The following is a 142016-nucleotide window of genomic DNA, read 5'->3' as shown; positions in this document are numbered from 1 at the left end:
TGGTTAGCTTCCTGCCATTTCCGCTGCCACACCATAAGCCTATTCCAGTTCTGACACACCTTGGCTCTACAGTTCTCCAAGGCTCTAGTTCTTAGAACCCCATGTTTTAAAAAATATTTTATGTATTTGAGGGAGAAAGGGGCAGAGAGAAAGAGAGAGAGAGGAAGAGAGGAAGGGAGGGAGAGGGAAAGAATAGGCACACCAGGGCCTCTAGCCACTGCAAATGAACTCCAGACGAATGCGCCACCTTGTGCCTCTGGCTTATGTGGGTCCTAAGGAATCTAGCCCGGGTCCTTAGGCTTCGCAGGCAAGCGCCTTAACTGCTAAGCCATCACTCCAGCCCGAATTCAATGTTTTGATGTCTTACTGCTCTGTGTTGCTGAGGAAGAGCATGTGGTCCTAAGAGGAGGTTAAAGAAATCAGGTAAACAAAGGTCATTCCCAGATCTGAGCAGACACCAGCCTGCATCTCCCACCTCTGAGCCCTCAACTCCTGGCGTGGGTCAGCGGCGTGGCATCTGCACTAAGAAGGGAGCAAGAAAACACCTAGAGCATAGGCTCTGATCCATCATTACTGTGAGGTAACCCCAAGCTTTTAAAAATAGTTTATTTTATTTTTATTTACTTATTAGAGAAAGAAAGGCAGATGAAGAGAATGAGTACACCAAGGCCTCTAGCCACCACAAACTAACTCCAGGCATATGTGCCACCTTGTGCATCTGGCTTACATGGATACTGGGGAATCGACCCTGGTTCCTTAGGCTTCATAGGCAAACGTCTTATCCACTAAACTATCTCTCCAGTCCCATCCCCAAGCTTTTTTTTTTTCTTAAATTATTTATTTATTTATTTGAGAGCGACAGACACAGAGAGAAAGACAGATAGAGGGAGAGAGAGAGAATGGGCGCGCCAGGGCTTCCAGCCTCTGCAAACGAACCCCAGACGCGTGCGCCCCCTTGTGCATCTGGCTAACGTGGGACCTGGAGAACCGAGCCTCGAACCGGGGTCCTCAGGCTTCACAGGCAAGCCATCTCTCCAGCCCCCCAAGCTTTTTTTTTCCCTTTTGTTTTTTTGAGGTAGGGTCTCACTCTAGCTCAGGTTGATCTGGAATTCACTATGTAGTCTCAGGGTAGCCTCGAACTCATGACAATCCTCCTACCTCCCAAGTGCTGGGATTAAAGGTGTGTGCCACCACGGCCAGAATTCACTTGTAGCTCTTTGCAATGCTGAGGCCTGGTCCATGCCAGGCAAGCACTCTTCCCACTGAGCCAACACCCACAGCCCCTCACACACAGCTCTTAACCAGCCAGTATTCTCATCCAGCCAACAGTTTTCAATCCCCGTTTTCTGTGTAACTCAGGACAGTGGCAAACCGGAAGAACTGAGCTGACTGTCTTCCATTTTCGGGAGTGTGAGCCCCGGTGCGGCTAAGAAAGAGGGGCCCTCCAACTTCATCCTCAGCCCTGAGACCTCCCTGAACTGCAAGGAAACCAAGATTCAAATGGAGTATTGCTCACCTTTACCTGCAAAAGGAAGGAAGGAGAAGGGAAGAAGAGAGGCGAGGGGACAGCATAGAGGATCCCAAGCCTGCACCCTCCCCTCCACATGCACTGCAGCCCCTGGCTCAGGGCTGTCTATACTACAGTCCTGCAGTTAACCTCTAGCTGCCCTTGAACTTCAGTTGTTCCGCCCCTTGACTCCTCCCAGGACAGCAGTATAGAGACACAGCAGCTGTAAGGGAAGGAAGACCAGAACAAAGCAAAGCATGACATTTCACCCCACACAGGGACCAGTGGCAAGTCACCAGCTGAATCATCTCCCCAGCACAGGTGAGGAGCTAGAAACCCAGGGAGGGGCAGCGACCTCCGCAGTCACACAGAAAGCCTGCAGGAGACTAGGACCCAAAGCTGGCCGCCTCCTTCCCCTTCGCTAGATTTCCGTTTCCCTTCGTACACGGGACCTGGGGCACCATTTGTAAACACTCATGCTCTCGGTACACCGCTGGAGAATCTGGACGGAGGAAGGAGCGGGGAGGTGGGGACAGGAGCGCTGACGACTTCCCGAGGACTCAGCCCACTCGTTTATACTGGCCTTTCCCCAGAGGCCATGCCAGAGTGGAGGATGGGGCATATTAAATATCAGTTATTTAAAAGCCAATTGCCTGCCCCTCCCAAGCAGAGCAGTGGCCTCTGCTGACTCAATGGAGAAAATGAATCTGAGGGCTATGGATTTTCCTGCGTCTCAAGGCAGTGGGGTGGTGGGGGAGACGGAGGCTGACAGTGAAGCTTCCCCTTCTGGCTGGGCCAGCTCAGAGGAGAGGAGCTGGGCCTCCCCGCACTGCCGAATGACAGAGCTTCTTCATGCCAGGCTTTGTTTCCAGAGGGAGAGGGGGAGGGAGGACAGTGTCATACCTGGAAGGAGTTCACACACCACCACAGTTATAGTTATTATAGCTCTATGGCTAAGCAAACTAAGGCCTTAACTGGGTTGAAGCCAAGTTGAAGGTCATGAAGGAGGTGGGCAGGTCATACAATCACACTCCTCTCTCGGACCTTCATCCCTAAAAAGCTATATAATTCAAGGATTCAAAGGCTCTCTGTCCATACGTACAACCCCCACCACTTTCCCAGTAGGGAAACTGAGGTCTATAGAGACACCAACTTGTCCAGGGATTTCACTGATCTTCAGACTTCTTGGACAACACAGAGGAGCTGGAGCCTGATAGAAATGGGGGGCTGCCTGCTGAGTGACCCCAGGGAAGTCACCAAACCTCCTTGTGCTTTCCACAAAGGGTCAGGGGAGCTTGTAGATGGTGGGTTCTTTTCAAGGAGAAAAGGGACCCCTGTGAGGGAGCGTGACACACAGGAGGGGACATCATCTTGCGAGGCTCCGTCTTGGGATCTAGTGGGATGAACTCCAGAACTGAGGTCCAGTGTGTTGGCCCAGGGGCGTTCTGATGCAGGTGCAGGGAAGCCAGTCACTCTGCATGGGTGGGATGGGTCACCTCTTGGTCCTAGGGAAAGTCAGAGAGCCTGAGCTCAAGGCCACAGACTCCCAGGCACACTTCAGAGGTAGGGAACCTGGGGCAGGGAGAACTGCTTTGGCAAAGGAGCTGTGGAAACCTGATCTCTTGGCGGGCTCTGGTCCTAACCTGGGGAAGGGGGAAACACAACCTCACATGTGAAGGTCTCCCCATAGAGTGTAGATGGGGGATCCCCACCAAGCGAGTCTCATGAGGATGGAAGCCAGAGAAGGTTTCCTGGTGCCTTCTCCTTGCTGAGCCAGTGAGCTGTGACAATAGAAACAGGAATGAGGTCAGTCTGGAGACCCTACTGCCAACAATTAAGGGACCCAGGAGAGTCCATCCTAGCCCTTGGATCACTGACGTTTCCAGAGGGAGGGACTGGAGAAGCATGTCGAAGAACACTGACCCAAGTCCAAAGGTACTTCCATTGGCTGCATCAGAGAATCAACAAGCTGACGTACACTTATTGAACACCTGCGACATATTGCACACTGATGACTCCAACAGAGGTGTGTAGCACCCCTCAGCGAAGGCTGCCTGCTGCCCTGTAGACCCCTTCTTGGGGGGGGGGGCGGGAGGAGGCAGCCAGTCACCACCACAAAGACCTGAGCCTCAGGAACCAGAGTTAGGGGGTCTCCATGCCGTGAGCCAGGAAAGCTGACCATGCTGGCCACTGACTACTTGTGTCGTGTGAAAAAAAAAAAAAGGCACCATCAGCTTGGGACCTTCACAGACCCAGGGCAGGCGTGGGCTCCTATCGGTGGTCGATCTGCATGCATGTCTGCAAGCTTCCCCTGCGAGAGGGCAGCTGCGTAACGTTGCATATTGTATTCAAGCGCGCATGTGCTTATGAATCTATGGATGCAAACCAAGGTGCGCTCAGAAGCCACGTCCTTATGTGTGCAGGTACAAGTTAGCCTGCGTGGACCTGTGTGGAGCTCACCTGAGCCTACCTAGAGCGTGCACGCTCCTGCCTGCGCATCCAAGGAAGCCCGTCTGTGAGGTCACGTGTGTGTCCACAAACTCATGTGGACATCTAATACAGACGCGTCTAACCCCCAATGTGAAAGTTACTGCTGGCATTTGCGGAGAGCTGGGACAGCCAGGAGGAAGACAGGGGAAGAGAGGACGGACAGACAGAAAATAAGGGAACCCGGGCATCACTAGTCCTTAATGTTGGCCCTTGCCTAAGACCCGGGCCACTGCGGGGTCTGCCTCTTCTCCTTAAGTGGTTTCGATCTGTTGGTCGATCTGTTAAATATAACCTCGGGGGAGGGGGGGGGAGAAAGAAGTCAACTGACAATCGTCCCCAATTCAGGAGAAAGGGACGGATTCTCGCCGGAGAGGAGGAGGGGGCCTTTATCCCCAACCAGCTCTGCAGGTGCTCAAATGGCCTGCGGATCAAATGTCAGCTTCTCCGACCTGAATAATTCATGCCAAGGCCAGGAAATCTCCCTTCTCGGGAGTCTGTCTCTTTAAATCAGGTCTGGAGCTTCCCGGTCCTGCAAAATAAATAAATAAATAAGTAGAAATCCAGAGCAAAACAAACCTATAAACAGTTCAGCCCCCACCCCAGACCCTGACCTCTGTGACACAACTACTCCTTGATGCGAAAGCTCTCCCCGCCTCTGAAGTCCGTCCCCCCCACGACCCTGCATCCCTTTACCACTGACAGGTGGGGACGCTTAGCGAGCGGGGAGGGGCAGACTAACCATGCCGGGGGGCGGGTACCCAAGTGCTGGGGCAGGGAGGGAAAGCAAAGCGCTGGATCACCCCTTCCCTCGCCGCCCCAGCTCTGAGAGGGCTTAGGAGGGGTCCAGTCGGACGGAAGGAACTCTAGGGAAAGGTCCTGGCAGAAAGAACCGCTGGAGCTGGGAGGGCTGGAAGTGAGGCTGGGGTGGGCAGACTTCCCAAGGGTCGAGAAAACAGGCTGTTACCCTAGGATCTGCGGAGATGGTGACAACCTCTCCTTAGGGACTGCGGGGGGCGGGGGCGGATCTTAGAGGAAGTTAGCATGGGCTGGGAATTTTCTAGGCTCTCCCCCTTAGCCCAGCCCCGTTCCCCCATCACCGAGAGCAGGAAGCGTCTGCAAAAGGAAAAAGAAAAAAAAAAAAAGCACGAGTAACTTTCCCATGCCACCCCTCAACCCTGCCTCCTCCCATAACTCTCAAGGTCCTCCCCCACATTCGCGGGGTGCGGAGACCCACCTGCCAGCGTGTCCCAGCCGGCCCCGCCCCACACGTGCCACCGAGGGAGGAGGAGTGTACCCGCTTAGCCGTGGGGGATGGGGCGAGGGGAGGGCCGCAAGTCAAGAGCTTTGGGAAGCCAAACTTCTCGGCAGCTCCGTGGAGCGAGCGAGCGAGCCAACGAGAGAGAGAGAGAGAGAAGGAGGGAGAGAGAGGCAGGGGCCGAATCCCCTGCTCCTCCTCGGGAGCCTCCCACCCCACCTCCCCACCCCGGCCAGCGAGGAGACGCGGAGACTCCGCCGGGGGTGGAGGAGAAGGGCGGGGAGCGGGTGGGAGGCAAACCCTGCCCACTCGGCTGCTGAGCCCCGGAACGGCCGCGGGAGTCGGAGGCCAGCGCGCAGGGCGAGGAGGGCATCTGGGGGAGGGTGGGGAGGGAGGGAGGGGGCGGCGGGTGTCCGCTGCCCACGCCTGACCCCGGTCGCCCCCTCCCACTCCCGCAAAGCCAGCCGAGCGAAGAAGTCTCCTGCGGGGTGGTGGTGGGGGGGGAGGGTGAGGAGGAAGACTTCCGAACCAGCCGCCTGCCGGACCGACGTGGACTGCCCGGGAGCTCGGTGCTGCTGCCGCTGCTGGTGGGAGGGCGGGGAGGGGAGTCAAGGACTTGCCCCACCCGTGTCCCCCCCCACCACCACCAGACGCTCCCAGCTCACTGCTGAGCGCGGCGGCGGCGGCTGTCCGGGGCGCTGGATGCGCGGGGGGACGATGGCGATGGCGCTGTCGCCGCGCGCCGAGCAGCCTGGACTGTGGGGCGCGCTGCTGCCGGGACTGCTGCTGGTGGCTGCGGCGCTGAGCCGGCCCGCCGCGCCCTGCCCCTTCCAGTGCTACTGCTTCGGCAGCCCGCGGCTGCTGTTGCGCTGCGCTTCGGGCGCCGAGCTCCGGCAGCCGCCGCGGGACGTGCCGGCCGACGCGCGCAACCTCACCATCGTGGGAGCCAACCTGACGGTGCTGCGCGCGGCCGCCTTCGCGGGCGGGGACGCGGAGGAGCAGGAGGCGGCGGCGGCGGCGGTGGGCGTGCGCCTGCCGCTGCTCACGGCGCTGCGCCTCACGCACAACAACATCGAGGTGGTGGAGGACGGCGCCTTCGACGGGCTGCCCAGCCTGGCGGCGCTCGACCTGAGTCACAACCCGCTGCGCGCGCTGGGCGCGGGCGCTTTCCGCGGCTTGCCGTCGCTGCGCTCGCTGCGCCTCCACCACGCGCTCGGCCGCGGCGGCGCCGCCCTGCTGCACTCGCTGGACGCCGCGCTCGCGCCCTTGACCGAGCTGCGTCTGCTGGACCTGGCCGGCAACGCCCTGAGCCGTCTGCCGCCCGCCGCCCTGCGCCTGCCGCGCCTCGAGCGCTTGGACGCGCACCTCAACGCCTTGGCCGGCCTGCACCCCGACGAGCTGCGCGCGCTCGAGCGCCATGGCGCCGGCGACCCGCCCGCGCCGCGCCTCCTGCTGGCCGAAAACCCGCTGCGCTGCGGCTGCGCCGCGCGCCCCCTGCTGGCCTGGCTGCGCAACGACACCGAGCGCGTCCCCGACGCGCGCCGGCTGCGCTGCGCCGCGCCGCGCGCGCTGCTCCACACGCCTCTGCTGGACGTGGACGAGACGCGGCTGCGGTGCGACGCGGGCGACGGGCGAGGGGACGAGGCGGACGTCGCGGGCCCGGAGCTGGAAGCCTCTTACGTCTTCTTCGGCCTGGTACTGGCGCTCATCGGCCTCATCTTCCTCATGGTGCTCTACCTAAACCGCCGCGGCATCCAGCGCTGGATGCGCAACTTGCGCGAGGCGTGCCGGGACCAGATGGAGGGCTACCACTACCGCTATGAGCAGGACGCCGACCCTCGCCGTGCGCCCGCCCCGGCCGCCCCAGCTGGTTCCCGTGCCACCTCGCCAGGCTCGGGCCTCTAAAGCTTCGCCTTCCAGCTGGATGACCTTACTGGGGTCCCCCCGTGCACACACACACCCCCGTCCCCGCCGGGCCTGAGCTGTGCAGATGAGACACCCATGAACTTGGGAGTTCGGACACCTTGGGATTGCAGCATCCCTCTCTCTCACTTAGGATGCTACCCTTTATTCCCACCCCTAGCCTGAGAACTCAAAGACCCAGAGACGCCCCCCCCCCCCATCTGATTCCAGAAACCACTCCTGCACACCTCCGCCTCTGGCCGGTCCTTACCAAGCCACTGATAGTCCCCCCACCCTCCCCAACACCCCACTGTCTGCGCTCACCCACAGACCGCCTCTACCACTCTGTGCTTTGAGCTTAATGCCCTGGCTAGACTGCACTGGCCCCAGCTTGGAGACTTCAGCAATGCTTAGTTAGGGGGCTGTCGCATCCTGTTCTGGCATCCTGAGGATTCTGTGGACTCTGAACCCTCCATCCTCCATGGACACCCACATCCTGGAGCTCTGTGGCTTGGGTGTCCTCCCCTAGTCAAAGTATGCCAGCTCTGGCTCATACGCCCTCCCTTCCTTGGCTCTGGCATGGGACTCAAGCCTCCCGATCCGTGTCTCCCATCCAAGGGACAAGCCTTAGTTTGAAGTCCGTCTTCAACCTTTCCCACCGGGCTCTGAAGCCCCCACACTCAGTGCTTTTCCCCAACCTCATACTCAGCTCTTTACCCCCCGGGGACCAGTTTCATGCCCCTGCCCAAGCCATAGGCTCTCAATTGGTGTGGCATCCATAACCGTCACTTACGGTCAGGGTCCTGGTGAGGAGCCCATCCCTGGGTAGTGCCACCCCCTCCCCTCCCAGGAGGAGCTATCCATTCCTGCAGGGCCAGGGCAGGGGCCAGGCAGCCCATTACATACAAGCAGATTGTCATGAAAAAGAAGGCATGTGCGCAAAGAGAATGGCAGGGAGCAGAAGAGGCACTGGCCTGCAGAGTAGGAGCTGCTACCCTCCATTTCCTCTGTCCTCTCTCCCCCCCCCCCCCCCCACTTTTTGCTCCTTCCCTAAGGACTCCTTGCCACCTCTATGCCTTCGGGAGGAGGATGAGGATTGGGTCTGGCCTCCTGCCTCGGGGGCGGCACAAGCCCTCCTGATCAGGGCCACAGCCGCAGCGCCCTGCCGTCTGCATGATCCCAAAGCACAATGGTGAGTGGGGAGGGGCTGCCCCTCCCTGCCTCCCACCCCCTAGGTCAGGCAGAATGGCTGGCCTGTGCTGCCCCAACACAGGTCGTCTCCCTCCTTCCCTGTATAGGCTTGAGGCCTGCCTTCCCGCCCTCATCCGAGAAAGCTGGACCTCCCCTTGGGCCATTTTCTATAAAGTCTGCAATGACCTCCGAAAGCCTGCTTGCTCTCTGCTAAGTGGTGCTGTGTCCTTCCTCTTGACTTTGATGGGGGAGGGCTGTGAGGTGACTGGGATTTGGGGTAACAACCCTTAGGCGTTCTCTGGGGATGCGGGAGTTGAAATGGGCTCTGAATGCGTATCTATCGCAGGGTGGAGGCTAGAAGGATGAAGGAATTTCCCATCGGGATAGCGTCGCCTGCTCTTCACAATGCGAGATGCAGTTATCGACGGTCAGGATGGGATCCTGCGCCTCCTGTTCCTATTGTTTGGAGTGGAAGGAAATTTAGACTGACAATCCTAGCTGCAGATGAGCCCCTGGGAGAGTCCAGCTATAGAGGAGAGGCAGAACACTTGCTCTGGGATAGTCACTCTAACCTTCCCTAATGTCCTCCTGGCTAGAGGTTTGGACCAGTTAAGGAGTGTCAGCATAAAAGTGGGGTGATAGGTGCAGTCAGGGTACAGGTGGGGACCCAGACCAGAGGTCCCCTGCAGATTGGGTCACTGCATTCAGAGTCTCGGCCCTAGAACTTTGGGGCAGAAGTCTAGACTTCTGGCATATGTTTTTGGAAACTTGGAGCCATGTGCCTAGAGAATACATGGCTTCGAAACACTGAAAAAGATGTCCAGTGCCGAGGGAAGCCTCCGTTGCCTTTAGAGTTGGGCGCAGTCCAGCCTCCTTGTCTTCTCCAGTGAATTTCCCATGAGAAAGAATCAGATCTTGTAGAAGCATCCCCATCTGTGAGTGACCTGCAGAGGGCACCCTAGCCATCTCCTGGATGGTCTCCAGTAGGTCACCTCCTCGGTACTAAATGCACGCCCTCTGGTAATGTGGTCTAAGATTGCAATAAATCCTGGCAAATAAAACATTGGTGTTTAGTTATGGGCTTGTTGGCAAAAGCTGTGGGGTTTTTACATGAGCCCCGTGCGCTGCTCAGAAACTGAACCTCCAGGATCAGCAGTTACCAGAGATCGCCCGAGTGCCCACCATGGACTAGTCTGTGTTCAACATTTGTGCCTTTCACCAGGTCCTTAGAAAAAGTCCTGTGTGCTGCCCTCACTGCAGCCTGGCAGCCCAAGGCCCTCAGCCTTGCCATCTTTACTGAATGCAACTCTGCCACCCCCCAGGAAGCCAGTGACCCAAAGACGTCATGTCGTTAAAGTCTAGGGAAAAGAAATCCCAGGAAACCGAGTAAAGAGCCAGAGTCTAGATCCCTGACCCAGCCTGAGGAGTCTTTTTAAACGAAGTCACCTTTGAGCTGGGGTGGGGAGCAGTGTTTTGTTTCAGCAGTGACGGGGATCGAAACCAGAACCTACATCCCCAGCCCCTCATTTATGAGATGGGGTTGTGTTAGGTAGCCCAAAATGGGTTTGAACTTGTTACCCTTCATCCCCAGCCTCCCTAGTGCTGGGATTATAGGCAGGAGTTACCCTGAGTTCTGGATACCATCCACTCTATCCAGAGCCTCTCTCAGAAGCTTCTAGAAATGAGAGGTGGGGCAGAGTCCCAGAGCATGGTGGATGGCAGGGGTCAAGTGCCAGAAGGAAGAAGATACCCCTGGGATGTGCCCCCTTACAGAGCAGGTAGGGCAGAGAGAGAACAGGAGAGGGAGAGAGGTGTGGGTGTAACTGTCAAAACGTGGTAGACATGAAACTGCTGTGCACTTGAAGAGACATGGCAGACTTCCCAGGCTTCTGTGACCCGTGAGCAGCGTGAAATTGCCTTTCACAATGTTTCCCAGAGAAGCCTCTTGTGTCAGTGAACCCGAGCCAACCCATGCCTTCAAATTTGGAGTAGGAGTCAGTGAGGACCTGGCTTGAGCCTCAACTGAGTGCCCTTCTTGCTAGGTCATTTGGCCCTTGGTCAGAAATCTGGGCAAGTCCCTACAGTGTGCTGGGGAACCCTGCTGAGCCAGGCCCTGCCTTTCCAGCGCAGGCTGACGCAGGACCCCTGGAGCACCTCCACTCTAGCTTCCTTCTCCAGGCTGAGCTGGACTCCTGGCCTCTGAGTGGACTGCCTGCCCACACTGCAGTCCATCTGAATCTTCATTAAGCCTGCCTGGCAGCCTCCTGGCCCTAGTTTATGGGTATGGCCTTTCCCGGTCTTGAGAGGAGCGATGGGGCGAGTTAACATTGTTGGGGTGATACACTTGACTGCCTTCGGCGCCCCTCCTCTTCCCCACCAGGCCTCACTGCTCCCTTCGCCTCTGCTTCCCTCAGCAGCATGTCAGGTTTCCCAGGAGTTGTGGAGCCCTCCCTTGCTTCAGTGGGAGGACAGAGACTCAGAGCGTCCAGGTCATACAGAGCCCACGGTGTGCCCCCCCCCCGGGGGTGTGGTTCCTGCCCTGCCCTGGGTCTGAGCATATAAACAAGGCTCCCTTCCCTCCAGCATCCTTCCCACCATGGTACTTCCTCCAGCAGTCACTGTGAGCCAGGAAAGCATGGGGGTGTGTGTGTGGGGGGGGAATGCAAGTCAGTAACAGAAGGGAGGGAGCACCTGCCCTGAGCAGCTCCCCGAAGTCCTGCTCTGGCCTCTTGGAAGCCTCAGCAGCTCTGCTGAGGTCGTGTCCATCCCGAGGGGAGCAAGGGACTGGTTCTGAGAGCTCAAACTCCAGGCCCTGGCCCTCAAGCCACTCCTTTCAAGTCCATTCTGCCGAGACTTGCTGAGCACAGGGCTCGTGTGGAGGAACCAGGTCCCGCTCTCATCCTGCATTGAGACTATCCACCCAGGGTCACTGTGAGTGTCATTGTACAGCATGCGGAGCCCAGGGAGTCCCCTGAATGAAGTGATAACTCAAACTGGTAAGCTTAGGTGTGAAAAGAGTCATTCTTAATAATTATACGGGGCTGAAGAGATGGCTTAGCAATTAAGGTGCTTGCCTGCAAAGCCAAAGGATCCAGGTTCAATTCCCCAGGACCCACGTAAGCCAGATGCACAAGATGGTGCATGCATCTGGAGTTGGTTTTCAGTGGCTGGAGGCCCTGGTGTGCCCATTCTCTATTTGCCTAAATAGATAAAAACAAGATGTTTTTTTTAATAGCCAGGTGTGGTGACACTCACCTTTAATCCCAGCACTCAGGAGGCAGAGGCAGGAGGAGGATCGCCATGAGTTCAAGACCACCCTGAGACTATGTAATGAATTCCAGGTCAGCCTGGGCTAAAGTGAGACCCTGCCTTGAATAAACAAAATACGTATTTTTTTTTAAAAAAGTAATTATTGTATGGGAAAGCCAGGCATGGTGGCTCATGTCTATAACCTCAGCACTGGAGAGACTGAGGCAGGAAGGCTACCACAAGTTTGAGGATAGCCTGAGCTATAGAGTGAGACCCTGTCTCTAAAACCCAAAAGGCCGGTGTTGGGGGGGGGGGTGCTGGTGTCTTTGGAGAAGACCCGGACAGGAAGGAAAGTGACCAGCTGCTAGACTGGAGTGGCTGGTCTCCCCGCACTGGACAACTGCTACCCTGCGCTCCTTGACTCCTCTGAAACCTTGCCAGCTCCTCCCATCTGTGTGATCCAGCCTGCTGTTTCCTGCCCTGTGCCTGGGTGGGGCACAGTGCCTTCCTCCCTGGGGAGCATCAGCGCAGCTGAGAGCCCCCTAGCCTTCCTCACCTTGCCCACTGCAGTGCCGTGTGCTCAGATCTTTATCTGCGCTGGCCTGTTTTCTCACCACTTCTCGGGACCAACACAGGGGTGGAGCTGATTCACTTTTAGGGCCCCTGTTCCCACGAACAGAGATTTGCTAAACGTTTCTGACCCCAGTTCTATCCCATGGATGTACAAAACCCTGGGGGAAAGGCATCAATCAACACAGGGCACTCCGACCTCCTCTCGGCTCTTTGGACTGCCACAAACCTCCCACATCATTAAACTGAGGTTGCAGTGATATAAGAAGCCTGGGTGGCCAGTTTCTCCTTGTGGATCTAAAAGTAAGCAAGCACGGCTCACGCACCTACGAGCCCACCACTGGGGAGGTAGAGGCAGGAAGATCAGGAGTTTGAGGCCAACCTCAGCCATTCCCAGTCCAGTCTGGGGTATAGGAAATCCTGTCTGTAAACAAAACGGATGAAAACGTTCCAGAATATGTAACAATGCAAAACATAATGTATGCTTAGTTTCTTCAGCTTGGTACAATTAGAGCTTTCAGACACTTCTTTTTTTTAGAAAAATTTTTTGTTCATTTTTATTGATTTATTTATTTGAGAGCGACAGACAGAGAGAAAGAGGCGGGGGGGGGGGGGGGGGGAGGAATGGGCGCCCAGGGCCTCCAGCCACTGCAAACGAAATCCAGATGCATGCGCCCCCTTGTGCATCTGGCTAACATGGGTCCTGGGAAATTGAGCCTTGAACCAGGGTCCTTAGGCTTCACAGGCAAGTGCTTAACCGCTAAGCCATCTCTCCAGCCCCTTCTTCTTTTTTTTTTTTTTTTACATTTTATTTTATTTATTTATTAGTTGTGTACACAGTGTGTATACAGTCATGTTGGTACACCATCGTTAGCCTCCTCCCTGTCCCACCCCCTCCTCAGGGACCCTCCTCCCGGGAATATGGGTCGTGCATTGTGGGCTTAGCCATCAGTCTCTGGGCATAATGTCCCAACTTTGACTACTTGTCCACGGTCCTGTGTAGGCCAACTCCGCTAAGCTGACGTCTATGAGTACAGCGACATCTGTTGGCGGATCCGAGCAGAGCCAGCTTCCTCTTTTCTTGACACACGCGCGCCATCTGCTGGTGGAAATGGGAAAGTTACTTTCTTCTTTCAGTCCACAATCCATTCATTCATTTACGCATATATGTCTTAGAACTACCTTGCTAGATTATGCTTAGATTCAATTTTGGGGAAAACTTACAACGTTTTCACTCTTATAAGACAATAATAGGATGGCTTTGGTGGTGCATGCCTTTAATCCAAGCACTCAGGAGGCAGAAGTATGTGGATCACTGTGAGTTTGAGGTCACATTGAGACCACAGGGTGAATTCCAGGTCAGCCTGGGCTAGAGTGAGACCCTACCTCAGAAAAACAAATAATAAAATAAAATAAGATAATAGTAGTAATAACTAACGCAATCGTTCTATGTGCCAGACATTCTTCTAGACACGTTACTTATATTAACCCATTTTGCCTTGATGACAATTCTATGAAGTAGTTCTCATTCTACTTTAGAGACAATGGGGTACCTAGAGATTATTAACTTGCTCAAGGTCACATGGGTAGTAAAAGTACAGCAATCAGTTTTCTTCCAAGCCATGTTCCATGATCATAAACAAGAAAGTAAGAAGCAAGTTAGAAAGTAAGTTAGAAGAGAAGGAATCAAGCTGGGTGAGAATGACAAGCAATGGGCTCCTTTGGATGGAGTAATAGTCATGGGAGTTCCCTCTGACATAGCACCCCAGTCCAGAGGGTGAGAAGGAACACACTGTAAAAAAAAAAAAAAATACTAGGCCTGGAGGGATAGCTGAGAGGTTAAGGCATTTGCCTGCAAAGCCAAAGGACCCTGGTTCGATTCCCCAGAACCCACATTAGCCAGATGCACAAGGTGGTGCATGCATCTGGAGACCCTGGCACACCTATTCTATCTTTCTCTCTCTCTCTCCCTCACTCCCTCTTTCTCTCTGTCAAATAAATAAATAAAGGCCAGGTGTGGTGGCACATGCCTTTAATCCCAGCACTCAGGAGGCAGAGGTAGGTGGATTGCTGTGAGTTCAAGGCCAGCCTGAGACTACATAGTGAATTCCAGGTCAGCCTAAGGCTAGAGGGAGACTCTACCTCAAAATAAATAAATAAATATAAAAAATATTTTTAAACATCTAAGAAACACTAGTTTAGGCAGAAGCAGCAGCCAGTGTCAAGGGGCTGGGGCCAAATTTTCTGATGTCAGTATGTAAGCTCTGACTCACCCCTCTCTAAGTATTCCTCCAACCTGTCTCCCCTCCCCATGGCCACCACATCTCTCCGGGAGAGCTTCCAGGGCTTCGGGGCTGACTGCGGGCTTGCAGCGCCTCTTCTGGTCCATGATCCACACTGCCAGCAGATTGCTTCTGAAAATGCAATAATTGGATCACTCGTCCCTGTTCTGAATCCATCTGCACAAAATGGTTTCAGTTTTCTGCGGGTTCAGCTTGCCTTCCCCCTAGGAACATCCTCCCCTTGGGCCTGGAATGTCCACAACCCCTCCTTGCCTAACTCCTTCCTTCTTGCCTCTTTAACACAAAGTTCAGGCTTCTACTCCTTCAGAAAACTTGTCACTACCCCTCCCAGTTACCCCCAAGTGACCATGAAGACACTCCTGGGTGCTCCCATGATGTGCCCCCTCAGAAGTCATCCCAAGCTTCTGTCCTCATGCCTTATCCACCTCCCCCACCCCCACACACATGCATCTGTGAACAGCTGCAGTGAAGGGATTGCCTGATTTGTCTTAGTTTCTTTGGGTCCCAGCACAAGCTCAGCAAGAGGTATGTGTTCAAGGAATATTGTTTGCACTTGGGAACTAATTGTTCTGCCTCCTCCTTCTGCTACTTTGTATTTATTTACCTATCTTCTTGTTGAGGCTAGGTCTTATAGCCTTGGCAGACCTGGAGCTCGCTCTGCAGTCCAGGCTGGCCTCAAACTCATGATAGCCTCCTACCTCGGCCTCCTGAGTGCTGCAGTTAGAGGTGTTGTTGGGCTGGAGAGATGGCTCAGCGGTTAAGGTGTTTTGCCTGCAAAGACTAACAACCGACTCTGTACAGGTGTAAAGCCAGATTACAGAGTGGCACATGCAACTAGAGTTCCTTTGCTGTGGCTAGAGGCACTGGTGTGCCCATCCATTCGATCTCTCTCCTTACAAGTAAATAGTTTGTTATTTCTTTCTTTAAGGTGTTGCAGTTACCTTTCTTGTTGCCAGGAAGAAACACTCTACCAGAAGCAGGTTATGGGAGGAAAAGGTTTATTTCAGCCCAAAGTCTTCATCATGGGCAGGAAAGCATGGCTGTCATTGTCATCTATCATCTCTCATCAGGGAGGGAGCCCCAGGAGTGAGCTGGATAAAACCCAGCATACTCAAGGTCCACCTCCAGAGACATGCTTCCTCCACCAAGGCTCCACCTCCAAAAGGCCCACAGTTTCCCAAATTAGAACCAGCCAGAGATGAAGTGTTCACAACACATGAGCCCATGGGGGACATCTCATTCAGATCACCACTGGCGTGCCATCATGGCTGGCTTTCTTTCTTTTCTGAGGCAGGATCTTCTCGTGGCACCAGGCTGGATGTGAACTCTTTATGTAGCTAAGGTTGGACTTCTACCCACAATCCTCCTGTCTCAGCCTTCTTCTGAGTTCTGGGGTGACAGGCATTTACTACTATTACACTTGCCTCCTTTTCTTCTTTCATATTGAAATTTAAGTCAAACCCACTCTTTTATTTTTCCAATAAAACAATTTAATAAAACAAGGCACAATGTTTAATAAGGCAAAATTCACAGGAGGTTATATGAGGCTAATATAAGATCACACTTTTTTATGTCCTGTGGGAGAGGGAAAGGAGTTCTAGAACTAAAATAGCTTAAACACTGCTTCTAGAACATTTGCCAGATTAATGTAATATGTAAGTTGGATGCAATGAAATAGATGTTTTCCAGAAAACAAATTTAGTTATTGAATATCTCAGAATTACATTTTAATTATGTATATGTCCGTACAGATATTCCTAATTCCAAGACTGAAAGTACAGAATTTTAAGAAATTGGACCATAAAAAGAATTGACGAAAGTAAAAGTAACATATATTTTCATCTCTTTTTAAAAAAGATTTTTATTATTATTATTATTTTATCAGAGAGAGAGAGAGAACTGGCACACCAGGGCCTCCAGCCACTGTTGAACTCCAGATGTGTGCACCGTCTCGTGTGCATGTGCGATCTTGCATGCGAGCCTCACATTGTGCACCTGGTTTACATGGATCCTGGAGAGTTGAACATGAGTCCTTAGGCTTCACAGGCAAGTGCCTTAGCCACTAAGCCATCTCTCCAGCCCTACACCCACTCTTTTTGGCATGAGGCTCTGTGAGTTTTGACAAACTATAGGACAGTTTCATCATCCTCCAAAACTCACCCTCCCTGCTACCTCTTAGTGACCAGCCTTCACACTGCCCAGGCACTGGCCACTACTGGTACTGCTTTCCAGCCCCACGGTTTTACCTTTGCCAGGATATATCAGCAGAACACAGAACAGACATGCGTCCTTTTAAGTCTTACTTCTTTCATCTAGCACAATCCACTGGGGACTCATATTGTCCTGTGTGCTCTGGGTCATTTGTTCACTTTTAGTGCTGAGTAATACTCCATCGCACGGCTGCCCAGTGGACAACTATTCAGCGCTCGGTATTTAGGATTGTGTATGGCTTATCAGTGCTTGAGCCTTTGGCTTCTTTCTAGCTTTGGTTTCTGGTGTTTTCAGATGGAGTCTTGCTATATAGCCCAAAATGGCCTAGGACACCCCTGCTTTAGTCTCCCAAGGGCTAGGATTTTGGAAATGTGCCACCAGATTTCCAGCGTTTGGCAATTTCAAATAGAGCCATTATAAACACCTGCACACAGCTTTTTGTGGGAATGTTATTTTATTAGGTCACTGGGAAGTGTGACTGCTGAGTTTACATTCATAAGAAGCTTCCAAAGGGCTGACTGATGGGTCTGATCGATTTCCAGTACATGCCAGTAGCCTATGAGAGTTCCAGTTCTTCCACATCTTCACCAGCACTGTGGAAGACAGCAGCTGGATTGCTTTACCCACTTGTCAAAAAGTGACTGATACATATGTAGGTCAATTTCTAGATTCCCAGTCCTTCTCCGTTGATGTAGGGGTCTGGTCTTTCACCCCTAGAACACCGTCTTGATGACTGTAACTTTGTACTAAGTCTTAAAATCAGGTGGTGGAGTCCCCCAACTTCGTTCTTTCTTTTAAATATTTTCTTAAAAATTTTTTTGTTACTTTTTTATTTATTTATTTGAGAGTGACAGACAGAGAAAAAGGCAGATAGAGAGAGAAAGAGAGGATGGGCGTGCCAGGGCCTCCAGCCACTGCAAAGGAACTCCAGATGCGTGGGTCCCCCCTAGCGCATCTGGCTAACGTGGGTCCTAGGAAATGGAGCCTCGAACCGGGGTCCTTAGGCTTCACAGGCAAGCGCTTAACCACTAAGCCATCTCTCCAGCCCTCTTTTAAATATTTTTATGAGAGACAGAGAGAAAGAATTGATGTGCCAGAACCTGTAGCCACTGCAGTCGAACTCAAGACATGTGTACCACCTTGTGTGCATGCGTCACCTTCTGTGTCTAGCTTACATGGGCTCTGGGGAGTCAAATCTTGGTCTTCAGCCTTTTCAGGCAAGTGCCTTAACCACTAAGCCATCTCTCCATCCCCTGACTTTGTTCTTTTTTGTTGTTGTTTATTTTTATTTATTTATTTAAGAGCAACAGACAGACAGAGAGAGAGAGAAAGAGAGAATGGGTGCACCAGTGCCTCCAGCCACCACAAACGAACTCCAGACTCATGTGCCCCCTTGTGCATCTGGCTAACGTGGGATCTGGGGAATTGAGCCTTGAACTGGGGTCCTTAGGCTTCACAGGCAAGCGCTTAACTGCTAAGCCATCGCTCCAGCCCTGACTTTGTTCTTTTTAAACATTGCTTGCCTATTCTAGTTCCTTTGCCTTGCCATGTAGACTTTAGAATTAGTATGTTTGTATACACACATACACACACACACACACACACACAAAAAAAAAAAAAAAAAACCTTCAGAAGAAATGGGGAAATGGCTCAGCAGTTAAGGCACTTGCCTGCAAAGCCAAAAGACCTAGGTTCAATTCCCCAGGACCCACATAAGCCAGATGTACAAGGCAGCACATGCATCTGGAGCTCGTGTACAGTGGCTGGAGACCTTGGCACGCCCATTCTCTCTCTCTCCTTCTCTTTCTGAAATAAATAAAAATAAAAATAAATTTTTTAAAACCTTCAAAAGTCTTGAGTTGTATTTCTTTGGATTGTCAGTTTGAGAAGGATGAATATATAATCTTTATTGTGTGTGTGTATGCATGTAGAGTGTGTGTTGCATGGTACATAATGTATGCACATGTGTGTGCAGATGTGTGTGACCCATGTACCCCACATACAAACATGTGGAGGCCAGAGAAGAATGTTGGGTGTCTTTCTCTTATTGCTCACCCATGTATTTCTTTGAGATGGGGCCTCCCCCTAAACCAAACCGGTTGTCAGCAAGCCCCAGTGATTCTGCAGTCTCTGACCCCATGAACTAGTATTACAAACATGCATGGCCATATCCAGCTTTTGGGGGAGTCAAGCTTGCTATTCTTGGACCCTTGAGGACCCTTGCTTAAGCAGCAAGTGCTCTTAACCACTGAGCCATCTCCCAAGTCCAGTGAGTTTTTTTTTTTTAATTTTTATTTATTTGACAGAGAGAGAGAGACAGACAGAGAGAATGGGTGTGCCAGGGCCTCCAGCCACTGCCAACGAACTCCAGACGCGTGCACCCCCTTATGCATCTGGGTAACGTAGGTTCTGGGGAATTGAACCTGGGTGCTTTGGCTTTGCAGGCAGATGCCTTAACTGCTAAGCCATCCCCCCATCCCTCCAGTGAGTTTTTTTGAGACAGGATCTTGCTGTGTTGCTCAAGCTGACCTCAGAACTCCTGAGTTCAATGATCCTGCCACCTCAGCCTCTGGAGTAGCTGGGCTTCAGGCAGGCACTAGATGTTATTGAATATTCTGATCTTTGAACATAGTGTAGTTCTCATTTTATGGAGACCTACTCTGATTTCTGTCATCAGTACTTTTAATTTTCAATACACACAGAGATCATGTATGTAATCGTACTAGGTTGATACTAAATATTTCAGGGTTTGGTGCTGTTATGGATAGTATTATCTCTTTGAATTTGTATTAATTGATTTGCCTGAGGGGCAGTGACAGAGTCTAACATTACCAACAAATGCTCATCTGGCTTTATGTGGGAGGCTGAGGGATCGAACAGCAAGCTTTGCAAGCATGTGCTTCTAGCCACTAAGCAATCACTACATCCCTGAATAGTGTTGTCTGTTCAATTTCACTTTCAGTTGTTCAGAAGTACAACTGACTTTTGTGTACTGACAATGTTCCTGCAACATATCTAAATTTACTTATTATGTCTGCTAGCATTTTTGTTAGGTTTCTCGAGAGTACTCCCTTAAATCAAGTACTCCCTTGCCTATTTCCAGTCTTAAAGAAAAGCATTCAATCTTTCAGCATTAGCTATGATGTTGGCTAGAGGGTTTTGTAGAGGTCCTTTATCAGATTAAGAAGGTTTTCTAGCTGGGAGTGGTGGCACATGCCTTTAATTCCAGCCCTTGGGAGTCAGAGGCCACCCTGAGACTGCATAGTAAATTCCAGGTCAGCCTGGGCTACAGTGAGACCTTACCTTGAAAAAACAGAAAAAAAAAAGTTTTTTCTAAGAGTGTTTTGGTTTTAAACCATTCCTAAATATCGATTTATTTGTTTATTTATTTATTTTTACTTTTTGAGGTAGGGTCTCACCCTAGCCCAAGCTGACCTGGAATTTATTATATAGTCTCAGGCTGGCCTCAGACTCACAGCAATCCTCCTACCTCAGCCTCCCAAGTGCTGGGATTAGAGGCATGTGCCATCACTCCCAGCAATTTTGAATTTTTCGAGTGCCTTTTCTGAACTTGCTGAGATAACCACCACTTTAGCTATATCTCATGAAATTAAATATCTATCTCTATTTTGATATGATTCAGAGTATTTGTTCTATTAGAACATTATCTTCTGTTCTTCCTTGTGAATTCCTTTTTTTAAAAGTATTTATTTACTTATTCATGTAGTATATGTGGTAAACTCGTGTGTTTTGAATGCTTGGATTCCAACTGATGGCAATGTGGGAGGTGGATCCTTGCTGGAGCAGGTGGAGTACTGGGAGTGACCTTGAGGTTTACTAGTCTCTACCTTGCCAGTGTCAGTCCATACACTCTCCTGCTGCTTTTGTCCACCTGATGTTGGCAAGGAGATGACATCCAGCTGCTGCTCTGCCATCTTTCCCCTGCCATTGTAAAGCATTCCCTCAAGACTGTAAAGCAACTAAAAAACTTTCCTCCCAGCAGCTTCTTTTGGTTGGGTATTTATCCCAAAAGTGAGATGGTAACTACAACATAAAATTGGTACCAGGAGTGGGGGTGCTGCTGCTAGAAACCTGGTTGTGTGGCATCTGATCTTTTGGCAGTGATTTGTGGGAAGAATTTGGAAGGATTTCAAACTTTGGTCCAAGAGATGCCTTGAAGTGTTCTTAGAAGAGTATGATAGACTATTCTGGTCAGAGTTGAAAGACCTAAAGGCAATAATAACTGTGGACTGTAAAGTTTTGGCTTATGAGGGGAAGAACAAGCTTTGTCCAGACTGGGCTGGAGGCAGTACGTGTGAGAGGCTTACTATGTTCTTATTATGTCCTGATAACTTGTGTAGGGTTGCATTACATAGAAATGCAATGGTGTGAACAGAAGGTATATGGCACAGAAGGAATTCAGGATGAAAATTAAATTAAAATTAGATGTTTTACCTGCAATTGCTTGTACCACTTGAGATTGGACCAGCTGTTCTGCATTGGGACCGCAGGAAGAATACTGACTCTTTTGAAAGTAAGGAGCCTGAACACTGAAGGAGTGTCCTGCTCTTCAAAGTTGGCTTTATTCCCCACTGGACCAACAAGTTTGGTAGCCTACCTGGTACTATAGGAATATAACAAATGCAAGAAAGAAAGGATTGTTAGATTTGAAACACAGTTATTTGAATATGACCCCTAAGTGATGTGGAACAGGATCATATTCCTGAACGGATCATATTCCTAAATAGAGACATGAGAGCCAGGCATGCATGAACTGTGGGTTTCAGTAGAAATTCTGGTAGTTTTTTAAAATATTAGTATTATGGGATGGATGCTAAAGAGAACTGCCAGCTTGGGATAGAGTTTTTCCTGGGCTGTGAGCAGCCCAGCTACAGGGGCAGAATTGGAACTCCAGAGATTTCATTACTGGTTACAGATGTTGGATTTGGAGCCACAGGATTTGATGTTTGCCTTGTTTATTTTAGATCTTACACTGGCTAAATCTTTTCTTGCAATGCCATATTTTGAAGTGTGAATATTTACTTTGAGCCATTTTGTGTTTTTTGTTTTTCAGCTCATAGTTAAAAGACCTTGAATTATGGTGATATTTGAACAGCATTAACTGAAAAATTACGGGGACTTTTAAAGTCAGACTAAATATATTGCATTTATGTCATGGATGATCATCATGGATGATCAGGTCAGGAGCAAAATGTAGTGATTTGAATTAGATGTCCCCCATAAGTTCATGTGTTTTGTATGCATGGATCCCAACTGATGGCAATTTGGGAGGTAGAGCCTTGCTGGAGGAGGTGTGTTGTAGGGACCTTGAAGGTTTATTAGCCTTAGATTGCCAGTGTTCGTTTGGCTAACTCTGATATTGAAAAGGAGGTGATGTCCGGCCTCTGCTCTACTGTCTTTTCCCTGCCATCATACAGGTTCAAGCCTGTAAGCCAAACAAAACATTTTCCTTCTGTTAGCTTCTTTTGGTCAGGTGCTTTATTCCATCACTGAGAAGGTTACTACAAGTGTGTGTGTGTGCATGTTCATGCATATGAGTGCAAGAGTAAGTGTGCCATGGTGCACATGTGTAGGTCAGAAGACAACTTCCAGGTTGGTCCTTGCCTTTCATTTATTTTGAGGCAGGGTCTCTCATTGTTCACTGCCCTATTGGTGAGCCTCTGGGAAGTTTTCCACCTCCCTTCTCACTGTAGATGCACTGGGATTCCAGAAGCATGCCACAGCGTCCAGCTTTTACGTGGGGTCTGGGGATTCAAACTCACGCACTCAGTGTTGGGCGGCAAGTGCTTTATCCAGTGAGCCATCTCCCTAGTCCTATGGATTCCTTTTGACCCGTTTAGAAGTATTCTTTGATTTCCAAATATTCACAAATATTCCCAAGAGCTTTTGATATGAATTTCTAGTTTATTTCTGTGCTGAACAGAGAAAATGTTTTTATGACTTAATTTTTTTAAGTTTATCAAAGTTTTATAGACATAGAAAATAATCCTCTAAAGTGGATGTTTCCTGAACACTTGAAAAAAATGCATCTTTACTGGGGAGATTTTTGTGTGTGTACATGTATATTCTTGTATGTGGGCAGGTATGTGTGCACATATGTGCTGAATCCCCAGAACAATCTCAGGTGTCATTTCCCAGGCATTGTATAGTCAGGGTTCTGTAGGAGAACACACTGATAGAATGGGCTGGACAGATGGCTTACAGTTAAGGTGCTTGACTGCAAAGCCAAAGGACCCATATTTGATTCCCCCAGAACCCACATAAGCTAGATGCACAAGGTGCACATGTATCTAGAGTTTGTTTGCAGAAACTAGAGGCCCTTGTGCACCTATTCTCTCTCTACTGCTTTCTTTCTTTCTTTTTCTCTCTCTCAAATAAATAAACATACAATTTAAAAGAAGAAAGGAGGAGAACAAACTGATAGAATGAATATATATTACAAAAGGGGATTTATTAGATTGACTTACATGATATGAGCAGGACAGCCCAACAATGGCTGTCTTCATTCTGAAGATGCAGGGTGAAGGGTTAATAGCCTTCCCTGAAAACTAGAGGGAACTAAAGAGTTAATAACTAACCGTAAGATGAGAAGGCCATAAAGAATGGAGAATTTCTGTTTGAAATGGCTCGATTTTATTCTCCAGCCACCATATTTATTGATGAGATCGATTCAATTTGTAGTCGCCGAGGAACTTCTGAAGAGCATGAGGCCAGCCAGAGGGTGAAAGCTGAGCTGCTGGTTCAGATGGATGGTGTTGGAGGTGCCTCAGAAAATGATGACCCTTCTAAAATGGTGATGGTTTTGGCAGCAACTAATTTTCCCTGGGATATAGATGAAGGTTTAAGATGGCGTCTTGAGAAGAGGATTTATATTCCTTTACCATCAGCAGAAGGCAGGGAGGAGTTACTACGAATAAGTCTTCGTGAATTGGAACTGGCTGATGATGTTAACCTTACAAGTATTGCAGAAAACATGGAAGGTTCCTCTGGTGCGGACATTACCAATGTGTGCAGGGATGCATCCTTGATGGCAATGAGAAGGCGTATTGAGGGTCTGACCCCAGAAGAAATCCGCAATCTTTCAAGAGAAGAGATGCACATGCCTACAACTATGGAGGATTTTGAAATGGCTTTAAAGAAGGTTTCTAAATCAGTGTCAGCTGCAGACATTGAGCTATATGAGAAATGGATACTGGAGTTTGGATCATGCTAACGTCTCACATGTAAACAGTGGGAAATCTGCCTTAAGTCTTTGAAAAATTATTAAATGTATTATTGCATTGCACTTAGTGCTATATTTTTTTAAACTTTCATAATGATAAGGATTTTTAAATCCTTTATGATTCTGAATAAAGGCAGTTTTTATTTAAGCTGCAAATTTGAAAAAAAAAAGAAAAAGAAAAAGAGAAAAAGAATGGAGACATCCGGTCCTCCCTAGTCAACTCTGCTAAAGAGCCTATTCCAAGCAAAAAAACTTGGACGCCTTATCTACTTCCCTTGGACTTGCGGCTAATTCGGTCTGGTTGCTTTAGGATCCTCCTTATAAGTTTTAGCCCCAGCCTGACTCAGTGCTTCAGCCATCATCCCATGGGAAGGTCACTGCCCCTCTCCCTACCTCTCAATGAATAGTCTATCTGTAGAGATCAAGTCCAATGTTCTTTCTTGCTTTTCTCCTACACTTTCCTTACAGAGAACCCAGTAGCTGCTCAGTCCATGAGGCTGGATGCCCCAGCAGTCCCAATTTGGCACAGAAGCCCTAAAGGATTCCCAGAGAGCTGCTGGTGTTGGGTCCATATTGAAAGCCTGAAGAACCAGGTTCTGGTGGGAGTTGGATGGCAGCTGCAACAATGGGCGGGCACGCTCACCAGCGAGAAGTGAGGGCAGGCAGCACTGCTTCGCCCTCACACTTCTGTCTCTGGGCTGCTGCCGGAAGGTGCCGCTCACTCTACAGGAGGCTCGGCCCCCTTCAGCTAATATTTTTATTCTATGCTTGTGTGTATGTGTGCTGATCTGTGCATGTCACTCTGTGTGTCTGTGTCTTCACTCAGAGGACAACCCCAAGAGCTGGTCCTCATCCTTCACATTGTTTGAGGCAGGGGTCTCTTGTTCACCACTGCCAATGCCAGCTTGTGAGCTTTCGACCCTTCCTGTCTTTGCCCCTGTAGCAGACAGCTTCAGGTTCACTTTGATGAACTTTCAGTGCAGGCACAGTTATGGAGGAAGGGATTTATTGAACCTTACAGATCCAGGGGAAGTTCCATAATGGCAAAAGAAGCTGGCCCTGCTTTCACAGGTCCAAGCAGAGAGAGAGAGAGAAAGAGAGGGAGAGAGAAGCCACAAGCCAAAAGCCACACAGCACACTTCAGGAATTCCAGGAGGAATTCAGGCACTTTGCCTATCTTTAGGTCGGAATCTCAAATCCACCACCAGGCCTTAGGGCTGGACCCTAAGATCCACCTCCTCCAGCCAGTTGGCTGCAGATATAAATGACAAACTGTAAGGAAACACTGAATATATTGGGAGGGGGGCATCTATTCAAACTACCACCACCCCCCATCTTGTTGCAGGAAGGCTGGGATTACAGGCTCAGTACTGTCTGCCTTTACGTGGATTCTGAGAATATGAACTCATGTCAGCACACTTGCAGAGCAAATAGTCCCTGTCCACGCTTTTCAGGTATATATATATTTACTTAGAGATAGGGTCTCAAATTGACCTGGAACTCACCAAATAGCTTAGATTGGCTGGCCAGTGTGTAGCAGGGATCCACCTGTCTCCGTCTCCCTGATGCTGCTTTCAATGCCTTTTTATCTTTGGATTGTAGAAATTTGGTTGAATGTGTCTATGAGTAGTTTTTCTTTTCAGTTTAACCTGTTTGGGATTTACTCAGGGTGATGGCTAATCTTGGTTGTCAACTTGCCATAGTCTGGAATCACCCAGGAGACACCTCTGGACATGTCTGTGAGGGCATTTCCAGAGAGAGAATTAAATGAGGGTGAGGGGGGGCTGCCCTCCAGGCTGACTTCAAATGAGCAGCACAGAAAAACAGAAGTCTGCGGGGAAAACAGCGTCGCCCGCCCGCCAGCCCGTCTTCTGCTTCCTGACCTAGTGTGTCTGTCACCGCTGCTGCCGCCGCCGCCACCATCACCACCAGCGTCAGGAGTCCAGCCTCTTCAGCTTTTCACTTTGTGCTTCTGTCTTGGGTCCCAGGGAATCAAACCTGGGCCATCAGGCTTTGCAAGTGCCTTTAAATGCTGATCCATCTCTCCATCTTCTTCAGCCTTTCAATGAGTGTTCAATACTAACAACTTCCCAGGAACCTTCCAGGCCTTTAACTCGGAGCTAGGATTGTTGGGGCCATCCAACGATGTGGGCTGAGCAGCTGTTGGTTCTCAGACTGTCCAGCACACAGATGGCCACTGTTACACTACCAAACCCCTACCATGTAAGCCAAGCTAAAAAATTCCCTTATATATACATTTTACTAGTTCTCTTCCTCTAAAGAACTCTGCCTATTATAGCTTCTTGAGTATGTAAGTTTGTATCTTTCACTAAATCTCGGGTTTTAGTGACCATTATTTCATCATTTTTTTTTTCTGTACAAATCTCTCCTCTCTTCTCAGAGTCAAGTGACATGACTATGGTAGTGTTCTACATACAGGTCCCTAAGGGTATGCTAATTTTTAAGTTAATTTTAAATGTATTCATGATTTATTTAAGAGACAGAAAGAAAGAGGCAGACAGAAAGAGTGAGTATGGGCATGCCAAGACTTCTTGTCACTGCAAACAAACTCCAGATGCATATGCCTCTTAGCGCATCTGGCTTTTACATGGATACTGGGGAATCAAACCAAGGCTGTCAGTAAGCAGCTTTGCAAGCAAGCTCCTTAACCACTGTGCCATCTCTCTAACCTCATTGCCTTTTTCTATCACTTCCCTTCTGCCACAAATCACCCAGTGACTTTTTATTTTAGATATTTTTCAGTTCTACAATTTCCACTTAGTTATTTTATTCTAGTTTCTGTAGCTCTGCTGTGAACTGACCATTCATTTTAAATTATAATAGCGACTTTTGATAATGATCCCAATACCTAAGTCATCTCAGAGTCGGCATGTCTCCTTTAAAAACTGATCACATTTCTTTTGTCTTGTCTTTCCTTCCCTTTTTTCAATGGGGGAGAGAGGCAGAATTGGCATACCAGGGCCTCTAGCCAGTGCACTCAAACTCCAGATGCATGCACCACATTGTGCGCATGTGCAACCTTGTGCGCGTGTCACCTTGTGCGTCTGGCTTTCGTGGGCTCTGAGGAGTTGAACATGAGTTCTTGGACTTTGCAGGCAGGCGCCTTAACTGCTAAACCATCTCTCCAGCCTTCCTTCCTTTTTTTCTTTATTTCTTTTTTGTGTATATAGGGTCACTAATTTCAGATTGCATCTTGGATACCGTGATAACCCTCTACAGAATGTTGATGCTGACATTACTGTGTTACTGTCCCAAGAAACAATCAACCAATTTAGGCTCAGACATAAGGTCAGCCTCACCTTCTGTATGTGGTGAGTCTCATCTTCATGTGGAGAAGTGAAGAGAGGGGTAGGGATGTAGCCCAGTGGTTAGAGTGCTTGTGCAGTATGCACTAAGCCCTGGGTTTGATTCACAGTACCCGTGTAAAGCTAGACATAGTGGTGTGTGCCTGTAATCCCAGCACTCAAGAGGCAGAGGCAGGAGGATCAGAAGTTCAAGGCCATCCTTGGCTGCTCATCTAAATCAATAGTAAGTTTCAAACCAGCTTGGACTACACGAGATCCTGTTTTCAAAAAATAAAGACCCAGGATGTGGTGATGCACACACCTTTAATCCCAGAATTTGGGAGGCGGAGATAGGAAGATTGCGAAGAGTTCGAGGCTACCCTGAGACTACATAGTGGATTCTAGGTTAGCGTGGGCTAGAATGAGACCTTACCTCAAAAAAAAAAAAAAAAAAACAGAAGTGAAGAGCAAAGAAAGTAAGTTCATCCAAGCCAATCACTTCTCTACATTTTTTACTCCCTTGAGCCTTTCTGCCTGATTTTATTGTTTCTAGAGACTTTAGGCAGTTGTGTTTTGTGTTTGCTCAGTTTTTTGCTTGTTTTTTTAAGTGTAGGGGATAGAGGCTATAGAGGATTTATTCCATCTTGGACAGAATTTTAGTCCCCTATTCATTTTCTCTTGATTTATTTTCTTTCCTCCTTTTGTGGGACAAGTCTGGAGCTCACTATGTAGAATGGGCTGGCCTCCTCAGACTTGTGGCAATTCTCCTGCCTCTGCCTACCGGATGCTGTGGCTACAGGCTTGAACCACCATGACCAGCTTTGATTTCCTGGCGGTTATAACATCTCTAGGTGAGATGGAAATGCCTGTGAGGTCCCCACTCCTGCCTGAGGAACCATTGGCAGGTTGCTGGAGGAGAAGGAAGAAATTCCTTTAGCAGTATATCGTATAGTCCAGAAAATCACTCCTCATTCACACACACATAAGCAACCCTCATTGAGCTCACTGGATCACGGGGATGGGGGAGTAAAGCAAAATAAAGTTCCAAAGCATGTCAAAGGCAGTGAGAATAAGAATGGGGAGAATGTTTACAAAAACAACCAGGGCCAGCCAGGCGTAGTGGCGCACACCTTTAATCCAACCACTTGGGAGGCAGAGGTAGGAGAATCGCTGTGAGTTTGAGGACAGCCTGGGACTACAGAGTGAGTTCCAGATCAGCCTGGGCTAGAGTGAGACCCCACCTCAAAAAAAAAAAAAAAAAAAAAAATCAGAGGCAACAGCACTTCTCTCCCAAGTCAGAATCTTGCTAAGATGTCAGAACCTCCTTCTCAATGGGGGTGACCAAGCTACAATGTTTTGGGTGGGAAGGTAAAGAATTGATCATTTGCCGCTTTGGTCTCAGTTCTAATGCACAGGCTTTCTGTTGCTCTGTATTGTCAGACCATTACTACATTTATTTCCCAAAAGTCCTTGGAAAATTAGCTTTAGCCAATAAGTGGTGCTGGCACGGAAGTGGGGGAAGAGAGAATGGAGAAACCAGAGTGTTTCCTGTCTGGTTTAAGCGGCAGCCCCAGCAATGGCTGTGTGAGTCGGATTTTTATTACTGTGACAAAATCTCTGAAATAAACAGTTTCAGGGAGGGAGGACTTGTTTTGGCTCAGTTTTAGAGGTATCACTCCTTGGTGGCCCTCAGCCACGGGGTAATGCCACCCCCCTTTGGGGCGGAGCGTCTCCCCTTGATTAACCCTCTCTTGAGATGCTTTCTTAGACACACCCCCAAAAGGACTGTTCAACCCAATCAGGTGAGCAGCCAAGATGAACCACCACAGGCTGTTTCTTCTTGTCTTCTGCCTTCCTCAGAGGCCTTTTCTCTCCAAAGTCCTGGCTGGGCTGTCCTGGTTCCTCAGCTGGAGTACCACCACCCTCTCTGCTTGTCACCCCTCCCTAGGGGTGGTGATAGCGTGCTAGAGCTGACCTTTGCGTTCCTCACATCCAATTTTCTTTTTTATCTCCAACATTTTCACGACCAATTTTCCCAATTAAACTCCTGGCATTGGGTTTGGGGTGCAGCTTAGTGGTGCTTGCCTACCTGTGCAAGGCCTTGGGTTTGATCCACAGCACTGAAACCCATAACAAACAAAAAATACACACCTGGAGGGCTGGAGAGATGGCTTAGTGGTTAAGGCCTTTGCCTGCAAAGCCAAAGGATCCCGGTTCGATTCTCCAGGACCCACGTAAGCCAGATGCACAAGGGGGCACATGCATCTGGAGTTCGTTCGCAATGGCTGGAGGCCCTGACGTGCTCTCTCTTTCTCTACCCCTTCAAGTAAATAACTAAATAAAATATATTTTAAAAATACACTTGGCATGGACTGTTTATCTAGGTGGGATTGGCACAGTGCAGGGGAGGAAGGAGAGAGATTTTTTTTTTTTAAGCTCTAGCCCACATCTCCTGGTTCAAGTGCCAGTGTCTTTTTGCTGCTCTGCTCTAGCTGGAAGGGCACAGCAGAGGGAACAAGCTGCCCCTGGCCAACCAGGAGGGCAAGGCTTTGACCTAAACTGCACACTTTTGTGGGAACGTGAAATATCTTTTCATTATGCAGCCAGTTTATCAGGAATCCAGTGGGTTCTGAGAGATCAGGGGCTTGGCAGCTTCCTTGGGGCCATCAATAGTAAGAGAGAAAAAGAGAAAAGTTCTCGTCCATCTCCATGGGTGGGCGCAAGGACCAGGATCGAGACCACAGTCGAGACACAAAAACACCAAGGCCAGTCTGCGGAAGCAGGAGGGCACATCTTAGTGGATGCCCTGCCTGGAGCTTATGAGACAAGAAATGAAACCACAGCCAGCGTCCTCTGACATGAAAGGCCATTCACGACCTCCTCTTTATAGTTCTTTTGTTCATTTGTCCCGTTAAGAGTTGAATAAACTATAATAACTTCACAGAATAAAGAATGCCACAGGTACAGCAGTGACCTGGAGGTGATCCAGGAATGAGAGTGCCACAAATCATCACTTCACACAGGGCCTCAGGCCTGGAGACTGTCCCAGCCACCTGTCCCCAACCACACCCAGGACACACGCCACATCCCTCCTCCACAGCAGCTGCAACTAGACTTGAATAATGAGTGGTGCTGCCCAGAGAACAACACATTGCACCCCCATTTCCCCAAGGGCTCTGCCCATCACCAGCCAGGAAGACAACCTCACCTGCCTCCCAAATGCTGCCACCTTGTATGACTGCCCCCGCCACCCACCTTCAACCCCGTCGCCTCTGTGAGCCTTGGCAGCTCCTGAGAAAAGGTGGGCAGAATCTGGCACCAACCTCATTTTACACATGGGGAAACTGAGGTCACTGGGGTCCCCAAGAACACACTCAGAGCGAACAGAACCCAGCGGCATTCCTTCCCCCGTGTCATGTGACTGGAAGGGTCCTGACCTAGAGGTGGCCCCAGGAAGGACTTTGTGCCGAAGGCCAGCCAGAGTCTTACCAACGTGCTGATCTGCTAGTGAGCCCCTATGAGGGCACAGGCAAGCAGGGACAGAATTTGAGGGGCTGCAGGTGGGAAACCATCCTGTCTTTGGGCACAAGAGCCTCATGATGTCCACAGATGTGGGAACAGAGTCCTAGTGGTAAAATTACTCATAGGAAGACTAGCTACTTCAAATCTCCAGGGAATCCTGCCTCGAAGGTGGGGGCCTGTGTCATAAAACTCCTCTCCTGTCTTTTCTGTGAACCTAGACTTCCAGCACCTGGCTGTGCGTAGAGGAACCCAGCTGTAGCTTCTCATCTCTCCGCTGGCCTGCTCCTCCTGTGAGCTGTAGGGCTCAGAAAGGAAGAGGTATAGACATGGGTACAGATATGAATCCTGGGTGGACACTGGGCCTGTCCCCTTGCTTCATGATCCCCCAGGCTGCGTGGGCCAGTATCAGGGTCAAGGCCCGCCCTCACTGAGCACGAAGCCCTGTGTGCACATCAAACTCAGGCCAGTGTTTCCGGGCGGATCAGCTGGAAAATTGTGCATGTGTGTACTTGTGAGCGCGTGTGTGTAAGAGCGTATGCACGCGCAAGCGCCAGTGCCTGGGCCCAGTGACCCAAGTTCCAACGCAAAGACACTTTGTACTGGAATGCTAGAGCCATTCCAACCCGCCAAAGCAAGGATAGAACCTGTGCTTGCTGGTCCAGGATCAGAATTGTGGTTCGAAGTTTTTCTTCAAAGCAGTTTAAAAGTGAAACCTCAAGGCGAGAGATAAAAGCAGAGCTCTTCGGGTGGAGGTGGGAGTGGAGGGGGCAAGCGCTGGACACTCAGCTTTTGCCCCCTCCCTGACAAAGCTCTGTGAATTGTCAGGAGGTTCACAGTACCTGGCTGTAAAACCACTGTGTCAAGAGTGTTTTACATATCGTGGGTCCCAAGGACCTGTGCTTTGACTTCTGAAGTGTCGAGTTGGGAGAGAATGTTCCAGGAGGTTTCCTTCCACAGTCCTCCCCCTGGAGCGACCCTACATGGGGGTGACAGAGGTGTGGATCTACCCCACAAGTAAGCCACGTCAGGCCAAGAGGGAGGGCAGAAGTGATGCAGCTGCCTGGGCCGGGCCCAGTGCAGACCGCGTAAGGAGCAAGGGAATTTCATTTGGTCCTCAAGTTTAAAAACAGGCATATGGGAAGAGCCACAGGCTTGTGTCCACAAGTCCCTGTAGGAGTCAGAGGCTGGGGATGGATGGGAGCTGCGCACTTCAGGCCCTAATCACTGGTGGGGAAGGGGTGCCCTTGCAGCCCCCAGAAACCGCTGGGGATCGATCAGCCAGGGCTGAGCTGTTCAGGGAGGAAGTCTGGCCTGCTCTGAGAGTCACCAGGAACTTGTGGTAACCCCGCTGATCCTACATGGGATCTAACGGGTCGTGAAAGGGATGGAGACGGCAAATCCCTTCACCCTGGGATTTCTTGTGTGGCCCAATTTTGGGTTCAGCTCTCTGACATGTAGTCAGAGGCAACAAAACTTCTTAAGTGGCCTCTGAGATAGGGGATGACGTGGGGAGGAAAACCCCAGGCCTTGGGAGGGCTCTAGATGTTTCTGACCTCAATTACTGGTTTCTCCCGTGTATTCAGTGTCCCGGTTGCAGGAAAACCTGTCCTTGGACAATATAGCACCTATACCACCCTCCCAGTGTGGTCACTAAGGGCCCCTTGCTCGTCACGTGGCTGATGTCTACCCTGGCGAGAAGCAGTGCAAGAGATGGAGGTGGGTGGGCCGAGGGCTTGGCCCACAGCAAGCTTCCTGGGTGACCTTGGGCCATTCCTGTGTAGCGAAACTTACAAGACACTGCCCCCCCCACCTTGCCTCCTCTTAGCCTCACAGCTATCCCTAGCGTGAGGCAGGGAAGGGGTTACTGCTCCACTTTCCTTGCAAGACTGAGGCACCACTGGGTCCCTTTCACTGCACCGGGTGGGAATCAGTTTGCCAGCAACTCTTCCGCGCTGCCAAACGCAGAGGAGTCGGCTGGGCTCTGAGGCCCGAGACCGTAGGGTCCAAACAACTCAAATCCTCGTCTTGCCCGGGTCTGCGCGCTTCTCTTTGCTGCGGCGCTAAGTCCAGCCCCCCCTCTCTCCCGCTGGATTTTCAGCAGCGCCTGGTGCCCTCGTGGCCTATCACGAAGTCCCCGTGTGGGCTGCTGGGCTGGCATGGGCTCCAAACACTCACACAGAAACAGCCGATATGGCAGTGCCCCAGGGCTTCGCGACATTTCTAGCTTTTCTCCCAGGTGTCGCTTGGCGAGGTTAACTCTGAAACAGACGGGGCAGAGGCTCTACAGGGAAGCACTGAGTCATGTCAGGGGCTAAGGAGGGCCATGGTGTCTGGAGAGACCAGAAGCCCTGGTCAGGTGATCTAGGCACCCCCCTGCTCTGGAAAAGGGCAGAGAAACGTGGCAGCCCGTGCGTCGCAGCACACAGCTTGCAGAGGAAGGGCTCCTGGCCAATTAGCAAGGGGTACTAAAATCCAGCCTGTGGGCCACACTCACGTTTGTGCACACTGGAAAGGGTGTGTCCCAATTCACACCAAGGCACTATATGGACTGGTAGAAGCCATGGAGCCCTCAATGCAATGGCTCTCGTTACCCGCCTCTGACTTTTCCCCCGGCTGGGAGCTTTCTAAGGACAGACCCATTCCGGCGTCTCCTGTACCCAGCAGAGGATGTTGGCAAAGGATGAATTAACTTGAGCAGGACTGGCTCAAAGAGCACAGACAGACAGGATTCGGGTTCTTCCCCGCAGTTGGGGAAACTTCGGTTAAAACTGGGATGGACACAAAGGGAGAATGGAGCCGCTGAGGTGCAGGATGCTCAGTCAAGCAGCCTGGGAAGTTCTTGGCACGTGTGAGGGGCAGGGGACAGAGGTTTGTAGAGGAGAAGGTACCCCAAATGCCAAAGGGTCTCATATCAGCCTCAAAGGTTTCAGAGGAAGACACTGGAGGGCACATGGATGCCTTGCGTGTGATTCAAGCTACCCATCAATTCTGTAGCTGCCCAGGTGAGGATCAAACCGCCCAGCAAACTCTGGCAGAGGCTGGATGCCAAGAGAGCCTGCAGCTAGGTACCCAGGACATGCTAAGGAGCGTAACTGTCCAGGGTGGACTGTTTTGACCTGGAAGGGATCCCTTCAGTTGACTTCTTGTGACAGAAGGTACAGGGCCAGGCTGGCACTGGGTCATTTCTCCATGAGAAATGGTTGGATGGATCATCCCTGGACATGCTGGGTTGAAATCCAATTTGTCTATTAAGATGTGAAGCCAGGTATGGTGGTACACATCTGTCATCCCAGCACTTCACAGAAGTGGAAGCAGGAATTCAAGATCATCCTCTGCTGAGACCCAGTTTCAACCCTCCCAACCACAAAAGTGTGTCCTCCTCAGGCAAGTATGAGACCAAGATAGAGGGAGCAGACACTGAAGTGAGAGCCCCTTGCCCTGCTAATCAATATATTTGAGTGACCCCAAGGCGGTCCACACACCTCCCGTTCAAGTCTCAGTAAATATAAGCCCTGACCTTCCTTATGATATCCAGACCCAGGACAGAGAAGTTCATGGAGGTATGGCTGCAGCTCAACATGAGGTGACTGGCCATGGGACCCCAAGGCAGCCTTTCCTAAACCCGGAGGACGGACTCTCTGCTCTGCCTGGCACTGGCCCCTCTTAGATCCCATGAAGCCCCTCTGAAATTGGCAGCCCTGGTTCTGCTTGACAAGCCTGAAGCTCTAGGGTCCACAAACTCTCGGATGCCAGAGCTGGAGCCCTTTGGGATCACTTGGTCAAACTCCTTGATTTTCCAGTGAGGAACTAAGGCCCAAAGTAGGGGAAGAACTTGCCTGTGGTCACACCAGGTAGCATCAAATACCAGACAGGGATACCTTTGAACACTTTCTGTTTTATCACCTATCTGCCCTGTTGTTCAGGCTCAATGACACTAACACCAGCCCCTGGGTACCGAGCACCCATGACCCTGGGAACTGTTAGGGTTATCAACGCCCTCTCCCTGCCCCCATGAAGAAACCAAGAAGCCTCTTTCCCTCTGTGGAAAGGCCCTTGATGATAGGAATGGTGACTTCAAGTACTCTCTCTCCCAGAGTGCAAACTGGTCCAGCCCAGCCCCAGAGAAGCACAAGGGAGGCTTAGGGAATCGTGCAGATCTAGTCACCTCTGTCCCTTAGTCCTTGGTTCCTGTAGAACCATCCACCACGGAAGGGAAGGAAGGTGGGTGCTCATCCTCCCACCCCGCCCCCATCCCTGAAAACCTCCTCAGAAGCTTGGGCTCACTCTGCTAGGGGCTGGTGTTTGCTGAAGACCCTTGATCCTCCCTCTCTCTCTCTCTCTCTCTGAGTAGGCACATAGATGGAGCCATACACAAAATGCAAGATAGTTAAAATGTCACATCCTGACGACACGTGAATTAATACATGTGGCTAGCTCACGCAGCTTGCCCCAACCTAGGTATCTGCTGGTAAGAAAGTCCATCGCTTTCCTCCACTCCTGGGGTCAACGTGCCTCCATCAATGTCACTACCAGACACAAGGATATGAGCCAAGGTGGAAGGTGAAGGAGGGTGGGCAGGGAGGTCTCTGGTGGGTCTCAATTGCACAAAGGCATTGAAAAAAAAAAATCTATTCACAGCTCTGCTCCTCCAGCCAGAAACGAAAAGAGTGGCCTTGAATACTGTCATCTTCTAGCTGCCAGAACCGTGTCACCTCCCGGGGACTGCAGACTTGAGCCATCACGCACGCCATCGCCATGGCCCCACTGCCTCACCCGCGCCTTTTGGGGCACCAGCTCAGGCCAAACCCCCAAGGCCAGGCCATGGAGGTCATTCTGAGAGTGAGCATGGAAAGGTGAGTGGACAGCTGACCGGAGAGGGGGGATGAAGTCATGTGCTGTGGTCTTGTTGGCATGGTGACGTGGGGCCAGTCCTGAGGCCAGAGGTTCATCACCAAGACTTGGAAGACCACGGGGGCCCTCTGGTAGAAACTGGAAGAACAAAGGGAAGGGGAAACCAGGATGGGGGTGGGGAGGAGACAAGGAAGTATCTGAGTGCAAGAGAGTAGACCTGGAGCCGCCAGGGGAGAGCAGGCTCCAGTCTATCTGTTGTTGAGGTGTGGCGAGCCCGTGCCATCCTCTTCTTCCTCCTTGTCGTCTTTCATGCCTTTCAGTCTCTGGCGGGCAAAGTCCTCAAATACAATGTCGTCATCACTAGTGGGAGAGACAAGGAAAATGTGATGTGTATGCAGGGGCAGAAATGGCAGGCATATCCAGAGGCCTGGCCAGATGTGATTCAGGGGGCCCCAGGGGAAAAAAAATCACACTCTCCAAGGTCTCCGAGAGATGGCCCGTTTGCATGCCCTCCAGTGGCTGTGAGGATAATCACACGTGGCCCTGGAGAAACTTGACTTTCGTGCCTAAGGGTTAGAAAAGTGATCCAGTTCTTGAGTAGATATGGCCATGTCAGATGGACGAAGCAGTGTGGCTGTGACCACCGGAAGAAACTGTTCCCACTGTGAGAGGCCAGGCCACCTGTGATTTCTTCACAACATATTCTGAATGCCCCCAAGAAACCCACCCTGCCCCTAAAAAAGAAAAAAAGAGAAGTGACTTTTCCTAGAAAGCATGGCTATTTGTGGACCAGAAGTGCTGGGCTCTAGGGCACAGGAAGCCCACGAAGACCCTTTCTCTGGAAGTACCAGCTCATATGCTAACTGCCCCAAGGAACCCTGGGTAGGAGAGAGCTGCCAGCCTGGGGAGAAGGGGGAGGTGTCCTTGGGTGGGGGTGCAGGATCAAGGACCTCTCTCCTCCTCCCATAAAACGTGTGCTTAGGCCCAGGCAGGGTCCACCAAGTCCCCAGCCCCATGGAGTTCAATCAGCTGCATGGGCTCCCTCATGGGGCACCCTGAGACTCCGTTTCCCAGGTCTCTCCCAGAGGACAAGGGAAGGGAGGGAGGTTCTGGGAGCTGGAGCAAGAGAGCAGCCAGCTCCCTGGGAGACGACTTGAGCCACTGGACCATGTCCTCCTGCTCCGGCCACTATCCGGTGCCCCGATGGCTTTCCACCGCAGGAGAATCCGCATCGGTTGGTCGTCAGGCATGGGAGACAACGTCACCCGGACCCTTCCCTACCCCACCCACAGTCTGCCTCTCTCTGACTGGCATGCACAGGGCAGGAGAGTCGAGATAAGGGCCCCGACCCAGCCCCATGCCAGCCAGCGGAGCAGCGCCACGCGTGGACGGGACGGATGGACGGACTGGCAGACGGACGTGCAAGGACGAGGGAGGAGGACAGACCCCACCAAGGCAGGAGGAAGAGGAACAGGCACGGAGGGTCCTTCAAGTCACATGCAGGCAAGCGGGTTGCTGAAGAGGCGAGCAGAGGTGGCTCTCAGCAGAAGAGTTAGACCAGCTTCTCCTCAGGAGGGGGGGTTAATAAGCATATATGCAAATGACCCCCACCCTGCCCCCACCTCCAGCCCTTGCCCCAGGCATCCACAGACAGGGTTGGGCTTACTTGGTGTCAAGTTCTATGAGGTTCGTGTCTACTGGTGCCTCGCTCTCTGGAACTGAACACAGGGTGGGTAGAGCGCCCAGAGGTCAGTGGGGTGCGAGAGGTAGATGGTGGGAAGGTGGCCCCTGGGACTCCCAAGCTAAGATGGGGAGGGCAAAGGAATAAGGGGTGTGGGGCACATCCCAGGTCTTGGAACACCCAAAGTCTTCTCAGAGGCAGGGAGAGCAGGAGCGGATCTCCTGCAGAAGACGAGCCTCCCATGTGGCACGGATGGTGTTCTTGCTGGCCTGGGTCTCATTATCTCTAAGGTGTGTGTGTGTGTGTGTGTGTGTGTGTGTGTGTATACTGAGACAAGTTCTCACTAGTGTGGCCTAGAACTCACTATGTTGCCCAGGCTGGCCTCAAACTTGTACTCCTGATGCTGCCAACTCCTTCCAGAATTACAGACACGTGCCACCATGCCTGGCCATTACTGCACGGGTTAACCTCTCCGAAGTTGGAGTGTTTCACAACCTGTGGCATTTCACAGCATAATTGTAGGGGCGATCTTTATTTTTGTAAGACATACTATAATGTTGGTCCTTTCAACCAAAACAGTCTTAAGATTCAGTGGAATATGAGTGTTACGTTACCACTTGCAAAAGGCATATGGAAATGTTTTATCTAGAGGCCACACCAATATGCCCCACCCTCCACGCCCAGCCCCCCTCTCCCGTGGAGAACAGGAGCCTGAATCGTCTATCTCCTGGTGGGGTCAGAAGCAAATCCGAGTTGTGGGTCCCATAAAAGACCACCTGGGGGAAGGGGGACACTGGACTGACAGTTAACCCAGTGGGAGGAGGGGGGACAGGGGGACATGATAGCTGGTGTGAAAGAGAAGAGCTTCCAGAAACGCCCACCCCATTCACCCACAGGTCCTGCTCACCTTCCCGATGTGGGGGTTCCTCTTTAGGCTTGGGGTGCATTAAGGTGAAGGGGAGTTCCACCGCCACGTCACTGAAACACATATCCAAGTGTCTGTCGTGAGTCTTAAGCCCAGCCTCGGGCTACAGGACCTTACCCCTGCTGGCTGAGGCCCCCGGGGAGGTTGTGTGGTGACAGAAGGCAGGTCCTCTCTAATTTGTCACTCTCTGGCCATCACGAGGAGACCTCTTCTGTTCTTACTCTTCTGAAGATCCCTGGGTTCCCATGGGCTGGGGGGAAAGATCACCCAGGACAGTGGATGCTGTGGTCAATGGTGACCCAAAATGTCCCGGGCAGCCCGCTCTCCCCAACACCTGGGTGGGGAACCCTTCCACCTTCGCTTTACCCTACGGCCCAACACTTCTGGCACTGCTGAGGTCAGAATCCTTGGGCTCAGGCTGGAGAGACCCCAGCCCGGGTTTGTCCACACTGTGTGTAATCCGATATCTAGTGTGTGGTGGGGAACGGGGAGGGGGTGGGGAGAGAACTGCCCACCAGCCAGCGCGGCTGACCACCCTTATCCCTGGCAGACAGGCTGATGATTAAGAGCAAACGCTTGCGTGGTGCCGACTCTGTGCCAAGGACTGTTTCAAGCTCTTTCTTACAGTCACTCCTGTTTGTCCTCACAACAACCCTATCATTATCCCCAGGGTGTAGATTGGGAAACTGAGGCACAAGCAGATGAAAGTCTCCTGCCTTAATGGTTCTAATGGCACGTGGAGGGAGTCCTGGCTCTGTCACCCTGTCAGCCACAGGTGACTGAACAGGAGCAGCAGCTCCAGTGGCTTCTCTCAGCTACAGGTGGCATCACCCTAGGACAACGCCCTCCCCAGGCACTGCCAGGGCCTCCAGCCAGCCCGCCCCATCACACTGAGCTTGTCACCCAGGCCCGGCTGAGAAAGGGGGAGGGGCGGGGTATGGAGTGGCCCAGAACACAAGGCAGCCCTGGCGATCACTGGTGGGAGTAAGTTATCTCCCCAAAACCCACTGAGCTCATCTGGAAGATGAGGGTGACACAACCCCCGCCTTCTAGAACCACCGGTACTCCCAGGAGACGTTGCAAGTGAAAGACGGGTAAACCTTGACGCTGTGCCCGTCAGAATCACTGCTTCTCCTCAGGAACATGGGGTCAGTAAGGCTGTCAAAACTATTTGGCTTTTTATTTATTTATTTATTTATTTTCTGTTTTGCTTTCTTACTTCCTACAAGGACAAGCTGCTTCTCCAGGTTCAGATGGAAGCTGACAGAAGTCTGAGTTTGCCAGCATCTTGCCACAGCCATGCAGGACGTGACTGGGGGCATCTGCTCCTCAGCTGGGGACATTCAGGGCAGGAGCACTTCCGGCTCCTCCCGGGGACTTCAGCACCCAGCACCACCGTGGCCACGGGTTTGGGCTCGGAAAGTCTTTGCTGAGCGATAACTGAACTGAATTGAAATGATATCACCTCTCCAACAGAATTCAGATTTCTTAAGTTGAGTAACATTGCCACCTTGTGACCAGAGGGAGTCCATCTGTGATTCTGGGGTCCATACGTGTTTGGAATTGTAAACGTGGCTAAAAGGACCTCTCAGCTACCACCAGCCGTGAATTCTCAGTGGTGTGGAAGTTTGAAAGCCATGAGAAGACCGGATTTCTCCTAAACACCCTCCAGTTCAAATAGTAATTCATTTGGCACTCTGAAGGCCAGCTCCCTAGACCCCTGTAATTTAGTTTTAGTTCTTCGCACCTGGATGGCAGGAAAGCCAGAACAAGGCATTTCACTAAGAGACTATGTCTCCCAAGTCCCTGTGGGCAGCTCTGGGCCCAGCACACCCCTGAGCCTGAGACCTGACACTGACCACTGGATTTTCCCATCCCAGGGCCCTGTGGTTCCAGCCAGGCCAGTGGTCCCCAGTCACTTCCAGAAAGACGGCTCAAGCAGGGCAAAGGAGGGGCTTTACCTGGACGCAAGATCTCCCAACAGGCTGAGTGGGTCAGAGGAGGCGGAGGAAGTGGTCGGGAGAGAGTGCAGAGCGGGAGGAAAGAGAAAGGACATTCATTCACCGCCTCTGTGATCCCACCCAGAGCAGACCCAAGGCCCACAACCCCTCCCTGGCTCAGCCCACTGCCTGCTCACACACGGGCGCCCTGGGCCCTGGAAGCCTTATTTGTAAGAACTCAACTCCCCTCCTGAGACAGCTAGTGGCAGAAGGAAGAGCTAGTGCGTCACCAGGAGTGTGAAAAACTGTGGGTCCTGAAGCCGGGGCGTGGCGGCACATGCCTTTAATCCCAGCAGTCGAGAAGCAGAGGTAGGAGGATCGCCGTGAGTTTGAGGCCACCCTGAGACTACAGAGTGAATTCCAGGTCAGCCTAGACTAGAGTGAAACCCTACCTCAAAAAAAAAAAAAAAAAAAAAAAACTGGGTCCTGCAAGATCACAGTCAGCATTATGCACTGTCACCTGTGGGGCCAGCGGTTTTGTTTCTTTTGAAAGAGGTTTTGTTTGAAACAGGTTCTCGCACAGCCCAGACCGACCTCAAACTCAGCAGCCTTGAACGCCTGCCCCCTACCTCCCAAGTGCTGAGACCGGTGTGGGCATCACATACCCAGCTCAGAGCTATGATCCTCTGGATGAATGCAATGTCTAATTAGTTGAGTTCTTCCATGTTTCCATGGGAGTGGATAAACTAAATCAGAAAAAGAAATCCCTCTGACAAATTAATAAACTTAATTCTCAGTGGACAATATGTGGAACCTATAGGTGGGGAAACAGGAGGGTTTTTAGTGCCTCCACCAAAAACCACCAAATTATGCACCAAAGCTAAGGATATGCCTGGTCCTTTATGATTCGAGGCTGGGGAAGGAGAGCTCAGAAAGAAACTGGACAACAGTTTAGGCCTCTGTTTCCCCAGTGGAGGTCAGCTGCACTAGCAACCCCTCAGTCCAGCTCTGGGTTCTGAGCCCCTTTAACTGACACCCCAGCAGATCGGGCTAGACAAGAGCGAATGTGGGCACCTCGCCCTGAGGAGCGTGGTGGCTCCTGGGACCCACAGCACAGGCTCCAAGGGGGCATCCCCTGGGATTAAAGGGAAGACAGGGGAGAGGAAGGAGGAGCTGAGGCCGATGGAGGGGAAGGAGGAACGGGAAGCAGGAAGATAGGACCAGGAAGCCCTCAAGCCCTAGTTCTCCTCCACGGGCACAACTGAAGGCGGGCCAGCGGCGGGAACGGGGCCGGAGCTTGGCACGGCTAGAGACTCACCCGCCTCGAGAAACCACCAGCTTCACTTTCACCTTGTAGGAGACAATGATTCCCAGAATCTCGCGGTTGGCACCTTCCCTCAACCTGCAGGGTGACACACGGAAGTCATCTTTGGAGCTCGCTGGTGGGTGCGATGCAGCAGAGCGTGGTGTGAGGTGTGTGTGTGTCGGGGGGAGGTCACTGTCCATTCCTTTCCTGGGCCACTTGGCCAGCAGATCCAACAGAGAAGGTGACACAGAGGAGGACCTATGTCCTCAGTGAGCTGGAGCACACAGCCCAGTTCCCCGTGGAGATCAGACCCAGGGCCTCATGCATGACAGCAAGTACTGAGCCACAGCCCCAGTCCCTGGGAGTCCACATGTGCCTGTGAAATGACCCATCTGTGCGGTGCTGGTCAGTCCCCTTCCCTTCCTGGCCAGTGCCCATAATGCAGTGAGGCTGGGCCTTAACCACTCTCCCATGAGTCACTGCTCTCATCTACTTTTGTGCTCAGCAACACCATGGGCAGAAAAGGGCCAGAGGGAATTCTGAGAGAGCCAGAGCAGCCAGGAAAGGAGACGATCAAGGGAAGACATCTCCAAGGAAGTGGTGTCTCATCTGGGTTTTAAGGGAAGGTAGGGTGCCATGCCAGAATAGAGAGGGGGGCAAAGAGTTTGTTTTGTGGAAAGTGGACTGCCCGTATGTGTGTGTGTATGACAGAGAGAGAGCTGATGATGAGAATGTCCTGAATCAAGAGTCTGAGCTGAGCTACAAATAGTGGGCTCATGTGCTTCTGAAGCCAGCCAACCCCTTCCCCCAGATTCCAACACAGAAGATGAGAAGGTTCCCATACACCCTAGGGCTCTGCTAGAGTGAGGTGACCCTGAGGGCTTGGCGATACTCATGGGACAAGAGTGACCAAATGACCTTAACAGTCCCTGATGTGGAGGGGCCCCCACATACGTCTACACCGATCAACCACCTGCTCTGTCCAGATGCCCCAAGTCCTCTCGCAGGACCCATGCCCTTCCCTCCATCCTTGCTGGCCTCGGAGACACACACCATCTGGCTCGGGACTCCAGGAAAGGGGCTGCCGTTCCTTGCGGCGCTCAGTGAGCAAGATCTACTCGTTCTTGTCCGTGCTCTGAGGCAGGCAGCTATAGGGGATGTGCCTGCCAGAGGGGCCAAGCTCCTAAGGACAAGCCCCGGGCACAGCTGGAGGAAGAGGACTGCCCGAGTCTCATCCTTTTACTGGTGGCACCAGGAGGTTGGGGTTTTACAGTGGGCTGGGACTTGGGAGGGTGGATCCTCACAGGGTGCTGGAGGCAAGGTTGGTGTCTTCATGCTTGAGTTTCCCATCCAGGGCAAGGCCTCGCTTCTCTCGGTTGTTGGCCAGAAAAGGGGTCAGGGTGTAGACTTTGCAAAACGTTGAGCTGGGCGCCACCGTGTCACTGGGAAGAAGGGAGGCAGGGTGGAGTTGACCCTCCTTATGGCCAGCCCCAACACAGCCAAGACACCCTGCCCCAAGCCTCCCCTTCTACCAACAACCTTTGTACCCCCAGATGCAAGTATCACTTGGATCAGGCCCAGCAGCAAGGCACCCACTGCCATCAGAAAGAGACACATGTACACCACCCACAAACACACAAACAGGGCTGCCCCTAGGCTAGGAAACCAGATGGCACTAAGCAACACATTCTATTTTGGGGTATGGAGGGTGGGGTTCAAGGTAGGGTCTCACTCTAGCCCAGGCTGACCTGGAACTCACTCTGTAGTCCCAGGCTGGCCTCAAACTCACAGTGATCTTTCTATTTCTGCCTTCTTGAGTGCTGCAGTTAAAGACATGAGCCACAACACATGGCATCAGATTCATTTTTAAAAGTACAACTGGGCTGACAGAAAGCTGGAAGAAGCCATTCTGCATGCAGTTCAATGGCAGAAAGAGAAATCACCAGTGAAGATACTCAACAGTGGACACTGCAAACCTTATATTTGAAGCCAGCCAGGCCAAATGAGCCAAAGGGTACAATAGTGGCACGTCTGTCATGGTGGAAACCAACTGCCCTCTAATTGGACTGGAGGCCCACTCCATGGAAGGGAATACATCCCTGATACTGAAAACCTACAACAGGGGGAGTCATGAACCCTAGGGGTGTAATGTCTGCTGTTGTCCAGCTAAATGTATATACTATGCTTATCAAACTGCCCAGTAAGCACTTCTGTTAATGTTCACACCCTTATATTAATGCTACTCTCACTTTTGGTAGAGAATCTTCTCTTTTCAGATGGCAGTGACCTTGGGATGACTCAGAAGGTATCATGGTGATGGAAAGAAATGACCACATTGCTCAATACTACAATATCTCTATCACACCTTCCAAGGCTCAGGGTCTAATGTGGTGGAAAGAATGTAAGAGCCAAAGGAAGGGTAGGACTCCTTACAACATGCTCCCTCCAGACACACAATGGCCTGGATATCTGTGGCCTCACAGTGCCTGACACTACCAGCATAAGACCATCATAAGAGGAGGAAAAGATCATGACATCAAAATAAAAGAGAGACTGATTGAGATGGGGAGGGGTATGATGGAGAATGGAGTTTCAAAGGAGTAAGTGGGGAGAGGGAGAGTATTACCATGGGGTATTTTTTATAATCATGGAAGTTGTTAATAAAAAAATTAATTAATTTTTAAAAATTACAACTGGGAGATGGAGAGATGGCATAGCAGTTAAGACACTTGCCTGTGAAGCCTAAGGACCCAGGTTCAATTCTCCAGATCCCATGTAAGCCAGATGCACATGGTGGCGCATGCATCTGGAGTTTGTTTGCAGTGGCTAGAGGCCTTAGAGTATGCATTCTCTCTCTCTCTCTCCCTCTCCCTCTCCCTCTCTTTCTCTCTGTCTGTAATTAATAAATAAATCAGAAAAAAAAATTATAAAAAAGGACAACTGGGATAGAGAGATGACTTAGTGGTTAAGGCATTTGCCTGCAAAGCCAAAAGACCCAGGTTCGACTCCCCAGGACCTACATAAGCCAGATGCACAAGGGGGCGCATGCATCTGGAGTTCGTTTGCAGTGGCTGGAGGCCCTGGAGCACCCATTCTCTCTCTCTCTCTCTCACCCCCCTTTCTCTGTCAAATAAATAAATAAATAAAAATAAAATATTCAAGGTACAACTAAACACAAACCATGAATGAAACCATTGAATGCCCTAGGGCCCCTAGGGTCTATAAGTAAAACCTTCCTCACTGTGTTGCACATATACCCATCATGTGTAGGTATTTCAGAGGATTGAACCTATGGCCTTGGGCATGTGAGGCGAGTGCTTTACCACTGAGCTATGACCCTGGTCCATGTATAAGTATTTTAATTTTTAGTTAGTTCCGCTCCATTTCCTTTCCACCTTTTCTTGTTTTATATTTTTACTTATTTGCAGAGAGAGAAAGAATGAGCATACCACAGCCTCTTGCCACTTCAAATGAACTCTAGATTCCTACACCACTTTGTGCATCTGACTTGATGTGGGCACTGGAGACTTGAACCCAGGATGGCAGGCTTTGCAAGCAAGTTCTTTTCACCATTGAGCCATCTCTCCAAGTCCCCTCTCTCCACTTTCTTTTTTTTTAAATTTTTATTTATTTATTTATTTATTTATTTATTTATTTGAGAGCGACAGACACAGAGAGAAAGACAGATAGAGGAAGAGAGAGAGAATGGGCGCGCCAGGGCTTCCAGCCTCTGCAAACGAACTCCAGACGCGTGCGCCCCCTTGTGCATCTGGCTAACGTGGGACCTGGGGAACCGAGCCTCGAACCGGGGTCCTTAGGCTTCACAGGCAAGTGCTAAACTGCTAAGCCATCTCTCCAGCCCCCTCTCTCCACTTTCAACAAGACAGGACGGGACATATACATATATGTATGTATTTGTGCATATATATGTATTATATATGTATGTATTATATATATATATATATATAATCAGTTATGTGTTTATTTGTATATATACACACGAATAAGTAAATAACTGACTTCTGACTTTCTGAGGCAGGGTCTCATAGATCCCAAGCAGGCCTGAAACTCGTTACATAGCTGAACATGGAAATTCTGATCCTCCTACCTCCACCTCCCAAGCGTTGGGATTACAGGCGACCCTGCACTACCACACCTAGCTTATGCTCTGCTGAAAACCCAACCCAGGCTCTCACACATGCCAGGCAAACACTCTACCCACTGAACTAGATCCTCTACCCTTAAATGTTCTTTAAGTCACAAAAAAACTTAGCAGATGTAAATAAAATATGTATATAAAGTTACATAAAATGTAGTTATTAAAAAAATTATTGCCCGGACTGGAGAGATGGCTTAGGGGTTAAGGCAAAGCCAAAGGACCCAGGTTCAATTCCCCCGGACCAACATAAGCCAGATGCTCAAGGTGGCACATGCATCTGCAGTTCGTTTACAGTGGCTCTTAAGGCCCTGGCATGCCTATTCTCTCTATCATCTTCTTTCTCTATCTCTCTCTCAAATAAATAAACAACTAAATAATTTTTTTAAATTTTGTTGTTGTTTTTCGAGGAAGGGTCTCACTTTGGCCCAGGCTGACCTGGAATTCACTCTGTAGTCTCAGGGTGGCCTTGAACTCACAGCAATCCTCCTACCTCTGCCTCCCGAGTGCTGGGATTAAAGGCGTGTGCCACCACACCCAGCAATTTTTAAAAATTTTTTGTTGTTTTATTTTTATTTATTTATCTGAAAGTGGCAGACAGAGAGAGTAAGAGGCAGAGAGAGAGATTGAGAATGGGCACGCCAGGGCCTCCAGCCACTGCAAACAAACTCCAGACACGTGCGCCCCCATGCATCTGGCTAATGTGGGTTCTGGGGAATTGAGCCTCGAACCAGGGTCCTGAGGCTTCACAGGCAAGCGCTTAGCCGCTAGGCAATCTCTCCAGCCCCCAGCAATTTTTTTTTTTAAGCTAAAAACAATTATTGCCATTCATGGTGGCAACACAGGAGCATTCACCTCCTCTGTTAAGTCTTTCCTTGGGATCTCTCCCTTAGTTGCTGGCAAGCGTGGGACAAATTCATACTTAGCCACTGTAGCTCACCTCCAACTTCAACCTTTGGCTTCTCGCCCCCATCTAATTGCTTATACCCGATGAGCTGAATCACTCCGTTCACAGTCAAGGAGAGCCGGGTGGGTACCTAGTGCCGCGCTCTCAAGAGAGCTCAGAGCCAAGGGCCTCACTGCCACCTACGGTTCCGGTACGGAGTACTTATCCTCTCTCCACAACCCCAGCGGCCCCTCCACTCACTAGCTTTTGCTTTGTAGTTCTGGTTTTAGCGGGGTCTTTTTCTTGCCTTTTTTGTTTCCTTTGAGGCAGACTCTCTCTTTTTTTTTTTTTTTTTTTTTTTTTTTTTCTAAATTTTTATTTATTTATTTATTTGAGAGTGACAGACACAGAGAGAAAGACAGATAGAGGGAGAGAGAGAGAATGGGCGCGTCAGGGCTTCCAGCCTCTGCAAACGAACTCCAGACGCGTGCGCCCCTATGTGCATCTGGCTAACGTGGGACCTGGGGAACCGAGCCTCGAACCGGGGTCCTTAGGCTTCACAGGCAAGCGCTTAACCGCTAAGCCATCTCTCCAGCCCCAGACTCTCTCTTTGTTCTCGGCTGTAATGTGCACTTTCCTGTAGCTAAATCTTGTTTGTTTGGGAGCCCTGGGGATCGAACCCAGGGCCTTGTGTATGCCAGAAAAGCATTCTGCCACCGAGCTACGCCCCCAGCCCAAAGTAAATTATTCCTAAAAGGTTCTTCTATGTCATCTACCATGAGTGACAAGGAAGGTGGGAGCCCGAGGAAGGTAGAGAAGGGTCACCTGGCCCTGGGGCAGGACCCGGAGCTCCTGTTGGTCCCCTTCAGCCCCACGCACTCAAGGCCCAGCTTGCGCACTTACTCGGCCTCCTCCATGGCCACAGGGCACTTGTACTGCGCTGTGTTGAAGAGGCAGATGTCCGCGTACTGGCGCACTGGGGAGGGAGATGGAAGCGGGTGCATGAGCCAGGAGCCGGCACCCAGGAAGCGTCTCAAGATTCCCTAAGGTGGGGATGCTCAGACGATGCCAGAGTCTACACAGGGGCACTTGTGAAAGACACGGCCCCAGCCTCCACCCAAAGGGGAGCCCCTGTACACCCACCCCCCTTCCACAACCAAGCCTTCCCTCGTCACATAATGGCCAGGACCCAGGAAACCTACAAGAAAGAGAACCCCACAGAGCAGGCTCAGCTTCAGAAAGCTACTACTGATGGGGCTGGAGAGGTGGCTCAGCGGTTAAGGCACTCGCCTGCAAAGCCAGAGGACCGAGGCTCGATTCCCCAGGGCCCACGTCAGCCAGATGCACATGTGTCTGGAGTTTGTTGGCAGCGGCTGGGGACCCTGGTGCACCCATTCTCTCTCTCTCTCTCTTTCTCTCTCTCTCCCTCCCTCCCTTCCTCTCCATCTCTTACTCTCTCTGCCTCTTTCTCTTTCTCAAATAAAAAAATAAAAATAATTTTAAAAAGCAGCAAGCTATTGATGGTGGGTGTGACAGGCTTTTAACAAAGGTCAGCCTGAACTACCTCAATACTTAGGGGGATTCCCTCCTTCCCTTCCCTCCTCAGTTACCCGATATCTTGATCTTTTTCACAGTCTTATTGGTGTTGTTGGTGACGTGGACGTTGACGCTGATGGGTTCGCCGTGGTAGTAGATCTGGAAGGTAGAAAACAGGAGACTGTGGGTGGGGACGGCACCTCCGTTCCAGGCAAAGGGGAGGTGGACAAGACCCTTCCAGGGTTCTGCAAGCCCTAGTTATCCCCCAAGCTCATCAGCCACTTTCCAGCGGCGTAAAAGTGGCACTAAGACCACCAAGCTTCCTCGTGGGAGTCTTGAAACACGCCTGGATGAGAAGATGACATTCCTGGCTCCAGTTTAGTCCTGGCCACTAGCAACAACACGAACAGCAGTGACAGTGGTGAACGGCCCTGTGACCTTGGACGGTTTAGTGAAGCCTCTCTCCCTTGCTCAGTGTGAGTGGCTGGATGAGGCAACCTCTCAAGTCTCTGGGGGAGGGGGCTCTGATGGGGTTGCAGACATGGGAGGCTGTGGTAGACTCAGGGAAGGGAGGAAGGGCTGATGATGAGCTCACTAAGAGAACTAGCTCTGAGTTCCTAGGTCTTGTCCAGGCCCCTGCCTTCAGCTGCCTCAGCAGGGGGAGGTGAACCCCCAGGAAGTGCCTGCCCGGGATCCCAGCAGGTCCCAGCCAGCTAGATTAGAGTCCCCTGGCTTCTACAGGACTTGTCTCCTTCTAGCTCAGAGGTAGGAAGGCCATGGCTGGGTCCTTCTGTCCCTTCTCTGCTGACCTGCCTTATCTTTTCTGCCTCCCAGATGAAGCAAGCAGTTAGCAAGGTGGGAGGGGACGTGGTCAGGACCCTTCCACAGGGCATAATCCTCCCATCTGAGGTTATCTGTACCCCTCTTAGAGGTTCACGTGTCTATCTCTCCCAGTCCTTTAAGCCCCAAGAGGTTTTCCCAAACCCCCAAGGGAGATCAGGAGACAGTGGAGTCGGAGGCCCAGACCTGGCAGAGCAGCCCAGCCTCTTACCTCCTTATCCAAAGACGCCTCTAGGTGCAGGGGCTTATCTGACATGAGGAACTGCCTGGTGGTCTCGGCTGTAGGCTGGGGGCCAGGCCTTTCTGGGGCGTACTGAACCTTCCGGATGACCAGACGCACAGAATTCCTAAAGGAAATGAGCAGGGTGAAATGAGCCTCCTCCATGCCCTTCTCTTCAACTTCCACGCCCCTGTACTGTACAAAGAGCTACCGTGGCTGTCTATTGCCTTGGAATCTAGCCAACTATAGTGGCTGGCCTAGGGGCCTGTCACCGTGGGACCCCCACTCCAGCCTCTCCCATTCTATCCCCAAACCAACCCGGGACAGCACTTCATTGGGGTCTGTGTCCTGGTACCCAGCAGTATGGTAAGAAAGGAAACCTTGGGCTGGAGAGACGGCTTAGCTGTTAAGGCGTTTGCCTGCAAAGCCAGAGGATCCTGGTTTGACTCTCCAGGACCCACGTAAGCCAGACGCACAAGGGGGCGCAAGCATCTGGAGTTCGTTTGCAGTGGCTGGAGGCCCTGGCACGCCCATTCTCTTTCTCTCAAATAAATAAAAAAATAAATAAAATATATTTAAAAATTTACAAAAAAAGGAAGGAAACCTTTCCACTTCCTGCCTCCCTGCGTCACCTGACAGCACAAACTCCTTAAGGATGGAAAGTCTTTCTCTAAATCATTCACTGCTGTGTTCTTAGGATCCTGCAACTGCCTGTTAAATACTAAGTGAAAATGTGCAGAGGGATGGGGGCTCCATGGGGGGTGCCCAGGTTCCATGACAGACTGTGAGCTCAGCCAGGGGGCGGGGCAGGACCGTGAAGGGGTGACTCAGCAAGGGGCCACACATGAGAAGGGCTCAGTGAAGGCCACAGGCTCAGGGCAGACAGAGATCGCGAGGGGGGACAGAGGCTCAGTGAGGCTGTTTCTGTGGCGTCCCCATTTCCTCAACAAGCTGCTTCCCCCAGAGCTGAAGAGTCGGGGTTGCTCTCCCAGCTATCCTTACTGACTTCAAGAGCCTGGGTAAATTAACCTCTCTGTGCCTCTGTTTCCTCATCTGTAAAGTGAGGACAGGAGCGCCGACTCCTTAAGGCTGCTGTGAGAAATAAACTGCTCCACTCGCATCCAGCGCAACTGGCACCCACTAAGCCCTTAGGAACTGACAGACACTATCTTGTTATTAATGGGAAATCTTGGGTGTAGACTTAAGATGTCTCATTGACGATGGGGTGAGGGTGGTGGCTGTCATTCTCTCTGCTCAAGGACCCTCTCACAACCCAAAGCACCCTTCAGTCGCCTGGACTCAGGCCTTAGGAGGAAAGAGACAAGGTACAGAGAGAAGTAAGGGGAAAGGGTCTTGTCTTCCCCATACACAAGAGGGGTCCAGACTGCTGGTGAAAATGCATGCAATACACCTGATCGCCAGCAGGTGGCAAACTCGGCCCACTTCCTAAAGAGGTTGCTTGTACCCTCAGCTACCTCCTTAGAAACTAAAACTTAGCAGCACTTGGGAGGCAGAGGTAGGGGGATTGCCATGAGTTCAAGGCCACCCTTGAATACACAAAGTCAGCCTAGTCTAGAACAAAACCATACCTCGAAAATCCAAAACAGAAAGAAAAAAAAACCTAGGGCTGGAGAGATGGCTTAGTGGTTAAGCGCTTGCCTGAGAAGCCTGAGGATCCTGGTGCAAGGCTCAATTCCCCAGGACCCACGTTAGCTAGATGCACAAGGGGGCGCACGCATCTGGAGATCGTTTACAATGGCTGGAGGCCCTGATGCACCCACTGTTTCTTTCTCTCTCCCCCATCCCTCTTTCTCTCTCTGTCAATCTCAAATAAATAAAAATAAATATTTTTTTTAAAAGAAGAAACTAAACTCAGGATGCAGGGGATCACAGCTGGGGGCAAAACCAGTATCCACGAGACCGACAAGGCCTGAACCCCAGGAAGGGCATCTATGAGAAGTCGAGGCCAGCTGCTTTGGGCAGCCAGCCTGGGCTCTGTCTCCAGAGCACTGCAGGAGAAGGTCCCCTCTGAAACATGGCTGCCTCCCTCCTTCTGCCCTGGATGGGTTCACCTTCTCCACTTCTCTTTGTGGCTCAGAGGTTCCATGACACACAGACCATATCACCCCCACCACCACCACTGATGGCCTCCAGTTAACAAACAGGGAAATGTGGATGTCCACTTCATTATCAAACACAATCTGAACTTAGGGTCTTTCCAAACTCAAAATGAGAGGTTCCAAGCCAGGCGTGGTGGCGCATGCCTTTAATCCCAGCACTTGGGGGGACAGAGGTAGAAGGATCACCGTCAGTTCTAGGCCATCCTGAGACTTCCTAGTTAATTCCAGGTCAGCCTGGACCAGAGTGAGACCCTACCTTGAAAAACAAACAAAATAAAAAAATTTTTAAAAATGAGCACTTCCTTCAGTCTGGAGGGGGTGAGACGGAGGCAGGGGCAAAAGGGAGGAAGCCACACAGTGACGCAAAGACTCCGGAGGCCTGCGCCACAGCCCTGAGGCCACCGCCCCTAGGAAGCCTGCCATGATCTGCCAGCCTTGCAAAGCCCTCTGAGAGCCCAGGCCCGTCCTCACAGCCGGTCCTCACGCTTGCCTCTCTTGTACCCCCTCCCCTCTGCTGCCGGCACCCCACCCAGCACGCACCTTTTGTGGATCTTCTCCTCCAGGTTTTCGGCACAGAAGGCCTTGACTTCATAGTCCACACCGCAGGCCTGCGGAAGACATGCTGACCCCCGGGTGCCCAGCATGTGGCCAGCCCACCCTCCACAACATCAGGCCCATGGACAGAAACGCACACGCTCTCCACCGCCAGAGAGCTCCTGGGTGTGTGGCTCAGAGCCCTGCAGCCTTCCCCTGCCTCTGACTCCCCCGCCAACACTTCCTTCTGACCTGCTCCTGGGGGCCCACGGGCTGGTCCCTCTCTCCTGGGTGGGCACATTAGGACTCCTGGCCCAGCCTTGGCGACAGACCTTATCAAGAGAGCCACCAGCAGCAGTGCCTGGGGACACCTTGTATGAAAACCCTTGCGTGGGTGGCCTGTTGCCTCCCAGCCTTTAAACAGCATGGCATGGATGCGCACATCCACCACTTGTGCTTTGCAAATAAAGAAGCAGGCTCTGGGGGCCCAGGACACTCCCCTGAGCCTCGGTTTCCCCGGCTGTGAAACGGCAGCAATCTCGTCTCCCTGCGAGGTTGCTAGGGGCTATGTGAGGCCAAGTGCAAATCCTAAGAACATCTTGGTCCTGGTGCAGCCAACACTGCAGCCAGCAAGAGTGACTCAGGGGAGCCCGTGACACATCACGGAGTGTGGGGGTGAGGCAGGCCGCATCTGTGGCCTCATCTGCACAGGCTGGTTGTCTGAGGGGCACCAGACAGGCCTAGGCCCAGGAAGCTGCGAGGGGAAGGGAGGTACCAGGTGTCTAGCATTTCCTGAGGAGAAAAAAAGCCACGGACCTAGAGCCCCTAGACCCAGAGAGATGTCCCTCCTGGGTACCTACCTTCCCTGTGTCCTCGGGCCCTGGTTGCAATGTCACAGAGCACGGGAGGTTTGGAGGGATCTGTTCAGGAGACATGAAGGAGTTGCCTGTCACCTCTGCCATTGTCCCCCCCATGTCTCACGGCCCTGCCACTCCCACATGCCCATTAGACCAAGTCTCCTGAGGAGAGGCCACCAGACTAGGAGCCCTTGGAATGGACCAGTTCTCCTCCTTCAGCCACATCACCCCACACAGGGTCAGAGGCAGCTGGGGGAGAACAAAGGTTGGAAAGTTCTTCACTTATCGGGTTTAGCCCCCTTCCCATCTTCATAGGGCTGAATGGCTCAAGAGATCTTCCAACAATGTCTACTGGAGTAGACAGAATAAGGATTCTCCAAAGACTTCACATCTAATCCCAAAATTTATGGCTGCCACCTTGCATCACAAAAGGGACTTGGCAGCTGTGTTGGCGTTGGGATGGGGAGAGCGGTCTCGATCATCCATCTCAGCCTGCCGTAATCACATAATCATGAGGGCCATTAAAGAGTCCCTACCAGAGCCGGGCATGGTGGCACATGCCTTTAATCCCAGCACTCAGGAGGCAGAGGTAGGAGGATCGCCATGAGTTTGAGGCCACCCTGAGACTACATAGTGAATTCCAGGTCAGCCTGAGCTAGACTGAAACCTTACCTTGCAAAACCAAAATAATAATAATAATAATAATAAATAATAAATAAAATAAAAAGAGTCCATGCCAGAGTGAAGGGATGTGAGAAAGACTCAACCCCCTATTGCTGGCTTGGGGTATGAGGACAAGGCAAAAGGACTGTGAAGATGGAAACTCGAGGGAAAGGGCTCTGCCCTAGGGCTTCTGGAAGGAACACAGCCCTGGGACCCATAAGACCTATTTTGGACTTCTGACTTCCGTATCGATTTCTGTCATTTTAGTTGGTGTGTTTAATTACCACCAATGTTTCCGGCAACCCGTGACAGCAGCCAGAGAAATGATCTCATGTGCACGCAGAGAGGACTCTGCACCCAGCTTGACCACAACTCCCCTGCCCTCAGGCTATCACCGAGACTACCCTGAATCTCAGAATCAGGGAGTCAAAGAAACATGGAGATGCGAAATAGGGCACTGTGGCATCTTGCAACTGGAAGAGGGCTTCGCAAAGGGTAGAACTGGGCATGGGGGTAGGCAGTCTGGGGAGAGACATATCGTGACCCAAGACCAGACAGGGCTCCTTCCTTCTCTGAAGCTACCCCCTGGTGCCCCACTTTCTTCAGCGACATGGATGGAGGAAGGCCCGAGGACTAGTCCAGAGGTTAGGGTGAGACACCCAGCCCAGGCCGGAGAAGAGACACCAGGCAGGATACGGGACGGTGGTTAGGTGCCATCACACACTAGGGAACTGGGTGACCTAGATTGGCTGTCCGTGTGCCCTAGTGCTTCCCAGAGGCAAAGCTGCTGGAATGGCCCCGGCGGGGGGCTGGGGGGGACAAGGGCCCCTGACCTCAAAGGTGAAGGGGTAGGCGTGCTCGCCCAGCTTCTTGATGAGGCGCTCCTGTAACCGCGTCAGGGGCTTCTTGCTCTCGGGGGCGGGTGGGAAGGACTGCACATTGGCCACAAACAGGTCCTTGCGAAAGGTCAGGCCCAAGACATCCAGGTCCTCCCGGCCGTAGCGGAAAGCGCAGGTCAGGGTCACGTAGACTGTGGGGAGCAGGGGCAGTGAGGGGGGCCCCGGGAAGGCCACACACCAGCCCTCCCAGGAGCACTAGAGACCACAGGTCGGTCCCCAGGCTCCTGCAGGATAGCAGCGCTGCCTCCCCGCGCTTGGTGCCCAGACACAAAATCATGAGGTGTGTGTGTGGGGGGGTTTCCTCCCATAGATCAGGTCTGACTTCCTCCCTAGACCAGGAGCACAGTGAGGGATTGCCCCACAACCCGGTGGCAGCAGTGGCTGGATGAAGCTGGTATGGAGGTTGGTGGGGAGCCATGCCAGGCAGACAGCCCAGAAGGGAAGCACATGACATGTCCAGAAGGCATAAAGTCTTGGCCTCGCCCAGCCATGACCTTGCAGTCCTTTTACTTTGCTCTTCTGAGAAATGAGACCCTCCCTCCTGTCCCTGGCACCCCAAGGCTGGCCATTGTTATCGACGATGATGTAGTGCTTGGGGCATTACAAGTTCTCCCAAAGTAAGCATGAGGCGGGGCTGCCCAGGGCTTGTTAAAGCCAGAGCCCCTGCTAGGTGTGAACTGTGGCGTTCAGGAACCATGGGCGGGCAAGGAGAGGCGGTGAGATTAGCCCAACCTTGCCTAGATATCACCTCGGCTGAGGTCAGTGGGGGAAGAGGGGCAGAGGAGGTCCCTGGCATGCTGGGAGAGGGGACCAAAGCCTACCTCGTCTCTCTTTGAGATACTCGGGATCCACCAGGACCACGCCATCTAGGGGGGAAACAGAGAGTGAGCAGACCCCTCCAACTTAACCTCTCAAATCCAAGCCCCAAACCCACTCGGACTCAAACCCAGCCATCTGCCCATCTAAAAGCATCACAAGAGAAATAGGAAGACCAGCACCCAAGATGACACCCACCTCCCAGCCTCACCTGCATGCCTCCCACCCTCTGCCCAAAAGACCTGACTGTGGCTTTGGGCAAATGAGTATTATTCAGGGTCTGAAACCCAGGCACCAGGTAGCCTTTGGAATGAAGAAACATTTTTTTAAGTATTTTATTTTATTTGCAAGCACAGAAGGACAGAGAGAAGAGAGACAGACAGAGAGGGAGAATGGGTGCTCCAGGGTCTCTAGCCACTGCAAACAAACCCCAGATGCATGCGCCAGTTTGTGCATCTGGCTTTACATGGATACTGGGGAATCAAACCCAGGTTGTTAGGCTTTGCAGGCAAGTGCCTTAACCACTGAGTAATCTCTCCATCCGCATAAGTAATTTTTATTTATAAAATAAAAAGCTTCATTTAAAATTGACACAATCCTTTCCCACCACTCTCCTTTGTTCCTTCCCAACCCCCTCCATGGAATCCCCACTTTCCCCCTCCTATTCCCTATTCTATATTGATCTTTTTCTCCACCCTCCATGATCCATGACATTCAGAAATGTTGAAAAGCAGAGGCCACAGGTACCAGGTGTGATGAGGTGACAGAGCATGAGGAGAGCAGAATCTGGCTTCAGTGTGACCCAGCCTCTGGCACAGCCCCGTGTAGGTAAAAGGCAGCCCCCATTTCACAAGTTACAAGAAGGGCTTGCTTTCAATCTGCCCAATTCACCATGGGGGGGGGGGGCAGCAGGACCAAGGGCTGGAATTCATACCTATGGGTAATGTGGTGGTTTGAATGCAAATTTATATCCCCATAGCCTCATGGGATCTTTGATTAGGACTGAGTTTACAACTTGAATCTCCAGTGGGCGGAGCCCTGTGGGGGAAGAGATGTGTCACTGGGGGCAGATCTTTAGCCCAGCCTAAGGTGGTAAAGAGCTGATTTGAGCTCTGGTTGTTCGTGTTTGCTGGCTGGTTGGTGGTGTCTCTCTGCTATGGATCTATGAAAGTGAACCAGCTTCTTCCGCCACTGATGGTATTCCCCTGAATTCGGCAAGCCTGGAATAAGCCCTTTCCTCCCATAAGCTGCTTCTGATTGGTTGTTTTCCCCAGCAACGCAAAAGTAACTGCAACAGAAAAACTGATAACAAGAGTGGCGTCATTGCTGTGATGGAGCTGACCATGTGGGTTTTGGTCTTTTGGAACTTGTTTGCTGAAGGTATGTGGAAGGCTCTGGTACTTCGGACTGGAGAAACCTTGCAGTGCTGTAAGCAGAGCATGATGGACTGTTCTGGTAAGAGTTTGAAAATGCTAAATGCAGAGAGAATTGTGGGTTGTGAAGGCTTGGCTTATGAACTTTCAAAGGAGAGAGAGAACATTGTTGGAACTGGACTGCTGGCATAAAGGCTGGATGCATTCTTCTGCCCATGGCCAGAGAGTTTGATCAAGGTTAATTTCAAAGTAATGGACTGGTGTGCTTGGCAGAAGATATAGAACAAAAAAGAAATGAAAGATCAACAGTTTATCACAGGAAAAATTCAAACAAGTCTGAAGTTACTGGCACAGAGACTGGTTTTAGGTTGCTTGAGTTGCAATTTTTAAGCAGATTACCACCATTAAGTGTGGGCCAATTGCTTTGCTCTGAAACAACTGAAATGATGCTCTGAGGTTGAGCCATGGAAGACTCAAATGAGTAGGAATAAAAGTTCTTTTACAAGGAAGAGGCTTGAGCTGGGCATGGTGGCACACATCTTTAATCCCAGCATTTGGGAGGCAGAGATAGGAGGATTGCTATGAGTTCAAGGCCACCCTGAGACTATATAGTGAATTCTAGGTCATCCTGAGCTAGAGTGAGATCCTGCCTCGAAAAACCAAACAAACAAGGAAGAGGCTTGAAGAAAGGCTTGGGGGGAAAATTCCAAAGGAGTATGCTGCTCTTCAAGGTCAAGGTCTATTCCAAGAGAAAATTAAAAATTCTTTGTTTATTTCCCCACCACCACCACCAGATTTACAAAATTGGCTATGCTTCACACCTGGTGCTGGTTTTGGATGCATGAAAAAACAAAGGGCATGAAGTGCAACAGTTTTGTTTTTTGGAAATAGCCGCTGGGCAAAGTGAGACAGGGTTGAAATCCCTGTGTGGAGACCCAGTAAAGCCACTGTATGAAGATGAACTGGTTCCAGGTACTGCTGAGATGTGGCACATGAAGCAAGGTTTAAAAAAAAAAAATGCTCCTCCCAGACACAAAATGGCCTGGATATCCATGACCTCACAGCGCCTGACACTACCTACACAAGACCATCATAAGAGGAGGAAAAGATCATGACATCAAAATAAAAGAGAGACTGATTGAGAGGCAGAGGGGTATGATGGAGAATGGAGTTTCAAAGGGGAAAGTGGGGAGAGGGAGGGTATTACCATGGGATATTTTTTATAATTATGGAAGATGTCAATAAAAATTTGGAAAAAAAATCCCTGTATGGAGACTAAGTAAGGACAACATATAGAGCCATAAAGATGAGCTATAGTTTACAATGTAGTTTGGAAGATGCTTTGGATGGATCAGGACTGAAGAACAGCTGCTGTGGAGAGCTGCTGGCTCAGGATGGAGTTGTTCCAGGCTATTCAGCCCAGTTGGAGGGGTGGAATTGAAAATCAAGAGACTTTCATCACTAGTTACAGATACTGGACTTGAACTGCAGATGTTTGATGCTTACCCGCTGGTTATTCATTCTGTGTTGGTCTAATCTCTCCTTGTTATGCTTTTTTGCCTGTTCCATTATGTACGGGAAGTATGTAGCTTGTGTCTTAACTTAGTAAGAGATAGTCTTAAATCTAAAATAAGACTTAGGACTTTTTGCGGGGGGAGGAGGAGGTTGCAATAAGGTGTTGCTCTAGCCCAGGCTGACCTAGAATTTTCTGTGTAGACTCAGGGTGGACTCGAACTCATGGCAATCCTCCTACCTCTGCCTCCCAAGTGCTGGGATTAAAGGTGTGTGCCTCCACACCTAGCTGACTTGGAACTTTTGAACAATGTTAAAGGTGGCAAAAAAAAAAAAAAAAAAAAAACCTGTGAGGACCTTTGAAGTTGGACAGAAAGCAATATGCATTGTTAGATGATCATGAGTGTATGGGGGCCAGAGGTGAAATGCGGTGGTTTCAATATACGGCCCTATAGACTCGGGAAATTTGTATTACAATTAAGCTTCCTAGTTAAGTCTCCAGCAGCCTGCTTGGGGAGACATGACTGAGGGTGGATCTTTTGTAGTTCAGCTCTAAGGTGTGTAAAAAGCCAGTGTGAGCTCTGGCCCTTCATGTTTGGTCTGTCTCTCTGCCATGGATCTATGGAAGTGAGCCAGCTTCTTCTGCCATTGGAGGTGTTTCTCCTGAATTCTGGAAGCCTGAAACAAACCCCTTCCTCCAATAAGATGCCAGATATTTGTCCCAATCATGCAAAAAATAACTGCAACCGTACCCTTCAACCTACTGGCTCTGACCTGGAGCAAGTCGCTGAGCTCCTCTGGACCTCATTCTCCTGTCTGGAAAGCAGGGGTGGCTGCTGCAGCTGCCCCCACTGTCTGCGGTGTGGTAAGCCCTAAATGCTACTGCTGCTGCTGTTATCCTCACCTTCAGAGCACCCACAAGCCTCTGTACAGCCAGAGGGGCCTCTCTTGAATGGGAAAGTCACTGCTCAGAAGACACTTGCCACCTGGAGCGGGAAGCCACACCCACCCATTCTGGGCACCAGGCTCTTCTGAACATGGGGCTTTCCCACAGGTCTGGATGCCCCCAGCACTCACCCACGGGGTCCACAAGGTCAATGTGGTCCACAAAGTCCCGCTTTCCAAGGTAGACGGTGAGCTGGGGAGGAGAGGCACATGGGTGTTAAGAGTCTGCAGGCTAGGAGAACACAGGCCCCTGCCCTGGAGCTGCCCTTGAAACTCCTCCACCCACTCCCAACCTTACTGGAACCTCAACAGAGTGCAGGTACCCTCTCCAACCCCAAAAGCAGATATTTGTTTGTTTTCTGGTTTTTTGAGGTAGGGTCTCGCTCTAGGCCAGGTTAGCCTGGAATTCACTCTGTAGTCTCTGGCTGGCCTCGAACTCATGGTGATCCTCCTACCTCTGCCTACTGAGTGCTAGGATTAAAGGCCACCACACCCGGCATAGCAAATACTTGGAAAGTTTGTTGTCGTTGTTGTTTTTGCCTGTGCACATGTGTGGGCTGGGTGTGCATGTTCAGACGTGTGTGCGTACACCTTATTTATTGAGACAGGCTCTCCTACTGGAACCCAGAGCTCACTGATTCAGCTAATTGAGCTACCCAGCTCACCCTAGGGAATCCTCTGTTTCCGCCTCCAGAGCACTAGATTACAAGCAGGCTTCCAGGCCTGCCTGGCATTTACATGAGGATGCCAAAGAACTGAACTCTGGTCCTCATGTTTGCATGGCAAGGGTTTTATTTGCTGATCTGTCTTCCCAGCCCTGAAAAGTTCAAAACAAAACAAAACCTCCGTCTCCTAAAACCTTAGGAAGCAGTTACTATGGTTCCCATTTCACACAGGACACTGAGGCCCGGGGAGGACTTCACACCACCAAGCACTGCTGAGACTGGAACCTCAGCAGCAGAGCGGGCCACAAGCCACAGAGCCGAGGGCACAGGCTCTAGGCACAAGCCCCACTCTGCGCACATCTGCTGTTCCTCCCAGTGTGGCCTGGCAAGAAGCCACTCACATGAGGACTGGCTTCTGGGGCAGTGAGGAATCAGGGAGCTACTTCCCTGCCGGCAAGGAAGAGCCCCAAGCTAGAACTCCAGTGGCTCAAAGATGAACCGAGAAAACATCATCCTAAGTGCTCCCTGCCCCTCAGCCATCCTCCAACCTTGACAGTTCTACCTCTATCACAGTTCTCAAGTCCCTTGGTTTTTCCATTTCTGCTGCCACCCTTGCCTGGCAGAGCACATTGGCCCTCTGATGCTCTGCAACCCTGGACACACTGGTTGTCCTAAAACAAAAATCCATGCCTGTCTGAAAACCCGTTAATAGTTTCCTCTGTGCCTGGAAGCGAGGATGACGAATGGGTTTCATTCCAAACAACATGTCGTATTGATTGGTCAGGGCTGCCTGGGGCCCTGGATTGCCAAGGAATCCAAGATGGGATCCTGGTGCAGCCGGAAAGGGTGAGAGGTGGTGATTAGTGATGATTTCTCTGGGCCAGAATGGGGATATGGAATAGGGTGTGGTGCTGTCTTCCAGCTCAGGGCATGCAAGCTGCTAAGACAGACCACGGGATTCTTGCCCCTGGATCTTGTAGCCTATCTTTGCCTCTGCCCTCTCTGCTCGGTCTTGGCACATGGAGACTCAACCACTGGGGATGGCCAGCATTCCTTCAGATTTTACATGATCCTGCCTAGAATGCCCCCTTTGCCTTACTGTGCCTAGAACGACATCATCCTGGAGGAAGACATGCCTGTCCAATCAGGGGGTCTGCAGCCCCTGGACATTCCGGTATCTCACACTTGGCACTTCACGTGATGATCAATTTTGGGGCCTGCCTCTGCCGTCTGGCCATGAGCACTGTGCCTGACTCATTTCAGTCCTCCCTCCCTGATCCCGGCCCAGACCTGGCGTGCACTGATGTCAGTAATGTCTATTTGCTGAACTGAGAGCAAGCCTGGGGCCTGTGGAAAGGAAGGAAGGGACACAGGCTCTGGCAGCTCCTAGACAGTGAGGGGCAAATACACCAGAGCCCCTCACACCAGGGGGATCAATGGCTTCCCCGCTGCCCTTACAGATGAGCTTGCATGGTCTCTCCATTAGAGGGCACACCATCTCTCCCCAGCCCCACAGTCCACACAGAAAGTTTCCAGGGAGAGCCCCATCCCTTCTGCATTAAGGGCTCCTGAAGACAACTGTGTCACCCTCAGACGGATAGCAGCGTCTGCCTTTCCCTGGGCACACCATTTCCTCTTCTGGTCCGCAGAGGTTTCCCAGAGCATGGGCACAGGGAGGAGCTGGCACACCAGAGACTCACCTTTCCATTCGGGCTCGCCTTCTTGAACACTCTGTGGAGAGAAAGAAAGGCGAGGCCAGAGTTAGCAGATCCTGCCCCAGGCAGGCTCCTGCAGGCCACTGTGAGGCTGGACCATGGACAAGGGTCTTGAGTGTCTTGCAGGCACCAGGCAAGGGTGCAGAGCAAGCGGCGCCCCACATAACCAGCTCCTACCTTCTCCTCCACAACCTCCTCAGATGCACACCAGCCTCTGCAGCCCATCCTTCCCCACAGCAGGCTGCGGGCAGGCGTTTCACAGGGCACATCCACCCAGCTCAAACACAGGGTCAGCCTCAAGTGCCTACCAGATATCAGTGATGGGACATCATCGCTTCTCCGCCTGCATCACCTCACTCCTCCCAAGCTCTGCTGTTCTCCAACATCACCCCGAGGGCCATTGCTACCTCAAACCTTTATTGTAACAGTCTCCCTTGGTCTCCAGGATGCTGTCCCAAGGTATTCCAAACCCACTGCCTTATGCAATGCTTGAACCCATGCCCACCTGGCCCCAATCCTTCTCTCGCTCTGTTCTTCCATTCTATCCAGCACGCATCACAATCCAACTTGCTATGGACTTCACTACTATATTCTGTGCCTGGTCTGTCTGCTCAGCTAGCAGGCGCACTCCAGAATGGCAGACTCTCTCCAGTCCACTGACAGATCCCGAGCACCCACTGGGGTTCACCTAACTGTTGTTCGGTAGACATGCTAAACACGGCAGGTGGCAAACACCCAGTAAAAGTCTAAGCAGATGAATCCGTGAAGAGTCACCACCTTCCCTGACAGAGACAGAGGGCACAGGACAGGGAGGAGAAGTGATCACAAAACACAGCTGAGCGTGGGCTCAGGCAGTGATGTATAAAAAGTGTTACTTGCTTCCACAGCTCCTCTTTCCCTTCCCAACCCCACCCCGGCTGCATCTGGGAGCCAGAGGCCCTTTCACCTAGCCACCACCATCCAGCCCAGAGTGCCCCAGTCATTGTTGGGTGGAACGGAAGAAAAGCAAAAGATAGAGATCCTGAAATGAGAAAAGGTACTGGGGAGAGGAGCCAAGAGGGGAAGGACGCAGGTGTAAAAATAAAAGGAGGACAAGAGGTAAAAGAAGGAGAAAAAAAAAAGGGAGAAGAAGAGAGAAGGAAAGAGAAACAGCCTCAAGTAGAGAGAGGTGGAGCAGACGGGGAAAGACGGAGCAGGCACACACGAGGCCCAGAGGAGCAAGCCTGGGCCTCAAATCCTTTTCGGGATTAGGCAGTCGACAGGTCAGGTCTGCAGGTGAAGCCTGTAGTCCTCAATCAGCCACTCTAAGGACAGTGGGATGGCTCTGTGAGGCCTCCACGGCCCTGGCCTGGCCCCACCCCTCCCTCCTGGTCCCCAGAGAGCAGGGATGGGTCTGAACATTGCAGGCAAAGAAGATCTTGGCCTGGCCTCCATCCTCCCATCCCCTAGGGACCCAGGGCGCCTCTCTTCATCAATATTTATCAGTGTTGGGAGTGTGAAGATGCCACAGTTAGCTGGGATGTGATAACTGCTAAAGTGAGAAAGAAAAAAAAATTTTTTTTTTTTTTTAAGCACACACAGATCACACATTCTGAACTAGCAGCACCAAGCTAGAGAGCCAGGCGCACCAACCTTCTCCCAGGGACCACGGAAGTGACAGTCACAGGGAGCCTTGTGGCCACCAAGCCTCATCCAGCCCCAGTCATTGGCACCCTAGAGTCTGAGGGAAAAAGAGAGGCCATAAACTCCAGGCAACGCAGATAACAGAGTCAGGGGATGGTGTTCAAGTGGCTTCTTGGAGGGATTGGGGTGCCCAGGCACAACTGAGGAGGGGGGAGAAGAGAGGGAGGGAGGGGTGGAGGGGCAAAGGGAGGGAAGGAAGGGACAGCATTCACTGAGCAACTAAATTTCTCCTCCTAGCAGTACTGTAGAACAGATATCATAATGCCCATTCGACAGGTCATTAATTGGAGGCTCAGAGAGATGCAGGAATCTGTCCAGGAATACAGCAAGCCAGGGGCTATGTCAGGGCCCAGACCCACTTCTAGCTGTTTGAATCCACTATACTATTTGCTCAAGCAGTTATTTTTGCCACATCAGGAATAACAGAAAACAGAGAGAATGAGGGCAAGAGGGGAAGGGAAAGGGAAGGAATCAAAGGGCGAGTGGGGGGGGGGGTGCAGAGTGAGGGTGATGAGGGGCAGGAAACACAAGCAGCAGTGGGGAATGTCCTGCCACTCAGGAAGCCAGGACTAGGAAGCCTTCCTCAAACAACAGCAGCCGCGGTAGCCACATCCCCTTGAATGTGTTGTTATTCCTTAGCTGTGGCTCTAAGTGGTTTTCCAAGGACACGCTGGCTGAGCCTTATAACGGTCCCATTTCAGAGATGCGGAAACTGAGGTTCAGAGAGGCCACATACCGTCTGTCTCCAGAGTCCAGGGCCCATCCAACTCCATCGCACCAATTCCTCCATGAAACTCCACTGGCTTCTGGCCCCCAACACTTTCAGAAAAGTGACCCCTGTGAGGTGTTCCCAATTTCCTAGACTTATGTGTGCCACACCACCCAAGACAGACAGCTCTACCTGTGAGTTACATGCACCAAAATATTCCCAAGCCCCTGGTCAAAGCTAACCTTGCAGGTGTAAGCGGCTGCATGTGGTTCACCACCCCCCCCAAAAGCCCTATGCTCCCACAACTGTTCCTCAGCCTCAGCCTCCCCCCAAAAGAGAAATAAAGGGTTCTGGGCTGATTAAGGCTCCAGGTAGCTCAAGAGAAAGAGCATGGAGTGCTGCTATAAAGGAGGTAAATTTCTCACGGGAAGGATGCGCAGGCAGGACGCAATGGGGCTGGAGGCAAAAACGGGGACGCCATCAGGGTGTCAGGCTGCTGCTCCCCGTCTCCTTCGGAGGCCGCATGCTCTCTGGGCCCGGCCGCAGGGCCGTCTGTGCGGCTGCTCCATTGTCTCAGTGGACCAGCTCGCTCTGCTTACTCGGCTTTTTCTCCCCCCCCCCCCCATCCTTTTGGCTGGCATGTGACTCACACTCCAAACCTGTTTCTACTTTGTCTCCCGCACAGCTTCCCCGCTGCTCACTGGCTGAATGGCCCAGTTCCAAATTCCCAGGAGAAGAATCTGATTGGTCAGGTTCAGTTAGGTGTTCTGCCCCTGGTCCAATCATCTATGCCTAGCATGTGTCAAATGGTCCATTAGGGCATCTTGTAAGGTGGGATTTTTCCAAGCCAGAGGTCACAACCTCACTAGTTGATAAGGAAATCAACTTAAGAAGATTATTTTTATTTTTGAGATTTTCGTGAAAGAGAAGAATAGAAGCACCCAATGATATGTAGCAATGATAACAGAAATCACTATAGACAATAGATATCACTGTATTCACTGTATCCTGTTTCCCTCTTAAGACAGAGTATGGTGGGCATCGTAGGCATGCCCATGTGGCTTGCTCTGGCCAATGAAATAAGGCAAAGGTATGGCAAGCCATGTCAAGGCAGATGTGCCAGAAATACTGGTACCAAGTGGTTGGTGTTCATTTTCTACGGCTGCTATAAAAAAAAAAAAAATACCACAAATTCAGTAGCTTTCTACAATACAAATTTATTATTTTACAGATCTTCAGTTCAAAGTGGGCCTCCTCAGGCTAAGATCAAGGCATCAGAAGATCTCTGTTCTTTCGAGAAGTTGTAGAAATCAATCTGTTTCCCTGCCCTCTCCAGTTTCTAGATCCCTGCCCTCCCTGGCTTCTAGAAGTTGCCTTTTCTGTCTGACAACTCCTTCTTCCACCTTCAAAGCCAGCAAGACTGGATAGAGCTCTCACCACTCCACCTCCCTCAGATCACCTCTTGTGCCACGCTCTTCAACTTTAAAAATACATGCATACATACATACATACATACATACATACATACATACATGTATGTATTTTTTTTTCAAGCGAACAAGCAAGCAAGAGACAAAGAGACAGAGAGAGAAGAGAGAGAATTGGGGCACCAGGGCCTCAGCCACTGCACTGGAACTCCAGACGCTTGCACCACCTAGTGGGCATGTGTGACCCTGCGCTTGCCTCACCTTTGTATGTCTGGCTAATGTGGGATCTGGAGAGTAGAACATGGGTCCTTAGGCTTCGCAGGCAAGCGCCTTAACCACTAAGCCATCTCTCCAGTTCCACTGTCTTCCACTTTATTTTTTATTTATTTTATTTTATTTTATTTTTTTGTTTTTCGAGGAAGGGTTTCACTCTAGCTCAGGCTGACCTGAAATTCACCATGTAGTCTCAAGGTGGCCTCACGGTGACCTTCCTACCTCTGCCTCCCGAGCGCTGGGATTAAAGGCGTGCGCCACCACGCCCGGCTCTCTTCCACGTTTAAAGACCCTTGAGATGACACTGGAGACCCATCTGAGGAATCCAGAACGATGCACCTTTTTATTTATTTTTATTCTTATTTATTTATTTATGAGAAAGAGTGAATGGGCACACCAGGGCCTCTAGCCCACGAACTCCAGACTCATGTGCCGCCATGTGAATCTGACTTATGTGGACTCTGGGGAGTCAAATCTGGGTCCTTGGGCTTCGCAGGCAAGTGCCTTAACTGCTAAGCCATGTAAGAATGATGACCACCATCCAGTCCACTTTCCTTCCAAGCCTGGCACCTCGCTGAGTGTGCCTCCCTTGTTGTATTGTTCCATCTAAGTATTTTCCATCTTGCAGAGTAGAAACTCAACACTCAGAGAGACCCCTGATAACTCAATAAGGCCACAAGGAAGTATCGGGAAACACAGGAGTTCTCCTGCAGGATGTGACTGAGACGAAATATGTCAAAATCAGAAAACCCCTCCTGAACAGGCTATGGAGCCCACTGCCAGGAATCGGGAGAGCGTTGGTGTCACATGGCAACTTTCTCCCATTTGAAAGCAGTCGACAACCATTGTCAGCTTATCAAAAGCAGCTGGGACCACTCGCAAGACAGTCTCAGGACTGTTGACGTTCTCCCACAGGAGGAAGGGTGTGGGGAAGGTCTTCAGAGCTCAGGTGCCCCCTGTGCCAGCTGCCTGCAGTAATGTATGAGGTCTGAGGACGGGCAGAGCATATAGAGTGTAAAAGATCAAGGTGGGCAACTCCATCTAATGCAGTGATGGGGAGGTCATCGTCCATTCTGGCATGACACTTGTCAACATTACAGCTACTTTGGGGTCTCCACGCTCCTGTAGGGAACCCTTCACTGAGGCCCTGTAAGGAACCCCAATCAACTCATCGGTTCACCAAAACTGGTTTGTTGCAGCCACGCTTCGGTCTGTCGTCTGTGCCCTGACTGGAGTGAACAGGCGCGTGTTCACGTCTGCCCAGGAGGAACGTTTCATACAACTGGCAACAATTCAATCGAGGGCTGGGGTGATGGCTCAGGGGTAAAAGCATTTGCTGTACAAACACGGGGAGCTGAGCTTGATCCCTGGCGCCGAGTAAAAAGCTAGGCATGGAAGCCGGACGTGGTGGTGCATGCTTTTAATCCCAGCACTTGGGAGGCAGAGGTAGGAGGGTCGCCAGGAGTTCGAGGCCACCATGAGAATACAGAGTGAATTCCAGGTCAGCCCGGGCTAGAGTGAGACCCTACCTCGAAAACAAAACAAACAAACAAAAAAGCTAGACATGGCCATGCATGCCTATAACCCCAGTCCTGACACAGGTGGAAACAGGGGAATTGCTGGTGTTCGCTGGTCAGCTGACCATGGAAGCCAACAGCTCCAGGTTGAATGAGAGACTCTGTCTCAAGGAGACAAAGTGGAAGAGAGGGGTAAAGGAGGGTGCCCAACATTACCCTCTGGCACAGGGCATGCCCATCTATACACACATCTTGTAGACCACATGCACACAAAAATAAATAAAAATTAAGATTTTAAAAATATTCCATTGACCCAATGAACATGGGAAGACCTTTAGTAGCCATTCAACCTTCAGCCAACATTGGAAAACTTCCAGGAGATGTCTGCTCTAACTCATCTACTCCTCCAGCAACGCCCTAAGGACCACCAGTCCTCCTATTTGACAGCAAGGGAGCTGCAACACAGAGACAGGAAGTAATTTTCCTTAAATTGCACAGTAAGAAAGGGAAGGATCAGGACCCAAGAGATGGCTCAGTGGTAAAGGCGTTTGCCTGCAAAGCCTAAGGACCTAAGTTCGAGTCCCTAGTACCCACATAAAAGCCAGATGCATAAACTGGTGCGTGAATCTGCAATCTGTTTGCAGTGGCTGGAGGCTCTGGCACGCCCATTCTGTCTGTCTGTCTGTCTTTCTTCTTTCTCTCTCTGCTTGCAAGTAAATAAATAAATTTTTAAAAAGAAAGGGATGGGCTGGAGAGATGGCTCCGTGGTGAGATGCTTGCCTGCAAAGCCTAACAACCTGGGTTCAAATCCCCAGTGCCCATGTAAAGCCAGATGCACAAATGAAGCGTGAATCCAGAGTTCATTTGCAAATGGCTGGAGGTCTTGGTGCATCCATTCATATTCTCTCTCTCTCTCCCCTTTGTAAATAAGTGAAATATTAAAAAAATAAAAGAAAAGAAAGGGAAGGATTAAATACTAGAGCTCAGACACTAAACTCGAGAGCCACCTGTTTTTTTCCCCCTTGAAGCAGTCTCACATAGCAAGGATGAACTTGAACTCTATAACCTCTTACTTCCAGCTCCCAAGTCCTTGAATTAGAGCACGCGCCTCCACGCCCATCTGAAACCACGCTGTTAACCACTCCCAATATCGCGAGACTGGTGGGGTCTTTGTGGTTGGGCCAATAAGGAAGGCTTCAGATAGCTATGGAGGATCTAAACAGACCCAGAGATGAGGTGATTGGGTGCTTGGGAGCTGGCTAGAGTGTCCCCAGTGCCTAGAAGGACTCCAGATCTGGAGGCTCAGCTAGAGGAGGGTTCATTATCCCCCACAGGTAGTCACAGAGCCTCATCACGTGCTGCTGTGGGCTAGCTCACTGGGTACGAGGCTGTGAAGAGCCTTGCATGCCAGGCTAAGGCACCTGGACCATCCAGGAGGTGGTGGGGAGCCATGGCAATTGAAGGGAGGGAGGGAAGGAGGGAGGGAGGGAAGGAGGAAGGGAGGGAAGGAGAGAGGGAGGGAGGGGGCAATGTCTGCCCAGACACAAAGTTGTTGTGTCCTGGTCCTGATGGCAACCCTAACTCAACCAGGTAGGGTGGGATCTGTGGGGGGCGGGGGGCATTCCCTCTCAGATGCAGCCGCCCTACATTCTGACCCACTTTCTGAGGTGTGAGAACAGCCATCAGGGAGCCGGAAGGCGTGAGGAGCAGGTGGCGGTGGCAGTCAAGAGGCTCAGAGAGTCACATTCCCCCTGGGCCGAGTTGTTTGTGGCAGGGCTCGACCGCTGTGCCAGGTCTCCCTCGCTCACGTGCTCTGCCCACCTGCTTCTCAGGTCAGCCCGGGCAGGGAACGTCACCCCGTCTAATAGATCTCTTAATTGTGGCGGACAAGGATGGAGGGGCCACAGCACCTCTGCATCAGTTCTCTGATGAAGAACGGAAGTAAAGGGGCACAGTGTCTCCCATTGGGGCCAGGAGATGGCTCAGGTTTGCCACTGGGCCCTGGCAAGCCTGGGGCAAGCACCCTAGGCTTTTACGTCCTGCCTCTGGTCACAGGCCTATTCAAAACCCCACCATGGGCAGGGCAGATGGCTCAGCCGGTAGGAATGCATGCTGTGCAAGCACAGGGACCTGAACTCAATCCCCAGAAAAACCTGTGACCCTCCTCGCTCATGGATGAGGGAGAGGGAGACTGGAGGATCACTAGGGCTCACTGGTCAGCCAGTCTAACAAAAATAGTGAGCTCAGCCGGGCGTGGTGGCGCACGCCTTTAATCCCAGCACTCGGGAGGCAGAGGTAGGAGGATCACAGTGAGTTCGAGGCCAACATGAGACTCCTAGTGAATCCCAGGTCAGCCTGGGCTAGGGCTTGAAAAACCAAAAAGAAAAAAAAAAAAGGCCTGAAGATTGTTGGTGGTGGTTGTGTGACTTCAGCTGGTGGAGGGGTGATCCTCCCTCTCTCCCTGGCCCATCCCCTCCTTAACTCTCCCAACTGCAATTTTCTTGCTTTATATAGTCCCCCATCCACCAGCTTCCCATGACGCTTTGTGTCTCCTCCCCTCCCTCCGTCTCTCACTTCCCTCCTTTTCTTCCCTTCCTCTAATCATCAGAACTCTGGACACTGTTGTGACATTCCGTGACACAGGCCCAGGTGCCCTGTGTGCGGCCCCCTACCGCACCTACAGTCTGGATGGGGTGAGGAGGGCAGACAATGCGCAAAGAAATCTCAGGCTCCTCTGCCAGCCCAGGGGGAGGGTGGGGACAGTTGGCTACAATGGGCTCCAGGCACTTCAGCTCCCTTCACTCCCCTCCCCCCAGGGTGCCCTCAGCATCCACACAGACCTACACTAGCTTCTCCTTAGTATAACGCCACTGACAGACGGACGGACAGAAAGGGAGACAGGGGACGGGAAGGGTGACAGAGGGTAGCCGCTGCCTCCTCCTTCCCAGGTTATTTTCCTTCACACACACTAGGTGATTAACAGATATTCTGAATGAGCACAAATGAGCGAGGCTCTGAGGTCAAGGCCCAGAAACATGGGACCTGAGCCAAGCAGTAAATTAAGAGGTGGCCACTGGACCACCAGGATGAGCTGGAAGAGACACAGCTTACCAAGGCCAAGAGAAGCAGAGAGACCACACACAAGATGGCCCTTCATTTTCCCAGTGGGAAGATTTTATGCTACTTCCTAGTATTTTTGTTATTCTTGTTGTTTTGAGACAGGGTCTCACGTAGCCCAGGCCCACCTCGAACTCACTATACAACTGAAGCTGGCTCTGAACTTCCAATCTTCCTGCCTCAGCCTCCCGAATGATAGGATTACAGACATGCACCCTGGCAGATTTAATTTGAAGGATTGTTTTGTTTTGGCTTTTTGCCAATGTGAATGTGTAATTTCAGGTGATAGAATAACAATTTGAAGTATACTGAACTAATACATGAATTCAAGCGTGATGGCACACGCCTTTAATCCCAGCACTTGGGAGGCAAAGGTAGGAGGATCGCTATGAGTTCGAGGCCACCCTGAGACTATATAGTGAATTACAGGTCAGCCTGGGCTACAGTGAGACCCTACCTAAAAAAAAACATCTGGGTGTGGTGCCGCATGTCTTTAATCCCAGCACTCGGGAGGCAAAGGTAGGAGGATCACTGTGAGTTTGAGGTCAGCCTGAGACTACATAGTGAATTTCAGGACAGCCTGGATTAGAGTGAGACCCCACCTTGAAAAAAAACCACCAAAAAAAAATTTTTAATAAGATAAAATATGAATTCAGAAATATTACTTTCTTCCTGTTCACACTTTCATAAGATGTCACAGGGAATCCAGAGTGGGGGCTCCTCTCTATCTGTGGCAGAGAGGAAGCTGAGTCCTCTGCCGCCAAGGCCTTTATGTGGCCTGAGGTGTAAGGCCTGAAGAACAGCTCCTTTCCTGAGAAAGAAGTTGGCCCTATATTTAGCAAGACACGGTACCCATGCCGAGTTGGAGCTGGACTCTTTTCTTTTAATTTATTTAATTTATTTATTTATTTGAGAGAGAGAGAGAAAGAAGCAAATAAAAAGAAAGAGAGAGTGGGTATGCCAGGGCTTCTAACCACTGCAAACAAACTCCAGATACATGCACCACCTCATGCATCTCGCTTACGTGAGTCTTGGGGAATCAAACCTGGGTCCTTAGGCTTCACAAGCAAGTGCCTTAATGGCTAAGCCATCTCTCCAGCCCCAGAGCTGGCTTCTTCTTTTTTTTTTTTTTTAAGTGTTTTTGATGTTTTATTTTTATTTATTTATTTGAGAGAGAGAGAGAGAGAATGGGTTCACTAGGGCCTCCAGCCAGGGAAAATGAGCCCCTGGCTTCTTAAGAGCTGACTGTCATCAGATTTTTAGGAATTTTTGAGCTAATTGTCATTACACAGTCATTAGCAATAGTTCTCAACTGACAGTGAGTTTGGGAGCATTAGCATGTCTGGAGACATTATGGAGATTATGATGTGGCATCCATGGGCCAGGGCCACTGCCTGCACAATGCGCAGGGCAGACCCAGCAAAAGATCCATAGTTTCCATGTCAAGAAATCTTAGGGGTGGGCTGGAGAGATGGCTTAGTGGTTAAGCGCTTGCCTGTGAAACCTAAGGACCCCAGTTCGAGGCTGGATTCCCCAGGACCCACATTAGCCAGATTCACAAGGGGGCACGCACGTCTGGAGTTCGTTTGCAGTGGCTGGAGGCCCTGGAGCGCCCATTCTCTCTCTGGATCTGCCTCTTTCTCTCTCTGTCTGTCGCTCTCAAATAAATAAGTAAATAAATAAAATTAAAAACAAAAAAGGAAAGAAAAGAAAAAGAAATCCTAGGGGGTGGAGAGATGGCTTAACGGTTAAGGCATTTGCCTGCAAAGCCAAAAGACCCAGGTTTGATTCCCCAGGACCCACGTAATCCAGATGCACAGGTGGCGCCTAGAGGTCATTTGCAGCGGTTGAAGACCCTGGCATGCCCATTCTCTCTCCCTCTATCTGCTTCTTTCTCTCCCTCTCTAAAAAAAATCCTTAGTAGATTATGATAGAAACAAAGAAGACCTACTCACCCCATCACTTAGGCATCACTTTACTGAATTTCCCTTCTGCTCTTGAGGTTAGCTGTGTTTTCTGTGTCCCGTGGCAGGAACACGAAGGAATACTAACGCCAGTGCCTTCCTCTCAACTCCATGCTCAAAGGTAGAGTGAACCATGGTGGGAGAATTTATACCACAGAAACCAGTAAAGGCCACAATCCTCCCACCTTCCTTTTCTTCCACAGTGCCAGTGGTTCCAGGAGCAACACTGGGTATAGCCCCAAGAAAAGGAGAGCCCCAAGACTGGGTAACCCACTCCCTCTAGCTCCAGCACAGGTGGGTGATCAGACACTGGCTCGTGAGGACCAGGTCACAGCTATGTGGAAACATACACACACACACACACACAGCACCATACATCTAAACACATGCCTACACCACACATATACAGAAAGCACACAAACAGCAGATACCCTTCCACGCCCACAGACACACACCAAACAACCACAAACACACTACCTGTTACACTTATGTACACGTACATGTCACAGAAGTGTGCATACTGTACACGCTTCATACCTCACATCACAGATGCACCAGACACTTAAACATACCACGGACATGGCAAGCTTAGAGCATGCTCACAAATGCTAAACAGGCAACACCTTCAACCCATCCACACGTGTCAGCCACATACCACATACACACACGGGTACTTCCATAGTAGCTCTTCATCCAGCAAAGGAATAATTGTAATGATGAGAGAGAGAGAGAAAGAGGGCTGGAGGAATGGCTTAGCGGTTAAGGCATTTGCCTGCAAAGCCAAAGGACCCAGGTTCGATTCTCCAGGACCCACGTTAGCCAGATGTACAAGGGGGACACAAGCGTCTGGAGTTCGTTTGCAGTGGCTGGAGGCCCTGGCATGCCCATTCCCTTCCCCCTCTCCCTCTTTCTCTGTCAAATAAATAAATATTTTAAAAAGAAAGAAAGAAAGCCAGCTAGCCATTCTGCCTGGCTGCCCTCTCCCATGTCTGAGTACTGTCGCTCCCTCCTCATCCTCTGTGGTTCACCCCTCTCCACCACTCTCTCCCCACTTTCCCTGTCCCCACACTCAACCTGCCAAGATGAAAATCTCAACCGCCCCCTCCCGCCCCCCCTCCCCCGCCCAGGAGCACCATGCTCAGTGCCCCTGGAAGCCCTGACCAAGCAGTTCCTCGGTTCTCTTCTGTGGCCAGACCCCAGGGGTTCCAGAACTGAATGGGCCTCTGCCCTTTCCCAGAGCCCACGACAAGCTGAACCCTGCAGATTCCACCAGCCAGAGCAGTTCAGCTGACACCACACAGCTGAGCCCAAATCTCCACCTCCAGCTATATCCTCTGACCCACGCCCACCATGCTCAGAGTATCACCACTTGGAGGTCCCTCAAGGTCTCAGACAAATCCCAAGCCAACTTCCTGCCCATCCCAGAGATGGCACACAGGAAGTGCTGAGTGCACATCTCGGAGATCAAGGAATAATGATGCCAATGCAGAGAGAGAGAGAGAGAGAGGAGAACAGCAGCTTCTAAGCCCACAGATGGGAAGTCTTACCCCATTTTGCAGATGCAAGCCCCGAGACTCGGCAGTACCACAGTGCCAGCCCAGGAAAGATCAGAGCAAGGGCAAAAGCGCCCTGGAACCCTGGTAACCTGTAAGACCCAGAGCTGGGTGGCTACAGACAGCAGCAGCCAGGCCAGGCTGGCCCTGCTGATGGCTCTCTCCAGCCTGGGTGAGGGTCACTTACAAAGAAAAGGAAAAGGCGTTCCTGATAGCATCCTGTTTCCTTTCCTCCTCTGGCCTTCTCGAGCCATGGAGGGCGGATGTCTCTGGGCTGGCAGCATTTGGCTGATGTATGGACACCCACTGGCACGTGTCTTCCTGAGTCTCTTACCTCTAACCCTGCAGAGGCTGCAGGGAGATGGGCTCCTTGGAGTGACCCAGCCCAGGATGCCTCACCCCTAATCCTTGGCAGATCCCATCACAGCTAGCACCTCCTGTCCCTGAGTCTGTCGTGAAGGCTCCTCACCTCCCCCATGAAGCCTTCCTTGTCACCTCCACTTGCTGCAGGAGTCCTTCTGGAGTCCACTATCCTCTCTTCTGACCACTCTACAGCAGCTCATCTCACTCCGTGCCTCCTGCCTGTGGGACCTGGACTCTCCGAGTCAGGCAGGGAAGCCAGTACCAGAGGCTGAGGTTTCTTAAGTGAGAGGTCAAATGTGCCTGTCCCATCAAACAGGGGTTCTTCATGAAGGTGGAGGCCAGGTGTAAACAGGGATCTCCCCAAGGGTTGTGGGCCATGCCTTCTCCATCAGACTGGAGGCTCCTGAAGGAAAAAGGGCACACCTTCTTCCTCAGACAAGAGAATTATGTCCACTTGGTATGAGAGGGAGTCCCAGGGAACAGAAGCCAAGTCCCCCTGTCACACAGGAGTCCTTCTGGCAAGACAAGGAGCTCCCAAAGAATCCCCACTTGCAGCCAGCACCCCAGTTCCTGGAATAGATTTCAGCTCAGTTTAAGAGGGTGGGCTCCCCTCTAGGGTGGAATGGGAGGAGCCCTGCTCACATCATCCTCTGTACAGGGTACCATGCCAATTTCCCATCCATGGTCCCATGCCAACCTCCCATCCATGGTCCAATGCCAACTTCCCATCTATGGCCTCAGCTCCACTGAAGCTATCATACTTCATTCAGCCATGTGTCTGGGCAGAGGCAATGACCCTCAGTCCAACCAGGGACATCAACTTCTAGAGAGATGACAACTGGGGTAGTCCCTGAGAAGAGGATGCCAGGATGGGCCAGGAACCCTGCTCTGGCCTTCGCGCACCCAAGTACGTGCCTTGGATGAGTCCTTGTGGGCCAAAAGCTTCCCCGCGGCCAGGAATGCCGTCTTTCCATCTCCGAACCACTCTGGCACCCACTCCGGGCTGCACTGACCTGAAGCATCAGGGAGCGTAGACAACAGGACCCTTGCTAGAGAGCAACGCTGCCCCTCCCTGGGTGCTGACCCTGAGCCAGGTCCCAACAGTCTCCACATCACGTTCCCTGCTTGGACCAGCTCCAGAAAGCTGATACTAGTTAGCATCGACCTGCCACAGTGTCACTTTTCTTTTTGAAAAGAAAATTTTTATTTACAACTTCCATAATGACAGACAATAAACCATGATCATTCCTTCCCTCTGCACTTTCCCCTTTGCAACTCCACTCTCCATCATATCCCCTCCCCCTCTCAATCAGTCTCTCTTTTATTTTGATGCCATGATCTTTTCCTCCTCTTATGATGGCCTTGTGTAGGCAGAGTCAGGCACTGTGAGGTCATGGATATCCAGGCCATTTTGTGTCTGGAGGGAGCACGTTGTAAGGAGTCCTACCCTTCCTCTGGCTCTTACATTCTTTCCGTCACCTCTTCCACAATGGCCCCTGAGCCTTGGAAGGTGTGATAGAGATGTTTCAGTGCTGAATGCTCCTCTGCATTGACACCTTTCATTCATGAGCTCAGCCTCACGAGGACCAGGAGCAAGAAGTGGAAACCAAGGCCCAGGGCCCCAGGGTACCGGCAGGGAGCTGCTGAGCCCAGTTGAAATAACCCCAACCAGCCCAGGGCCAGCACCACTGAACTGTCAACTGAACACGTGGTCACTGCAGAGCAAAGAAGTGACCGGGTTCTGGTAACAATCTGGGTGTGTTCTCTTATTCAGAAACTGTCATCCTTACTGCTACCTAAGCACTTGATACAAGCCAGGCATCATCCCAAACACTGCATTAACTCATCTACTGCTCCCAACCCTGTTAGGTAGATACTGTTACCTTGCCCATTCAACATTCAGCTCTTATTATTTACAACTAGAAACTGACATGTGGGCTAAATAAATTCGCCCCAACTTACAGGGTAGGAAATTTAAAATGTAAGCAACTCAGACCAAATTAAGAAGTTGAAAAATGCTACGGGTGCAGTTCAGTGCTAAAGCTTAGCTAGCCCATGGGAGAGCTTGGGCTGGATCCCCAGAGCGATCAAAACTAAAAGAAGAGGAGGAGGAGGAGAAAGAAACTATTAAACATAGTAACAGTGTTTGTGTACTTTAAAAGAATTGGATACATTTAAAAGATACAATTAACCCGAATTATGTCCACACAAAACACATTCACCATAGGGCAAAATATCCAAAACAATAGTATAAACATGTAAAACACATGCTTCTCTAACAAAAAAAAAAAAAAAAACATGCTCCTGTGCATCTTCAAATTATAGTGGGACTGGGGAGATGGCTTAGCGGTTAAGGCGTTTGCCTGCAAAGCCAAAGGATGCCAGTTTGACTCTCACAAGGGGGCGCGTACATCTGGAGTTTGTTTGCAGTGGATGGAGGCCCTAGTGTGCCCATTCTTTCTCTCTCTCCCTCTCTCTCTCTCTCAAATAAATGAATTAATGAATAAATAAATAATATTTAAAATTATGGTAAACGTGTGTGTGTGTGTGTGTGTGTGTGTGTGCTTGAGACAGAGTCTCAATATGTAGTCCTGGCTGGTCTTGAACTAGGGATCCTTCTGCTTGCTGAGAGCTGGGATGGCAAGCATGAGGCACCATACCCAGTCCTTTTGAACCCTATTAATAGATCAGGCACCCCCACATGATTTCATGTTTCATCTTTTGGATAACTCCAGGGGAAAAGTCATCATTCCCATTTAAAAATATTTTTATTTTTATTTATTTATTTGAGAGTGGGGAAAAGGCAGAGTGAGAGAGAGAGAGAATGGGAGCACCAGGGCTTCCAGCCACAGCAAACAAACTCCAGATGCATGTGCCACCTTGTGTATCTGGCTTATATGGGTCCTGGGGAATCGAACTGGGATCCTTTGGCTTTGCAGGCAAGCGCTTTAACCACTAAGCCGTCTCTCCAGCCCCATCATTCCCATTTTACAGATGTAGAAACTGGATCCCAGAGACGAGGTGACAAGCCCGCAGTCCCTCAACTCCCCAAGCCTCTGCTCCTGCCCACACTGACCCGTGAGCTCTCAGAAGGTGGCTCGGGAGGCCCGAGATCCACAAGGCGGGGCCAGCATGGAAGTGTTCAGGCAGCCTGCACTGCAGGAAGCCTGGTCTCAAGCCTTGCCTGCTGGGTGCTCAGGAACAGGTGGGAACACCTCCAGGGAACCATGCTGACCACACAGGAGGCACAGTGAACACAGGGCACGGTCAAGCAGGCCGGTGGCATCATGTACCTGAGAGTCAGCTATCATGAGGCTCTGGCACAGAGCTTGGGCTCAGTAAGTGGCAATACCACTATCAGCACCACAGCAAACAGACTCATCAGGTGGCTGTGGGCAGGTCCCCATCCCTCTTGGCTTCAGCGGGCTCAGCAGCTCTCAGTGGAGTCATGTTACCTGGCAGGAACCTGAACAGCCAAGAGGAGATAATGGGACCAAGGAGTTTGGGAGGAAACCCAGAGAAGCAGGACAAGCCGGAGTTAGGGAACATCTTCAAGAAATGTATGTCTAGGGCTGGAGAGATGGCTTCGCGGTTAAGCGCTTGCCTGTGAAGCCTAAGGACCCCAGTTCGAGGCTCGGTTCCCCAGGTCCCACGTTAGCCAGATGCACAAGGGGGCGCACGCGTCTGGAGTTCGTTTGCAGAGGCTGGAAGCCCTGGCGCGCCCATTCTCTCTCTCTCTCCCTCTACCTGTCTTTCTCTCTGTGTCTGTCGCTCTCAAATAAATAAATAAAAAAAAAATTTAAAAAAAAAAAAAAAAAGAAATGTATGTCCATCGCTTCCAAGAACACAGAGGCCTGAAGATGGGGTGGGTCCCACGAAGGTGGTCAACAGTGGCTACACCCCAGCAAGGCTGTGAGCAGGGCAGAGTGTTCTGAACGCCTCCAAACTTTTTCCCCTGGACTTGGTAATAAGCACCCCCGTGCCCGCTCCAAACCTTCCACCTGCTGCTCCTGTTGTCCCAGAAGAGTTGGCAAGAAGCCTTGCTGGAGGAGCCATGCTGACCCTATCTTAACATGCAGCCTATCTGGAATAGCACCCCCACATCCCCCAACCAGCTCGGGCACCCTGGCCTAGAGATTCAGGCCATTTGCTTCACCTTCTCCTGGGGGAGGAGAGCTGAGCCGGGGGAAACGACGGTGAGATGCAACTGGGAAAGGGTTGAGATCTCTTCGCCTGGCACTCATGTCCCACATGGCACCTTGCCTCGCCTGTCCTTACTTGGATGAGGGAGTGACACAACCTATCTCCTGGGTGTTGGAGGAAGTGAGTAAGATAATGTCTATATACACCAACCACATAAGCCAATTCAATATATTAGAGGATCAGTGCATGGAGAGGCACTAAAAGGAAGAAAGCTAGCCAGCCACAGTGGCGCACACCTTGTATCCCAGCACTCAGGAGGCAGAGGTAGGAGGATCGCCATGAGTTCAAGGACACCTTGAGACTCCATAGTGAATTCCAGGTCAGCCTGGGTTAGAGTGGGACCCTACCTTGAAAAACAACAACAACAAAAACATATATAGGGTTGGAGAGCTAGCTTACAGGTAAAGGTGCTCACCTGCAAAGCCAGAGGAGCCAGGCTCAATTCCCCAGGACCCACATAAGCCAGATGCACAAGATGGTGCATGCATCTAGAGTTTGTCTGCAGCTGCTGGAGGCCCTGGCATGCCCATTCTCTCTTTCTGTCTATGTACCCCCCCCCTCTCTCTCTCACACACACACACACACAAATAAATAAAATATAATATTTTTAAATAAGTAAAATATACATACACACGTGCGCGCACACACACACACATACACACACACACACACACACAGATGGAAAATAGGAATAAAGCTATGGAGGATGCTGCCTTCAAGGAGCTTCCAGTCCAGTAGGGAAAAAAATGTAAATAGTCACCCATGAGCACACCAGTCAGGAAGTGGAACACCTTTCCCTATGTCCCAGCACTGACTTGGCACTCAGTACATCTAGCACTAACTTGGCACTCAGTACATCTAGCACTGACTTGGCACTCAGTACATCTAGCACTGACTTGGCACTCAGTACATCTAGCATGGCCAGGCGGGCTTCCGGGGGAAGTCGGGTGTTCAGTGAGTGACCTCACGGAAAATACTTCCTGCAAGGCTAGCTGGCAACTCCTCCAACACGTTCTTCTCCTTTGACTCCAATTTCAGCTATGGGGACAATTCAAGACCACTGCTGTGGAGTCCTTTGTCCCCATCAGACCCTAGAAGGCCAGCTCTCTAGGGCCTTTGCCAAACCGTTGCAGTCTGACCTCAACAACAGTGACCTTGAGAAGCAGAGGGGTCCGCCATGCGTGAACCGTGCGCACAGGGTTGGGGAGACACAGGCGCATCCCAGCGAGGAGCCTTCCAAAGGCACCAGGGGACCAGGGGAGGGTTACCAAGAGGGCTGGGAAGGCGCTGCCCACTCTTCTGGGATGGACGGGGAATGCTGAGAAAGTTAGAGCGGGCAAGTGGCGCAGAGCCAGGGCTTGGTGATGAAGAGTTTGCCAGTGTGTCAGGCTGTGGAAGATAATGACATTCAAGGGTGTGCAGATGCATGGAGTCATGCTGCCTCACGGAGTGTGCATACCACAACCAGCTCAAATCACTTCCTATTCTCCCCACACCCCCTAATGGTGTGAGACACACACACACACACACACACACACACACACACACGTACTCATACAGGCAAACCACGCAAAAATGAGACCCGCCAATGGATGCCTGGTTTCTGGGTGGAGGGAGGTAGGGTAGAGCCTGGCTGAGACAGTTTCTGTTAATGACAGGCAGGGGACCCCTGTGTTCCTATGCAAGCAGCTCCCCAACCTGACATCTCCCCTCACAGCAGACACACCCAAATTCTGCCAGGCCCTTGGGGCCCCATCAGAAGGGACCCACCCAGGAGGTCAGCCAAGGAGCAGGGCTGCACAAGTCTCCACAAAGGCTGAGGCAGAGCCCTCACTCCAGCTTCTCTGAAGGCTGATAACCTCGACCTCTCTGCTGTCAGCCTGCTCTCTCCCTGTGTATGCACAGGACTGCCAGCCTCTCCCATCTCCTTCCTCCGCCCCTTGCCCTCTCCGGGGAACAGTGAGCTCAGCCTTTCCCATCAGCGTTCCTGGAATGATGGGAAATGCTCCAGGCCGGGAACTAAGAGGAGGCTGCTCCAGGGAGGGAGGAGAGGGGGCGTGCCTGGGATAGGGATCAAGTCTGTACTTCCTGAGCCCCAGACAGATGGCCCGGAGCACAGCCTGTCTGACTGGACCGTTCTCCTCCGCCCAAGCCAGGCTCCAATGGCGAGAGCTGCCTGGGGCTTGATGTACAGATAGATGGAGAGACAAGAGATGGAGGAACTCAGAGGGAGAAGGGTCCCAGGCACTGACTGACATGTCTCAAGCACAACGACCCTGCAAGGTGGGCTGAAACAATACCTTCCAAAGTGCTGCTGTCCTACTTATAAGCTGTGGTGGAGAGACTCTGCCCATGTGGTTTACTTAAGGGTTTTGTGGGAGAGCTTTCTGTACGAAGTGAGTGGGGCCAAGGCAGTCACAGGGTCGGAGAGAAAAAGATAGGTGAGTAGATAGACGTGGTGGTCCATGCCTTTAACCCCAGTACTCGGGAGAGGCAGAGGCAGGAGGAGCAACTGTGAGCTGGAGGTCAGCCCGAGACTCCATAGTGAATTCCAGGTCAGCCTGGGCTAGAGAGAGAACCTACCTCCAAAAAAGAAAAGAAAGAAAAGACAGGTGCAGGTAGCCACACTGGCAGATGCCCAGTTATGGAATATGGGGGCTGGGCCAGGAGCCACACTGCACACAGGGATTTTTTCTAGAAGCGAACAAAAGCAAGGGAATGTATTCTCCCCATGGGGTCTCAGAAGGAATGCAGTCCTGTTGATCCACATGAGGTCTTCCAACCTCCAAAACTGAAAAAGAACATGCCTGCACTGTCCCAAGCCACCAGGGGGGTCAGCCGGCTAGGAACCAAAGCTCAGGGTAGGGTAGGTAGACTTGCTCATGTCCTACATGCTCCCCTCCATACCTCACTGTCCACAGGGAAGCTCTACGCACTCCGTGGGCTCGGCGCCCACCAGCCAGGGCTTCATGAATGCACGATGCCTGTGACAAGCCAAAAACCTTCCCTGCCATCACTGAGAGCTGGGACTGGACCAGGGCTGACCAGAGTTCCATTAGTGCAGCTTCTCCCACAGCACTGGGTGGGGAGTTCACCTCTGCAGCAACGTCTATAATCTCACGTTGCCCCTCAGCCAGTCATTATAAAGCTGTCAGACTTTCTCAGCACACAAGCAAAGCACTTTCTCCCAGCTCTTCACTGCAACCAATCCCAGGACCACCTCCACAGGGGCCAGTTAGATACGTCAACCTCATCCTATATACTTTTATACGCCTTATGGCCTGCATAGGGATGCCAGGTGAGCCCCTCTCCCCCTTAGTTGCCAGGTGTCTCCAGGGACCCACTGCCAGGTCACCCTAAGCCTACCTTTTGGAGCTCCCCCTCAAGAAACCTCCTTGAGCCGGGCGTGGTGGCGCATGCCTTTAATCCCACCACTTGGGAGGCAGAGGTAGGAGGATCGCCATGAGTTCGAGGCCATCCTGAGACTGCATAGTTAATTCTAGGTCAGCCTGGACCAGAGTGAGAGCCTACCTTGAAAAACCAAAAAAGAAAGAAAGAGAGAGAGGAAGGAAGGAAGAAAACGAGTCCTCCATGAGAGTGGAGTTTCAAAGGGGAAAGTGGAGGAGGGAGGGCATTACCATGGGATATTGTTTACAATCATGGAAGTTGTTAATAAAAAAATAAATTCATTTAAAAAAGAAGAAACCTCCTGGAGCAAAGCCTGGGACCCCGTTCAAACTCGAGTGTCACAGGACCCTCACTCACTCTTTCAGACTCCCACTCATAGGAAGGTCCATCTTCTCATGGGCCCAGTGAGGCCAGCAGCCCTCTCTCTGGGCTCTGAACATCATAAAAATTTCAGGGTTTTTTTTTTTTTTCCATGTGTTCTTTGAGCCACCTTCTCTGAGTCTTACCTGACCATCACAACTGAAGCACATTTTTTTCTTACCAGGGGTTCGTCTACAGAGTGGTCATCTTGATAGGAATAGAATGGACACAGGTCCAAAAAGAATCACAAGAGCCCTGCCTAAGTTTGGCACAGAACTTCATGTTCATAATCTCAGCACTCAGGAGGCTGAGGCCGGAGGACTATGAGTTCAAGGTCAGCCTGGGCCACATATCATGACAGTTTCAAAAATAAAATAAAATAAAAAAGAGGACCAGTCAGTATAAACAAGCTTCCTATAAAAGGGACACCTGGTCACAGGTCAGATACTTAGGCATTAGGTCATGAGCCAGGTAGGATAAAGAAAAAACATACTCGGGCTGGAGAGATGGCTTAGTGGTTAAGGCACTTGCTGCAAAGCCTAAGGACCTAGGTTCAGTACCCCAATACCCACATAAAAGCCAGATGCACAAGGTGATGCGCGCATCTGGAGTTCATTTGCAGTGGCTAGAGGCCCTGGCGTGTCCATTCTCTCTCTACCTTCCTCTTTCTCTAATAATAAAATAAAATATTAAAAAAAAAAAAAAAAGAAAGAGCATGCTGTTAACTTCCCTGAAGCCCCAGCAGGGCAGGGCTAGGAGTCAGATTTACTCTGCTGAGAGAGACTAAAGACCAAATGAGAGAAAACACAATAATGCCCCTCCCTGTGACAGCCAGGGAGGTCTCCCAGAGAGGTGGGCACTCTGGGCTCCCAAGGCTGGTTAGTTCTTCCTCTGGCCCGACCATCTCTAAGAGAAAGACCATCAGCATCATCCACTGTCCAGAAGAGGGAGCCCTCAGGCAGATGTGGTGGTGCATGCCTTTAGTCCAAAGCAAAGGTAGGAAGGCTGCTGTGAGTTCAAGGCCAGCCTGGGACTACAAAGTGCCAGAGCAGCCTGGGCTACAGTGACACCCTACCTTGAAAATAAACAAAAAGAAAGAAAAGAAAAAGGGCGCCGGCACCAGCCCTGCGGAGAAGACTGGGTGCCAGGACCTCCTAAACCAAAACAGGACTTCCTACTTTTTTGTTGTTGGTGGTGTGTTTTGTTTTTTTTTTTTTCATTAAGAACTTAATATGTGGGCTGGAGAGATGGCTTACTGGTTAAGGCGCTTGCTTGAAAAGCTAAAGGACCCAGGTTCAATTCCCCAGGACCCACATAAGCCAGATGCACATGGTGGCACATGCATCTGGAGTTTGTGTGCCCATCCTTTCTCTCTCTCTCTCTCTCTCTCTCTAGCTGCCTCTTTCTCTCCCCGCCCCCAAATAAATAAGTAAAAATAAAATATTTTTTAAAAGAACTTGAATGATGACCTTACTGTCATTTGATCATATTCTAGTCCTGTTATTCTTTTGTCCTCTCTTTCCCAGCCCCATTCCACTGAGGACCATAATCTTTTTAGGCAGTCCTTCCTCTATTTTGCTGTCTCATTTTTTTTTTTTTTTTTTTTTTTTTTTGGTTTTCCAAGGTAGGGTCTCACTCTAGCTCAGGCTGACCGGGAATTCACTATGGAGTCTCAAGGTGGCCTTGAACCCATGGCGATCCTCCTACCTCTGCCTCCCGAGTGCTGGGATTAAAGGGGTGCGCCACCACGCCCAGCATCGTCTCATTCCTTTCATCCGGGATTTTCCCACTTTCAAACTGACCAAGAGGGGAAAGAGGGAGAAACTAGTCACGGAACACTTGCAATGGATGCTGAACTGTCTTCCATGTCATCCCTCACTTCAACCTCACAGCAACTGGAGCACAGGGAAAAATTAGACCCATTTGATGAAACCAAGGTGCCCAGATGCTGGCCATGCCATCTTCCTAAGTACTCCTGCAGCTCTGGGTAGCGGCCCTTTTGGAAGCAGTGCAGACGAAGGTCTTTTAGAAGGGAATGACCCACACCAGGGAGATGAGGTTCCAGTATGGCCTCTGGCCCCTCTCAGCGCCCATGGCTCCATTCTCCTCATTCCTCACTGTGGTAGTTAGAGTGACTGTCCCCCAATAGATTCAGGAGTTTTATTAAAGCTTCTTGGATTTCCAGCTACCTGGCTGGAAGAGGTGTCACTGAGCGATCATGGTGTCCAGCCCTAAGGTACTGAGGGGGGCATCTGAATTCCAGCCTAGGGTACACAGAGCGCTTGAGCTCTGCCTGGGGTTCCTGGGATGAGCGTGGACCTGTGAGAGGGAACCAGCTTCTCCCGCCATCACGGCATTTCCCCCGGATCCGTAAGCTTCAATAAATCCCTTGTTCCTCCCATAAACTGTGTCTGGTTTAAAGGTTCATCCCAACAATGTGAAGCTGTCTGCAACGCTCACCTTACCTCAGCCACCCCCGAGACTCATTATTGATGACCATAAATAACTGGAGAAATAACATGTGGTGATCCTGTCGCCTATGCATGCACAGCACCCCACGCCCAGTTCCTGGCCACCACACGGCTGAGTGTGGCTCACTCGGCCTGGCACTTCCTCAGGAAGCCGGCGGTGACCCCCCTGCTGGGTCCCATCCCTCACCATGCACGTATGCCATGCGTCTCTTACCCACTGTCCCCCTACCGCTGACCCTGAGCCCCATGAAGCCAAGGACGGTGACTGTCTGGCAGCTGGCAGAGGAATGCCTGGCACTGGCACCCAGCCTCAGGAAGTCACCCCATGCTGATCTGTGCCACCCTTCATGCTGAGATCTGTGCTAGGTGTCACATTTAATCCTCACAGCCACTGAAAAGGGGGGGTAATGGCACCCCTATATACATAAGGACAGGGAGTCTCAGAAAGAGAGAGCGACTTCCCCATGGGTACCCAGCTGAAACCAGCACTCAGGCAGGTGCCACGTAAAATGAAAACATGGGGCCCTTGTGCCAATGCCAAGATGCAAACAGCGGAGTATTAGACCACCGGGAGTGGTTCCTTGGCAGTGGAGTACAGGCTTTTGAACACCTTCCTACCTCCTGTAAAGCCACCTACCTTCCTGGGCAACTTCATGCCAATCCCAAAGAGATGTTCAAGGACAAAGGTCCTATATAGTAGCTGGTCTCACAGGTGAGAAGGGGTCAAAATCACTTGAAAGACTTGTTAGAGCCCAGCTGGCAGAAACGCCCCCTATTCGGTGGGGGCAGGTAATGTTGGGAATTGGCATTTTTTAAAATATCTTATTTTTATTTATTTGAGAGAGAAACAGATATAGAAATAGGCAGGTAGAGAGGGGGAGAATGGGCACACCAGGGCCTCCAGCCACTGCAAAAGAACTCCAAACGCATGCAACCCCTTGTGCGTCTGGCTCACGTGGGTCCTGGGGAATCAAGCCTGGGTCCTTTGGCCTTGCAGGCAAGCGCCTTAAACACTAAGCCATCCCACCAGGCCAGGAATTGGCATTTTGAACTGCTGGTTTTTGGTTTTTTTTTTCTCTGTGGGGGAGGGTGTTGCTTTGAGGCAGGGTTTTACTCTAGCCTAGACTGACCTCCAACCACAGCGATCCTCCTTCTTCAGACTTCCAAGTGCTGGGATTATAGGCATGAGCCACCACACCCAGCACGTCTGCTGCTTCCTTAAAGGAGACACCGGAAACTGCGCAGCCAGGCCCGAGGATGCCCAGCGTCCTTCAGATTGAGTTCTAGTCTCAGCTCCAAGGGCCAGTCCTTAGCATGGGAGACGTATGCAGGGCCAGCAGCTGTGTAGAAGTGGGGGAGGAGGAGGAGAAGAAAGGGCTGAATGGCTAACTTTGCCTGGCTTACTTGTCCTAATGTTCTGGTCTTGGTCGACCCCCATGACCCTCATCAAAGCCTATAAATGTGCCCTGAGTCACCGCAGGGAAAATGATGGCTGTAGCCATGTTGGAACCTGGTTCCATCGCACATGGGGGTGAAAGCCTGTTTCAATGACAGCTGACCCTGACAGGTCCAAATCTCATGACCTGCTCACGTAGGGAACCGAGCCAAATCCTTGGGAAGGATTCACACAGCCCCGAGCCCCTGTGAGCTCCAGAAGCCTCCTCTTCCACTCACTGCTGCCCTCCATGCCCAGGCACCAAAGGCCAGGGGCCAGCTGAGGAGGCCAGCACTCGGGTAGGACAGAATACTCACCCCCTCCAGACAGGGCCCTCTCTGGCTATCATCTCACACATAACCTAGGCATCGGGCCATCTTACACTTCTTCCGTTTGCACAGGCTCTTCTGCCTGCATGGAAGGCCCCTCCCACCCTGCTTATTGCTTATCTGCCCAACTCTTATTCAGCCTTCAAAACCCAGGTCAGCTCTACCTCCTCCCGTAAAGTGCTCCCTGTCTGCCTCAGCAGTGATCATGCTCCCCTGGCTGCATCTCTGGCTCCTCGAAGCCATTCGTGCCCACCAATATTTCCCAAGCACAAGATGCTAGGGCTATAAAGCTGCATCTGGGCTCTGTGGAGCATCATCCTTAGGGACTCTGCCAGAAGGAGCCAGTGAGGCCTCCAGGTAGTGATGGGACCTCAGAGGGCGACTTGAACTCACTCAATCCTACATTCCAAGCCACTCGGGAAGTTGGGGACAGGCATCCCATAATCCTCAGGTTTGGGTGGAAATGCCCCACCAAGGCAGACCCAGTCTATCACCAAATGCAAATGAGGACAAGGCTACTATGTGCCCCTTGGCTAAGAATCCCCAAGAAAACAGAGGCCCTGAGGGAGTGTGGATGCACCCAAAGTCTGAACAGAGCAGGAGCCAGCCCTCCCGGAATGGCCTACAGACTCCTCTCCCAGGAGGTTTGGCTCTCGTGTCAAGGTGGGAGAAAGGAGGTGTCAGGCTCCACCTTGAGGGACTTGTCCCACAGACCCCCTCAGTGAGGCAGAAGGCATGAAGGGCTGCTCTGGAAAACCACAGCCCACAGAAACCCCAGAATCTCCGCTGCCTGCCCAAGGCAGGGACAGGCTGGAGTGGAGCCAGGCTGGCAGAGGAAACATCTTGAACGGCATCGGGAGGAAGGGAGGAGGAATGAGGGGGAGGAAAAGAGCCAGACACGCAAACTCCTCCGCCACCTCGCCTCCTTCTGATCAAAACAGAATCCCCGGCCTCAGCAGACTGAGACCTGCAAGGAAGGAGACGGAGAATGAGGCTGGGGCTTCAGAAGCCAGGAATGAATGCTGGCCCTGAGCTGGAGCCTCTGGAAGTTTGGGGGACTGGAGGGTGGGCAGATGAGATTGGCCTAGCAACGCCTATTCAAGACCCCACTCAGGTACCCCAACACATCCCAAAGCCCCCAGACCTGGCCTCTGAGCTGAGCTCCAACATAGCAATTAGCACAAATTAAAAAAAAAAAAAAATGTCACCAGGCATGGTGGTGCACACCTTTAATCCCAGCACTCTGGGGGCAGAGGTTGGAGGACTGCTGTGAGTTCAAGGCCACCCCTGAGACTACATAGTGAATTCCAAGTCAGCCTAGGCTAGAGCGAGACCCTACCTCAAAAAAGAAAAAAAGGAAAAAAAAAAACATTTGTGGAGAAAAACTGATTCTGATGTGGAAGGGGAATGGAGGCCTAGCCTTTGGGAAATGCCCAGAGTTTACTGGAAAGCCAAGGAGCCCGAAGGAGGGGATGCTGGTTGAGAGGCAGCTCTGGGCTCACGCACACGCACAGAAACACACGCACTCACTGTTGGGGCCTGAGAGGTTTCGTGGCATGCCGTTCTGGGGCTGGCTCCGTGACATGGCCAGACCCTTGACCTTTCGGGTTCGCCATGGCCCCTTTCCTTCCTTTCCGCAGAGGCGCAAGGTAAAAACAGGACTCCAAGGAGGAAGAAACCAGTAAGTAGGGTGGTTTGGTCTGGGCTGCTTCAGGACCCTCACCTGAGTTGCTTGAAACGGCCGCGATGGAGGTACCCTTGTCATTCACTGTTTCACTGTCAGGAAGCAGGCTGCCCTGCTGAAACCTCCCCTCACCGGAGGAATCTCCCTCACAGGACCTGAATCCTCATCTGTAAAATGCGCGTGACAGCTCTGTTACCTAGTAACAGGTGTTAATATTATCGATGATATTCAACAAAAACATGCACCTGCTGAGCACGCACACCTTTAATCCCAGCACTTGGGAGGCAGAGGTAGGAGGACCACTGTGAGTTCAAGGCCACCCTGAGACTACACAGTGAATTCCAGGTCAGCCTAGGCTAGAGTGAGACCCTATCTCAAAAAACAACAACAAAAAATTACGCCAGGCGTGGTAGCACACGCGTTTAATCCCAGCATTTGGGAGGCAGGGGTAGGAGGATCTCCATGAGTTCGAGGCCACCCTGAGACTACATAGTGAATTCCAGGTCAGCCTGAGCTAGAGTAAGACCCTACCATGAAAAACACAAAACAAAACAAAACAAAACAAAAAACCACTTGAGAGACTGGAGCAAGCAAATTGTTAAGAGTTGGGCTGCAGAGATGGCTTATCAGCTAAGGCACTTGCCTGTAAAGCCTAAGGACCCAGGTTCGATCCCCCAGTATCCACATAAGCTAGATGCACAAGGGGGTGCATGTGTGTGGGGTTTGTTTGTGGTAACTGGATGCCCTGGCATGCCCATTCTTTTTCTCTCTCTCTATTTCTCAAATAAGTACAAAAATATTTTTTTTAAAAATCAAGGAGTAGGGCTGGAGAGATGGCTTAGCGGTTAAGCGGTTGCTTGCCTGTGAAGCCTAAGGACCCTGGTTCAAGGCTCAATGCCCCAGGACCCACGTTAGCCAGATGCACAAGGGGGCGCACACATCTGGAGTTCATTTGCCATGGCTGGAGGCCCTGGAGTGCCCATTCTCTCTCTCTCGCTCTCTCTCTCTCTCTCCCTCCCTCCCTCTTTCTCTGTCTATCACTTTCAAATAAATAAATAAATAAAAATAAAACAAAAAAAAATCAAGGAGTGCCTATTATGCGCCAACAGACTTATGGTGACCAGGGCAGATTTGTGGGATAACCACTGCCTATAGGAAACACCCCTTCTGCTGAGAAGACGGCAAGGCTCCGTGGTGCACAACTCCAGGTATACAGTGGCACAGAGCATTATGGGAAGAGACCACAGTGTCTCTCCTACAAGTGGGAGCGCAACACTCCTGCAAGACTGGCTTCCAACCATGGAGTGCAGGCGGCTCAGTATAAATGCACCAGAGTACCACTCCGAGAGCCCAAGATGGTGACCAGCCAGCCTGAGGAGTTAGAGAAGGCTTCCCCAAAATTGCTGTATTCTCCAGCCAGGTGTGGTGGCGCACGCCTTTAATCCCAGCACTCGGGAGGCAGAGGTAGGAGGATCGCCGTGAGTTCAAGTCCACCCTGAGACTACAGAGTGAATTCCAGGTGTCAGCCTGAGCTAGAGTGAGACCTTACCTCAACAACAACAACAAAGAACAACTTTACATGTGTAATAAACTCAGAATTGAGCATGGTGGTGCACACCTCTAATCCTAGTCATTGAGAGGTGAGAAAGAAGGATCTGGAGTCTAGGGTCAGTCTAGCATACATAGGGAGTTCCTATCTGGATAAAAACAAGAGCTGGGGATAAAGTTCAGTGGTAGTAAGCCGGGCGTGGTGGCGCACGCCTTTAATCCCAGCACTCGGGAGGCAGAGGTAGGAGGATTGCTGTGAGTTCGAGGCCACCCTGAGACTCCATAGTGAATTCCAGGTCAGCCTGGGCTGGAGCAAGACCCTACCTCGAAAAACCAAAAAGACCCCCCAGAACAAGAAAAGGAAAAAAATTGGGGGGGGGGGGAAATACCTTGGGAACGACACCAAGCCAGAGAGAGCTGTGCTTAAGGCTGGAGTTATTCACCCAGGTAAGAAATGAAGGCGCGGATTAGGGAGGCGGCAGTGGGAAGAGGAGCTGGCTGCAGTCACACTAGCCACAGGTATGCCAAGCAGCTGCCTGCGCCAGCCCCTTCTTCATCTGCAACCAAGAGACACCAGAAGTACACAGCTCAGTCCTCCCCCAAATTCCTGACCCTCTGAAACTGGGTGCGATCATGAGATAAATGGTGTTGTTTTGAGCTACTCGGTTTGAGGGAGTGATCGGTCATAGAGCAAGATATAAACAGGGGACTTGGGAAATGGCTCAGATGGGTAAAGTACTTGCCTCGTGAGCATGAGGACCTGACGTTCAGTCTTAATACCCACGCCCGGGCAAGGTGGCACATGCCTGTAATTCCAGCACTAGGTAGGCAGTGAGGGGAAGATCCCCAGAGCTCACTGGCTAGCTACTCAAACCTAATTAGTGAGCTCCAAGCCAATGAGAGAGCTTGTCTCTGGACAGCATTCCTGAGGATATGACCTGAGGTTACCCTCTGGCCTCCACACACATGGGCACACCTGCACAATGTGCCCTCACACTATGCATACACACCTGCGTACCATACACACAGACAGACAAAAATATGCCTTTTAAATATGTATGTTTATACCGACCCATAGATTAGTACTGCTTTTAGCCTCAACCACAGAAGTTTCTTTGTGCAATGGGCAGAAGTTAATGCAGAGACAAATGGCTGGTGAAAGTGCAGAGAGCTATTTATAGTGTACTCAGGGTTGGAGAGATGGCTCAGCGGTTAAGGCATTTGCCTGTGAAGCCTAAGAACCCAGGTTCGATTCCCCAGTACCCACGTAAGTCAGATGCACAAGGTGGCACATGCTTCTCGAGTTCATTTGCAGTGGCTACAGGCCCTGGCACACCCATTCTCTCTCTCTATCTCTATTTCTCTCTCTCTCTCCAATAAATAAAATAAAATATTTATTTTATTTATTTGAGAGCAACAGAGAGAGAGAGAGAGAGAAAGAGGCAGATACTGCAGCCACTGCAAATAAACTCCAGATGCATGTGCCCCCTTGTGTATCTGGCTTCCGTGGGTCTTGGGGAATCGAGCCTTGAACTGCGGTCCTTAGGCTTTACAGGCACACGCTTAACCACTAAGTCACCTCTCCAGCCCAAATAAAATATTAAAAAAAAAACAGTGAGACATCTCTATCACCCCTTCCAAGGCTTCAGAGAACATTGTGGGGAAGAAGAGAAGGAAAGAATGTAAGAGCTGGAGAATAGGAAGGAGTGGTTATGGAACGTTACGTTCTTGACACAACCTGATCAGATCATTACACTCATGAACTCACAACAGCTGTGGTTTCCTGAACTCAACAACACTCCATGATGCGTGGGGCCCTCCCTCCTCCCAGAGAAGCTCCTGACAGTTAACAGTAGCTGGGGGAGGGTCATTCGTGTTCCTCAGTGCTGCAGCCACTGTAAATTGTTCAGATTCCCAGCCCTATACTTGGTTTTTGTTTGTTTGTTTTCAAGGTATGGATTCACTCTAGCCCAGGCTGACCTGGAATTCACTATGTAGTCTCAGGGTGGCCTTGAACTCACAGTAATTCTCCTACTTCTGCCCCATCCCCGCCCCGAATGCTGGGATTAAAGGTATATGCCACCATGCCCAGCTTTTTTTTTTTTTTTTTTTTTTTTTAAATTTTGAGACAGGATGGCCTCCAATCTGTGGTAATCCTCTGCCTCTGCTCCCATGTGCTGGGATTACAGGCCTGTGCAATCATAACCAGCTTTATTTATTTAAAGACAACATCGCATGTAGCAGAGGCTGGCCTTGAACTCCTGATCCTTCTGCCTCCACCTCCCAAGTGCTGGGATCACAGGCGTGTGTCACCATGCACACCGTGAGTAAACTTTTAGGAGCAGCACACAGAAAGTAAGCACCTCTTTAGAACAGTTCTGAGCCTCTCTGCCAGGGACAGCCTCGGGGACCAGCAACCTGGAAGGAAGCCACAGGAGCACACGGGAAAGGATGGGTGGAGCTGGAAGTGGGAGGGAAAATGGGGAAGCATTAGGGGCTTGTTCAGCAGTCCTGGGTCAGGAGTACAGGGTACAGACTTAGCTAGGAGTGTCAACTGTCACCACTGGGGGAGTTGAACGGACAATGCTTGAGGATGGCCGTGAGGTTCAAACACAGAAACATGGAGGGGTGACAGAACAGGGAGGGGCAGCAGATAGCATGAGAAGCTTCTCTCCAGAACCGAGGTCACTCTGAGCTTGAATGATTCTGGGACGAAGAGGGAACTTAAGCAAGCCAATACAGGCACGGCTTTGCCCAAAGGAGGTTGAGTCCTACCCTGTCCTTCAAGGCTGCACACCAGGTGGACAGAAACCCCCACTGCCCATCCCAATTCCCACCCTGACCACCAGAATGCCGCCCACCAAAGATCGTCCACTTCTTATCAATGAACCCTCAGCAGGCATGGGTTCAAGGCTCATCCCAACACAGGCTAATGTGCGCTCCTCCCCCCCCAAGGACAGGAGATGGCAGAAGCCACCAGAGCACTTCCCCACCAGGCTTGCTATTACCTTCCTCCGCACTCTTAGGCACTCCTCAGGGCCGGTAGGGTCCGCAGAACCTTCAGAGGCCCTGTGGCCCTCCAGCCCACAGCCCAACATGCTCTGGTCTGACGCTGTCAATGCTCACAACTGCATCAAAAGCCTCAGGCCTGTGCCTGTGGGGTTCTGAGGTCTAGGGATCAAAAAAGGCTGAGAAGCCAGGGCGTGGTGGTGCATGCCTTTAATCCCAGCACTCAGGAGGCAGAGGTAGGAGGATTGCCATAAATTCAAGGCCACCCTGAGACTACATAGTGAAGTTCAGGTCAGCCTGGCTAGAGTGAGATACTGTATCAAAAAATAAAAGCTGAGATGGGGCTGGGGCTGGGAAGATGGCTTAGCAGTTAAAGCACTTGCCTATGAAACCTAAGGACTCAGGTTCAATTCTCCAGGTCCCATATAAGCCAGATGTACAAGGTGGCACATGCATCTAGAGTTTGTTTGCAGTGATTGGACGCCCTGGCTCGTCCATTCTTTCTCCCCTCCCCTCTCTCTCTGTTCCTCCCTCCCTCCCTCTCTTCCTCCCTCTCTCTGTCTTTAATAAATACATAAAAATAAAAATAAAAAAGGCTGAGCCGGGCATGGTGGCACACGCCTTTCTTTAATCCCAGCACTCGGGAGGCAGAGGTAGGAGAATCAGGAGAATCACCGTGAGTTCGAGGCCACCCTGAGACTACATAGTGAATTCCAGGACAGCCTGAGCTAGAGTGAGACCCTACCTCAAAAAAGCCAAAAGAAAAAGGCTGAGATGAACTTAGGAGCTGAGCCAGCCTGATCTGTCCATGTCATATATGGAAATCAAGGTGGGGGGTGGTATGCCTCAGACCTCTTCAAGCCTAATGCACCAGACTTGGAGGCTTCAAATCCATGAAGGAACCCTGCAGAGTCCCAAGGGAGACACTGCCTCAGACAGCTCTGCAGACGCAAACAATGACAAAGGCTTTTCATTAGCAGCTGAAGCTGCGAGGGGGTGGGGGGGGGCGTCCTTCAGCAGGCTGTGAGGTGCTCCCAAGAGTAGGCACTGAGTCACGTGCACAGCTGTGTACCCAGAATCCCACCCAGGCCCTGGCTCCCTGTGGGTGCACAATAAATGAACAAATAAATTAAAAAATTGTGAATGAGTGAGGACAACAGCAGCTAACCTGGCGTTCTTGTAGTGTGCTTTCCAAATATTAACTCATCTAATCCTCATGAAAGCTTTAAGATTCCCAGGATAAAAGATTAAAATTTCCATAATAAGAGCTGCAGAGATGGCTTAGTGGTTAAGGCACTTGCCTGCGAAGCCTAAGGACCCAAGTTCAATACCCTGGTACCTAGTAAGCCAGATGCACGCATCTGGAGTTTGTTTGCAGTGGTTAGAGGCCCTGGTGTGCCCATTCTCTCCCTCTCTCTCTCTCTGTCTCTCTCTCAAATAAATAAATAAATGAAATAGTTTTTAAAACTTTATTATTCCCAGTTTGTACACAGGGAAACTAAAACAAAGAATAAATAGCTTTGAATCCTGACCATCTTGCTCCCAAGCTGCTATGGCTTGGGTATGACTTGATTGTGTCCCCCTAAGGTTCATGTATTGGAAGGCTGGTCCCTAGTGTGGTGACCTCAGAGGCAATGAGCCTTTAAGAGATGGGTTGGTTGATCCGGGTGTGGTGGTGCATGCCTTTAATCCCAGCACTCCTGAGACAGAGGTAGGAGAATCACCATGAGTTCAAGGCCACCCTGAGACTACAGAGTGAATTCCAGGTCAGCCTAGGCTAGAGTGAGATCCTACCTCGAAAAACCAAAACAAACAAACAAACCCCAGTAGTATGGTACCCATAAGAACAGCAAAGGGTTATAAAGAAGCAATAAAAAGCAAGGGTTGGTATAAACAGAAAAACTCAGCAGCACTTACACCATCATCATGTGGCTCCAGCACATAACCATCACTCCAAAGAAACTCCCCTCCTCTACCTCTCCCCAGTCTCTCTGCCCCCAACCTCTGGTAACCAACCCGTGCCTATTTCCTCTCTCTAAGGAGCCAGCTATTCTAGATGGTTCACACAAGTCATCTCTACAGTGGGTAACCTTTTGTGTCGGACTCCTCTCAGCCCAATGTTTTCATGAATCACCCACTTCATAGCATGAGTCAGCATTTAATTTCTTTTTCAGAGTCCAAAGTGTTCCCCCATTATACCGTGGAACCTACTTAATTTCTTTTCCAGTTGAATAACATTCCATGGCATGGACATACCGCAATTTGTTCATCCACGCCTCTTTGATGAACACTTGGGCCACTTGTCAGAAGCTGCCTGTTACCTCACCCCCAACTATGAACGGGGACCATTGTTCTGTTCTCAGCCCCAGAGGACAGCACTAAAGGTCATTTGTGGTACAGGGGCGGTAACATGGACCAGGCCGCCTGCTGTTGTCCCAGCCAGACGCACTTCCTAATAACGTGCCCTGCCAGCTTTCTCTCACTACAGGCACCCCGTCTTTCTTGGGCCTCCTCTGATGTCCATCAGGCTCCCAGCAGGGTGCTGACAACTTGGTGCGGACGGTCCAAGCTGAGCCCAGACTCCACGACAGTCTGAAGCCACAGAGGCCTGAGGGATGGCAGCCCCGCCCTGCGGGACAGGCTCCTGTCCAATCAGGGTCTTGCAGGTGGGCCTGGGACCGGGCACCCCACATCTTAGGGTGAGAGCATGCAGCAGGGCCCAAAGTCTTTCCTCCCCAGGTTTATTTTCCTCCCAGCAGATGGCTCCAGAGAACCACTTAGCAAGGCTGGTGAGCAGGGTGACTGCACCAGGAGCTAGCTGGAGGGGCACAGGGGTCATGTGCCAATCGGTGATAACCTCTCTGACATAAATGCCCTACATGCTGGGTATGACCGCCCGCACATGTCCCAGCAACTGAGAGGCCGAGACAGGATCCTCCATGTGTTCCAGGCCAACCTAGATGCAGAATGAGACCCTACCTCAAGACAGACAGACAGATAATAGATAGGTAGATAGACAAATACCAGAAAAAGCTTTTTTTCCCCCAGAAGTCCCCACTATCCCTTCCTGCCATGTGACATCAACCCACACTTCCTCTGTGCTATCTTGACCCAAAAGCAGGGTTCAAGGATATAAGTGAAGTATCCCTAATCTGGGCTAGAGGAATTTGCTCAGTGGATAAAGGCACTTGCTTGCAAAGCCTGAGGGCCCTGGTTCAATTCCCCAGTACCCACATAAAACCAGATGCACAAAGTGATGCATGCATCTAGAGTTCATTTAGCATGGCAGGATGGCTGATGGGCCCATTCTCTCCCCCCTCTCTTTCTTTCTCTGCCCGCCTCTTTTCTTGCTTCTTTCTGTCTCAAATAAATAAAAATATTTTTGAAAAGTATCCGTGGGGCTGGGAAAATGGCTGAGCAGTTAAAATTCTTGCTTGAGGGCTGGAGGGATGTCTTAGCATTTAAGGTGTTTGCCTGTAAAGCCAAAGGACCCAGGTTCGATTCCCCAGGATCCACGTTAGCCAGATGCACAAGGGGGCACATGAGTCTGGAGTTTGTTTGCAGTGGCTGGAGGACCTAGTACGCCCATCCCCTCTCTCTCCCTCTCTCTCTCTCCCCCTCCCTCTCCCTCTCTCCCTATTTCTCTTCAAATAAATAAAAATAAAATATTTTTTTAAAAAAGTCTTGAGCTGGGTGTGGTGGCGCACGCCTTTAATCCCAGCACTTGGGAGGCAGAGGTAGGAGGATCGCTGTGAGTTTGAGGCCACCCTGAGACTCCATAGTGAATTCCAGGTCAGCATGGGCTAGAGTGAGACCCTACCTCAAAAAACCAAAAAAAAAAAAAAAAAATCTTGCTTGAAAGCTGGGCGTGATGGCATACACCTTTAATCTCAGTGCTCAGGACGCAGAGGTAGGAGGATCGCGGTGAGACAGAGCCACCCTGAAACTACATAGTAAATTTCAGGTCAACCTTGGCTAGAGTGAGACCTTACCTCATAAAAAATAAATAAATAAAATTTTAAAAAATCTTGCTTGAAAAGCCCACCAGCCTGGGTTCAATTCCCCAATACCCATGTAAAGCCAGACACAAAAGGCAGTGTATTGTGTCTGGTGTTCATTAACTGCAGCAAGAAGCCCTGGCGCACACACATATAAATAAATAAATAGATTTTCTTTTGTCTTTTGAAGTAGGGTCTGCCAATTCTCTCTCTCTCTCTCTCGCTCTCTCTCTTGCTCTAAAAAAAAATTCCTCATCTGAAAATCCAAAATGTTCCAAAAAGCAAAAGGTTCCTGAAACTTTTTTTATGTCAACAAGACACCACAAATAGAAAATTACACACTTAACCTCATGTAATGGGTCACGGCCAAACCACAGGTGCAGGGCTGGGATGAAGGCTCAGAGCCAAAGGTGCTTATTTGCAAAGCCTGCCAGCCCAGGTTCCAGGTTCAATCCCAAGCTTCCCACATAAGCCAGATGCAGAAAGTAGCACAAGTATCTGGTGTTTGTTTGCAGTGTTAAGAGGCCCTAACATCGCATGCGCACACACACACACACACACACACACACACGTACACACACACAAACATAAATAAACAGTTTGGGGGCTGGAGAGAATACTCGGCATTAAAGGCGTTTGCCTGCAAAGTCTAACAACCCAGGTTCGATTCACCAGGACCCACGTAAAAAGCCAGATGCACAAGGTAGCACATGCATCTGAAGTTCGTTTGCTGTGGCTGGAGGCCCTGGCGTGCCTATTCTTTCTGTCTATCTCTCTCTTCTGTCTGCTTACAAATAAATGAAAAATATTTTAAAAATAGGGCTGGAGAAATGGCTTAGTGGTTAAGTGCTTGCCTGTGAAGCCTAAGGACCCTGGTTTGGGGCTCATATTCCCCAGGACCCACGTAAGCCAGATGCACAAGGTGGCACATGCATCTGGAGTTCGTTTGCAGTGGCTGGAGGCCCTGGTGCACCCATTCTCTCTCTCTCTCTCTGCCTCTTTCTCTCTGTGTCTGTTGCTCTCAAATTAAAAAAAAAAAAATGAGAAAGTTTCATTAAAAATATTTTTTTAGGGACTGGAGAGATGGCTTAGCGGTTAAGCACTTGCCTATGAAGCCTAAGGACCCCGGTTCGAGGCTCGGTTCCCCAGGTCCCACGTTAGCCAGATGCACAAGGGGGCGCACGTATCTGGAGTTCATTTGCAGAGGCTGGAAGCCCTGGCGCACCCATTCTCATTCTCTCTCTGTCTTTCTCTCTGTGTCTGTCACTCTTAAATAAATAAATTTAAAAAAATTTTTTTTAATGTTTTTTTTTTAAGGGCTAGAGACATGGCTTAGTGGTTAAGCACTTGCCTGTGAAGCATAAGGACCCCAGTTCAAAGCTTGATTCTCCAGGACCCATGTTAGCCACATGCACAAGGGGCGCATGCATCTGGACTTCGTTTGCAGTGGCTGGATGCCCTGGAGTGCCCATTCTCTCTCTCTCTCTCTCTCTGCCTCTTTCTCTTTCTGTCTGGAGCTCTCAAATAAATTAATTAATAAACAAAAAATTAAAAAATATATTTTTAAATAAAATAAATAGTTTTTAAAATTACAGATGTACTAAAAGTGTTTATGAAACAAACAAGGGACGTAGCTTAGTGTCAGAGCATTTGCCTGACACTAAGGCTCACGGCCCCCACCACATGCACACAAAAACACGTATAAAATTACCTTCAGGCTATGGATATGAAGTGAATAGGAAACAAGTGAATTTCATGTTCACACTTGGGTCCTCTCTCCATAACGAGATGATCTCATTACGTATATGCAAATATTACAAGATCTCACGTCTAAAACCCTTCTAGTCCCAAGCATAAAGATTCAACCTGTCCAGAATTCCAGATCTGACATCAGGTTGACCTTACAAAGCTCTTCCTATCCAACACTACTTCCTTCCAAGCCATCTCTGTGTAAGATAGAATAGGGCCTAGAGATCCTTGCCTTAGAAAAGTTTCTGTATAGGGACAGTCACAATGCCAGCCTTCTCAGATCCCATTCCTCCTTCCCTTCCCTTCCCGGTGACGGGAGCCCGACAAATACGTGAAGGAATGAACAAACGAGTGAATCACTTCGTGTCAACTTCCCAGCCACCTCTGCAAACTATGCAGCATCGGACCAATTGCTTGACTCCACTGAATCTCCCTTTGCAAAGACCCTATCCTGGGATAATTTGGAAGAATGAGAGAGCAAACACAAGGGGGCACCACAAGGGCTCAAAAGAAATTGGGCCCACCTCACCCTGTCCCACCCTGTAATCCCCCACCACCTCTCAGTTCCCAAGGGCAGAGGGAAGAGCCCAGCCCTTGGGTTGGCCCTGGCTATATGTAAATGTTTATGCCAAGCCCAGCCTCCTAGAGACAAGTTATTTGCTTGGCTCATAATTAATTGCAGAAGGTTGGGCTGGGCAATAAAACTGCGTCGTAGAAACATAAACAGTTTGCACAGAGCTCTAAACCTATTGTGAGGCCACCAGGGAAGGTCTGCTAGGAATGGAATGTCCCATCCTCAGTCCCTTCCTCGTCCCAGGCAGGCAGAACACAGATCAGAATGGAAGGGCCCCGTGGAGATCATCTGAAAATGGCAGCTGACTACCAGTATTACCTCCTTCTAAGCCCAGCAGAGCCCTGGTCTTAGCTGGTTCCCCATTCTGGAAAGAGGCAGACTGCCTCACCTAAGAAATGGCTGAGCTAGGAAAGACAACAGGCCTGACTTCAGGGAAGGAAAACAAAGGCTTCAATGAGCTCAGCGTGGGCCTCTGGTGCTGGGCGCTGGTGACGGGACTCCTGTGGTGTTTGCATTCCAATGGGGAGAAGCAAATGTCAGTCGCTCACCCTGCAGTGAGTGATTTGATTACAGGGCCTGTCAGGGTGGCAACAGTCACAGTGGCTACTGGCGTCTGCAGGGAAGAAACCACACAGTAGCCCTGTGGCAGACACACACAGGAGGCGTGCAGTAGGAGAGCCTCCAGCTCAAACTGAATGCTTTTCCCTGAGGGCCAGTACAGCATTTTGGTTTGCTATTTGAGGTAGGGTCTCACGCTGGCTCAGGCTGACCTGGAATTCACTCTGTAGTCCCAGGCTGGCCTCAAACTCAGTGATCCTCCTACCTCGGCCTCGTGCTGAGTGATGGAATTAAAAGGTGCGTGCCACCTACGACCGACCGGTTCAGTATAGCTTCTTGCCAACCAGTTCAAGGTGTGTCACCAAGGCACTACATAGGGACTGAGGAAGGTCACTGTGGGTGAACAAAACTCAGCCAGCCCAGATCTAATGCGGGGATGGGGTGAGAGTAAAGACAGATGGGCAAAATACAAGCAGAAAGGCTGATAAGGACCATGGGTGGGTGACAGACATAATCAGCGCTTATTGAGCACTTGCTGTGTGCCCAGCACCTGTTTAAAGCCCTGCGTTATCTCACTGGAGCCTTACCACAGCCCTACGGGGGTGCTATCACTGCCTCACTTTCAAGATGAGAAAACCGGGGTTCAGAAAGATTCGTGGTGTCTCACAAGTCACAGGCAGAGCCAGCAGGGGAGATGGGATTGGAAACCCAGACTGACAACCAGGCCTCTTTCCCTGCCTCGCAGTCCCCACCCCATCACCAACCTAAGGGCCTCCCTTCCCTGAATCCTGAAGGGCACCCTGGCACTGGGCAAAGATAGGTGGCGAGTTACTGCTGCCACACTACCCTCCCCTTCCCCGACTCCCACGGAAAGCCTCATTCACGTTCCAACAGCTCCTTCCCAGGGAAGCTACATGACCACGGTTTACAGACCCTTTCACCCTCCTAGCTCATCTGATCCCACGCACCTACCCACCCACAGACAGCCTGTACCCTGGCAGCAGGCACCAGAAATGGCCCAGAGCAGATGGAGAGACAGACACAGAAGAGAGCCCTCACCATCCCTCCACCCAAATTCCAAAGCACTCAGGAAAGACAAGCCAGGTCTGCCCTCTCTCTCCTTCGGTTCATAAGCTCAGCCTTTCTAGGTAGGGATCGCCTCCATTTGGCACACTTTCCTATCCTCCATTTGCACAGCAAACAGGGGCTCCTCCCCAGACACCTTTCGGGACAAGTAGGTCCACAGTGTGGGATGAGAGCTTCCCGAGGACATGCAAGGACGTAGCAACCACTGGCCACCACAAGGGCCACCCTGCTCGGCCAGAGCAGGGATCCGGCCAGACTTGGGTCCGGACATGAAACATATTAAGAGTGTGATAAACCCCTTCCTTTAACACATTTCAGGAAAGCCCTCGGTGCTGAGATTCAAGACGAGGCCCCCTGGAGGCTGGAGGGCCCAAAGCTGGGGTGCACCACCATCTTTGCTTTGAGGTGAATCCGCCTCGGGACTGGAGGAAGGGCCCAGAGGCGATCTGAGCACAACCCGCCTTCACAAAGGCCCTGCCCCCAGCCCAACAGACAGATGAGGCTCTGAGGATGTGGTGACTCCTTCTTCTGGAACCCTCCCTGCAGCGGTCTGCATCTGTCTGTCCGTGTCTTGCCACAGCTTCCGAAGCCGTAGAGCTCAGCTGAATGCGTTGGGTTTGTTTCTCGTGCAGACAATACCAGTGGTTTTCTTGGTGGTCCTGGATCACACCCACCACCCAAAAGGATCCTTCCACGCGTGGGCTGACAGCCAAGCTGCACGTGCAACCCTGGATGGCCTAAGAACTCCGCCTCTCAGGTAGCCCAGACCGCTGGCTCCAGAAGGTATGAAGGGGCTGGCTGTTTGGGCCCCATTTCACAAAAGGGGACAACGAGTGACATTCGCCATGCAACTCCTAGGTACCAGACACCCCAAGGCGCTTTCTATAAGCGCTATGACACAGGCGCTTAGGTGGAAAGGCTGTATTCCTGTGCGGCAGGTGGGGAAACTGAGGAGGCTTGGCTTGCTTTCTGAAAATGGACCTGTGGCCCCACCATCCCACCTCCAAGTCCAGATCTGACTGAGGCTGACAGAAGGCAGGGAGTAGACACGCTGGAAGACCACGGGGCAGAATGTGAGAGGATTCCGGATATGCAGATCGAAAGAGCAGCCAAGGGCTCCTGAGAGGCCTTCCTACCCCAGCAGAAATCACCAGGGTCTTCAGTTGGGAGGTGTCTAAGAAAGAGCGCATGGGCTAGAGAGATGGCCCGATGGTTAGGTGCTCTCCCTGCGCAAGCATGCGGGGTTAAGGCCACTCCGTTTGGAATATTCGGATCCTGCATAAACAGCCAGGCATGGGCTAGAGAGATGGCTTAGCGGTTAAGCGCTTGCCTGTGAAGCCTAAGGACCCCGGTTCGAGGCTCAGTTCCCAGGTCCCACATTAGCCAGATGCACAAGGGGGTGCACACATCTGGAGTTCGTTTGCAGTGGCTGGAAGCCCTGGCGCGCCCATTCTCTTTCTCTCCCTCTCTCTGTCTTTCTCTCTGTGTCTGTCGCTCTCAAATTAAAAAAAAAAAAATTTAAAAAAAAAACAGCCAGGCGTGCCCATGTGCGCCTGTGACTCCAGCCCACCCAGGGGAGCTGCAAAGGCACATGCCTGTGCATACAACACACACACATACACACGCACACACACACACACAGCAAAATAATAATAATTTTTAAAAAGAAAGAAGAGAAAGAGGAAGGGAGGGAGGGAGGAAGAGAAGGAAGAAAGAAGAAGGCTAAGGAGATGGCTCAGCAGCTAAAGGAGCTTGCTTGCAAAGCCTATCATCCTGGGTTTGACTTTCCAATATCCACATAAAGCCAGATGCACAAAGTGGCACATATGTGGAGTTAGTAGCAAAAGGTTCTTGCGTGTCTATATTCTTTCTCTCTCTAATAAACAAACAAAAATAAAAGATTTAAAGAAAGAAAGAAAAATGAGCATATAGGCCTTAGAAGCCTGTTTCAGAGCCAACGGCCTCACAAACTCATGACCTTGTGCCTTCTCCACCCGGTGCCAAGCACAGCCCATTTCCCGCTGTCCGCCTCTTGGGCCTTCCAGAGATTTCTGCCATCTCCTTTCTCCCATGAGCCCTTCTCCCCCACAAGCCAGCACCTGGTACTTGCTCTTGTTGGTCCAAGTCCCCACCTCCATTAAGGACAAAGCCATAAGCCGTGTGTGTGTGTGTGTGTGTGTGTGTGTGTGTGTGTGTGTGTGTGTGTTATATATGTGTGTGTGTGTGGGACACGCACATGTGTGTAGGTGTCCACGCATGGAGATCAGAGGAGGACGTCAAGTGCCCTCTATTACCTTTCTCCCTGATTTCTTTGAGAAATCCAGGGTGTCTCACTGAATGTGGAGCTGGCCCTTTTTCAGCTAGAACGGCTAACCAGCAAGCTCCAGCAATCCTCCTGTCACCAAGCCCCCTGGGATGACAGGAGTGCATGACCATGCGCACAGCAAACACTCTCGCCCAGTGAGCCGACTCCCCAGCCCCCAACCCACAAGACTTTGAGGAAAATGTACAGAAAGAGATCTACAGTCCCAATGTGCCCAGGAATGAGCTGAGGGGTTCCCTGAGGTGAAAGGTGAGTCAACCGCAGGAAAGCTGGGATGGCACCATGTTCTTATCCCTGGTCTGGGTCATGGTCACTGCCCTCAAGAAGTTTCTGGCCTGAAAGTAGCTCTCACTCAATGAATAGCCACTTGTCAAAGACACTTTCTCAGCCTTTCACCCACAGGATCAACATCACCCTATGAGGACGATATTATCACTCCATTAGATACAAAGAAGACAGCTGGGCGTGGTGGCGCACGCCTTTAATCCCAGCACTCGGGAGGCAAAGGTAGGAGGATCACTGTGAGTTCGAGGCCACCCTGAGACTACATAGTGAATTCCAGGTCAGCCTGGAAGAAGAAACCAAGGCTCCAAGAGGTGACACGGCCTGCCCAAAGTCACAGAGCTGTAAGAGACAAGCCAGGACTTGAACTCAATGAGACAGATAAGAAGAACAGGTTCTAGCATGAAGACAGGACAACATACGAACACACCCTCACTGACTCAAGTTTATACCTGTGTCTGCATGTCCTCAGTGATCAGGAAGCATGTAGGAAAAGGAAGGAAGGAAGGGAGAGAGGCTGGGATCTAATCACACCATCTCCAGGCTAGGAGAGCCCAACCCCAACCTCAAAACATATGCATTTCCCTTTTTATTTTTTAATTTTAATTTTCTTACGCCAGGCAAGGTGGCGCACTCCTTTAACCCCAGCACTTTGGAAGGCAGAGGTAGTGAGTTCAAGGCCACCCTGAGACTACAGAGTGAATTCTAGGTCAGCCTGGACTTGAGTGAAACCCTATCTCAGAAAACAAAAAATAACAAAACAAAACAACAACAACAAAAAGAGCCGGGCATGGTGGTGCACGCCTTCAATCCCAGCACTCAGAAGGCAGATGCAGGAGGATCGCTGTGAGTTCCAGGCCACCCTGAGACTACAGAGTGAATTCCAGGTCAGCCTGAGCTAGAGTGAAACCCTACCTCAAAAAAAAGTGTTTATTTATTATTATTAATTTTTTTTTGCATTTCCCTTTTATAGTCAGTTCTATCTGTTTTCTTTCAGCACCAGGCCCAGGAAGGAAGTGAGAAGAGGGAAAGGGTGCTTATTCTTTGGGTCAGTAGCCCAGGCTCACTTCCTCCAGATCCTTCCCTGACTCACTCTCCCCCAGCTCTGGCCCAACCAGGCTGTCCTCCATCAGGAGTATAGTAAACCCAGCACAAACGGCCACAAGGGAGGGTTGCTAGATGTTAGGGAAACACAGAAGGGGAGCATTCGTTCTTCATGGGGGAGCCATGGAAAGCCAGGGGAAGCTCAATGCCTGGCACAGGTGCCCAAAGAAACTCTTCGGTTGAATTACATGAAGTGTCTCTTTTTCCTTCTTTTTTTCTTCTTTTTCCTTCTATACATGAGGTTCTTAAAGCAACTGCATCAACCACTGAGCCATCTCCCCAGCCCTAAGGTGTCCTTAGTTTCCTTTTTTGTTTTGTTTGGTTTTTATTTTGTTTTTCGAGGTAGGGTTTTGCTGTAGCCCAGGCTGACCTGGAATTCACTCTCAGGGTGGCCTCGAACTCTTGGGGATCATCCTACCACGTCCAACTCATTTTTTTAAATTTTATTTTACTTAGGCTGGAGAGATGGCTTGATGGTTAAGCGTTTGAGGCTTGATTCCCCAGAACCCACGTTAGCCAGATGCACAAGGGGGCGCATGCATCAGGAGTTCATTTGCAGTGGCTGGAGGCCCTGGCGTACCCATTCTCTCCCTCTCCCTCTCTCTCTCTCTCTCTCTCTCTCTCTCTCTCTCTCTCTCTCTCTCTCTGTCATTCTCAAATAAATAAATAAAAATAACCAAAAAAATCTTTTTTTATTTTTATTTTACTATTTGTTTGTCTGTTTTGTTTTGAGGTAAGGTCTCACTATAGTCCAGGCTGACCTGGAATTCACTATGTAATCTCAGGCTGGCCTCAAACTAACAACGATCCTTCAACCTGTGCCTCCCAAGTGCTGGGATTAAAGACATGTGCCACTATGCCCAACATTTTTTTTTTTTAAGGAGGGCTGGAGGGATGGCTCAGCAGTTAAAGGTACTTGCTCTCAAAGCCTGACGGCCCACGGTTCAATTCCTCAGGACCCACATAAAGCCAGATACACAGAGCGGTGCATGCTTCTGGAGTTCACTTCCAATGGAAAGAGGCCCTGACATGCCCATACTCTCTTTCTCTGATTCTCTCTCTGTCAAATAAATAAATGAACAAATTAAAAAAAAAAAATAAGAGCGATAAGGAAGGTTCCACCAATCAGGAGGAAGGACACTTCAGGCAAAAAAAAGCACAACTCTAACAAAGGCACAAAAGAGTGAAAAGTCAATGAGTGCTGAGGACACACCAGTGTCCACTGTGTGGAAACAGCTGGAATAGGGATAGGTGCTAAAGGACCTCCTGGGTCACCTGAAAACCTTGTGTAGGAGACATGGAGTAACCGGGAAAGTCGTGGCTAAGTGTAGGTTTTGGAATAAGAGCATGACTTGGAGCAATGCGGCAAGTGCAGCAAGACCAGTATACCGAACCAGGCCAGAGGCAGGGCTGAAGGGAGCCTGTGGCAAAAAGACCTGTGCGTATCACTGTTCTGAGGGACTATCCCAGCGGCTGCCAAAGGGAAGAAGTTCAGGGCACCCCTGTCCCGGCCCTACACTCGTGTGGAAGCTGCTGTGGCTACAGGAAGCCAGGCCTGCCTATGGTCTGACAGGGCATGCAGTCTGGGGCCCACCGTGGTTCTCTGAAAATTCTTCCTGCTACACAGCTCACTGCAACATGGTAAATATCCAAGATGGCTGGCTCGTTTCAAGCCTGTCTGTTGAGCGGCTGCTGTACAAGAGGCAGCCCTCCACACGTGAGGAAGAACAGTGTGCATCGTGTCAAACTCCTGACTACAGTGTGTCATTATCTTTGTCACTTCAGGATATTAAGAAAAAAAAGTCTGTTGCCAAAAAAAAAAAAAAATCTCCTTGCTTTAAATGCCTTGAGTTTTTTTCCCCCCACTGCCTTGGGACAACAAAATCAACACCCCAGCCAGGCATGGTGGCGCACATCTTTAATCCCAGCACTCGGGAGGCAGAGGTAGGAGGATCGCCGTGAGTTCGAGGCCAACCTGAGACTCCATAGTGAATTCCAGGTCAGCCTGGGCTAGAGTGAGACCCTACCTCAAAGAAAACAAAGAAACAAAAAAATAAAAAAAGATCTGCTAAGACTAGAGGGAAGCTATGAATCCCCCTGCCTGCTACCAGGGTAGATCCTGGACAGCCCTGGTTTCCAATGGTGACTTTACTAAGCCCAGTGTCCCCTGACATTGAATCCGTGTTGTCCTGGCTGGCCTGGCATTCTCTACAAGGGTCAGGCCCCCCTCAAACTTGAAGTGATCCTCCTGCCTCTGTCTCCCAAGTGCTGGGATTACAGGAATGCACCACCACATCTGGCTTCATTTTAGATTTCTTTGTTTTTTTGATTTTTCAAGGTAAGGTCTCACTCTAGCCCAGGCTGACCTGGAATTCACTATGTAGTCTTGGGCTGGCCTCGAACTCACAGTCATCCTCCTACCTCTGCCTCCCACATGCTGGGATTAAAGGCATGTGCCACCAGGCCCAGATTAAATTTTTGCTGTGGTTTTTTTTTTTTTTTTTTTTTTTTTTGGTCCTGAAGCAGTCTGCATGCCCAAGATGTTCCTTACTGATGGCCATGAAACTGTGTGTGAGGCTGTGCTTAACACACGGGGCTGTCCAGGCCCAGATGAAGGGCCGTGTTGCAAACCTCACCTTCTTGTGTCAAACGCATCCTGGTGGGTGTGGGCTGGCCTAGCGGAAAGGGTATAAACCATGCCTCACATTTCTTTGTCGGGAGGAGGCAGCAAGTCGATTCATGAGTGTCCCAGGAAGGCCAGAACCCCAGCCACAGAGAAAGGGCCCAGGATTAAAGGGGACACGAAACGGAACTACTCCTGCAATGTCCACTATGGTGGGCCAGGCCACCTTCGGGGACAGGCCCGCAGTAGAGATGTGGGTCTGGCCACCCCCCAGCCAGCGCTGGAGAAACGTTTGTGGAATGAAATGGAACAAACTGAAAAATGCTGATGATTTGTTCTTCGGGCTGCAGAGGCCAAGTCCCCCTCTGGGGGCAGTTTGTAGGCAAATGATCTCAAGGCAGAGTCGCCTGTTTCCCTTAACGAAGCTTCTCCCCTTAGCAGCCCAACTAATTCCCTAGGGAGAGGGAGGAGGCGGGGCTCACAGGCGACCCAGGGCCCCCCCACCCCCGCACTGAGGCAGCCCACGTAGTAGCTTCCCTCACGGGGGCCGTGGACAGCGAGACCACCACTGACTTGTTGGGCCTCTGCTGGGCTGGAATTCTGAACCGATCAGCACCTGCCTCGGGCTTGCAGGGCCCCACGAGCGAGGGACGGAAGTCTCGCTGACTTATGTAACCAGCTTCCAGAGAGTCAGAGGCCCCGGCTGGGGGCAGGTCACAGCCCCACACTTGTTTCTTCTCCATGGCTAGGCTGGCAAGAGATGGCCTCCTTCCCTCTGCTGCCCGTCCGCCAGACCTCCAGACCTCTGTGCAGGGGGGGCCCCCCTCCTGCCCGGCTCTGGGAACCAGGAAGGACTGTTGTTTTCTGAGTGTGTGAAACAGTGGCCGGCTGGCTTCCCTGGCAGCAAACCAGACTCTGGGCTCTGCACGGAGGGCGAAGGGCTACAGGGGGGAGGCCCCAGGGCTGCGATGCCAAGGGCCCTCCCTCTACTCTGCCTCCCAGCTTCCTGCTCGGAGTCTCTTCCCCCCCCAACCCTCCCACTTCCTCTCGAGAGAATCTGCAATCTGCCCTGGCCCAGGGGCCAAAGAGGAGGGCCCCACCCCATGGCCCTGGGCAATCTCACTTCCCTTTCTTGCCATCGCTGAGTTTCTCTTCCGGCCCAGGGCTGCCCCATCTCCTGCCCCCCTCCAGCGTGTGTGCCCGCGCACCCGTCCTGGACAGGCAGGGAGGAGTGGGGGGAGAAAGGGAGAGAGGGACAGGAAGACACGGAGAAGGAATACGAACACAGAAGCTGAGCTGGGTGAGGTCCACTCCCAGACTTAGATAACAATAGTGCCTTTTTTTTTTTTTTTTTTTTTTAGTCACCGGCTGGACTTGAAGTGGAAGCAATCCTTCTGCCTCTGCTTCCTGAGTACTGGAATGAGGCATGTGAGCCACCATGTCCATCTACAAACAGTGACTTTATCAAGCCCGTACCCCTGGGTCCACAGCAATCCTGCACGGTAGATACACTGCCTTCCCAAATGTAAAAGCTGAGGCCCAACAAGTGTAAAGCCTCTTGGCCGAAGTCATGGAGCTCGTGAGCTGGAACAGTTGGTCTGACTATAAAATCCATTAAAGGCGTGGTGGTGGCGCACGCCTTTAATCCCAGCACTCGGGAGGCAGAGGTAGGAGGATTGCCGTGAGTTCGAGACCACCCTGAGACTCCATAGTGAACTCCAGGTCAGCCTGGGCTAGAATCACCCTACCTCAAAAAAAAAAAAAAAGTCTATACTCCAAAACTTGGGGCTGTACCTATGAGGAGGACCCCCCTCCCCAAGAGAGAGAGATACACAGGGAGTACTACCTGGAAAACTTCCAGAGAGGGAAGTCGCTGCTCAGCCCTGGGGAAATTACAACATGGCACTGTCATCTACAAACGTGTTGGGCCCATTCACGGGGCCCACGGGTCACACAGCACACGGGTTGGGACACGTTTGAACAGTCCTTCCATGAGGACACTAATTTGAAATCACAGGGCGATCCTGAAACCAGCCCTGGGACAGGACCCAGCCTGGGGACTGGACATGACTTGGAGAGGCCCGTAGGCTTGCTGGCTGCCGACTAATTTTTCCTTCCCATGCACCTCCGGCAGCTCAGTCTAGGATGGACGGGTCAGACCCACACCGTCCAGCACAACACCTTGCTGTCTGTCTGTCCTTCTCGGAGGGGGGGGGGACAGGCTGCTAAGAGGCCATGCCTTCTGCTGACAAACACAGAGCCCAGCTGCTCTGGCTTTCAGCCCTCCTGGCTGCTGGACGCGTAGAAAAAAGTCCTAGAGACCCGATCTAGGCCAAAGCCTCTTCTACCTTCTCTTCAACACACTGAGAAACTGAGGCACAGAGAAAGGGAGCAGCTTGCCCTGGTATCATAAGGACAGTTCACAAGGTTGCTCTCCCCTAGAAGGTCCCTTCTCTGCATCTGCCCCTTTCCAGCTCTGCCCAGCACACTCAGCTCTGAGCCTCCCAGTCACCTCTCTCTGTCTCGCCACCCCACCAGCTCTCCCCTCCCTGCCAACACCTCTGGGCCAAGAAGCCATTCATGGGTGGTTCAATTAGCTGATTATGACCGCAGCCTGCTGGATCCAGTACCCAGAATTTTGTTCCCTATAATGAGGTGGGTTCTGAGCACTTGCCCAGTGGGGTGTTGTGGGCTTGGGCCAAGGGAGGCTCTCCAGCTTCACAAAGAGCATCTTGATCCAGGCAGGGCATGGGAAGCCATGCTCCCCCTCCTTAGGTCAGGTCAAACCACACTGTACCAAGTACTGTACCCAAACCCAGGGTCCATCCTCCAGGGACGCTCCATACTATCCCAGTTGTGCCTGGGCACTTCTTTAAGAAGTAAGATTTAGGGCTGGAGAGATGGCTTAGCGGTTAAGGTGTTTGCCTGCAAAGCCAAAGGACCCAGGTTCAATTCTCCAAGACCCATGTTAGCCAGATGCACGAGGGGGCATGTGCGTCTGGAGTTTGTTTGCAGTGGCTGGAGGCCCTGGTGTGCCCATTCTCTCTCTCTCTCTCCCCTCCCTTTCTCTTTCAAATAAATAATAAAAATTTTTAAAAAAAAGAAGTAAAACTTAGGGCTAGAGATGTAACTCAGCTGGTAGAGCGCTTACCTACCATGCACAAAGCCTTGGGTTGAATTCCTAGCACAACATAAACTGGACTGGCTGGTGTGGAGACACACATTTGTAAGCACAGCACTCAGAAGGTAGAAGGAAGAGAATCAAAAGTCCAAGGCCAGCCGGGCATAGTGGCGCACGCTTTTAATCCCAGCACTCAGGAGGCAGAGGTAGGTGGATCGCCATGAGTTCGAGGCCACCCTTACACTACACAGTTAATTCCAGGTCAGCCTGGGCCAGAGTGAGACTCTACCTCGAAAAACCAAAAAAAAAAAAAAGAAAACTAAATAAATAAAAGTTCAAGGCCATCATAGGTTACAGAAGGAGCAAAAGGAGTTCAAAGCTAGCCTAAAGACCCTGTTTCAATTTAAAAAAAAAAAAAAAATGGTATTTGGCCAGAGAGAAGCTAGGACAGCTCTCCAGATGAGGGTGTAGCAATATCAAAGGCCACTCTTCCCCTACAAGGAAGCTCTGGTTGTCAGAAAATAAATCCTCCCAGCAAGGGAAAGTCAGTCATCCTGTGATCTTTGCCCTTTGGGCCCTAAGACTAATTGAATTCCTGTGGCTTTGAGCTACTCTGAGATTTGTATGTGTGTGTGTGTGTGTGTTTTCAAGATAGGATCTCACTCTAGCCCAGGCTGACCTGGAATTCACTATGTAGTCTCAGGGTGGCCTCGAACTCACGGCGATTCTCCTACCTCTGCCTCCCGAGTGCTGGGATTAAAGGCGTGCGCCACCACGCCCGGCTTACTCTGAGATATTTTGAAACTAATAATGATGTCCCACTGTCCTCCCCAACCACACTCTCCTCTCCCCAGTACATCCCTCCAACCCTGTGCCACCACTGAAACACCCACGTTCAGTTTATCGTCACTGGACAAATATGTTTTTGGAGCTCAGTGCCAGACTTATGCAGGTACTAGGGACAGACTGACCTGAGCCAGGTAACCCTGAAGCATTTTTGACCTCATAGGAGGACATCACAAGTGTGCAAACAAGCAGGGCCCGAACAGGGAGGGAGAGGTGAGCGTGCGCAAGAGAAGATGGCCAAGGGATCACAAAGCACGGGGTGGGCGGGGGGGGGGGGGGGGGGGGGACCGGTGAGGACTTCTGGGAGGAATCCAGGCCTAGTAGGATGGGAGGAACACTGAGCGAAGCCAACCCTCCCACTGCATAAAGGGAACCTAAGGGGCTGGAGAGATGGCTTAGCGGTTAAGCGCTTGCCTGTGAAGCCTAAGGACCCCGGTTCGAGGCTCGATTCCCCAGGACCCACGTTAGCCAGATGCACAAGGGGGCGCACGCGTCTGGAGTTCGTTTGCGATGGCTGGAAGCCCTGGTGCACCCATCCTCTCTCTTTCTCTTTCTCTCCCTCTTTCTCTCTCTGTCTGTTGCTCTCGAATAAATAAATAAATAAATAAGAACCTAAGCCTCTGGGGCCTGAAAAAGAAACCCGCTAGGGTTACTCCCCCAGAGAGCTTAGCAGCTCTATTAGGGAAACAGACCTGGAGAAAGCGTCCGGTCCGTGCCAGGACTCCAGAATCTACCCATTTTAACTCATTAACCATCGAGACAACCTCCTCCCCACTTTGCAGCTGACGAAGCTACAGCAGAGAAAGGGTTAGGCAATCAGCCGTTGAGTATAGAGCTGGGATGTGAAACCTGGCCATCAAGTTCTTCCCAGACCCCAACTCCTGTGCTAAACTATGTCAGCCCAGACAAGGGCCCTCACAGGGCCCCCCCCCCAAAGACTAGACTTCCTAGAGGAAGTGATCCCCTGCAGATCCTTGCAAGGAAGAGAAGGAAGTGTGTCCAGTTCAACCTGGGCAGGGACTGAGGACCTTCCAGGGACTGTGGGTGATGAGATGTCCTGGGGGTCAGGAGATGAGACCGGAGGAGAGCGGAAGGAGGACTTGATCCCACAGAGAAGAATACAACTCTTTCACGCAAGAGGCACCCACCACCAACACGCCCAGGACTAGAAGGTTCCCTGACAGTGTCCACTCTACAAGTCCATGGCAGAAGCCTGAGTTGCCCAATTTCCTATTAACCCACTAGCGGAACACAGGAGGGCTTCACACACATGCTGGCTGGTTTGACTTCTGAGCTGGATGTGACAGTGTGGGCGTTCTAGAAAGAAACAAGGGACATTCGGGCCCAGAGTGGTTGAATGGCACGTCACACAGCAGCGAATAAGCAATCCAGCAAAGGCTGGGACCCTCCTGGAATGGTCTATCCCCAGCACTTCTATACCCCACCCTCTCCAGTGTTCCTTCGGCAAAACTTGCCTGTGTCCATTGGTGATTAGACTGGGGGGGGGGGGAGGGATGAAACTGTCAGCGGCCCAAGGAGACCCACTGTGGGTCCACAGGCCCAGGGCCAGCGTGAAAGGGAGGGGCCACCAGCCTCATCCAGGCCTAAGCTGAGCAGCCCAGACACTGAGGAGGCCTGCCTCCTGTTGGCCTGACCTAGGCCACAGCCCTGGCCTTGCTGAAGGATCGATCTTCAGTCAGATCTCAGCGTGGGGAGACCCAAGCTCCATAGTGGGGGAGGGGCGGGGACTCCATCAGAGTCTTAGCTGACCTCAGTCACATACAGCTCCAAGGACCTGCGACATGCGACATGTAGTCCCCAGGGATTGGCCTCATTTGTGGCATTAGGTCTCCTGGGCAAGAACAAGCAGTTCCCCTGAAGCAGTACTAAGGATGAGGCCAGTCCCAGGAAGGAGGAGGCTGTCTCCTGAGAGATGACCCAGCCAGGGCTTCGGAGAGGAGGGAGGCAGAGAGGATTGGGACAACAGAGCCCTTTGTTCCCCTCTCAAAGCAGCCACCCCGTCCTGCCACCCCCACAGCCTCTCTCTACTTGGCTTGCTAGGACTCAAACCACCCTTACAACTGGACGGGACGGGTGGGGGGGGCAGGGCGGGACAAGGAATCCACCTGAAGGCCCCGTTTCTGTTCCATCCGCAGCAGCCTGGGTCTGAAGTAGGGAGCACCCTCCCCTCAGCGAAAAGCCGGTTCTAAAAGGATAGCACATCCTCTTCCTGGGACTTCCCAGTCTAACGAAGGAGCTATGGTTCCCTTTCTCGGAGCACCCAGGCTAATGTGGGAAGCGTGTGCGCCCTAATGGAAATGATGAGACTTCAGCACTTAGTCCCATCCCCCATCAGGGGCTGAGAACAGAAGCCAAAAAAAGAGTAGTTTAATCTAGTTCTACAAAGCTCTGACAGGCCCACAAATAAGAAGCCAACTTAGAATTCAAAGGAGCCCACCGAATGGGGAGCAAAGACCCTTGACGTATGAATGAATAAGAACATACCATGGTCTGGGGTGGTGGCGCATGCCTTTAATCCCAGCACTTGGGGAGGCAGAAGTAGGAGGATCGCTGTGAGTTCGAGGCCATCCTGAGACTACATAGTAAATGCCAGGTCAGCCTGGGCTGGAGTGAGACCCTCCCTCGGAAAACCAAACAAAACAGAACATAATGTGACACCCACTGACTGTGACACTCAAGAGCTGCTGGCCAAAGCCGTCGCCCTTCCCTCAGCCTTGTCCTCCCACACTCCTGCACCTGAGCCACCGTCTACACCTTGACACAGACACTCCTTTCTTTCTAGAACACCTACCCCCACTGCACTAAGAAGTCCCTCTTTCCAGAAGCCAGCACAGTCCATGCCTGCTCCTGGGCCAGCCTACATCCCACACAATGCTCTTCCCATCCTGCAAGACCTGGATTCCTCCAGGAAGCCCTCACTGATGTCCCTGTAAGGGAGGAGGAGTAGATGGGTAAGCCCCCCGACCCCAGGCCCTCAAGCTCACAGCATGCTATCGGCATGTAGAAAAATAGTCAAACACCACCCCCTCCCCTCTCTTCCGTTCGCTGTAGTCCAACTGTGCCCTCTCCAGTCCATGAGACCCTGAGAGTCCCAGCCACTGTCTTCTGGCTGAATGTGGAAGTCTTGCTCTAACCTCTTGTCTATGGTCCTTCTCTGATATTTGGGGTTCCCAAACCCAACCCGGCTGTCTCCAGCTGCCTGCCATCCCAGGCACATTCCTTCCTGTTTATCCTTTCTTCACACTCTCTCCTTTCTCTCCATACCACAGTTATCCGCACTCCCCAAGGAGTGTCTCTCAAACACAAGACTTTTAAGTTCCCGCCTGCCCATCTATTCCCAGCCTGAAGTCCAGACCCACCTGTGAGGTCTCTGTCATCATCCTCAGTCTCTATCTTGATGCCCACCTCGTGTGCCCCACCACCACCACCGGCTCCCCTGCCACCTGCTGCTGTCCATGCAAGCCTCTCAGCAGACTCACCCTGGAAGCAGGAGAGGATGGCCTGAGGAGGCCAAGAGGCCAGTTAGAGCCTCCCTGTCTGTTGTTTTCCCATCGCCACAGCCCGTGTAAAAGGCCCCGGAGGTGCCAAGCCCACAGCTCAGGACCCCTGGCCGCATGCCAATGGAAGGCCTCCACCTCGAACCAGGAGGCCTAGACTTGGAAGAAAGAGAGCTATTGGAAGTCCGAATCCCAGAGGCCGGCTGGGAATCAAGGACAGTGGGCCAGGCTCGCCGCCACCACACCCAGCAGCCCAGCAGCAATCCTGCCAAAGCCACAGGACTTCCCCATGTCCCGGCCAAGATGGGTCACCCTGGGCTTAACCACCTCGAGAAATGACAGCCAAAGTTCACAGACAGCTTGTGATTACATGTCCCTATCACAGCTACCCTCCTCCCCCAGAAGGAAAAAAAAAAAAAATGAAGACTTCACAAACATCTGCAAAAAAGGAAACTCTCTTCCATCCCATTTCCTCTCAGGTAGTCCCTCCGGTTGCCTAAGGCTGACCCTTCCAGCTTCCTTCAGCTTAGTAGGATAAGCAAGGCCCAGAAGGGATGTAAAACTTGCCTCTGGGGACACGAGGTTAGGGTTAGGGTTAGCTGTGAGTCAGACGAGCTCCTTTTCCCCTGGGTGGAAGGACAGAGTAGCAGACAGGGCTTGGTGGGCAGAGGGCTCCACCTCAGTTCAGAAGCCAGCTGACTGAATGGCGTGGGTATACCACCTCCTCTCTCCCAGCCTACTCCTCACCTGTAAATTAGGAATAGCAATCCCTAGATGACTAAATCAGCCGGAAAATCCAGTGAGATTATGGACAGAATTTTAACACTAGAGACTCAGCAAAGATCTAATTGAACCAGCGAGCCTGATGGATTCTACCTTCATATGCATAGGCATATTTCTTTCTCTTTTTTTTCCCCATAGGCATATTTCTCTGACTCATTCTCTTTGCAGCCTTACTTCTTTCTTTCTTTAGCATTTTATTTACTTAAGGGGGGGAGAGAGAATGAGCGCACCAGGACCTCCAGCCGCTGCAAACAAACTCCAGACGCATGTGCCACCTTGTGAGTACTGGAGAATCGAACCCAGGTCCTTAGGATTTGCAGGCAAGCCTCTTAACCGCGGAGCCATCCTTCCAGCCCCTGCAGCCTTCTTTCTAATCAGGAAGCCTTGGTTTTCCAGTTTCCAAGACTGTTCCTACTGTCTCTGCCAGAGGCACTGTCCCTCCGCCGTGTCATACTCTCCTCTGAGTCCCCCTTGCTTTGGGAGAAAATCCTGTCCCCTTAGCCCCACTTTCCCAGGATAAAGATGACCAGCCAGTGTCCACCTCTGAAGGTTCACTCATTAACCCCAGGCTGTAAACATGGCTTCACACCTCCAGGCCTTTGCACACTATGCATCCTAACCACGAATGGCTGGATGTCCCTGTTCCAGTCCTTGGACTTTTTTGTTTGTTTGTTTGCTTTTTTGGTTTTTTGAGGTAGGGTCTCACTCTAGCCCAGGCTGACCTAGAATTCACTATGTAGTCTCAGATGGCGATCTTCCCACCTCTGCCTCCCAAGTGCTGGGATTAAAGGCATGCGCCACCACACCGGCTAAAATATTTTTAATATTTTATTTTGTATTTATTTATTTGAGAAAGACAGAGAGAGAAAGAGAGGAAGAGGCAGAGAGAGAGAGAGAGAGAGAGAGAGAGAGAATGAGTGAGCCAGGGTCTACGGCCACTGCAAAGAACTCCAGACGCATGCACCACCTGTGTATCTGGCCGTACATGGGTACTGGAGAATGAAACCTGGGCTCTTAGGCCTGGCAGACAAGCACCTTAACCACTATGCCATCTCTCCAGCCCCCCGTCCTAGGCGTCACGTCCTTCTTGTCATGCCCCTGCCCGGGTCTGGGGCGGTGACTCTCCAGCCTCCCACAGTGCTTGTCACCCTGCGTTACACTCCTCTGGGGATTCACCTCTGGACCCCTGCCCTAGGGCACTCAGAAGGCATGCGGCCAACATGTACTTGTTCAGGGAACGTATGACTGTTGCCAAGGCCCTCATTATAGTCCCATCACCCTAGTATCATGCCCTTGTCCTTCAGGGCAGTCCCCGCAAGCATTTGTCACATCTCCTTTCCCCTTTTGGCGCTGGGAGTTCCTAAGCCCGGCAGAGACAGTTTCTGACTAATTCTCATGGTACACCTCCAGACCGAGGGACAGATGAGATGACTTCTGGGCCTGACAGTATGGAATATGCGTAGTACCCTCTTCCGATTCATGAGGAAGCGTCTTATGGCTGATGGAATACAATACCGACAGGTCATCTGTAATTTTTTTCTTTCTTGTTCAAATAGATCTAGAAGGGGCTAGGCAGAAATCACAGGGTTGCAGGGGAGTAAGGGGGGGGGGAGGGACGGGCAGGCAGGGCCAGCTCAGGCGGGGTTTATTTAACCTATGTCTCCAGACCTAGGCAACACCTGCTTCCATGCTGACTGAACTCAGTAGGCCCAGAGACAGCCATGAGAAACGGAGTGTTGCCAGCACCAGTGGACAGATGGGAACGCTGAGATCAGAAAGGCGAAGGGCGCTGTCCAACGGGCCAAGGTTTGCCTAGCGTGTGCGGGGAAGGGTGGGGGGGGGGCAAGAATCAAACCCTGGCCTTAGAGACAAGGGTCTCCAACTGGTGTGTGGCGCAGCCCACAGTGTCTTCATCTTGGGACAACTCACATTGGCAGGGTGCAATGACTCTTCTCCCCAAACCACAGAGAGAAGCCCAGCAGGGCTGAGTCACCCTGGTCACCCTGGTCACCAGCAGCACTGGGGAACGGGGAGAAGACAATGGCTTCTGCTGGCTTGTTACGCCCCGCAGGGAGCAAAGTCTGCCCTCCCAGGTCAGGGTGTTAGGAGAGGATCTCACCCTGGGAAGGACAAAAGACTTGGGTTCTGGTGCTGGCTAGCGAGCTGCACTGAGGACTCGCCTTCAAGGTGAACGCAGACAGCTCATGATCTTTTGCAGCCCCCCAGGGCTGGGCACCCCTCTGGGCTCTCAAACCTGCAGCCTTCACAGTGCCTGTCGCAGACCTGGGGTGAGCATCAGGTTCGCCTCTGCCCCGGCTCTGTCCACTCTTGACCCAAAGCAAGTCGAGTGACCTCTCTGACCTTACGGTTCCTCTTTGGGAAAACCAGAAGGGGAAAACTAACGTCCTGGAAGAGCCAGGAGCCGCGAGGGTGGCTGGGGGGGGGGCAATTTCTAAACATGAGGAGTCTGGGTGACCCCTGTGCCTCAGTTTCTTCTCCTGGGCAGCAGCAATGCTCTCTGGATGCCCTTTCTCACGATGTCGAGGATCTTGGATGGCAGTAAGTAATCAATCACTTTGTCAGGGGTCTTTCCAGTCTGTTGGCTCCTTTATGGCCATCTTTGATCCCCCGTGCTATGCCAAGTACACAGCAGGAGCCCAATTAGTAAATATTGGAAGAAAGGAGGTGAAAGCAGAGAGAGGGAATACAAAGATAAGAGAGGGCAAGGAAAGATAACAATCCAAAAAAAAAAAAAAAAAAGCAGGTGTAGCAAGACAGAGGAGGGGCCAGGTGGTTAAAGATGCCAAGAGGCTGTGGAGAGCTTATCTGGGTAAGAAAGGGCAGCCTCTGGGGCTGCCCTGTTGGTGCCCCCACATCCGCCCAGTTTGCATTTTAGAGGCCTGGCCTCGTCCTTTTTGAGACTTTCAGCGCAGGCTCCACAAAACAGGAGCTCCTGTCCCCTCCCGCAACTTGACATAGCTCCCAGCCTCATGGCCTTCGGAGGCCGGAGGGTAAGTAGGAAGCAGGTTGGATTGGGACTTGCTTTCGCAGACTCCAGACAAGAGCTCTCCACCCTGTGTGATGTGTCTCCACAACTGTCACAGGGACGCTGGAGTGAGTGTGTCTGCAGCTGTGGGGTGCCAACCTCTGCGGGCATTTTTTTTTTTAGTGTGCAGCTGTGAAGGTTAGCGTTGATGTGCTCTGGTTTTCTCCTGTGTTGTTAAGAAATACACCAGCACCCTGGCACGTTAGTGAGGGTGACAATGTGTGTGTGCCAACCACTGTGTGTTAAGGAGTCCAAGTGTCAGGACATGTGTGACAATGTATGTCAGCAAGAGGGTGTGTTAAAGGCTTGTGCATGTTGGAGCGCGACCTGTGTAATGCTAACATGACTGTCGGCAAGAATGTGTTGACAGACATATACGCGTGTGACGTCGTCGTGTCACCAAATGCGAGGAACGTGTGGCAGTGGCTGTGAGTGTGTGTGTGTGAGTCTGTGTGTCAGCTTGGGAGCCCCGGCCAGATGAGGTGGCCGGTCCCTGCGCCCTCGGTCCCCTGGCTCATGCCAGCGACCACACAGGCGTCCACGGGGTGGAGGGGGGGAATGAAAAACGGGGTGTCAGATGCCAGGTGACGCTGACTTGAACCCCTCCACCCATGCTCTCGCCCACGTCTCCCACCCCCACCCGCTCTCCTCCACCCGCCCAACGCGCGTAGGGCCAGGCGGGCCACCCGCCCGCCCGTACTCACCGGGTCCCTTTGTCGCCCATGGTTCGCGGCGGGGCGGCCGCAGGGAGGTCCGCGGCGTCAGCGCCCAGGCTGGAAAATCCCCGGCCGGCCGGCAGGAGGAGCGCGGGTCAGCCCGCTCCCGGCTCCCCGCTCCGCCTCCTCCGCTCTCCCGGGCCGCCGCCGCCGCCGCCCCCGCCCCGTCCCCGTCCCGGTCCCCGCCCGCCGCGCTGCACAGCGCCCGGGGCCGCGGCCAGGGGCGTGGAGCGCGCGGGCGGTGCGCGCGTGTGCGTGTGTCTGGCTCGGGGCGCGCGGCGGCGTGTGCGCGCTCCGCCCTGGTCCGCCCGAGGGCGTGTGTGTGTGTGCACGCGTGTGCGTGTGTGTGCACGCGCGCGTGTGTGTGTGCGTGCCCCGCCGGGGAGTGTGTCTGTGCGGATGGAGGCTTGTGCACGTCCTTCTCGCAGTGGTGCGTTCCGTGCGCACGGCCGTGGGTGCGAGCGCGCTCTCCCGAGCAACGCCGGGCTAGCCTTTGTGTGTGTGTGTGTGTGTGTGTGTGTGTGTGTGTGTGTGTGTGTGTGTGTGTGTGTGTGCGTACCCGCGAAGGTGGGGAGGTAAGGGGGCAGCGGGGAATGAAAACGGTATAAGTCCACAGACGACAGCGGGTCCCAACCACCCGGTGGAGCCCCGCAGCCTGGAGACGGCGGGAGATTCCAGAAGCTTGGCCGGGAGCCATCGCCCTTTGCTCCACCCCTCCCTGTCGCCGCCCTCGCCCTTCTGGAGAGATAACACCCAACCGCCCGACGGCGGGGACAGGAAGGAGGGGTGGAGGGGCTGCCGGCTGCGACGCTGGAGGACTGATGAGGGAGGGAAAGGTGTGGGAGGCCAGCATCGGCTGGCAGAAAGAGGAAGCGACCAGGAGAGAGATAAGGAAGGGCATCCAGAGCTGACCTGTCGCAGGCCTGTGGCATCTTAACACCGGGGAACGCATCCAGGCCCAGCTCTGTGACCTGCTCTTAGTGATTCCTGGACCTTGTCAGTCTCAGATCCATTTTCTCCAGGTTTGTCAGAGAGGCTATGGAGGCCAGCCGCAGACCTGTTCAGATTAAAGGAACTCGCTTGGGCGTGGGCCCCTTCCAGGGTGCCCGTGCATGGTGGTCTGCACCCTCCTTTGCAGGCTGTCTTGGCGTCCTTGGAAATCCTGGATGCGCTTAAGCTCCCTAACACCCCCCCTCCGAAAGCAGCGGGGGGGGGGGTGGGAGGAGGCTGGAGCTCAAAGGAGGAGTGCTAGGCCTTAATCTGTTTTCTTCTAGTTCCTAGCAGGAATCTTGAAGGACCTTGCTCTGTCCCAGGTTCCTTCTTGCTTTGTAGAAAGTTGGGAGGGTGTGAGGTCTTTCTCAACCCCCACCCACCCACTGCTGGGGTTTGACTAATTGGCCCTGATGGATCCCTAATATTGGAGTATTAATGGGAGGAAAGGAAGCTCTCATTTATTCTGATGCAATTGTGGGTTGGGAACCATCTCCTGTAATTACGTTCAGAAGCAGTTACCTATTCTGTTTACATAGAGTGTGCTGTTTATAGAGTTGGTAATGATATCCCAGTGTAACGGCTATAATTATGTCCAGATTGGGGAAGGAGGAGTGGAGGCTGATGGGCAAGCAGGGTGGTCCATGTCTGAGCAGTGATAGGAGAAAAACAGATTAAGGTTCAGAACCCCATTCACCTCCCCCCACTTAGCCTCTGGGCTCCGCTCTCACCCCCACCTCGGCAGGAGAGGAAGCCACCTGCTGCTGCGGGTCCTGAGAGTAGGGAGAATGGAGGCCTCCATTGTTGGCAGGAGACCCATTTTGTGAGCCAGGAAAGCTCCTAGCCAGGAGAGAGAAGCCAGGTCTTGCTGCTTTTGACATCATTTCCCACCTGTCAAACAGGGCTTCCTCCAAGCCAGATGCTCTCCACTGGAGAGACCAGCAGAGCTCATCAAAGCACAGGAATTTTAAATAGTTTCTCCATCCTGCGCAGTAAGTATCTGTGTTCATTTGACTCTAACAAATAATGTTTCAAATACCTCCCCAGGACAACAAATCCCAAAGAGATGCCCCGGATGATTTCAGGTAGCCTCGGCCGTCCACATATCTCTCCCCAGAAGCTTGGCTCTAACATTTAGGGACCCTGAATAGATTGGTGAACTGTGGAGTCAACATGCAAGAGAACATCCGTTGTAACCTGTAAAGTCCACTAGGGGGCGGATGGTGTGCCCGAGGCTACTGGATGCTGGCTGTCCTTGTAGGAGATACACGCTGGTTTCCCTGTTTAAAATGCACAGCCTGCTCTTGACCTTGGCCTCTGATCCCCTTCCTCTAGCTCAACCCAAAGGGAAGCTAACAGGGCCCAAAGCCAGAATTGGACCCTTGGCTTACTGCTCACTCAATACCTGTTTACTGAGCCACTCTTGATTCTGGGAGTTTATGAATCAGTGGGAAACAGGACAAACAGACTTGTGTGTTCCAGAGAGGGAACTAGGCTTGGGGGAAGAGAAGTTGAGAGGGGACTTCCTCTTTACCTGTTAGGCAGACTTATATGCTCTTTCAATAATCACAATCGATAAAAATGCAAAAGGAGGCTGGTGGGATGGCTTAGCAGTTAAGGCGTTTGCATGCAAAACCAAAGGACAGAGGTTTGATTCTCCAGGACCCACGTAAACCAGATGCACGAGGTGGAGGTGCATGCATCTGAAGTTCATTTTCAGTGGCTGGAGGCCCTGGTATGCCCATTCTCTCTTTCTCTCTCAAATAAATATTTTTTAAAATGTTTAAAAATTGTCGGATGTGGTGGCCATGACTTTAATCTCAGCACTCGGGAGGCAGAGGTAGGAGGAGCGCAGTGAGTTTGAGGCCACCCAGAGACTGCATAGTTAATTCCAGGTTAGCCTGAGCCAGAGTGAGACCCTGCCTCAAAAAAAAAAAAAAAAAAAAAAGTTTAAGAATTTAAAAAAAAGTTATATTCAAAAAAAAAAAAATGCAAGCCGGGTGTGGTGGCTCACACCTTTAATCCCAGCACTTGGAAGGCCGAGGTAAGAAGATCACAGTGAGTTCAAGGCCACCCTGAAACTACATAGTGAATTCCAGGTTAACCTGGGCTACAGCAAGACCCTACCTTGAAAAACAAAAGGCAAAAGTAGTAGTGATGAGGAGAACTCTGTCAGTACTACCATTGAAGATGGTCATAAGTGTTGGAAAGAAGACAGTATGAAAAGGAATGATAAGGGTATGTACTTAGATAAGTCTGGCCAAGAAGGATGTCCCAAATGGAAACTGGAGAGATGGCTTAGATATTAAGGCACTTGCCTGCAAAGTCTAATGACCCAGGTTCAATTCCCCAGATCCCACCTAAGACAGATGTACAAGGTGGTGCATGTGTCTAGAGTTCCACTGCAATGGCTAGAGGTCTTGGTGTGCCTATTCTCTCTCTCTCTCTCTCGTTCTTGTTCTCGCTCTCTCTATCTCCCTCTCTCTCTAATAAATAAACAAAAATATTTTTTTTAAAAAAAGGCAAATGGATTCCACTGCTGAGGTTCATAGGAGATAGTCACCTCAAACTATGCCCGCCCAGCCCTGTTGTATGTCTGCAAATTGCTGCTCACAATAATAATTTCTTACATTAAAAAATTAGGCCAGGAGCCGGGCGTGGTGACGCACGCCTTTAATCCCAGCACTCAGGAGGCAGAGGTAGGAGGATCACCGTGAGTTCGAGGCCACCCTGAGACTCCATAGTGAATTCCAGGTCAGCCTGGGCTAGAGTGAGACCCTACCTCAAAAAAAAAAAAAAAAAAAAAAAAAGTGAGACCAAGAGCTGAGCTGAGGACTGTATCTCAATTGGCTCAATTGGTTGAGTGCTTTCCAAATGTGCCTAAGGCCCTGGGTTTGATCCCGAGTACAGCATAAAACCAGGTGTGGTGGCACACCATTGTAATTCCAGCACTGGAGAGGTAGAGGCAGAAAGATTGCTGCAAGTGTGAGGCCAGCCTGGACTACATAGCAAGTACCAGGCCAGTCAGGACTACAGAGTAAAAACCTAGGGAGAGAGGGGCGGGGCAGAGGGAGAGGTATGACTCTCACTTTCTAGATGAGAAAGCAAAGCTCTAAGAAGGGGACGTGCGAGCCGGGCATGGTGGCGGACGCCTTCAATCCCAGCACTTGGGAGGCAGAGGTCGGAGGATCGCCATGAGTTCGAGGCCACCCTGAGACTCCATAGTGAATTCCAGGAGAGCCTGAGCTAGAGTGAAACTCTACCTCAAAAAAAAAAAAAAAAAAAAAGGGCTGGAGAGATGGCTTAGCGGTTAAGTGCTTGCCTGTGAAGCCTGGTTCCAGGCTCGGTTCCCCAGGTCCCACGTTAGCCGGCGCACGCGTCTGGAGTTCGTTTGCGGTGCCTGGAAGCCCTGGCGCACCCATTCTCTCTCTCTCCCTCTATCTGTCTTTCTCTCTGTGTCTGTCGCTCTCAAATAAATAAATAAAAAATTTTTAAAAAAATTATTAAAAAAAAAACAAAAAAAAAGGGGGGGGATGCTGTAGTCAAGGACATAGTAACTGAAAGGTTCAGCCAGAGCTCACGCTCATGCTTCTGCTTCACTGGTCAGTGGTTGAATCTCACGCTGGAGCAGGGAGAGCGTGGGCGGCTGAGTGGGTGGTGAGTTTGCAGCTCTGCCGTGAAGAAAGGATTCACAGCTGACTGGTGCAGCCCGTGGAGATGCTGGAAGCCCAACCAGAAGTCTGAGAGTCATCCTTGACTCAGCCCCGGCCTGCCGCAGTCCACATTAATCTAGTCCTGAGCGTCTCCCAACACAGCTACAGAAATGGAAAGACGGGTGGGAGAGAGGAGGGCTGCAAGGAATTTGCTCTTTATCCAGGGATCCGTAAGCAGGCTTTAAGCAGAAAGGTGACATACTCAGATGTGGCCTGTTTCTTTTGTTGTTTTTGTTTGTTTGTTTGTTTTGTTTTGTTTTGTTTTGTTTTGTTTTGTTTTGTTTTGTTTAAAGGTAGTGTCTCACTTCTAGGCCAGGCTGACCTGGAATTCACCTTGTAGTCTCAGGCTGGCCTCGAACTCATGGTGATCCTCCTACCTCTGCCTCCTGAGTGCTGGGATTAAAGGCATGTGCCACCACACCTGGCTCAGATTTCTTTTTAATTATTATTATTTTTTTATTTTGGAAAGAGAAAATTGGGGCGCCAGGGCCTGGAGACACTGCAATGGAACGCCAGAAGTTTGCTGCCACCTAGTGGGCATGTGCGACCTTGCACTTGCCTCACCTTGTGCATCTGGCTGACGCGGCATCTGGAGAGTGGAACATGGGTCCTTAGCTTCGCAGGCAAGTGCCCTGACCGCTAAGCCGTCTCTCCAGCCCTCTCAGCTGTGTTTTGAGATGGCTCTGGCTGTTATGTGGAAGATAGATTGGACGTGGACCAGAAGGGGTGCACAGGCAAGACCAGCTGGAAGGTAGTGTCAGCAGTTCAAAAGAAGAATGACAGCGTTCACCGGGAAGGAAGCAGAATGGCTCCGCAGCCAGGGCGGAGAGAAAGGGCCTGACCTGTGGAGGGGTCTCAGGTGGACCTGGGCCAGAGCATGGAGGGCTAGGAAAGGATGGAAGGGAAGCCTGGAAAGTGGGATATCCTTAGGAAACGGGCTGTCGAGTGGACAGTTCTTCTTCAGCATGGCCGGGCAGTTTCAAGCTCAATGTCAGGATGCTGGAAGACCTGCGCATCCTGTTGGGGGTGGGCGGGGAAGTCAATGGTGTTAAACAGCAGGAAACCCTGCAGGCTGTATCAAATACACTAACTGGTAAAATAGTAGCATTTCTGTTATGGGGCAATCAACTGCTCTCTGACTGCACTCGAGGCCCACTGTATGGGTGGGAATACATGCCTAGTACTGAAAACCTAAACAAAAGCTTAGGAGACCATACACCCTAGAGGAGAAACTACTACTGTTGCCTGGCTCGATTCTCCAGGACCCACATAAAGCCAGGTGCACAAAGTGGTGCATGAGTCTGGAGTTTGTTTGCAGCAGTAAGTGGCCCTGGTGTGCCATGTATGCGTTCTCTCTCTCTCTCTCTCTCTCTCTCTCTCTCACACACACACACACACACACACACACACTTCCTCCTTGCAAATAAATAAATAAAATACTTTTAAAAGACAAGCAAAAGTAACTATTTAATAAGCCAGTCAATGATTCTGATTATCTGAATGTGTTTCTGCAGAAATTTAGAAAGAGCTGGCAATGATGATGTCATTTTATGAGCCTTAAGGACAACTGAGGTCATTAAAGACCCTGAAAATGACTACAATATCATAACGTTGAAGCATTTTCCTAAGACCGAATCAAAACTGTACTGTAACTTAGTCTAAGTTTAATGAAACTTGGAAAAGTTAATAAGGTGCATGAAAAATTTAATAAAAACCTATGTAAACACTTTATTTCCAGTTCTGTGTACTTTGAATAATATCTCTTGGTTTCCACCATGTAATGAAGAAGTTGGCTCCAGTATATTGTTTGATCTTCCCCTACTTCACCTCCTGACTCTAATAATCATATCATTGCTTTCACATTGTCAAGAGTCATAATACTTACATAAGTTATCATAACTAAGTTTTCCAAGATATATCTTGAGGAAAAAAATGTGATCATTTAAATCCAGTAAAGACAGCTGTGTTGGAGCATGCCTTTAATCTCAACTTCTTGGGAAGCTGAAGCAGAAGGAACTTGAGTTTTAGACCAGCCTATCTACACAGTAAGACCTCCTCTGAACACAGACAAATACATGCAAATAACTTAATCCGAAAGGTAGAATTATCAGGGCTATGATTAGAAATATATTCTACTTTGAGATTATATTATATTAGATTCAAAAAACAAGAAAGAACTCCTTACAAGAGGGGTCAACTTGAAAACCTATGATTTCAGAGAAATGAAAAATATGCTTGCTTGGGCTAGGGAGATGGCTCAATGGGTTCAGAGCACTGGCTATGCAAGCATGAAGACCCGAGGGTGACACCCACAGGCCCCCCCCCCGCCGCCAGTGCCCACACCTATTACCCCAGTGCTGAGTGGGGCCAAGATAAGAGGCTCTCTGGGGCTGTCTGGTCAGCCAGTCTAACCAACTTGGAGCCCAAGTTCCGTGGGAGACCCTGTCTCAAGGAAATAAGACGTAAGAGTGATAGATCATCTTCCAAGGCTCAGGGTCCTCTGTGGAAGAGGTGGTAGAAAGAATGTAAGAGCCAAAGGAAGGGCAGGACTCCTTACAATGTGCTCCCCCAACACAAAATGGCCTGGATATTCATGACCTCACAGTGCCTGACACTACCTACACAAGACCATCATAAGAGGAAAAGATCATGACATCAAAATAAAAGAGAGACATTGAGATGGGAAGGGGATATGATGGAGATGGAGTTTCAAAGGGGAAAGTGAGGGAAAGGAAGGTATTACCATGGGATATTTTTTATAATCATGGAAGTTGTTAATAAAAATTTGAAGAAAAAAAAAAGACGTAAGAGTGACAGAGGAGGACACCCGACATCTTCCTGTGGCCTCTACGCACTTGATGGGATGCACAGATCTACACACACACACATGCATATACACACACACCCAAACAGAAAGAAGGCTGGAGAGATGGCTTAGCAGTTAAGGCATTTGCCTGCAAAGCCAAAGGACCCCGGTTTGATTCCCCAGGACCCACGTAAGCCAGATGCACAAGGGGGCACATGCATCTGGAGTTCATTTGCAGTAGCTGGAGGCCCTGGCACACCCATCCTCTCTCACTCTCTTTCTCTCTCTCTCTCAAATAAATAAATAAAAAATATATATATATAATAAGAAAAGAGTAATAGGTTGATATTGTATATATGTAAGTACAATGATTGTGATGGGGAGGTAATATGATGGAGAATGGAATTTCAAAGGGGAAAGTGTGGGGGGGAATTACCATGGGATTTTTTTTTATAATCATGGAAAATGCTAATAAAAATTTTTTAAAAAAATAAATAAATAAAAGTATAAATGCCAAATAAAAAGCATGCTTTAAAAAGTTTGGAGCCAGGCATGGTGGCAACACCTTTAATCCTAGTACTCAGGTGACAGAGGTAGGAGGATCGCCATGAGTTCAAGACCATCCTGAGACTTCATAGTGAATTCCAGGTCAGCCCGAGCTAGAGTGAGACCCTACCTTGAACCGCCCCCCTCAAAAAAAACGTTCAGAAGCTAGTGCCAGAAAGTAAGAAAGGAAAAAAAGATGAGATACATGAATAGAATTCAGGAGCCACCTGAAAAAAAAAAAAAACAAAAAAACACTCTACAGCCAAAGCCAGAACACTTTGAACAATAAAATCAATCATGTCTTGGGCTATAACCCAAAGTCTAAACTAAACAAGCCTGAGCCCATGCAGATCTACATGAGTAAATAATTATTTAGGAGGCTGGAAAGATGGCTTAGCGGTTAAAGCACTTGTCTGTGAAGCCTAAGGACCCAGGTTTGATCCCCAAGAACCCACATAAGCCAGATGCACAAGGTGGTACATGTGTCTGGAGTTTGTTTGCAATGGCTAGAGGCCCTGGCACACCTATTCTCTCTATCTGTCCAATAAATAAATAAATGAAATATTTTAAAAAATTACTGGGGGGGGGCTGCAGAGATGGTTTAGTGGTTAAGGCACTTCCCTGCAAAGCCAAAGGATCCAGGTTCAACTTCCCAGTACCCATGTAAGCCAGATGCACGGGGGGGGGGGGGGGCGCACACATCTGGAGTTCATTACCAGTGGCTGGAGACCCTGGCGCGCCCATTCTCTCCTCTCTCTCTCTCTCTCCCCTGCCTATTTCTCTCTCTCTCTCTCTCTCTCTCTCTCTCTCTCTCTCTCTCTCTCTCTCTCAAATAAAGAAAAATAAAATATTTTTGAAAATTATTTAGGGGAGAAGGGAGGGCTCTATGCTAACTGACACATACAAGCTCTCTCCCTTTCTTGTGGAGACTCACGGGCCTCACCCTTTGGGCGTGTGCAGGACTCAGTGACTTATTTCCAAAGAACAGAGGATGGGGGTGGGAGGTAGTGACTAAAATGGAGAGTTCCTGGCTGAGCAAGTTGGTGCACACCTGTGACCCCAACACTTGAGAGACAGAGGCTTAGCAGCTAAGGCGCTTACCTGTGAAGCCAAAGGACCCAAGTTTGATTCCCCAAGACCCACATAAAGCCAGATGCACAAGGATGCTCATGCATCTGGAGTCTATTTGCAGTAGCTAGAGGCCCTGGTGAGCCCATTCTCTAGCTCTCTCTCTCTCTCTTCCACTCTCTTTCAAATAGATAAATAATTTTTTCATTATTTATTTGTTTATTTGACAGAGAGAAAGAGGGAGGGTGAGAGAGAGGAGAAAGAGAGATTGGGCGCGCCAGGGCTCCAGCCACTGCAAAAGAACTCCAGACACATGCATCCCCTTGTGCATCTGGCTAATGTGGGTCCAGGGGAATCGAACCTGGGTCCTTTGGCTTTGCAGACAAATGCCTTAACTGCTAAGCCATCCCTGCAGCCCCCCTCATCCTTTTTTTTTGAGGTTAGGTCTCACTAGCCCAGGCTGACCTGGAATTCACTATGTAGTCTCAGGTTGGCCTCGATTTCACAGCATTCCTCCTACCTCTGCCTCCTCAGTGCTGGGATTAAAGGCGTGAACCACCACCACCATGCCAGGCTAAATAAAAATGCTTTTTTAAAATAAATAATATATATTTAAAATATTTTTGAATTTATTTTTATTAGTTATGGACATACTTAGTATGTAAACACCACATGTTGGTAACATCCTTTCCCTCACCCCTGCCCCTTTTCCAAAGGGGCTTTCCTTGGTGATGCAGGTCATCCCCATGGGGACTGTGGGTCATGCATTCTGGGGGGCAGCAGTCAGTTATGGGAGAGAGGCAATGTCGCTGTGCATAATGTCCCAACTTGTGGCTCTAACAATCTTTTCACCCCCTCTTCCGCAAAATTCCCTGAGCCATGTTGGGGGCGTTTTAAGTCTACTTCAGAGATGGGCTCTGAGGAGCCTCTGGATCTCTGGATCACTGGTTTGGTAGGAGTTGAGGGTCCTCAGTGTCTGTCTCCTTCACCCTGGTGCTGATCTCAGGTTCACCGAGAAAGCAGCGCTCTTGCTCATTTCCCAAGTTCCTCTGTGGTTTCAGCTGGAGCTGAGGGAAATAAATTTTTTTTTAAAAAAAGGTGTTTGCTTGCAAAGCCTGCTGGCCTGGGCTCAATTCCTCAGCACCCATGTAAAGCCAAGCACAAAAAGTGGCAGAAGAATCTGGTATTTGTTTTCAGTGATAAGAAGCTCTGGCACACCTCTGCCCGCACCCACACCCACACGCACAGAGGTACACGTGCAAATAAATAAGCAAATTTAATATAAAGAAGTTGACTTAAAATGGGTCAATAATCAAAAATAATAGAAGTTTTCTCAAAGCAACAATAACAAAGTCTTTAGATTAAAAGTGTCCATTAAATGCTGAGCAGCAGCCGAGGAGATGGCTCAGTGGGTATGAGTACTTAAGTCTCCACAAGCACCAGGATCTGAGTTCAATCCCTAGTTCTCATGTAAAGCCAGGCAGAGCTGTGCATGTCTGCAGCCCCATTGCTGAGGGGACCAGAGACAGGAGGATCACTGGTCAGCCAGTCTAACCCTAAGCTACAGGGTTAGTGAGAGTCTGTCTCAGGGAAGTAAGGCAAAACACTCCTCTGGATTCTGCATGTGTGCACGTGAATGAGGCTCATGCATCTGCACACTCACACACCTGCACATACATACTACACACACCAAAAAATAAATAAAAATAAAAGCTGGTTGCGGTGGCACATGCCTTCAATTCCAGCACTTGGGAAGCAGAGGTAGGAGGATCACCGTGAGTTCAAGGCCACCCTGAGACTAGTGAATTCAAGGTCAGCCTGGGCTAGAGTGAGACCCTACCTTGAAAAACCAAACCAAACCAAACCAAACAAACAAAAAGCCATGTTGAACAGGATCAATAAAATCAAAATCAAAAATCATCCTCAGGGAATCATGAGAATTCACAAAGTCTCTCAGCCTGTGGAAATTAAAACGAACAAGCCAGGATCTCTATAAGGGACCAAAGTCAGATTAATATCAGGCTTCTCTTCTCTGAAGCTAAAGGCTATAAAACTTCTTACAGGGCTGGGGTGCAGCTCCATTGGTACAGTGTTTGCCTGGCATGCCCACCGCATCAAGCAGGTATGATGGCACATGCCTGTCATCCCAACACTCGGGAAGCGGAGGCAGGAGGATCAGAAGTTCAAGGTCATCTTTGACTTATATAGCAACTTTGAGGCCAACCTATTATGCATCTCTGTCTCAAAACATAATATTGGGGATGGCTGGGGAAATGGCTTAGTGGTTAAGCAGTTAAGGACCCCGGTTCTGTTCCCCAGGACCCATGAAAGCCAGATGCACAGGGGTGCATGCACCTAGAGTTCATTTGTAGTGGCTGGAGGCCCTTGCACACCCATTCTCTCTCTCTCTCTCTCTCTCTCTCAAATAAATAAAGAAAAAAAAATTTTTTCAAATTTTTATTAACAACTTCCATGATTATAAAAAGTATCCCATGGTAACACCCTCTCTCCCCCCCACTTTCCCCTTTGAAATTTCATTATCCATCATATCTCCTCCCCATCTCAATTAGTCTCTCTTTTATTTTGACGTCATGATCTTTTCCTCCTCTTATGATGGTCTTGTGTAGGTAGTGTCAGGCACTGTAAGGTCATGGGTATCCAGGCCATTTTGTGTCTGGGGGGAGCACATTGTAAGGAGTCCTACCCTTTCTTTGGCTCTTACATTCTTTCTGCCACCTCTTCCGCATTAGACCCTGAGCCTTGGAAGAAGAAAGAAATTTTTTAAAAAAAACATAATATTGGGGGTCTTAGGAGATTGCTCAGTGGTTAAAGGTGCTTGCTTACAAAGCCTCCTGGCCTGGGTTCAATTCCCCAATACTCACGTAAAGCCAGGTGAATAAAGTGGACATGTGTTTGGAGTTTGTTTACAGTGGCAAGAGGCCCCTGTATGTGCTTTCTCTCCCCCCTTTCTTTGTTTGGTTTTGGTTTTGGTTTTGGTTTTCTAAGGTAGGGTCTTACTCTAGCTCAGGCTGACCTGGAATTCACTACGGAGTCTCAGGGTGGCCTCAAACTCACGGTGATCCTCCTACCTCTGCCTCCCAAGTGCTGGGATTAAAGGCGTGCGCCACCACGCCCGGCTTCTCCCCCCTTTCTTTATCTCTCTCTCAAATAAATAAATATTTTAAATAATAATAGTGGACTGGAAAGATGGCTCAACCATTAAAGGTGCTTGTTTGCAAAGCCTGCTGGTCTGAGTTCTTGGGTATGTAAAGCCAAACTCACCACAAAGTGGTGCATGCTTCTGGAATTTGTCTGTAGTAAGAGGCTCTGGCATGCCCACCTGCTCTCTCTCTCTTTCAAAAAATAAATAAACAGCTGGGTGTGGTGGCACACGCCTTTAATTCCAGCACTCAGGAGGCAGAAGTAGGAGGATCGCTGTGAGTTCGAGGCCACCCTGAGACTACATAGTACATTCCAGGTCAGTCTAAGCTAGAATGAGACCCTACCACGAAAAACCAAATAAATAAATAAATAAATAAAAATCTTTTTAACAAATAATATTAAGGGGGTGGAGAGATGGCTTAGCAGTTAAGGCGCTTGCCTGCAAAGCCAAAGGACCCAGGTTTGATTCCCCAGGGCCCACATAAACCAGATGCATAAGGTGGGACATGCGTCTAGAGATCGTTTGCAGTGTCTGGAGACCCTGGTGTACCCATACACTCACTGTCTCTCTCTCTCTCTCTCTTCCTATCTCTCCCTCTTTCCCCCTGTCTGCCTTTCTCTCTCTTTCGCTTTCTCTCAAATAAATAAAAGTTAAAAAAAAATTAAGCATCATTAAAAAATAATTTTTTGTTTTGGTTTTTCGAGATGGGTCTTACTCTAGCCCAGGCTGACCTGGAACTCACTATGGAGTCTCAGGTGGCCTCAAACTCACGGCAATCCTCCTACCTCTACCTCCTATTGCTGGGATTAAAGGCGTGCGCCACCACGCCCGGCTAAAAATATAATATTAAGAAGGGAGCTGGAGAGATGGCTCGCTGGGTAAAGGTACTTGCTTGCAGTCTACTGGCCCAAGTTCAATTCCCCAGCACACATATATAAAGCCACTCACAGGCCAGATGCATTTGCAGCAGTGATAGACCCATCTCAAAGAAAGTTGGAGCACAGACAACTCCTTTGACTCCTATGTGCACCCATCCACACACAAATAATAGATAAATACTGAACAAGAATATTAAGGGGCTGGAGAAAGGCTCAGTCAGGAAAGTGTTTGCTGTACAAGCGTGAGGACATGAATTCACATCCCAGAACCCATGTAAATGGTGGGAAGGTGGAGCGGTCAGCACTTGGGAGATAGTGACAGGATCTCTGAGACCAACTGGCTAGCTGGACTAGCCAAATAGGTGATTTCTGAGTTCAAATGAGAGAGAGAGACTCTCTCAAAAACAAGGTGAAGATTGAACAAGGAAAAAACCCAACATCAGCCGGGCGTGGTAGCTCACACCTTTAATCCCAGCACTCGGGAGGCAAAGGTGGGAGAATCACCATGAGTTCAAGGCCGCCCTGAGACTACATAATGAGTTCCAGGTCAGCCTGGGCTAGAGCGAGACCCTACCTCGAAAAACAAAAACAAACAAACAAACAAAAACCAACATCAACCTGTGGCCTCTACATGCACACACACACACACATATGTGCACATGGTACATGAACCCTCACACACATGTGCACTCATGAATATGCCAACATGCATATACACACAGAGCACGCACACACACAGGGAAAATAATAATAAAAAGAAGAGACATGAGCCGGGCATGGTGGCGCACGCCTTTAATCCCAGCACTCGGGAGGCAGAGGTAGGAGGATCACTGTGAGTTCGAGGCCACCCTGAGACTCCATAGTGAATTCCAGGTGAGCCTGGGCTACAGTGAGACCCTACCTCGAAACCCCCCCCCAAAAAAATAATAATGATTTAAAAAAAAAAAAAAAAAGAAGAGACATGGGCTGGTTAAGGTGCTTGTCTGCAAAGCCTAAGGACCAGGTTCAGTTCCCTAGGACCCACATAAACCAGATGCACGGGCTGGAGAGATGGCTTAGCGGTTAAGCGTTTGCCTGTGAAGCCTAAGGACCCTGGTTCGAGGCTCGATTCCCCAGAACCCACGTTAGCCAGATGCACAAGGAGGCGCACGCGTCTGGAGTTCGTTTGCAGTGGCGGGAGGCCCTGGCGCGCCCATTCTCTCTCTCTCTCTCCCTCTTTCTCTCTCTGCCTCTTTCTCTGTCTGTATCTTTCAAATAAATAAATAAAATGAACAAAAAAAAATTTAAAAACAAAAAACAAAAAACCAGATGCACAAGGTAGCACATGCATCTGGGGTTTGTTTGCAGTGGCTAAAGACCCTGGCACACCCATTCTCTCTCTCTATATATATATATAGATCCCTCTTTCTCTCTCTCTCAAATACATAAATTAATTTAAAAAATAAATAAAAATGGGGCCTGGAGAGATGGTTTAGCATTTAAGGCACTTGCCTACAAAGCCTAAGGACCCAAATTTTCTAATCCAGGTCCCACATAAGCCAGATGCACAAGGTGGCACATGCATCTGTAGTTTGTCTGCAGTGGCTAAAGGCCCTAGCATGCCCATTTTCTGTCTCCCTCCCTCTCTCTGTCCCTAATAAATAAAGAATAAAACCAGGTAACTGTAAGACAAAATAAATAAAAGCAAATGTTATATAACTGAGAAAAGTAAAAAACAAAAAAAGATTGGGTTTGGAGAGATGGCTTAGCAGTTAAGACACTTGCCTGCAAAGCCTAAGGACATAGGTTTTATGAAGCCCTGGTGCACCCATTCTCTCTCTCCTTCTCTCTCTCTCTCTCTCTCTCTTTCTCTCTCCCTCTCTCTGTCATTAATAGATAAATTAAAATAATAAAAAATCTTTTAAAAAAATTAAAAAGAAAGAAAAGACTTCCATAAGGAAGTCTTTTTGACTCATTAAACCACAAAACTAATGTAGGAGCCCAGCATGGTGGCGCACGCCTTTAATCCCAGCACTCGGGAGGCAGAAATAGGAGGATCATCATGAGTTCGAGGCCAGCCTGAGTCTACATAGTGAATTCCAGGTCAACCTGGGCTAGAGTGAAACCCTACCTCAAAAAAAAAAAAAAAAAAGTAGGAGCAAGATAAGCCCAAGAGAACTAACTTTTTTGGTTGTTTTTGTTTTGTTTGTTTGTTTGTTTGTTTGCTTGCTTTTTAATCAGAGGCAGAAAGAGAAAGAATGGGCGTACCAGGGCCTCCAGCCACTGCAAACGAACTTCAGATGCATGTGCCACCATGTGCATCTGGCTTACCTGGGACCTGGAGAATTGAACCTGGGTCCTTAGGCTTCACAGGGATGTGCCTTAACCACTAGGCCATCTCTCCAGCCCTTTTGTTTGGTTTTTCGAGGTAGGGTCTCACTCTAGCCCAAGTTGACCTGGAATTGAGCCAGGCATGGTGGCGTAAGCCTTTAATCCCAGCACTCGGAAGGCAGAGGTAGGAGGATCACCGTGAGTTCGAGGCCACCCTGAGACTACATAGTGAATTCCAGGCAGCCTGGGATAGAGTGAGACCCAACCTCGAAAAAAACAAACAAACAAACAACAACAACAAAAAGGGACTTGAGCACACACTGTGGGAAAACTAAGGAGAAGACACTGTATGCTTTCATTCTCAAAGGCCAGTCTCAGAAGCAGTGTCGGGGAACGCGCTGGGAAGGGCTGAGCTCAAACCCATCTTGACCTACTGAGTCAGAAAGGCTGGCAGAGGGCCCAGGAATCCGCTCAAGAAGCCCATCAGGACTGCGGTCCGCTGGAGTTGTTGTTGGCACTGGCAATCCCCCTCAACCCTCTTCACCAGCATGGCCCTGCCTCAAAGCGGGACAAACACCAGACTTTAGGGGACCGTGGAAGCTATTTTCCAGCCAAATGACTTCTTTTTTTTTAGCTTTATTCTCTTGCTCCGTCTTCTTGTGAGATCTCTTCCTCGGTTGGTTCTTTCCATCAGAGTCTCAGTCTGCTAGGGGTTAGATGTGGTTTTGCAGGGTCCCCTAAAGGTTGACATGGAGGAAGCTTGGTTCCTAGTGTGACCATGTTGGAGGGATCACATCCCCTCCTAACAGGGTGCTCGGCCACTGATCTCAGAAGAGATAAAGGATTCAAGGATTCTTGTACAGTGACTGGAGTACTGAGTAACATCTCGATCATACCTCCCAAAGCTCAGGGTCTAATGCGAAAAGGTGGCAGAAAGAATGTAAGAGCCAAAGGAAGGGCAGGACTCCTTACAACATGCTCCCTCCAGACACAAAAATGGTCTGGATATCCATGACCTCACAGTGCCTGACACTACCTACACAAGACCATCGTAAGAGGAGGAAAATATCATGACATCAAAATAAAAGAGAGACTGATTGAGAGGGGGAGGGGATACGATGGAGAATGAAGTTTCAAAAGGGAAAGTGGGGGGAAGGGTATTACCATGGGATTTTTTTTTATAATCATGGAAAATGTTAATAAAAATTGAGGGGAAAACAAAGGATTCTTGTAGGACTCTAAGCTAGTTTATCTGAGACTGTTCTCTAAGTCATCTTTGGCTTCTCTTCTCGCCCTGCCCTGAGGTCCTACATAATGAGCTTCTGCCAGCACCATGCCCTTGAACCTCCAGAGCTGTGAACTAAATAAATGGCTTTATAAGCTTTTGGCCTCAGGCATTTTGTTATAGTAATAGAAAGAAAAACTAATACTTCATCACAGGTTCTATGACTGGGTTCCTGACCTAAGACACATATAGTTTACCAAAAACAACAGAGCTGATGCAGGCACACAAGGTTAAAAGAAACTCGACAGGGAGAACAGTTTGCCCAGGACTGTTTTGATTTAAATTAGAACCAGAAAACAGAAGGCTCTCATAATGTCTTTAAGAGGCCGGGTGTGGTGGCACACGCCTTTAATCCCAGCACTTGGGTGGGGGCAGAGGTAGGAGGATCACTGTGAGTTTGAGACCGCCCTGAGAATACACAGTGAATTTCAGGTCAGCCTGGGCTAGAGCAAGACCCTACCTTGAAAACCCAAAACCAAAAATAGAAAAAAAAAAGAAAAAAAGTGAACTTCAGTCAGTAGACAGTATAATTAATCAGCCAGAAGCTCTTAGTCATAGGGGAAAGAAGGCACCTGCTTTTCTCCCAGAGGAACGGGAGAGGTGCCGAGAAACTCCAGGAAAATACCACTCGGAGCCGGGCGTGGTGACGCACATCTGTAATTGCAGCTTGAAAAGGCAGGAAGGTCACTCTGAGCTGTCTTGAGTTTGAGGCCAGCCAGCAGCTACATAGCAAGACCCAGTTTGACCATGCAAAATAGAAGCTGGGTGTGGTGGCTCATAGCTAGAATCCCAGCACTCAGGAGGCTGCGCTAACAGGATCTATGAGTTCCAGGTCAGCCTGTGCTAGAATGAGAGTGTACCTTAAAGCAAAACAAAACGAAAAACAGGCCGGGCGTGGTGGTGCACGCCTTCAATCCCAGTACTTGGGAGGCAGAGGTAGGAGGATCGCCGTGAGTTTGAGGCCACCCTGAGACTCCATAGTGAATGCCAGGTCAGCCTGGGCTAGAGTGAGACCTTACCTCAAAAAAAAAAAACAAAACCATAAATAAATAAATATAATTAGCTGGACATGGTGGCACACAGCTTTAACCCCAGCACTAAGGAGAAAAAGGTAGTAGGATCACTGTGAGTTCGAGGCCAGCCTGAGACTACATAGTGAATTCCAGATCAGCCTGGACTAGAGTGAGACCCTATCTCAAAAAAAAAAAAACAAAAAAAAAACCAACAACAAAATTAATAAATAAATGTCAGGAGTGGTGGCCCATGCCTGTATACTCAGTACTTGGGTGGCTGAGGCAGGAGGATCACTGTGAATTTGAGGCCAGCCTGGAGCTATACAAATTGAGTTCCAGATCAGCTTGGACTATAGTGACACCCTGACCCCCCCCAAAAAAAAGAGGTGAGGGGACTGGAAAGATGGCTCAGTAGTTAAGGTGCCTGCTTGCAAAGCAAGATGAGCCTGGTTCAGTTTCCCAGCATCCAATAAATCCAGATGGTGCATGCATATGGAGTTCCTTTGCAGTGGCAAGAGGCTGTAGTACGCACATTCTCTTTCTTGCTCCCCTTGCAAATAAATAAATAAAAATATTTAAAAGAAACAAACAAAACCAGGCATGGTAGTTGTTGCAATCAGGTTCGCATCACTGGCAGAAATCACTCTACCAAAAGCAGCTTGTGGGGAAATTAAAAAAAAAACAAAGGTTTATTTTGGCTTACAGACTCGAGGGGAAGCTCCATGATGGCAGGGGAATATGATGACATGAGCAGAATGTGGACATCACCCCGTGGCCAACATACGGTGGACAATAGCAACAGGAGAGTGTGCCAAACACTGGCAAGGGAACACTGGCTGTAATACCTGTAACTCCACCCCCAACAATACACTGCCGCCAAGAAGCTTTAATTCCCAAATCTCCATCAACTGCGAACCTAGCATTCAGAACACCGAAGTTTATGAGGGACACCTGAATCAAACCACCACATTCTACCCCTGGCCCCCATAAATTGATAACCATCCATGATGTAAAATGTAATGCATTCAGTCCAACCTTAAAAGTCCCCATATTTTTTATTAATCCCAATGATGTTCAAACATCCGTTCTATAAGATCTTTTAACTGAGACATTATGCCAAAAAATAAAACCCATAATGGCACAGAATAAGCATTCACACTGCAAAAGATGGCAGTGGGCATAGCAATATTCAACCAATACAAGATTCAAACAGGGCAAACATCAAGCTCTGTAGCTCCAAGTCCAACAACTCTAGTCAGTGACAAGTCTCCAAGTCCAGTAATTCTAACCAGCAGCAAGTCTCTGGAGTTCCAGGTCTGCCCCTTAGCTAGGCTACTCACAGTCCTGGAAAACTTCACTGGGGCAGGCAGCTTTCCTTAGCAGCCACCTCATGGTCCCAGCATCTCCACTGGTCTCCACTGCAATCCACAGTCCATCCTCACGGCTCCATGGGTCTCCCTGCAGGCATCCAGCAAACCTACTTACTGCACACTGCCTATGGCCATTTCCAAAATACAAGACTGCTTTGCAAACTCAATGACCCTCTCTTTCCTGCATTGCTTATACTCCACAATACCAGGTGCCAGTTTATTAATCCAGGGGGGAATAAAGCAGACTTTGAAGAGCAGGACACTCCTTGAGTACTCAAGCCCCTTCAAGAGTCAACATTCTTTCTGTTGTCCCAGTGCAGGTCAGCTGGCCCAATCTCAAAGGTTCTAATCTCTCATACAATTACAGCTGAACAGGCGGCAGTTTCAGCCCAAAGATTTATTTCTGTGTCATATTCCTTTGCACACATCAATCCCTTTCTATGCAAAGCAGCCCTGCACAACTTCTCAGGACATGGACATAACAGCAAGCCTCTCACACAAACTGCTTCTAGCCCAGTCCAGACAAAGCTCCCTTTTCACCCTCATAAGCCAAACCTCACAGTCCTTAGTTCTTATTGCATTCAGGTATGAGTTTGACCAGAATAGTCCATCACGCTATACTTACAGCACTGCAAGGTGTCTCTTAGGCCAAAGTTGGTTTCAAATCCTTCCACATTCCTCTTGAAAATCAGCTCCAAAATGGCAAAGCCACAGTCAGGTGTCTAGCAGCAAATGACACTGCTCCTCGGTACCAACATTGCTGTTACAGTCAGTTCACATTGCTGGCATAAATCACCCGACCAAGAACAACTTTTGGGAAAAAAGGGGTGGGGGCATTTTGGCTTACAGACTCGAGGGGAAGCTCCATGATGGCAGGGGAAAATGATGGCATGAGCAGAGGGTGAACATCACTTCCTGGCCAACATCAGGTGGACAAAAGGAACAGAAGAGTGTGCCAAACACTGGCAAGGGGAAACTGGCTATAACACCCTCAAGCCTGCTCCAACAACACACCGCCTCCAGGAGGCGCTAATTCCAAAATCTCCATCAGCTGGGAACCCAGCATTCAGAACACCTAAGTTGATGGAGGACACCTGAATCAAACCACCGCAGTGGGACACGCCTTTAATCCCAGCACTCAAGAGGCAAGAGGTAGGAGGATCATAGTGAGTTCCAGGCCAGCCTGAGACTACCAGTGAATTCCAGGTCAGCCTGGGTTACAATGAGAAACTACCTCAAAAAACAAACAAACAAACAAACAAACAAAATACAAGGGGTGGGGAGATTGCTCACTGGATAAAGCTTGCTGTGGATGATGAGGACCTGAGTTCAAACCCCGGCTCCCACATAAAAATACCAGGCACATGTGAAGCCTAAGGACCCCGGTTCGAGGCTCGGTTCCCCAGGTCCCACGTTAGCCAGATGCACAAGGGGGCGCACGCGTCTGGAGTTCGTTTGCAGAGGCTGGAAGCCCTGGCGCGCCCATTCTCCCTCTCCCTCTATCTGTCTTTCTCTCTGTGTCTGTCGCTCTCAAATAAATAAATAAATAAAATTAAAAAAAAATACCAGGTATGCACACCTATAACCCCAGCACTGGAGGAGGCAGAGCCACACGTCTTTGGGGCTGGCTAGCTAACTAGTCTAGCCTAGTCTGTGAGCTCTAGATTCAGTGCAAAACTGTCTCAAAGAAGTAAGGTTCAGAGTAACTAGGAAGATTCACAACATCAAGCTCTGCCTCCCCCCCCCACACACACACATACACACACGTGCACCCACACGTACAAAAATGCATCCATAGCCAAGTGTGGTGGCACACACCTTTAATCCCAGCCCTTGGGAGGCAGAGGGAGGAGGATCATTGTAAGTTCAAGGCCAGTCTGAGATAACATAATGAATCCCAACTCAGCCTGGGCTAGAGTGAGACCCTACTTCACAAAAAAAAAGCCTACACATAGGCATACATGCATGCAAAAAAAAAGAACAGCATAAAACTATGTGATTCAAATATGAAAATATGGCAAAATTTAAGCGCCACATGTTCTCCCTCATATGTGGATCCTAGCTACAGATGATTGGGCTTCTGCGTGAGAAGGAAAATACTTAGTAGCAGAGGCTAGTAAGTTAAAAAGGAGACATAAAGGGAAGAGAAAGGAAGGGAGGAGGGTACTTAATAGGTTGGTATTGTATATATGTAAGTACAGTGATTGAGATGGGGAGGTAATATGATGGAGAATGGAATTTCAAAGGGGAAAGTGTATGGGGGGGGTATTACCATGGGATATTTTTTATAATCATGGAGAATGTTAATAAAAATTGTGAAAAGAAAAAAAAATATTTCAAAAATAAAAAAAAAACAGCTCTCACCTCCAGTGCTTATCCTTGAATGATATGTGCATCTTCTTTTTTTGCAGCTGAAATCCAGATCCAACAAGGTGTATGGGTTGCACTGAGCTGTCATGTCCAGGCTGCAGGGACACATCATGTGCACCAGCTTAGGAGCTGAGAACTACATTTCCTCTCCTCCTCATCCCATAGGTGCAAATCCTAGCCTGGCGTGGTGGCACACACCTTTACACCCAGCACTCGGGAGGCAGAGGTAGGAGGATTGCCATGAGTTTGAGGCCACCCTGAGACTGCATAGTGAATTCCAGGTCACCTTGGGCTAGAGTGAGACCCTACCTCTAAGAACCAAAAAGAAAAGAAAGACAGAGAGAGAGAGAGAGGGCTAACAAAGGACCTAGGTTCGATTCCCCAGGACCCAGGGAAAGTCAGATGCACAAGGCAGTGCATGTATGTGTCTGTAGTTCATTTGCAGTGGTTAGAGTGAGACCCTACCTCAAAAAAACAGCAAACAAAAAATAACACAAACAAAAGAACCAAAAAATTAAATTAAGAAAGAGAGAAACTCGGGATGCCCCATTCCAGCATAAACACAATGGGGTATCCGATGTCTAGAAAGCCTCCACACTTCTCTGTTTATTTAAGTTTGCTAAGAGCTCCCTGGTTACCACACTGTGGATGTTTGAGTGACAAATGGGATTAAAAACACTCCAACAGTGCTCTAATTGATATCTGGACCTCTCTACAGTCCAGGAAGTTTAGATAAGGAGTGAAAAGGCGTGTGGAGCTGCAGCCACACGTGACCTTCAGCACTAACCCTCAGCCTGGGTCCCAGCTGTTTTCTACAGAGCTCCTTGACCACAAAGATGCAGGCAGTGGCCGGAGCCCGTCATGAGTCACAGGCTCTGGACTTTATACTTCTCTTTACTGGCGGGTTGGCATTAGCGGTGGGAGGGGAGGAAGGGCAGGCAGGAACACAAGTGAAGAAAGCTGCACTCTGAGCTGCCCAGGACTGGGACTCAGTTGTCAAGGCAGAATTTGAACCCAGATCTGCCTGGCTCCAGATGATAACTCCCTTTCTACCTCTCCACTCCCATGGAATCTGGAAGCCCAGGAGAGGCCCAAACTCTGACCTGGGCATTTCCTGAGGGACACAGACAGGAATGCATGGAATCAAAAAGGTCAAGTTTCCTGCAGTTACACAGCTATCAACAAACACACCCAGGAACATGAAATCAAAAATCAGCCAACAGTAATGTTCCTTTTGTCAGGTGATAAAAATCAGAGGACGGGACTGGAGAAATGGCTTAGTGGTTAAGGCGCTTGCCTGTGAAGCCTAAGGACCCAGGTTTGATTCCCCAGGACCCACGTAAACCAAATGCACAAGGTGGCACATGCTATTGGAGTTCATTTGCAGTGGCTGGAGGCCCTGGCACACCCAATCTCTTGGTATCTATCTATCTCTTCCTCTCCTTCTCTCAAATACATATACATATACATATATATATATATATATATATATATATATATATATATATATATATATATAAATTAAATCAGAGAACTAGTTTGGGAGGCAGAGGTAGGAGAATTTCTGAGTTCAAGACCTCCCTGAGATTACATAGTGAGTTCCAGGTCAGCCTGGGCTAGAGCGAGACCCTACCTTGAAAAACAAAAAAAGGCAGAGGCAGGAGGATCACCGTGAGTTCGAGGCCACATTATGATGACATAGTAAATTCCAGGTCAGCCTGAGCTAGAGTGAAACTGTACCTCAAAAAAACAAAACAATAACAAAAAGCTGGGCGTGGTGGCGCACGCCTTTAATCCCAGCACTTTAGGAGGCAGAGTTAGGAGAATCACCGTGAGGGCAAGGCCACCCTGAGACTACAGAGTGAATTCCAGGTCAGCCTGGGCTAGAGTGAGACCCTACCTCAAAAAAAAAAAAAAAAAAGAGAGAGAGAGAGAG

General features: G+C 50.5%; 2 protein-coding genes and 1 non-coding gene across 9 annotated transcripts; 2 read left to right on the top strand and 1 right to left on the bottom strand.

Moving 5' to 3' along the window:
• The first annotated feature begins 4631 nt into the window (after nucleotides 1-4631).
• Tpbgl (trophoblast glycoprotein like) lies at nucleotides 4632-9178 on the top strand. The gene is made up of 3 exons (XM_045146124.1): nucleotides 4632-4699; nucleotides 5713-5847; nucleotides 5903-9178. The coding sequence occupies exons 1-3, from the start codon at nucleotides 4632-4634 to the stop codon at nucleotides 7155-7157; spliced, it is 1458 nt and encodes a 485-aa protein (XP_045002059.1). The 3' UTR covers nucleotides 7158-9178.
• Nucleotides 9179-30075: 20897 nt separating this feature from the next.
• Arrb1 (arrestin beta 1) lies at nucleotides 30076-118659 on the bottom strand. Of its 7 annotated transcripts, none has more exons than XM_045144919.1 (17): nucleotides 64006-64148; nucleotides 61174-61204; nucleotides 58941-59001; nucleotides 54984-55028; nucleotides 54097-54293; nucleotides 52604-52663; nucleotides 51750-51817; nucleotides 49081-49216; nucleotides 48104-48188; nucleotides 47397-47469; nucleotides 42756-42893; nucleotides 41464-41547; nucleotides 40167-40190; nucleotides 38188-38258; nucleotides 37266-37317; nucleotides 37046-37166; nucleotides 35841-35959 (listed from the first exon to the last, which is right to left on the bottom strand). In XM_045144919.1, the coding sequence occupies exons 1-16, from the start codon at nucleotides 64059-64061 to the stop codon at nucleotides 37088-37090; spliced, it is 1260 nt and encodes a 419-aa protein (XP_045000854.1). In that variant the 5' UTR covers nucleotides 64062-64148; the 3' UTR covers nucleotides 35841-35959; nucleotides 37046-37087. The 7 variants fall into 7 exon arrangements, with proteins under 7 accessions (XP_004656328.1, XP_045000852.1, XP_045000856.1 ...); XM_045144922.1 differs by having other exon boundaries at nucleotides 37046-37114; XM_004656271.2 differs by lacking the exons at nucleotides 37046-37166; nucleotides 64006-64148 and adding an exon at nucleotides 118557-118659 and having other exon boundaries at nucleotides 30076-35959.
• A 6084-nt stretch (nucleotides 118660-124743) lies between these two features.
• On the top strand, nucleotides 124744-124874 carry LOC123459958. The gene has a single exon (XR_006636689.1). It is a non-coding gene; the product is annotated as a small nucleolar RNA SNORA33 (small nucleolar RNA).
• Nucleotides 124875-142016: the final 17142 nt, after the last annotated feature.

The sequence above is a fragment of the Jaculus jaculus genome, chromosome 3 (assembly GCF_020740685.1).
Source record: "Jaculus jaculus isolate mJacJac1 chromosome 3, mJacJac1.mat.Y.cur, whole genome shotgun sequence".
NCBI lineage: Eukaryota > Metazoa > Chordata > Mammalia > Rodentia > Dipodidae > Jaculus > Jaculus jaculus.
Note: the sequence above shows the minus strand (reverse complement) of the source record. Positions and strands in the feature narration are given on the sequence as shown.

Coding starts and splice junctions, on each gene's coding strand:
- Tpbgl (XM_045146124.1), top strand. CDS start 4,632: ATGCGAAAGCTCTCCCCGCCTCTGAAGTCCGTCCCCCCCACGACCCTG. Junction 4,700..5,712: donor CATCCCTTTACCACTGACAG/GTGGGGACGCTT, acceptor ACTCCCGCAAAG/CCAGCCGAGCGAAGAAGTCT. Junction 5,848..5,902: donor CTGCCGCTGCTGGTGGGAGG/GCGGGGAGGGGA, acceptor CACCACCACCAG/ACGCTCCCAGCTCACTGCTG.
- Arrb1 (XM_045144917.1), bottom strand. CDS start 85,422: ATGCCTATAATCCCAGCACTTGGAAGTCTGAAGAAGGAGGATCGCTGT. Junction 59,002..61,173: donor AGGCGAGCCCGAATGGAAAG/GTGAGTCTCTGG, acceptor TCTCCTCCCCAG/CTCACCGTCTACCTTGGAAA. Junction 37,318..38,187: donor GGAACCCCCACATCGGGAAG/GTGAGCAGGACC, acceptor CCCTGTGTTCAG/TTCCAGAGAGCGAGGCACCA.